This window comes from Phascolarctos cinereus, unplaced genomic scaffold (assembly GCF_003287225.1).
Source record: "Phascolarctos cinereus isolate Bilbo 61053 unplaced genomic scaffold, phaCin_HiC Scaffold_3;HRSCAF=262, whole genome shotgun sequence".
Lineage (NCBI taxonomy): Eukaryota > Metazoa > Chordata > Mammalia > Diprotodontia > Phascolarctidae > Phascolarctos > Phascolarctos cinereus.
This window is the reverse complement of record NW_027555736.1, coordinates 62,976,607-63,107,133: the sequence shown is the minus strand read 5'-3', so window position 1 is coordinate 63,107,133 and position 130,527 is coordinate 62,976,607. Positions and strand designations below refer to the sequence as shown.

The following is a 130,527-nucleotide window of genomic DNA, read 5'->3' as shown; positions in this document are numbered from 1 at the left end:
ATGAGAGCAGCTAGGTGTTGCAGTGGATTGAGCACTGGGCCTGAGGTCAGGAAGACCTGAGTTTAAATCTGGTCTCTAGCTGTGTGACTCCAGGGAAGTCACTTAATCCTTTTTGTCTCAGTTCCCTCATCTGTAAAATGAGTTGGAGAAGGAAATGGCAAATCACCACAGTATATTTGCCAAGAAAACCCCAAATGGGATCATGAAGAATTGGACATGACTGAAACTACTGAACGATAGCAAAGGCTAAACCTCCTCCCACCGAAAAAGTGCTGGCTTTTTCTATCTGAGACAATCCAGAATCATTTATTCTCCACTACTTTTGAGGAAATTACAGATATTAGTAAAATCTCTTTTGTTCAGTTCAAGCCCTCAGACTAGTATTCTCAGCCGCTAGACATAAGGCCTATTTTTTTCTCTCTGTGTATATTTTACCAACTACAACCTTCTTCTTCTCTCTGGTCAGACCCTCTTAGGGACACATAGGCACACATCAGTACAAAAAAAATTAAATATCCCAGTTCATTGGTTCTCAAAATATAGTCAGGTTATGCTTAGTGCTCAAAACTTCATAATAATACTAAAATGTCTGGGCCCTAATATTATAAGTATCAGTAGATATAACCCAAAAGAGGAAAATCTTTTGTGGGAACCTTCAAAAATTTATAGATGTGTGAAGGGGTTGTGAGACCAAAAAGTTGGAGAACTACTATCTTAAAGAACATTTTTTGAAGGCATATAGCAAATACAGACAGTGAGAGGACATTTAAATGAATGGAGACCTGGGATTTAAAATCAAAGAGCCATATTTAGGTAAAGGACAAGGAACTAACCAGGACCATCAACAGAAAATTTCCTCTGACATTGCAGACTGGCAAACCATCTCTTATTTGGAGTATTTGAGAGTTGTCTGGGATCTTGAGAGGTTAAGTAACATTGGTGATGATAGAGCTGGTGTGTTTTAAAGGCAGAACTTGACTCTCTCTCTCTCTGACTCCAGAAATAGGTTTTTTATTCTCTTTAATATTTCATTCTACTCCTATAGTAGGTAGTTACTCAGTAGTTTCAGTCGTCTCTGATCCTTTATGACCCCATGTGGGCTTTCCTTGGCAAAGATACTGGAATGATTTGCCACTTTCTTCTCCAGCTCATTTTACAGATGATGAAACTGAGGCAACCTAGGTGAAGTGACTTTCCCAGGGTCACACAGCTAACAAGTGTCTAATGACAGATTTGAACTCAGGGCTTCCTGAGTGCAGACCCAGGACTCTGTTCACTCAATGCCATCTAGCTGTCCTCTCTAGTAGAAGCAATATGCTAATCCATTCCCCCCATGCATATTAGGTTAATTTTTCCTTGCGGAGGTATTGAGACTGTCCTCAAGTGTCAGTTGATTCAGGAGACTGACAGGGCATGATATTCACATCACTTCCTCCTCACTTGAGTACAAAATCACAGGCTTTCCAATGTATAGCTGATAGATCATGATTGTTAACTTAGACAAGGGAGCTTTGCTCAGCAGGATCAACTTGAGGCATTCTTAATGCCTAGTCTCAAATATCCTCCATCTGTTCTTGCTAAGTAAATCTCTTTTTGAATTGAATTGAATGACATTACTTGTGTCTCATTTTATTCTAATATTGAACCTATCACAGGACTGGCCTAAATCAGAAAACAGCCTAAAACAAACCTTTCTATTCAGATGCCAATAAATTTTATCATACTCTGTGTTTGGTTCAAGTGCTACTTTTGATATATGCTGATGGTGTGGTTCTAGACAAGTATCTTAAACTGGTTCTGTCCCAGATAGTTGACAAATAGTATAAATTGCTGAAAAGCTTTTTTGTTTGTTTGTTTTTAGTAGTAGTTACACATTTTTTTTTTCTGGAGTGGACACAGTATAGGAGAGCACTACGAAGATGGCAGAAGTTTTTCAATCAAAACTAATCTAGTAAACAACCTTGTATGCTTACCAAAAAGGAATCAACAAAAGACTCATGAAAATGTGATTACCACTTGCAGGAAAGTGTTATGTCACTCTCATCAGTGCATATGCCCCCACCATGATAAATCCTGATGAGGTCAAAGAAAATTTTATGAATACCTGAAGGCCTTCACCATCAATGCGCTGAAAGAGAATAATCTTATAATTCTGGGTGACTTTAATGCAAGAGTAGGCACAGGGTACCAGATATGGCAGGGAGTCCTTAAGAGGAATGGAGTTAGAAACAGCAACAGCAATGGTCACTTAATACTGATGACTTGTGCATCTCATGAGCGTCTCATCACCCTGTCTTCTGTTTAACTAAACACAATAGAATTCTGTGGATGCACTCATGCACAAACATTGGCATTTATTAGACTATGTTATTGTAAGAAGAGATTGATAAGATGTGAGAGTGATGAAGACAATTGTGCAGAATGCTGGATTGATCATAGAATCATCCTCTCCAAGCTTAATATTCACACTAAACAAAAGCGGTGGCCCTAGGGCAGGACAACTACCAGAAGACTTATTGTCAACAGATTATAGCACTTCTCTGCATCTGAGCAGTTCATTTTTAACTTGGAGGGAAGGTTGAACCAATACATAGTTGGCAACAGTGGAGAAGAAAAGGAGTGCACAGTCTTAAGAGATTTGGTGTATAGCATTGCATTAGCTCATCTGGGCCAGAATACTCACAAACATCCAGGTTAGTTTGATGAAAATGATGGAGATATTCAAAAGCTGGTATATGAAAAAACAAGATATCCACAGGCTTTAGCAGGATAGTTCATCCGTCTCCAAGAAGGTGGTGTTTAACTCCAAAAAGTGCAAGTGAAGCTTAGACAGATGCACAATTCTTGGCTCATAAAGAAGGCAGATGAAATTCAATTTTACAATGATAGCAACAATTCAATTTTACACCGATAGCAACAACAACAACAACAAAAACTGTTTTTTATGATGCCCTGAAGGCTATTCATGGACCTATGGTGCATCTCAATTACTCAGTGCTGGTAGAGCCATATTGAGTAGTGTTAAAGATGTGATCCTGGAAAGATGGAATGAATACTTCCATAACGTTCTCAGCAGACCATCATTAATCAATATGGAAGCCATAGACCATATACCTCAGGTTGAAGTCAATCCCTCTCTAGACAAACCTTCAACTGAAGAAGAAGTTTTGAATTCCATTAAGTTCCACTCATGTGGCAAAGTGCCTGATGTTTATTCTATTCCTGTTGATAATCACAAGACAGGTGGTCCACTACTCATACAAAAGTTGACTGAAATTTTCCAGGTTATATGGAAAGAAGAAGTTATCTCCCATGAGTTCAAGGATGCCTCCCTTATTCATCTTTTTTTAAAGGTAAAGGAAATAGATTGTTATGTGACAATCACAAGGTGGTCTCTCTCTTAGTCATTGCCAGCAAGATTCTTGCCAGAGTCCTCCTTAAAAGGCTGATCCTTCAACTGAAAGATGATCATCTACCTGAAAGTCAGCATGGCTTCAGAAAGGTCCAATAACTAGTTGATATGTTGTTTGCTGCTTGATAACTCTAAAAGAAATGTTTGTTGATCCAATCAAGGCCTTTAATGCTGTTAGTTATGACGCTTTTGGAAGATTATGGCAAAATCTGGTTGCCCAGAGAAGTTCATCAGTATTGTACAGCAGTTCCATGTAGCATGCTTACATGGCTTCTGGATAATGGACAATGCTCTCATGCTTTCACATTCACCAAGGGAGAGAATCAAGGTTATGTGATTGTTCCCATGCTTTGTAGCAGGTTGTTTTCAGCAATGTTGGTAGACATGTTCAACAAGGATAAAAATAGCATTAAGGATAGTTGCTATACTATCAGTAAATTATTTAACTTGAAAAGTGTACGAGCCAAGATTAAAGTAGAGGGAGAGTTAATATATGATTATTATTTGTTTGTTTATTTGTTTACAAATGACTGGGCACTCAAAATAGCCTCTGAAGCTGAATTGCAAAAAAGTATGAATTGATTCTCTGCTGCTTGTGTTAATTTTGGCCTAACAATTAAAAGAAAACCAAGGTTTTGGTTTTCAAAGAAAACACAGGTTCTCCACCAGCTAGCACCACACCATTCATATATGGAACCCCCAGTTATGGTAAATAGCAACATTTTGAAGGCTGTTGACAACTTCACTTTGGCAGTATACTTCCCAGGGATGTACACATAGATGATAAGGTTGATGCACGCATTGCCAGAGCTAGCTCAGTGTTTGGGAGGCTCCAAAAAAAAGTGAGGGAGAAAAGAAGTATTAGACTGTCTATCAAATTGAAGGTCTACAGAGCCATTGTAATGATCTCATTGTTGTATGCCTTTGAAAACTGGACAATGTACCAGCAGTATGCCAGGAAAACTGAATTGCTTCCATTTGAATTGTTTTAGGAAGATGCTGAAGATCACCTGTCGAGATAAAGTACTAGACAATGAGGTCCTTTCTCAAGGTAAACTACCAAGTATTCAAACTCTACTGCAGAGAGCACAAATCCAATGGGCTGTCCACATTGTTTGAATGCAAAATGTACTCTTACATAAAAGACTATTTTATGGTGAGCTCATACAAGGCAAGCACTCACATGGTGGGCAGAAGAAGAGATACAAATACACTCTTAAGGTCTCTCTGAAGAACTTTGGAATCAATTGTGTGACATGGATGACACTGGCAAAGTACCACCCAAAATGGTGCGCCCACAGCATACTGTGTTCTTTGAGCAAAGCAGAATTACAGTAGTTAAAAAAAAATGAGGTCCGCAAATGTAGAGACATCTCTACTCCACATGTTTCATATGGACTATTTTTGTGACTAATTTGTGGTAGAGACTTCAGAACTTGTATCTGCCTAATCAGCCACAGCTGGACAAACTGTACCTTAATTCCAATGTAGTGATATCATTTTGGTCCTCTTTGAGAACGAAGGTCAACAACCATGACACAATAGTGTTCCATCACAAGCATATACCACAATTTGTCCAGCCATTTTTCCAATTCATGTAATCCCTTCAAGTTCCTATTCTTTGCCACCACAGAAAGAGATTATATAAATATTTTTGTACATATGTGGCTTTATTTTCCTTTTTTATTGGTCTCTTTGGGATACAGATCTAGCAGTGGTATTGCTGGATCAAAGGGTATGTACAGTTTTATTGCCCTTTGGAAGTTGTTCCAAATTGTTTTCCATAATGTTTAGACTAGTTCACAACTCTACCAACAGTGCATTATTGCCCCAGCTATTCAATATCCTCTCCAACATTTGTCATTTTCCCTTTCTGTCATGCTGGGCAATCTGACAAATATGAGGTGGTACCTAATAGTTGTTTTAATTAGCATTTCTCTAATCAACTGTAATTTAGAACATTTTTCATAATATAATAGATAGCTTTGATTTCTTGTTCTGAAAACTGCTGTTCATATGTTTTGACAATTTATCAATTCTAGAATAATTAATATTCTTTAAAATTTAACTCAGTTCTATATATATTTGAGATAAGAGGCTTTTACCTGAGAAATATGTTTTAAAATTTCTTCATTTTCTTGTTTTAGTTCTAATCTTGGCTGCATTGGTTTTGTTTGTGCAAAATCATTTTAATATAATTTAACCAACTTGTCCATTTTATATTTTATAATGCTTTCCCTCTTGTTTGGTCATAAACTCTTCCCTTCTCCATAGATTTGACATGTAAACTATTTCCTAATTGCCTATTTTGCTAACGATTTCACCCTTTATTTCTAAATTGTGTACCTTTTTTTATCTTATCATGGCAACAGGTGTGAGATGTTGTTCTATACCTAGGTTCTGCTAACCTGCTTTCTAGTTTTCCCAGAAATTTTTGTCAAATAGTGAATTCCTTCTCCAAAGCTTAGATCTTTGGTTTTATCAAATACCATATTACTAAGGTCATTTACTAGTAGTTATTGTATACCTAATATATTCCACATGTCTATCACTCTATTTCTTAGCCAATACCAGATTGTTTGGGTAATTACCCCTTTGTAACACAGTTTGAGGTCTGGTACTGCTGGGTCACTTTCCTTCATTTTTTTTTCATTAATTCCCTTAATATTTTTGACATTTTGCTCTTCCAGATGAATTTTGTTATTACATTTTTCTAGCTCTATAAAATAATTGTTGTTAGTTTACTTCTCACAGCAATGAATAGGTAAACTAATTTAGATAGAGTTGTCATTTTTATCATATTGGCTCAGCCTACACATGAGTAATTGTTATTTTTTACAGTTGTTTAGATCTGACTTTATTTGTGTGAAAAGTGTTTTGTAATTGTCTTTATATAGTTCTTGGGTTTGTCTTGGCAGTTAGACTCCCAAGTATTACATACTGTCTACAGTTATATTAAATAGAATTTCTCTTTCTACTACATTATGCTGGCCTTTGTTGGTAATATATAGAAATTCTGATGATCTATGCAGGTTTTATTTTATATCCTACAACATAGCTGAAATTAGGACTGTTTCATATAATGCTGGTATTGCTCCATGGGAAGCCACCGAAACCTAGGGCTATTCTCTGAATCATGGCTTAAAGTACCAATGGAACATAACAGCTTTTACCTAGCTCTTGTACTCAATCTTTCCATGTTTCCATAATCAAAACTCAATATAAATGTCAAATCACCTCTGGTATATCTGTACCTGGACAATCTGTACACTCCTTACACTCAGTTTCTCTTTGCTTCCACAAAATAATATTATTATTCTATATTCAAATTTTCTCTGTTATATAAGCCAAACATTGTATCACTCTTCCCCCAGTATCTTACTCTCTGATAACATTATAACCACTCAATTTGTCATCACAAAAACCAAGGGGCAAAATATCATACTTTCATGCCAAATATTGGTCACCAGTGTTCAAAGACAGCTTTAAAACTCCTTTGTAGTCTAAAGAATAATTAATAATTTTAGGCAGCTATGAACTATTTTTGTTTTTCTTATGATGTAATTGCTTGCTTTTCAAGGGGGGAGCATCCACTGGGGCTCATATTTCAATGGCATGTCCTTTAGGACCCCAGGGTTTTCTCTTTTTACATTTCAAATAACTCAGTAGGTTGGTAGTGAAGGATCCTCAAAATACAGTTAAGCACTTTAATTCTTGAACTTATATGTGTATACACACATATGTGTATGTATACACACATAAATATATACACACATATATTCATTTTATGTTTTTTATCTCTCTTCTTCTTACTGATTTTCAGCTCCTTGAGGCATAATTTAGCTCTTCACTGTGTTTTCCATTTCTATCCCTGAAAGCTGGGCATAGGGGCACATCTTATACAGGCACAATAAAGAGGAATCAAAAAGACATAATTGAAAGAAATTAGTTTGAGATAATACTGTATCTGGATTTGAATGAAAATTTAGATCCTGGTGTGTGCATGTATATATAGACATATATGTATATTTATGTATGTGCATATACATACATATACTTACTGTGTATGTATGTGTGTGTGTGTGTATGTGTGTGTGTATTTGAATAATTTGTAGGTGTTCAAGGAAAAATTAGAAGGTTCATGGAATCATTGATATGTATTAAAAATATTCAAACGCTTACCTTCATTATGTACTGAGGCTACTTGATGTATAGGATTGTTGAGTTGTACAGGTGGCTTTCAAAGAAACCAGCCATGTAAATTAGAATGGGTCCACATGCCTATAGTCTCAAAGAAATATGTTAACTAAAATGAATTTTTGAGTTATCTGCAGCAGAGTATTTCTTTAGGCCATTGCTATGCCCTGCGCTAGGTGTACTGCTTCTCTGAGACTGGTGCAGCCAGGAAGAGTTAGTAGCATTTTCACTCATCAGCAAAAAGTGTGGTGTGGATAGTTTTGTTATAATGCAGCCTTAAGCCTGTGTTTGCAGTTGCTGATGCTTTTGGGATAAATGAGGCTTCTATACAAACATTCATTTTTTTTGTTCTGACGATGGATTATTTCTTTTTAAATACATTTTTCTTATGAACAAAGAAAATAACCAAATATCTAAGAATGCTGGAGAATCTCACGTCCCTATATGTCAATTTAACAACCATGTCAAACAGTAAAAGACAAAGCATGTTTTGTGGAAAATACCAGTGAGTATAACCATGGCAGACTATCTCCTAATTGTTGGTGTCTGCCATTCTAACTATTTTGGAATGTATCGTTGAAGGTAAAGTGAATTATTGAACAGTGATTAAAAAATAAACCACTACTGTTGTTAAAAATACTGAAGGTTCTGCTAATTTTTTTTTTTCCCAGGAGGCACATATAATACAAACAGTATTCTATTTCAACCCAATCTTTCCATGGATGCTCATAACAATGAAAGTATAGATACACTGAGTGTGGAAATTAAAAATTTAGGAATCAAAAAATTTCTATTAGTGGATTCAAGTTTTCCTCAATTAATACATTATTAACAAAATGGTAATATGTTATCAATATTTTAAAAATTTTATAATTTCCCAGGTATTATAATTTATCAAAGAAGCAAACATTAATTGACTAACCATTATGTATCCATTAGGGTGGTAGGAAATGGAGATACAGAGATAGAAACGAAATGGCATCAGTCCTTAATAAGCACATGTCCAGTGAGGGTAGGGTAAGGAAAACAGGTAGGTGTATATAAAACTTCATAAAAAATACACAGTCATTTTAATAATTTTAGGTGGTGTTATTTGAATGATATTTTTTTAATATTTTTTCTTTTCACTTCATAATTTATTTATTTTTAGTTTTCAACATCCATAAAATTTTGACTTCCAAATTTTCTCCCCGTCTCATCCCACCCCCAACCCCAAGACAGCATGGGTTCTGAATGCCCTTTACCCTAATTTGCCCTCCCTTCTACCCCCCCCCCGTTTCTGTTTTCCCCTTACTTTTCTATTTTCCTGTAGGGCATGATAGATTTCTACCCTATTGCCTGTATATCTTATTTCCCAGGTGCATGTGAAAACTTTTTTTTAACATTTGTTTTTAAATTTTCTCCATTCCTCCCTCCCCACTCACCCTCATTGAGAAGGCAAGCAATTCGATACAGATTATACTTGTGTAGTCATGTAAAGCACTTCCATGGTAGTCATGCTATGGGGAACTAACTGTATTTCCCTTCCTCCCATCCCATCCCCTGTTTATTCTATTCTCTCTTTTGACCCTGGCCCTCCTCAAAAGCATTTTCTTCCAATTACCCCCTCCCCCAATCTGCTCTCCCCTCCTTCATCCCTCCAGCTCTCTTATCCCCTTCCCTCCTATTTTCCTGTACGTTAAGATAGCTTGCCATACCCGATTGAGTGTGTATATTATTCCTTTGTTAAGCCAAATGTGATGAGAATAAGATTCACTCATTCCCTCTCACCTTCTTTCACTTTCCCTCCATTGTAAAAGCTTTTTCTTGTCTGTTTTATGTCAGATAATTTACCTCATTCTACCTCTCCTTTTCCCTTTCTCCCAGTATAATCCTCTCCCACAACTTAATTTTATTTTCCAAATATCACTCATTCATCTTCAACTCACCTTGTGCCTTTTATATCAATCTATCTATACATATTTTTTCCCTCCAACTACTCTAATACTAACAAAGATCTCATCAGTTACAAATATCACCTCTCCATGTAGAAACGTAAACAATTCAACCTTAATAAGTCCCTTATGATTTCTCTTTCCTGTTTAGCTCTTCATGTTTTTCTTGAGTCTTATATTTGAAAGTCTGATTTTCTATTCATCTCTGGTCTTTTCATCAAGAATGCTTAAAAATCCTCTATTTCATTGAATTTCGATTTTTCACCCCAAAAAGATTATGCTCAATTTTGCTGGGTAGGTGATTCTTGGCTTCAATCCCATCTCCTTTGCCCTCTGGAATATCATATTCCAAGCTCTCTGGAAGCTGCTAAATCCTGTGTTATCCTGATTTTGTTTCCCCAGTACTTGAATTGTTTCTTTCTGGCTGCTTGCAATATTTTCTCCTTGACCTGGGAACTCTGAAATTTGGCTACAATATTCTTAGGAGTTTTCCTTTGGGGATCTCTTTCAGGAGGTGATTGGTGGATTCTTTCCATTTCTATTTTATCCTCTGGTTCTAGAACATCAGGGCAGTTTTCCTTGATAATTTCTGGAAAGATGATGTCTAGGCTCTTTTTTTGATCATGGCTTTCAGATAGTCCAATAATTTTTAAATTCTCTCTCCTGAATCTATTTTCCAGGTCATTTGTTTTTGCAATTAGGTATTTCACATTGCTCTTCAATTTTTTTTTTAATTTTTTTGGTTGTATCTTACAATGTCTTGATTTCTCATAAAGTCAGTAGCTTCCATTTCCTCCATTGTAATTTTTAATGAAGTATTTTCTTCAATGAGCTTTTGGATTTCCTTTTCCATTTGGCCACTTTTGCTTTTTAAAACATTGTTCTACTCATTGGCTTTTTGGACCTCTTTTGACATTTGGGTTAGGTTATTTTTTTAAGGTGTTAATTTCTTCAGTATTTTGGGGTTCTCTTTTAGCAACCTGTTGACTTGTTTTTCATGATTTTCTTTGATTAATCTCATTTCTCTTCCCAGTTGTTCCTATACTTTTCTTACCTGCTTCTCAAAATCCTTTGTGAGCTATTCCATGGCTTGGGACTGATTCATATTTTTCTTGGAGGCTTTGGATGGAGGAACTTTGACTTTGTTGTCTTCTTCTGGTTGTATGTTTTGATTGTCTTTGTCACCAAAGAAAGATACTATGGTCTGACTTTTTTGTGCAGTCTGCTCATGACCCCAGCCAATTACTTGAGTTTTAACTCTTTCTTAAGGCAGGGGTCTGCTACCAGCATGGAGAATGTGCTGTCCCAAGCTTCAGGGATTTTGTGCAGCTGTTTTCAGAGATACTTCTAGGGACCTGTAAGTTTTCATTTCTTCTAAGGTGGTATGATCAAGGGCAAGGTGATTACCCCTTTCCTGGCTGTGCTCTGGTGTACCTGTGACCAAAAGCACTCTTTTCTGCTTGAGGAGGATTTTCTCTGTAATACCACTACAAGTTCCACCATGCCAGCACTCCTTCTTGCCTCAGGATTGCCACCAACAACTATGACCCAGATCTAAACACAGGTAAAGCAAGAGAATCCTGCCTCAGTCCTAGCAAAGAGATCTCTCTAATCTCCCTCTGATCAACCACTGGATTCCCCCTCAGTCTATGAGCCAGAAACTCCAGAAGTAGCCTCTACCCCAGGGCCATGTGGGGACTGGGGCTGGGAAGGAGCTTCTCTTTCCCCATGGTCACAGACTTTTCCTACTGACCTTCTAAGTTGTCTTTGACATTTGTGATTGAGAAGTCTGGAAACTGCCACAGCTGTCCATGATGCAGTCCTCATAGGCCTGCTCCATGTTCATTGAGGCATGTTTTGACTGCTCGCCCACATTGAACTGCATTCCTCTCCCAGCCTGGTGTGATAGACCTTTCTTCTCAACCATCCAGGTTTTCTTGGGCTGGAAATTTGTTGTTCTCTTTCTCTTTGTGGGTTCTGCTGCTCTGGAATTTGATAAGAGCCTCTTTTTTACAGGTATTCGGAGGGGTTTGGGGGAGAGCTCAACCAATTCACTGCTTTTACTCTGCAGTCTTGTCTCTGCACCCCCCAATCACTTCTAATGAGTAGTAATGAAATATAAAATGAATTTACATTGTCTTTATTGATCAAATCATGAAGTATTTTCACCCTTGATTTGAGACACAATATCTTGTCTTCATTAAAACTTTTGCAATTGCTCACTATTTCTTTTCCTGTTGTTTTGAATTTCAGTGTCATTTTACTGTTGCTACAATTCTTTCTCCTTTTCACTTTCTAAGAGATTCCAACTCATACAATAGATGCATGTCCGACAGCTCTTTATTTGGGACATAATATCATAGCACTGAGAAATAACAGAGACAGACTTACTAAACTTATATGCAAGTGTCCATTATTGTACATTTGATGAGATAAAATATTTGTATTCACTTAATTGTTATATGAAATAAATATAATTGATTTCTTCCTTGAAAAATATAGTATTCCTCTGTGAATAAAGGGGCCTAATATTTAGCCAGATACTATGTTAATTACTGACAATTATATTGAAATATTCATAAACAGTCTTGCATTTGCCTATGGACTGAAAGCTGCATACAGAGTTTTAAGAAGGATTGCTTTTTAATTAGAATACCAGATTTGATATAGCTTGCCTCATTAAAAGGTCAGAATTAATTATCCTTTCCCTTAATTCTGTCATGGAAATATTCAAAGATATTCATCTTACAGGCTTTATGACTACTGCCCATAAGAATTTTTTAAATGATACTGCATTCAATGTAGTGTATTGACAGACATAATATCTAACACAACTGCAATGGGGGAAGAATGAGTGAAAAAATTCTAAAATAAAATATGAAAGAAAGTGAATAGATAGCTGGCATTAAAAATGCATCAGTGGGATACAAATAAGTAAAACATGGGGATAAAATGAATTGGAACTGAATCTATTTGCATTACGGATTGAACACAATATGCTCAGTAGGAAGGTAAAAACACTTCACTGAACAATAGAAACATAAGTGGAATATCTCAGAAATGTTTCAATATTCCAAAAATGAGCTCTTGTTGCTCATCCTTCTTCAGCCATTTTTCTCTCTCTAAAGAAAAAAAAAACTAGTTTTTTAGTATCTCTATTTTTCTGCTCTTGCTTTTTGACCTTAAAAGTAGGTGACTGTTCAAGTATAATTGATGAACATTTCTCTCAGAGAAGCCAATATCTTTTAAAGATTTCTAGTTTTTTGATGCTTAACAAAGTTTGCCTTAGTGTTCTGCATCCTTTTTCAGTAACCAATCCATGCCTTGCAAAGCCCTTCACATGGATAAATAGTGAAGTTAAATCAATTCACATTTGTAAAAGAAGTGTCACTAAGAGGAAAAAGAGATCAGAAAAACTCAATTCTTCAAGATCATTCCATGTCAAAGTAAAGAAAAAAAGAAGAAATCATTACTTTGTTTTTATTATCATCAGTCTTTATACCCAACTTCAACAAATGGAGTATGCCAAATATGGAAATACATATGGGAGCAAATGATCCCAATGGTCAGAAATCTTTATAGGAAAATGATCTTAATCATTATTTTAAATGAGTCTATAAGTGATTTCACAATGCCGAAAGGCAGTAGCCAATTCCATTAGTTTATACCACTTTCTAATTATTGTTTTCTTAGTGCAATTAGCATGTTTTGGCTCACCACATTTTTCTTGAAACAACTTATAGGGAGAAAATATTCATAGTGCCTCACAATTGGCAAGAAAGTAAAAAAAGAATCACTTCCACATTACTAGCTGTGTGACCATGTACTCTTAACCTTTCTAGGCCTCAATATCTTCATCTCTAAAAATGGATATAATAATGGAATGAGAAAGCCAAAATAGGAAGGTCTTCAGAAGGAAACTAGTCCCAACTTTATTTGGGATAGAATGAATAGATGGCAATAGAGCCTTTGCTTAAAGATCTATAATGAAAGGGAATTTACTACCATCCACCACCTCAGGTAGTTAACCTTAGTTCCAAAGAGTTACAAATTACATATAGGGTTTTTTCTGTTTTTTTTTCACTTGAGTCAAATCTAAATTTGTCTTTTTTGTAACTTCCACATATTGCTCTAAGTTTTGACCACTAGGAAAAAGTAGAACAATTGTAGCCCTTCTTCTGGGTGACTGATCTTCAACTATTTGAATACCTCTGTGTGTGCGTCTCTCTCTGTCTCTGTGTCTCTCTCTGTCTCTATGTCTCTGTCTGTATCTTTATCCTCTCTCATTTTCTCTACACACAATTTTTCCTTGAATTTAAATAAGCCCTCTTTTTTCAACAAAACTTCAGAAGTCATAATTGCTCCTGGTTGCCTTCCTCTGCATGCTCTCAAGTTCATCAATATCCTTCCTTAATTGTAATACTTATAGTTGAATTCTTATATTCTGCAGCTAGGTGGCACAGTGGATAGAGAACCAGGCTTACAGTCAGGAAAATTCATATTCCTGAGTTCAAATCAAGCATTGTGGCCCTGGGTAAGTTATTTAACCCAGTTTGCCTCAGTTTCCATATCTGTAAAATGAGCTAGAGAAAGAAATGGCAAACTAATCCAGTATCTTTGCCAAGAAAACCTCAAGTGGGGTCACAAATAGTTGGACACAGACTTCCACTTCCAGAAGCCAAGAAGGTGGAGTAAGAAATAAGTTGCTCTTACCCTCCCTGAGCAACTTGTGAAAGGCCAGAAAATATCCTGCAACGAAAAACCCTGGAACAGCTGAAACAGAAGAAAGATGGGGTGCAGCAGTCCTGTAGCCCAGGTAGCTTGAGGAATTAAAGGGAAAGGCCCATCGTGCACTAGGGGAAAAGGAGCAGTCCAGAATGGGAGGGGTCCCAGCAAGCTAGCTGAAAGCCCCACCTCAGCATACCAGGAGGAGATCCTGAAACCCAGGTAATGTAGCAGGTAAACACCAATAACTGGACCCCCCAGTACCTCAGTGAAGGCAGGGGAACCAGTGGAAACCAGCTTGGAAAACCACCAGGTGCCTCAGCTTTCTACAGCAAACAGGTCTCTTGACACTTGCAATTCTTGAGAACTGGATTGTTGTTACACAGTGTTAAAGGGGTATGCACAAAGGGGGTGGATACAAGTTGATTTTGATGCAATGATTAAAAAAAAATAATCAAGAGGGTTAAATAGTTCCAAGTAGATTAATCTGATCTAACTAAGAAAATGTACTGAGAGAAAAGGAAAGGAGGAAGCAGAAACGGGTAAATTATATTACAAGAAAAAGCACAAAATCCTATTACAGCAGAGGGAAAGAAGGGAGGGAGACGAACATTGTTTCAACCTTACTCTCATCAGATTTGTCTCAAGAAGGGAATAACATAATCAGTTAGGTATAGAAATCTAATTTGTCCTACAGGCAGTAGGAGGGAAAAGGGGAAAGAAAAGAGAGGGCGAATAGAAGGGAGGGAAGAGGTAGTAAGGTAAAGGGGAAGAAAAGGGAAGGGCTAATTGAAGAGAAGAGGGACTGAGGGAGGTGGTGGCCAAAAGCAAAAGACTAGTGAGGAGGGAAAAGGAGAAAGAAGAAAGAAAAGCATAAAAAGGGGGGAAGGAAAGGACGGAGAGAAACACAAAGATAGTAATCATAACTGTGAATGTGAATGGGATGAACTCTCCCATAAAATGGAAGCAAAGAGCAGAATGGATTAAAAACCATAATCCTATAATATGTTGTTTACAGGAAACACATATGAAACAGATCAATACAGGGTAAAAGTAAAAGGCTGGAGCAGAATATATTATGCTTCAGCTGAAGTAAAAAAAGCTGGGGTAGCAATCCTTATCTCAGACAAAGCAAAGCAAAAATAGACATAATCAAAAGAGATAAGGAAGGAAACTACATCCTGCTAAAAGGTACCATAGACAATGAAGTAATATAATTACTAAACATGTATACACCAAATGGTATAGCATCCATATTATTAGAGGAGAAGTTCTGGGAGTTACAGGAAGAAATAGAAAGCAAAACTATACTAGTGGGGGACTTCAATCTCCCCCTCTCTGAACTAGATAAATCTAACCAGAAAATAAAGAAGGAAGAAGTTAAGGTGAATAGAATATTAGAAAAGTTAGGTACGATAGACCTCTAGAGAAAATCGAATAGGGATAGAAAGGAATATACTTTTTCTCAGTGGTACATGACACATACACAAAAAATTGACCATATACTAGGGCATAAAATCCTTACAATCAAATGCAGAATGGCAGAAATATTAAATGCATCCTTTTCCTATCATGATGCAATAAAAATTATGTGTAATAAAGGGCCATGGAAAGATAGACTAAAAAATCATTTGAAATAAATAATCCTAAAAATTGATTGGGTCAAACACTAAATCATAGAAAGAACAAATAACTTCATTCAAGAGAATGATAATAATGAGACAACCTACCAAAACTTATAGGATGCAGCTAAAGCAGTTCTTAAGGGAAGTTTTATACCTTTAATTGCTAACATGAATAAAATAGAAAAAGAGGAGATCAATGACTTGGGCATACAACTAAAAAAACTAGAAATAAAACAAATTATAAATCCTCAATTAAACACTAAATTAGAAATATTTAAAAACAAAGGAAAAATTAATAAAATTGAAGTTAAGAAAACTATTAAACTGATAAATAAAACTAAGAGCTGGTTTTATTGGAAAAAAAACAATAAAATAGATAAACCTTTGGTTAATTTAATTAAAAAAAGAAAGAAGAAAACCAAATTACTAGTACCAAGACTGAAAAGAGTGAATCCACCACCAAGGAAGAGGAAATTAAAACAATAATTAGGAACTATTTTGTCCAACTGTGTGCCAATGAATTTGACAATCTTAATGAAATTGATGAATATTTACAAAAACATGAATTTCTCAGATTAACAGAAGAGGAAGTAAAATATTCAAATAACCCCATCTCAGAAAAAGAAATTGAGCAATCCATGGATGAACTCCTTAGGAAAAAATCTCCAGGGCCAGATGGATTTACAAGTGATTTCTATCAAACATTTAAAGAACAATTAATTACACCTATTTGAGAAAATAGGTGAAGAAGGAGTATTACCAAATTCTTTTTATGATATAAATATGTTGCTGATACCTAAACTGGGAAGAGTCAAAACAAAAAAAAGAAAATTATAGATTGATTTCCCTGATGAATATAGATGCACAAATTTTAAATAAAATATTAGCAAATAGATTACATCAGCTTATCACAAGAATATTACACTATGACCAGTTAGGCTTTATAACAGGAATGGAGTGGTTGTTTGGTATTAGGAAAACTATCAGCATAACTGATCATATCAACACCAAAACTAACAGAAACCACATCATTTCAATAGATGCAGAAAAAGCTTTTGATAAATTACAACACCCATTCCTATTAAAAACACTAGAGAAATAGGAATAATTGGAATCTTCCTTAAAATAATAAATAACATCTACCTAAAACCTTCAGCAAGATTCATATGTAATGGAGACAAGGTAAAAGCATGTGGTGAAATAAGGATGTTCATTATCACCACTGTTGTTCAGTATTGTACCAGAAATGTTAACTTTAGCAATAAGAGAAGGAAAAAAAAATTGAAGGTTTTAGAAAAAGCAAAAAAAAAAAAAAAAAACACACAAGTATCACTCTTTGCAGGTAATATGATGATATACTTAGAAAATCATAGAGAATCAAGTGAAAAAACTGCTTGAAATAATAAACAACTTTAGCAAAGTTGCAGGCTGTAAAATAAACCCACAGAAACCATCAGCATTTCTATATATTACCAACAAATCCCAACAGCAACAGATAGAAAGAGAAATTCCATTTAAACTTACTGTACACATTATGAAATATTTAGGAGTCTACCTACTGAAACAAACCCAAGAACTATATGAACACAATTACAAAACACTGTTCACATAAATAAAAACAGATCTAAATAATTGGAAAATCATCAGTTGCTTGTGGGTTGACTGAGCTAACATAATAAAAATGAAAAATCTACCTAAGCTAATTTACTTATTCAATTCCATACCAATCAACTACCAAAAAAAGTATTTTAAAAAGTTAGAAAAAATAATAACAAGATTCATTTGGACGAACAAAAGGTCCAGAATATCAAAGGATCTAATGAAAAGAAAGGCATGGGTAGGTGGCCTAGCCATTCCAGATCTTAAATTGTATTATAAGGCAGCAATCACCAAAAATGTTTGGTACTGGCTAAGAAATAGAATGGTAGATCAATGGAATAGGTTAATTATACAAGACACAGTAGTCAATGACTATAGTAATCTATTATTTGATAAATCCAAAGACCCCAGCTTCTGGGATAAGAACCCACTCTTTGAAAAAAAACTGCTGGGAAAACTGGAAAAGAGTATGGCAGAAATCCAGCATTGATCAAAATCTCATACCATATATGAAAATAAAGTAAAAATGGGTTCATGATTTATATATAAAGGCTGATACTATTAGAAAAGTAGGAAAGCAAGGAATAGCTTACCTATCAGATTTATGGAGAACATAAGAATTTATGACCAAACAGGAGATAGAGAACATTACAAAAAGCATAATGGATAAATTTGCTTACATTAAATTGAAAAGTTTTTGCACAAAGCCAATGCAACCAAGATTAGAAGGAAAGTAGAAAATTGGGAAAGAATTTTTACAACTAGTCTCTCTGATAAGGGGTTCATTACTAAAATATGTAGAGAATTAAATCAAATTTATAAGAATACAAGTCATTCCCCAATTGATAAATGGTCAAAGGATATGAACAGGTAGTTTTCAGATGAAGAAATTAAAGGCATCTATAGTCATATGAAAAAAAATTCTTTAAATCACTATTGATTAGAGAAATGCAAATCAAAACAACTCTGAAGTACCACATCATACCTATCAGATTGGCCAACATGACAAAATAGGGAAATGATAAATGTTGGAGAGGATGTGGGAAAAGTGGAACACTAATGCATTGTCTGTGGAGTTGTAAAATGATCTAACCATTTTGGACAGCAATTTGGAACTATGCCCAAAGGGCTATAAAAATGTGCATACTCTTTGACTCAGCAATAGCACTTCTAGGGTTAAATCCCAGAGAGATCATACATATGGGAAAAGGACCCACATGTACAAAAATATTTATAGCAGCTCTTTTTGTGGTGGCCAAGTATTGGAAATTGAGAAGATGCCCATCAATTGGGGAATGGCTGAATAAGATGTGGTACATGAATGTAATGGAATACTATTGTACTATAAGAAATGATGATAGGCTGACTTCAGAAAAACCTGGAAAGACTTGTTTGGTTTGATGCTGAGTTAAGTGAGCAGAACTAGGAGAATGTTGTATACAATAATAGTCATGTTGTGCGATGACTAATGTTGATGGACTTAGCCCTTCTCAACCTTATAAGGACCTAAGATATCTCCAAAGCCCTCATGATGGAAAATGCTATCCATATCCAAAGAAAGAACTATGGAGTTTGAATGCAGATTGAAACGTACTATTTGGTATTTTTTTCTGTTGTTTTCTGTTTCCTTTTTTCTGGTGGTTCCTCCTATTGCTTCTAATTCTTACAACATCACTAATGTGAAAATATATTTAAAGGAATGGGAATAGCCTATATCAGGTTGCGTGTCATCTTGGGGAAGGAGATGGGGAGAAAGGAGTAGAAAAATTTAAAACTCAAAAGCTTATGAAAGTGATTGTTGATAATTCAAAATAAATTAATTTTAAAAATTAAAAAAAATGTTGGACACTACTGAAATGACTGAACAACATACTGCATGTATAAACTGACTTAAACAGAATATAGAGGACCTTTACCTGCAATATCCTAGGTACTAAGTTTATCTTAATTCAGTGTAAATGTATATTACCTCTTTTGGATGTCATACCTCATCATTGTCTCTTATTGATCTTGTAATCCACCAAAAAAAACCCCACTTTTTTTCTAATAATAAATCCTTCATAGAGTTCTTTTGATACAAGCACTTTGGAAACTGTAAAACACTGTATTATTACTATAGTAAAGTACTTAAGTAAACACTATGTAATTATTATTGTAGCAATTGAGACTACAACCATAATGAAAAGCTATGAGAAAAATTCCATTCAATTAACACTTCATGGTGAACTTAAGGATTCTTTATTGCCAAATATTAACATTTAGAATATTTTTAAATACGTAGGCACAAAAAAACCACCCATTAAGTAAAATACTTTGTAGCATGGTATAAGTTTACATTTTTAGGTGTGGTGTGGAGTAAATAAATCTCTGGCTTCCAAATAGCAAAGAAATATATAAAGATGGATAGCAGGCTTGTAGTTTATAATCTGAGAAGAAGTCACTTCAACAGTTCTGAATAACTATTCATTTTATTAGATATTATTTTCAAAGTGTATATTGGTAATCTATCCTAAAAAAAATCATTCTATTTATCTCTCTCTTTCTCTATCTCTGTTTATTTCTGTTTTTTGTTACATGGTTTTCTGTCTGTCTGTGATTCTCAGTCTCACTGTCTCTGTCTCTGTCACTCTCTCTTTCTCCAGTTATTCATTTGTATATTGAGACTATGTCTCTCTATTTTGCCAAAAATGGAAGTGCATTGAGCAATCAATGATCCAGTCCCAATATTAATTGGCATGGGAGCCTCTACTTGCCCCATTTTTTCCAACCTGGACTGATTTGTCCTTCCTTATGCAGCTTGGTAGACTTATGCTCCCAGAGACTCATTTTATTGATGCCAGAAATATTGTGGACATCTAATTGGCTTTATCCAAACGAGGCAATCAAGTAGCTCAGTGGATACAACACAATACTTATTGTGATAATTATCCTGCTTTCTTTCTGAGAAAGGGAGTGAAGGGAGGAAGGAGCCAGACCCCTGTGCTTTCCCCTTTGGGAAAAATCCCAGTATGGAAACTCTCTCCGCAAATTAATCTTTAACGTATAGTCTCAGGGAATTACCTTGGAACACTGACAAGGTTATTGACTTTTCCATACCTGGAATGTGTTTTTAGGTGTGGAGTAGATAGCCTCTGGTTCAAATCCTGCAGGATTTGAACCCAGGTATTTGTGACTCCAAAGGCAGCTGTCAGTCTACTATATTACTTTGCTATCTGTCGATATATATGTGTGGGTTCATATGCATGAAATACATTTATTTACATGTATATGTGAATACATACACGTATATACATACAGATATCTATGCACACATTTGGAAACATAATTACAATATCTATTCATTCTAGGATATTATAAAAACTCTATGTGGTCTTTAAAATTCTTTTAAACTTGCTTCCCAATCTATCTTTCTATTCTCATTTAACATTACTCCCTCCTGTACTCTGTGATCTAGCCAAACTAGCCTAATAATTTTCTTCCCAAGCATTTACTTAATTATGTTGTATTTATTTGCATTTATTCTATATATGCTCACTTATATGCTTGTCTCCTCCATTAGAATGCAAGCTCCTTGTGAGTCTGGAATATTTTTTCTATATTTTTCTATCTTTAGCACCTAGTATAATGCCTGGCATAAAATACATGCTTAATAAATGCTTATTGATTAGATATACATATATGTAAGTATATATGCAAAATTTCTTTATGTTGCTATCCCAATAAGAAGTAGAATACAAAAATGATGTCTCAAATAAACACGCTATTAATTTTTCAAAATATTATTTTTAAGATAATTAGATTTCATTAAGAAGAGGTTCTTCTTACAGACAAATTTCCAGCTGGGAAATTTGTGATCACTGAGGCTGCAGGGTCAAGTACTACATTAGGAATAAAAATTCCATAGGAGAAACATTATTTTTCACTAGTTACCAAAAGCCAACTTCACCTGACTTATTTCATTACAGATTTTGTTTGTTTGTTGGTTCATTTTGTAATAACTAGTGATTACATAAGTAATCATTAGAGAGAGTTCATTGTTTTATAGTAAAGATTCGGTTAGAAGTTTTCAATCAACTAATACCACACTTAGAGAAGCCAAGTCCAATCATTAGAGAACTGGCTGATTCAAAGATAAAAACATCTAAATTGAAAGGTCAAGAATTATTTTAATGAGAGTTGATAGACACACCTTTACCTCTAATGTACACTTGGACAAAATAAACACAACAATTTGTTATCAATAATAGGTGGAATAGAGGCCTGGTGCCTATAGACTCTGCTGTAATTAAAAATTCCCAGAGATTAGCATGGGGTAAAATAATGATGAGGAAGCCAAAAAGGAAGCCAGGCATCAACTTTTCCAGTTGGCTCTTTAATATTACCACCAAGGGCTACGTTGTGAAAGGAACTATTGGTCCCTTGAAATCAGACTCATGTAGTCAGTTTCCATAAGTTCCATTAGTAATGTCTGCCAGGAGTTTTATCGAAATCTATTTTAACTAAATTTGTTTCTATTTCTTTAGTTAAAATCTCTGTGTTTAAACCTAGAACACCTCTATGCATTTTTCTTTTCTGTTTTCTGTTTAAGTTAAATTTCATTGTATATGATCTAAATTTACTTCCTTCAAATTTTAAGACATTTCTTCTAATTAAATAAGAATATTCTGGGCTTTTTTGACCAAGCCTATTTTTGCTTCATCTTTATATCCTCTTGCGCTTCTTATCTTTCCAAAATAAATATTGAGTGAAAAGCATGTAAAGCTTTTCTCTTATAATATTCTCTATGTGTGTTGTATTCTGTATGGAGAGGCACTTCCAGCAACCTTGGATACGCAACTGAAAAACATACTGAGAGAGCATCCTTTTGAGGTACTGACTTCTTATCAATGTTAATACTCACAATCCACAAAATGTTTGAAAGAATATTTACATCCTCTGCAAACTGACCAAATAAAACTTCTCAGTCATTTTGACTTGTTAAAGGACATTACTTTCAAATGTGTTGAGAAATGAGTACTTACAGGTCATCTTTTATCATTTGCATTTAATCAAAAGACTGATATCTCCATGGAAATTGGCTGACTTTCAGTAATAGACCATGTCCAGAAAATACCCATAACTGCACCATTTTATCTTGTTTTACTGTTCTATGAGTTATAATTTAGTACTCAGTAACTCATAAACAGTCTCTCCCTCTGGTTTGTATTATACTTTATAGGCACTACAACAAATCAGCATCTTCATAGCCTTTTTCATTGTACCTGTGTGCTCAGCTGAGGCAGCAGTAGATGTTTTCGTGATAAAATCTAAATCTCTTTACTGGTCAATTTAATGCAGCATAATCTTTCATGCTTCAAGATTTTACTTTTCCTGCTTATTGTCCCACAGTTGTCAACATGAGAGCTTATTTTCTCTATTAGCTACCCAGCACAAACAAAATTGGAATGTGCCTGAATGTCACCTCAAAGAATCAGGGATAGATAATTGTTTGCAATGCCATCATCTGAGTTGAGGCCCTGCTGTCCAACTCTAGTTTGATGTGAAGATTTAATTAAATAATCAGATGACCAGGTAGCTAAATGTTGGAACATTCAGAGATTTAAAAAAAAATCAATTTAGAGGTATTCTAAGAAAATTTCAGGAAAACTCATAGTGAATTTTGATTTTAGGAAGGAGTCTTACAAAAACTTTCATGGCATCCTTCATGGAAAATATGGGTTGGATGCTAGTACAGAAAAATGAAATCATAGTGAGTTATAGAATCAAATAAAGTGTGATGTCACACAGAGAAGCATACCATATCTGTCCCAGACCTCATCCTACAGTAAAATTTTTATTAATGACTAAGATGAACATATTGAAGTTATGCTTATCAAATATAATAATAATAAAGTAGCAAGCACAGCTAATAGAAATGCTGGAATAAAGATGCAAAATTACCTAAATAGGCTGGAACAATGAGTCAAATCTAAGTCAAAATACAGTAGGAAAGAATGTAAAATCTTGCACTTAAGTACACCATTGTCTTGGAGTGCTTCTTTTTATTTTTTTGTTCTTATCTCTCCTTATATGTGGTACCCACAAGTGAGTAGATTACTGTAGATGTGTTGTGATTAGTTTTAGTGATCTACAGAAAAACATAAGGAAAAGGAAAATACAACCCTATTATAATGCTTTGTGTCATGAGAGCTTTTGTTATCGTGAATTACATTAAAAAAAGTCATTAATTGTAAACTGATACTTTCATTCATTTAGTCATTCATCCATTCATTCATGGAGGCTTAACAATCTTAAGATGTTCTATGATTACATAATGTAAAACTATCTGGATCATTAAGTTGAGAATAGAAGTGTCAACAAAAGGATAATAAAGTCATGTTGGTAATAATAATATTCCCTTATAGGCTGTTATGATGCTTACTTTCAAATCAAATAAGATAATACTTATAAAGTGTTTAGAACAGTGCCTGGCACATGGTAGGTATTATGCTGCTTCTTCCCTTCTCTGCCCCTTAAAGCTATGGTTGAGCTGATATGTATTAAAATTACAACATATCTGAAAATAGTAGTTATATTAATTCTTATAGAATTGTCCTTTGCATTACCTGCAGTATTTTAGTGACTGCATCAAGAGATATATATTGCAGCTTATAATCTGATGTTCCTGTCACCTGAATATATTGACTTAATGGCCAAAACCAGAAATAACCCCTACTTTCAGTATTATGAAAATTATCATTTTACAAGTTCCATATTCATGTTATAATCAACTCATATTGGATACTCGAAACTGTAGGTTTAAAAATGAAGGATTTTTAAAAATCATGATAAATATTTCTTGTTCTTCTTTGCAGATTAAAATGTCTATATTTCTCTCATTTATTTCCAAAATAGTTTATTATTTTAAGCCTCTCATCAATACTTGCTCATTTTTGATTCAGAGTTTGGCTTTTTTGAATCTGGACATTTGAACACACACACACAAACACACACGCACACACGCACATACATATATGAGTGTTTTTTTCAAATACTGAAGAATTTACAAATTCAGAAGAATAGCAAAGAACTGCCTTAACTGATAATGCACATGATGAACTGAGATACCTTGTAGATGTTTTAGTTTTGTTCCTGTGCTTATTTTGTGTTCTGCATAGCTGAGTTCAACTGGGTGAAATTTTCTGTGTTCATGTAGAGTTTCTCACAAGCAAAATTGGACATAAGCAAATGGGAAATTAAAATTATGTTCAAATTATCCCTTAATCCATCAATTGTGTTAGAACAAATTATATTCTGAAGACACAAAGAGAAATAACACTAATGAGAAAAAAGTGTGTGTGTGTGTGTGTGTGTGTGTGTGTGTACATACAGTATCAATAGCAAGTAATCTCAGAAAGAAAGCAGTTATCTGGAGAGACAGAGAACTAGAAAAAATACTTACAGAATGTGAGATTTGAAGGAAGCTGGAATCCTGGAGGCAGAAGTGAAGAGGGAGAGCATTATAGGCATGTGGGACAGTCAGTAAAAGGTCATGAGAGATGGAGTGTTATGTGCAAGGCACAATGAAAAGATCAAATAGATTACAGCATTAATGAAGTTCAGTTAAAGGTAAGAAGTCTGGAAAGGTGAAAAGAGATCCAAAGATGAAGGACTTTAAACACCAGTGTATTTTATATTTGATCCTTTAGGTAGTAGGGAGTTATTGGAGTTTATTTAGTACTGGATGGGGGAGGGGTAACACGGTCAGACCAGCACTAAGGAAAATCATTTTGGCTGCTGAAAAGAGGATAGACTGAATGAAGAGAGCTCTCCTCTAATTTTTTAAATCTTTTCTAAGCATCCTGAGAAGTTTCAATTGATTTTTTAATGTCATGGTCTCTAGTCCGTTAGTCAACCTTGGGACCCTCCTTTAGATACCTCTTGATTTGTCAATGGCTTTTCCAATTATGATGCCCTGAACTGAATACAATATTCTCTATATAATCTTCCTAAGCCAGGGTTGTGACTATCATACTCTTAGTCATGGATACTGTGTCTTAAATAATGTAGCCCAGCATCACATTAGTTTTTGTTTGTTTGTTTGTTTTGTTTTGGTTTGGTTTTGGTTTTGGTCACAATATTGTTTCATGTTGAGCTGGTGATTCAGTAAAAGCTCCAGAAAATTGTTCACTCAAGAAATTGTTATCTAATACTATTTCATCCATCTTATGCTTATAACATGGATCTTTTTAACCCAATTATATAACTTAACATAAACTTATATTTTATTTCATCTTTTAAGATTTGGCCCATCATCCTTAAGCAAAGGACTGCTATGAAGATAACTGACTTGTTCACTTACATGAGAATAGAATAAAATTGAATAATTGAATGAAGAACTTGACATCATATGTAATACAAATCAATATAACTTGATTCTGAATGAATTTAATTCAAATGTAAATAAAGAGGTCTATGACTCCACCACACTTTGGAAAATGTTTCATAATTAAAAATTGAACTAGATCCAATTTTTAAAAGTTAGTTAGAAGACCCCTTTTAAAAAAAAGGTTATTTGTGGGCTATAAGTACTAATCTTGATGGACATTGAATAGCATCTCAAAAATTTAATGGAATGTATTAACAGAGAGTGCATACATGGTTGTCAACATGAGAGTTTTGTCAGAATTAGCTATCTGTGGTCAACAGGAACATTGGCTGGCTAAAGCAATTCCTGAAAAGAAATATCAAGTTAAAGAAAATGAGATGAGAAGATGACATTATATCAAGAACCTCAAATCTGACCTATGTAATTGGAAGAAAATGAGAGTTTATAAAACACCTAATGTTTTAGTTAATCTTCACAATAACTCTGGGAGACAGGTGTTATTATTTCCCTAAATTTAAAGTTGAGAAAACTGAAGCAGACAGAAGTTACTTACTCAAAATCACAATATAAGAAGTGTCTGAAGCATGATTTGAACTCAGGTCCTTCTGACTACAGGCAAAGTGCTCTATCCACTGTGCTATAAGTTAATTTTAAATAATAGAAAAAGTATAAAACTAAAACACTGACTCTAATACTAATTATTTGAGAAAGTTAAGTAATTTCTATATTGTCTTTAATAGTATTTTTCTTTTTTACAAATTGCATGTAAAGATAGCTTTCAACATTCATTTTTTTTTAATTTTTGAGTTCCAAATTTTTCTCCCTCCCTCCTCTCACCCCTTTTCAAGATAGTAAAGAATCTGATATATGTTATACATGTATAATTATGTAAAACATATTTCTACTTTAGTCATGTTGTGAAAGAAGAATCAGAACAAAAGGGAAAAACCATGAGAAAGAAAAAAAAAGAAAAGTAAAAATGGTATGCTTTGATCTGTATTTAGACTCCACAATTCTTTCCCTGGAGTCTTTTGGAATTGTCTTGGATCATTGTATTCTTGAGAAGACCTGGGTCTATCATAGTTAATCATCACACAATGTTGCTGCTGCTATGTACAATGTTCTCCTGATTCTTCTCGCTTCACCCAGCATCAGTTCATGTAAATCTTTCCAGGTTTCTCTGAAATCTGCCTGCTCCTCATTTCTTTTTATGCTTCTCTTGAGTCTTGTATTTGAAGATTGAATTTTTTGTTTAGTTCTGGACTTTTCATGAGGAAAGTCTTTTCCCGTGAAAGATTGTGTTAAGTTTTGCTGTGTAGTTAAATCTTGATTGCAATCCAAGCTCCTTTGCCTTCCCAAATATTTTATTCCAAGCCCTCTTATCACTTATAGTAGAAGTTGCTAAGTCTTGTATAATTCTGACTGTGGTTCCTTCATATTCTCATTGTTCTTTTCTGGCTACTTGCAGCATTTTCTTCTTAATCTGATAATTCTGGAATTTGACTACACTATTACTTGGAGTTTTCTTTTGGGGATCTATTTCAGGAGGTGATTGGTGGATTCTTTCAATGACTTACCCTTTGAATACAGGATATCACAGCAATTTTCCTAGATAGTTTCTTGAAACATGCTGTCCAGGCTCCTCCTCCTCCTCCTCTTTCTTTTCTTCATCATGGCCATCAGGTAGTCCAATAATTTTTTAAATTATTTCTCTTGGATATATTTTCCATATTAATTATTTTCCAATGATCTACTCTACATTTTCTTCTATTGTTTCATTCTTTTGCTTTTGGTTGACTGATTCTTGATATCTTAATACAGTCATTAGCTTCCACCTGAGTGATTCTAATTTTTAAGGAATTATTTTCATAAATTAGCTTTTGTGCCTTCTTTTTCATTTGGCCAATTTCATTTTTTATGAAATTATTTTCTTCAGTCAATTTTTGTGCTTCCTTTTCCAAGCTGACTCTTTTTTTGCATAATTCACCTTTATAACTCTCATTTCTTTTCCCAAATTTTTCTTCTACCTTTCTTAATTGATTTTAAGATCCTTTTTGAGCTCTTCCAAGAGGAGTTTTTGGGCCTGAGGTCAATTCATATTCCCCTTTGATACTTCACATGTAGGCATTTTGATATTGTCCTCTTCTGAGTTTGTGTTTTGATCTTTCTTGTAACCATAATAGCTTTATATCGTCAGGACTCTCTTCTGTTTCTTACTCATTTTTAGCCTATTTCATGACATGCCTGTTGTCCCTGGGTTCCAGGGCTCAGCCTTTTGTGCTGAGGCTAGAGGCCTCACTGCTGGTCTGCTGAGTTAGGACCCAGGGGCCTTAGTTGGTGATCTGTGCTGTAAGTAAGAGCTTCCCACTGTCTTGCCCAGACACTATTCATGTTGGTCTAAGCTCCCCCTTTATCCAATTGAGACAGATGATTTCTGAAGTCCTTCTAAGTTATAGTAGGCTAGAAAATTATTTTGTTCCATCTTTTTATGTGTTCTTTTGCTACAAAATCAGTTTAGAGGCTTGATTTAACATTGTTCCTGAGGAAAACTGTGGATAGCTTAGGCAACTCTGCTATCTTGGCTCCATTCCCCATTTAACTAATTTATATCAATTAACAGGCATTTATGAAGCACCTGCTACATACCACATATTGTGTTAAGCCTTAATGATATAAAGAAAAACAAACCAAAAAATTAGTCCTTGCCCTCAAGGAGCTTATATTAAAAAATGAAACAATTGTTCCTACAAAAGGCCAGAAGAAATAGGGAAAAAGCCTCATCTCTGTAACTATTGATCTCTTCCCAAATTCAGAAATGGGAAATACAAGGGAAAACTAGGTTAGGGTTTAAACTCACTACAAAATACACTGGAGGATTATATGGGGAAAATATAATTAGTGTAACCTCACAAAATAGCAAAATGCAATAGTGAGGGGGGAAAGTATGCTGAAAGTGGGATGTTATATTGAAGTAGGCCAACTCATTCCAAGAGTAACTGGTGAAATAAGGAGAAGAAGGAGATAAATAAATGGGAATTGAAGCCTTTCTGCCAGGATCTCTATGGTAATCTATTTTCATATCAAATGATATTCAAGAAAACAAACTCAGGAAAAGTGTCTGGACCTGGTCATTATCAGCAGAGAAAACCTATACTGCAGATAACATGATATTGTGGGCATTGAGGGCTTGACTTTTCAATATATCTCATAGGGAATTATTTAATAATAATAGGGAAAAACATATATTCAGGTATTATTACCTTAATATTGCCTTTTAAAGCATTCATTAAGCACTATTATATACCAGGCACATTTTAAAAATATTATCTCATTTTGTCCTTACAACAATCCTAGGAGGTAGAGGTTATTATCCCCATTTCACATATGAGGGAACTGAAACAGACAGAAGTTAAGTGACTTCCCCAGGACCACACAGTCAATAGGTTTCTGAGGCTAGATTTGAACTCAGGTCATTCTGACTCCACATCCAGTGATCTATTCACTGTGCCACTTAGATATCTTCTAATAAGTGATGCAGGAGCCCTCAGAAACAACTATCCTGTAAGCTAGCATTCTCATCTATATAAAATTCTTTATGAGAGTGGCCTGTAAATGTTACAGGTCCCTTTGAAAAAAAATTCAGAAATGAAAACTAGGCTTTCACAGCAAAGACTTACCACATCTTCAGAGTCACAAAATTGATCAAGAAACGTGAATACAAAATCATACTACATCTATTTTTTTAATTTACTTTTTTTAAAAAAGTATTTGACTCAGAAGAGAAAAAAATAACAAAACAAACTTCATCTATTCTATTCTTTTGTGTATCCTATGTATACCTAAAGTTCATAACAAATAGTTACATAAAGATGTAGTCACAAAGATCATTTTTCATATGAAAATTGTTCTTCTGACAGTATTGTGAAAGGCACAAAACTCACCATTATGCTTACCTATAATATAACATTGCTTTCCTCCAAGACCTAAGAGAAGAGGGATTTCCTATTCCTCTGGACTCACTCACTAACAGCAATGAGTTTGCCACTGCTTTGAAATCTATCTGGGCTCCAGATCAAGTTATATGTCTTCTCTTTTCCCATGTAAACATTACAGAGGTCTCAAAAAGGTGACACTGTGATATGCACTTGATAATAAAATTCTCTTTTCTTTGTGTCTCACCCATCCCTTCCCCTACCATACTGGCATTAGGATTCAGAGCTCACACATTATGCCTTTTGCTTGATGCATTGCTCAGAGGTGTCTTTGCTTCCATGCCTGGTCTACCAATTTCCACGTCCTTGATTTATGTATTAGAGTTCAAGCTCCTTGCTCTAGAAATAGCTACAACCTGCCAGGTCTCCCAAGCACTTAGACTCACAACCTGCTGAAGTTACTGAAATGCTTAGACATGTCTCATTTATCTAAATGACATAATCATAATCTCGTCTCTCTCTTTTCTGTGGTAAAATTGTGCATACCTATGTAATCTCCCTCAAATTTACTTCTCTCAAATACAATCATACTTGTCAACCTGCATGTAGTCTCCTACTCTCATAGCTACTTGATCACCAACATCAAGGGAAATCTTGATTTTCACAGTCAGCCAGCCAATCAATCAAATCAATCAATCACAAAGGAATTATTATCAGGTGGGGAAAGCTGACAACCTGATACCTTTCCCACAAAGATGTTTTTTCAATGCAGTATCTCTCCAATTCTAACTCCTATTGATGGTGAAGTGTTTCACATGCTCTTGTTCATGGATGACATTGTGCTAATAGCATCAAGACCTTCAAAAGAGAGAGAAAGAGAGAGGAGTCAAAGATGACCCATAGGTCATGAGACTGAGTGATTAGGAGGATAGTAGTGCCCCCAAAGAAATAGGAAATATAAGGGTATTGGAAAGTTTGGGGGAAAATTAAGGTTTTGCCATCTTCCTTGAATCCCCAGCACTTAATACAATGCCTGGAAAAGGGACAATACTTAACAAAAGCTTTTTGACTGATTAATCTATTGATAATAGATATAAATTTCCTTTCTAGTCTTGGATAATTTCATGTTCAAAACCCAATGAAGAAAGGTGATAAATATTTTTATTTCTGTTTTTCAAGGAAAATCATTTCTTGGTGATTTTAATATCTAAAGTCAGTAAATAATTAGCATCCACACAGTGTGTGAAGTGCAGTTTTTGATATTAAACGAAACACTAAATGGACAGAGTTTATAGCATTTACAATCTTATAACTTTTTCATACTACAGTATTTCTAATAGGTTATCATAGTAAACTTTTGTCCTTCTGTATGAACCATCATTAATTTATCACCTTTTCCATCTCCTACACTCGTCTTTTAAAAATTTGACTTGGTACATGAGTCCCCTGTGCATCCGTATTATTCTCTTTTGGCATTTGCCCTTTTCTTCCTCAGTGGAGTAATTTCTGCTCATATCCTTAAAATTTCATCATAAATATCAAGTCACAGAATCCTATCTTTTTTTCCCCCTCTCTGAGCCTTTAAAAACTGTTCTCCCAAAATATTGAAAACTTATCAGTTTGTGCATGATTTTTTTTCTCCTTTTCTCACCAAAACATGATTCTATGAATACTATATAAAGTAAAGGGTTGAGGTAAGATATTTAGGATGTGCTTTTAAATTTTTTTCTTTTTTCTTTTTTGCTTTTATCACTTTTATTATGTGACTTTGGCAAGAGGTGATAACATTTAAATAGCCTTTATTTAAGCCCATTCTCAGATGGCTGAGAGGCAACATGATTTACTAGATAGAGGGTTGACCTCAAAATAAATTAATAAATGAATCAGTAAATGCATCTGTGAATGTATGAAAACTTATTTATTAAGCACATATGATGCATAAAGCACTATGCTGTGCACTAGAGGTGCAAGAGAAAAGCAAGATAGTCCCTGCTCTCAAAGATCTCACATTTTCATTCAGAGAGACAATCCATGTAGGTGCTTTTAGCTACAAATCAGATGGAAAGGCCCAGTAGTCCCCAGGGTATGTCAGGAAAGCAGTTGGAAATGTATCATATTTAATGTTAATTCCACTGATGAAACCCTATCTATTTCTGATGATGAACCATTTGACAATGCAAAAGACTTTTCTACCAAGTATTTGCTTTTGTAGCTCTTTAGTAGTTTTGACAATTGAGAAGACAAAGGGTGACATATCTACTGAGGTAGTAACCAGGTTACATCTCTACCAGCATTGTAATGTTGTATGATGATAGTGGTGCTAAGCTAGTAAAAAGCTTAATGATCCTGGGGGCTCTACTATTCCTGGAGATATTGAGGATATCTGCCCATCAGTAGAAGTTGGTCAATGGAAGCTTTTGGTAATGGCAAAAATTGTAGACCCTCTTTTTTATAAGGACCTTGATGGTGGCTGTAGGTACCAGAATGGAAGCCAGCCTGATGGTCTTAAAGGTACTGAAATTTTGGAGCTGAAAGACTCTGGGTCTTACACTAGCTCTCTTGACATACCAGGTAAGGTGGTGGTTAAGGCTTTACAATTAGGAAGACATGGGCTTAAGTCTCTCTAATAAAACCAGGGAACAATCACTCAATCCCTCATTGCCCCAGGCTATTTTATAAAATTATAATTTGTTGACTAGATGTTGATCTGCATGAGTAGATGGATTTTTCACACCTCAAATTCCTTACTTTTTTTTTTAATGGATGACAATATTAATTGAAGTATTATTTTGTGGTTGCTTACTACTATTGGCTTGTAAAACTCTAAAACAATGCTTGTTAATAAACACCCACGGGGAACAGGAAAAGAATAAATAAGGATATCTCTCTTCACCTGAGAATATTTTAATTCAACTGCCCAGGGCATATATAGCTTTCCTGTATGAGTTCAGAGGGTCTTCCATAAGATGGCACCGTAATAGAGCAATTGCTGAGGCCTATTTTTTTTTATTATATTCTTTTGATGTTCTTAAATCTCTTTCACACTCCTGTCAAAGAAAGAAGAAGTCACTCCTAATTTCATTTTTACCAATAAGGTTTCTTGCATTGCAGGATGAATAACAGTAGAGAGCACCTGGATTTTAAGGTGAGGATGTTTCAGGCAATGTTTATGAGAAAAAGGTAGTTCTCAGAAGATATGTAAATACAATGCTTCTCACTGAATTACATTAAAAGAAAAAGTCTGATGAAAATTTCAACACTTCTCTCAAAATGTATTGTTAGGTTAGGGAATAGCTCACAATCTGGAGAGCAAACATTAAACTTCAAAGTATCTAGTGAAAAATAATGATATCAAATATTCCACTGAATTTCTAGGAATATCGGAGTCTACAACAGATTCTCTCTGTCTCTGTCTCTCTCTCTGTCTCTGTTCTGTCTCTCTCTGTTTCTCTCTGTCTCTCTCTGTCTCCCCCTCACTTCTTCCTTCCTGCTCTCTCCTCTGTCACACAAACACTCAAGTGATTTCTTTAAAAAAATTACCAGAATATACTTGGAAAAGCACCTTTTTATTTCCCTTAAAGAGAAAGTTTTTGATATCATTGCTGTCATACAAAGGTGTCTCTTTCACTATGTCTCATTCAGAGGAAAAGGGGAAAATTCATTCAAGATTTTAAACTTCAGACCTCTCTGGACAGCACTTCTGTGGACTGTGTTCAAGATGGTTCTTAGGAATAATTGTTACATAGAAAGGATCAAAAGGAGAAAACATACTTTAAAGTAACTTAAGAGGCTCATTGCTTCAGAAAGTAGTTTGGTTCAAGGAATTATGATTAATCTTTCTAATAGGATTGACCAAATTATAAGGGAAGACAATAAGTAGCAAAAATCACATGGAAGTATTGTTGCTGGGAATTGCAGATATTTTGCATTCTATTAAATTTGGTTTCTTCTTCTGTGATCTCTCCAATGAAACTAGGTCAATTAACAGGGACCAATGAATGATAACAATACTAACGAGAAAATGGGATAAGAAAAAAATCTTGGTTTGCTTTGGTAGAAATTAACTCCAGTAAAACACAAATGCCTTGAAGGAAAGGACTACTTTTTTTTTTTGCCTTTATACTCTCCCAGTAACTCTACGTTGTTTTTCATATGCATCCTATATACTTAATGAATGAATGTTGCAATGAAGTAGATTGAAAATGACCCATGCCATCAATTAACATTTTTTGGTAGTATATGGAAGATATATACCCCTTCCAGGGCCTATGAATCTAGTAGCTCCAGTTTACCTTTTACATGATTTATAGATTTATTGAATACACGCGCACACACACTCACACATACACAAATGCATATATATTCATATGCATATGCATATACATACACATAAACATACATATACAGATAGATAGATAGATAGATAGATAGACAGATAGATAGATAGGATATATTACCTTCCCCATTAGAATATATGCTGCTTGAAGGCAGGGACTACTTTGCTTTTGTCTTTGTACCTCTAGGACTTACTATACTGATTGACATATAGTAGCACTTAATAAATGCTGGTTGATTTGATTCACATACAAAAATCTCGATATTCTCAGTTATTTCTATGAATTAATATAGTAACTGGTTTTATTATTCTTTCTGAGTGGGAGAGATATCTCATGAAAAAATTTTCGAAAACAATTTTTCTTTAATACACTATGGCCTTTCTTTGAATTTCTTCTTATCTATGCCACACTCTTAAAATACTTTGGTTGTAGTCTTCTTATACCGTCCTCTATTTTATCCTTTACTTTCCTTAAAGTCTTATCTTAGGCTCCCCAGGAACCAGGACCATATTGAATTTTTTCCCTAATATTTCCATACTATAGTACATATTATGGCTAGTGTCTTCCCTCTATTAATTATCTCCAACTTACTGGTATATATCTTATCTATACATAGTTGTTTGTGTGTTGTCTACCCCATTATACTGTAAGTGACTTGAGAGAATAGACTGCCTTTTACATTTCTTTCTATCTCTAGCACTTGCTTTACACAGTATCTAAAAATTATGCATGCTTAATAAGTGCTTCTTGAAAGGCTTGGTCAATAAATACTTTTACCAATTGGTATATATTATTATATAGTTATTATATTATTATATAATATATGTAACATTATTAATTGTATAGATTATATAAATCATATAATATATTTTATTATTATACAGTTACTATAAGAAGCTAATCAGTAATTGGTAGATAAGGCTATGTTGTGCTTTTATGTGTCCCATACATTTTTTATCACTCCTTTGGTGTTATCAGTTACTTAATCTCCTCTGAAATGCTATGCATTGCTTATTACTTTCATTAAGACAGTATTCTAGAGAAAGAACAAAATATGTTTTTATATGCTAAACTTTCTAATACTATTTCCCAAGACATTTACTGATCATATTTAATCTTCTCCCTTCTATCAAGGGATCAAACCAAGAACTTGATCATATCCATAGCATCACAGAAGATCAAATTTGCAAGGAGCTGAAGAAGCCATGCAGTCCCACCAATACTTGCTAGAATCTTTTCTATGCCATGCCCAAATAAGTGGCCATGCATTAAATCCTCTAGTGGAAGATGATCCTATTATCTCTTGGGACAGTGAATTCCAGTTTGGATAGGTCTAAGATTAAGATATGTTTGCTTTTGTTTGTGTTTTGGGGAGAAATATCTACTCTGTAAATTCTACTCATTGTTCTTTATTTGAACCTCTGAGTAGAGGCAGAACAAGTTGAATTCATTGCCCATCAAAAAAAAATTTCAAGCACTTAACCACAATTCTCATTCCTAGCATACAGAATTTTTAAAAGTGTTACAAAATTGGAAATGGAATGAATGTAGACATAACAAGAATTGTCAATTTGATATATGAAGTGAATACAAGTAAGTTCATTAAGATAATATCAAAGTTACATGTCTTCATGTCTTAGAGGATGGTGGTGTTCTAGACAGTAAAAGGGAAGCTGGGAAGAGAGAAGAGCTTGGGAGAAAAGATAATGAATCATGTTTTAAAAATACTGAGGTCAAGACAGCTATGGGAATCCAGTTTGTGACGTTCAATAGGTAGGTAGTCGTGTAATGATTGAAGTCATATGAGAAGTATGGAAAAAATAAATTAGAGACTTATCTGAATAGAGTTGATAATCCAAACCATGGGAGGCTTTTGAGATTACCAAGTGATATTGTAGAGGGAGAAGAAAGAACTGAAGACTGAACCTTGGAGGATACATAGTAAGAATAATGTATAGGAAGATCAAACAAAGCAGGATGAGAAGTAACAGTCAAACAGATACAAGAGGAACCAGAACTGTGATTATCAATGACAAAGGCTGAATGAAAACAAATAAAGAAGGATTAGAACTGAGAGATCATAAGACTTTGCTATGGAGACCATTTCACTTTGGAGAGATCATTTTATTTGAGTTACAAGGTAGGAAGCCATATCGTAGAGTTTAAAATAAAGTGAGAAGAAAGATAATGGAGGCAGGGTTGTAGATAGCTTTCTTAAGAAGTTTAGCCACAAAAAGGATGAGAGTTATAGGATACTAGCTAGCAGGGATGGATCAAGTGCAGGTTTTTTTGTTTATTTGTTTTGTTTTAATGATAAGTGATTGTTTGGCAATGTTTGTAGGCAGCAAGGAAGCAATTTATGAAAATTGTCCAGTACATAACAAATGCCTAAAGTTACTGATTAATGCTAACCCAAAATAGCATGATTATTACTTTTCAATACTCTTACCTCTGATTGAATAAGTAAGGAATGCTTATAAGGACAGAACTAGAAAGGTAGCCACTAGGCCCTTCTGATTTTCTATTCCTAAACTGATTAGTCTTGGAGCATTTACATCACAGATATGAGACATTCAAATCAATGTACGTACACACAAAGTTTCAATAATCATTTGGAAATAATTTGCAGGGGTGGGGGAGGGGTGATTTCCTATTCACTCTCTCTGAGTTCAATATGATCTGAATTAGACTGAACATCTCTTTTCTAGAGAAATAAGACAATGCACTAAGCTACCTGTATTTAATTATCCTTTAGAACAAAAAAACAACCAAAAAATTCTCGATAATTTCATTGAAGCATTAAGTACATATTTTCAACCTCTAAATAGGATAAAAATGTTCATTAATATTCTTTATCTGTTGAACTAGATTAGCTATCAAAAATAGAAGTCTCTATTGATTTATAACTTATTTGATTATAACATTCAAATGTTCCTATGCATGGCAGAAATATTAAACAACCATATAAGTTCGCCTTATGGAAATATGCTATAGAGTGTGATTGCTTTATTATTTTTGTTGCAATCTGAGATTTGTCTTAATTAGTATTCTCCAAACTGAATAAATATGCTTTATAACACTGACATCTTATTTTTTCTCCTCTCCTCTCCTCTCCTTTCCTCTGCTCTCTTTTCCTCTCCTTATCTTTCTTCTCCTCTGACCACATCACACATAGTATCATACCCTTACCTGTGGGTGCTCTGCCCAAAGAAATATAAATTTTGATCCCTAAAACCTTGCAAGATATCTTGGAATTTAATGGCTAGATTTCTTTCTTAAGAACCATGTCTTAAAGCCAAATCACTCTGGCTCTCATTGATTACCCAACAAATTGTGCTAGCCAGGGGGCCCTTGTTTGGGCCCTGATTGCTCAGAGTAAATGTAAATAGCAATTGTTTCTGTTTTAGCCAGAAACCCTGAGAGTCTTCACCTCCCAGGTTGATTTTTTTTTTGTACTAGGTAAAAGAGACCATTCTTTGCCTCATTTCTTACCTAGCCTTGATCACTGAATGGGCATTGCCTTGGTCAAACTGAGACCTGGGAAAGACCTTAGTTTAAATATGCCATGGTCTCCCACTGCATCTGGGGCAGTCTCCAGCCCTTCTGATCTGTATCTTTCCACTGCACCTAGATGGCCCCTGAGGAGAAAGTTAGGCTGGGGACTTTCCACAGCCCTCTCTCTCTTGAAACCGATTCACTTTCAAATCATGGCACCACTTTCTGATGTTATGGTTGTCTTTGCGAATGAAGAACAAACAAAACAAGATAATATTAGCTTGGTTTAATGATACTACCTGTCCCTGACTTGTCACAATGTATACAATGCTTGTAAAAAGTGAAGCATAATTCTTTTTCCAATATGAAAGTATATGAAGGTAATTTTCAGAAGTTCTTCTATACAATTTGTATTATTAGGGGGTGTTCTATACAGAAAACAGAATCCTAGGGAGCTAGCCTACCAAACATATGCCATTAATTCAAAGAACACCAAGTTGTTCTCATTAATACCACAAAATTAAACGAATGGAAGATCCTTTCAATCAGTAAGTATATGTATGATGTGTGTATATGTGCATAAGTACACATACAAACATATATATGTGTGTATGTGTATATATATATATATAAACACATATAAAATTTATTTCTTTCATAAAATACATATATATGTAAACAAAATGTATTAAGAACACAGGATATAGAAGTGTCTAAAGTTAGAAAGGATACTAGAAACTATCTATAGATTTCTTTTTTATTTTACAGACAAAAAACAATTTAAAAACAATTTCAGAAAAATTGAATGACTAGCCCTACTTTTGTTTGTGTCTTTATTTGTGGACAGAACCTCTGATTTTCTCTGTGTAGGAAGTCCTTGATGTGATATTTTTCTACCAATGCATAATGGCAGCTGCCTTTTAAATTAAAAACAAGTCACATTTAGCTGCAGAAATAGAATATATTAACCTGTTATGAAACCAACATCAATAAGTTCTGATAATCTACTAATCAAAAAGAGGAACTATATGTTTCTACCTAATATCACACTGGAGACCTATCAAATCAAAGGGAATGTGATAACCACTACACTACAGAAACCCTGACATCTTTGTAACACAGTCTTCAAGAGTTGGCTCAACACTGAGATATCAAAGGAATTGTTCAGAATCACATAGTCAATATATAGCTGAGGCCATAACTAAAAGGGCCTAAGGTATCACACCTAATCAAGCAGGTCTAAAGGACTACAACTAATTATTGGTCAAGGTACAGATTTCTTAATTTCATAGCCAGGATTCTATTGTCATTCTGCCCCGTATGTATGTGTATGTGTGTGTCTGTGTGTATGTATATGAATTGAAAACTTTTATCACAATATTATACATAGGATACCCACCCACACCCACACCTACACCTTCCTGCCCCGTACACGGGTGTATTAATGTATACATGCATGCATGCACTTGTGTGTGTATATATGTGTGTGTGTGTGTGTGTGTGTGTGTGTTTTGTTATTCTTTCTTGAAGAGGAACAAGATGACATCACTATGTTGGAGTCAAGGTACATGTTTCAAACTATAACTGATCAGACCAGTACAAGCTTAGGAGACTCTACCACAAATCAAGCGCAAATAGTCTACATAGACATTTGGACTGGAGATGTCTTCAAATTTGTGCATCTCATGTTTGTCTTTTATTTCCTTCCTTCCTTCCTTCCTTCCTTCCTTCCTTCCTTCCTTCCTTCCTTCCTTCCTTCCTTCCTTCCCTCCCTCTCTCCCTCCTTTCTTTCTTTCTTTCTTTCTTTCTTTCTTTCTTTCTTTCTTTCTTTCTTTCTTTCTTTCTTTCTTTCTTTCTTTCTTTCTTTCTCTTTCTTTCTTTCTTTCTTTCTCTCTTTCTTTCTCTCTTTCTCTCTTTCTCTCTCTTTCTTTCTTTCTTTCTCTCTTTCTCTCTTTCTTTCTTTCTTTCACTACTACAATTCTCCTTTGCTTGTAGAGCACAGCAATTTCTTTGATGTGGGCATGCCATGCTGGCAGTCTTTTCCTGTTATCTCCTATGTCACACAATCAATTCCAAAGTTCTTCGGAGAGGCCTTGAAAGTGTCCTTGTATCATTTCTTCTGATTTCCACGTGGGCTCTTGTCTGATGTGAGTTCTCCATAAAATAGTCTTTTAGGGAAACACACTTTTGGCATTTAAACAATACGGCCAGCCCATCTGAGTTGCCCTCTCTGTGGAAGAGTTTAAATACTTGGCAGTATAGCTCAAGAAAGGACCTCAGTGTCAGGTACCTTATCTTGCCAGGTGATTTTCAGAATTTTCCTAATACAGTTTAAATGGAAGCAATTCAGTTCCCTTCATGACACTGGTATATGATTCAAGTTCACAAACATATAATAATGAGGTCAGCACAATGGCTCTGTAGATATTCAGTTTGGTAGGCAGTTTAATACCTTTCCTCTACCACACCTTCCTTCAGAGTCTCCAAAACACTGAGCTAGCTCAGGCAACGTATGTCTCAACCTCATCACCTATGTGTGTATCTTTGGAAAGTACGTTGCCAGAGTAAGTAAACTTATCCACAGCATTCATTATTTCTTCATTTGCTGTAACTAATGGTTCCAAGCATGGATGGTGTGGTTCTGGCTGATGAAGAACTTGTGTTTTCTTGGTGATAAATGTTAGGCCAAAATTACAAGCAGCAGATAATTGATTCATACATTATTGTATCCCAGCTTCAGGGGCAATTTGGCAGCTCCATTGTCCATTATCTAGTTATAGGTTCAAGCTCCAGGGTGGAGAGGAGAAGTTAAGATCAGGGAGCTGGGAACAAACTATAGGTCTGGAGAGGAGAGGGGTTCTGGTCACTATAATGTAGAAGTCCTACTTGAGTAAGATCCAGAGCATAGATCAGTAGAGCCATGATCACACCTCTTTTCAGACGATACCACTTTGAAGCACCCAAAACTTACAGTCCCCCAGAACTAGCTATGAAAACAGCAGAGAAAAAAGCCTGAAGGTTGGGACACTGACACCACCCCAATGAGATGAGTCATGCATAACTCTTAGCATAGAGTCCAAAAAACAAGAATAAGATAGAAAAATAACAAAAATACCCTGACCATCTATAAAAAAAACTATAATGACAGAGAAGCTTGAGACAGAAACTAAGAAGAAGAAAATGGTGTGAAAACGTCTACAAGGAAAACATTTAAAAATGGATATTGTACACAAGCACAAAAAGAATGTCCAGAAGAGGTAAAGCAAGAGATTAGATAGATAGATAGATAGATAGATAGATAGATAGATAGATAGATAGATAGATAGATAATATCAGCATAGGAAATATTGGGAAATGGGAGAAATATCATAAAATTATGAAAAGAAAATTAACAGCTTGGTAAAAGAGGCAAAAATACTGAAGAAAATAACTTCTTAAAACAAAGAATTGGCCAAATGAAAAAATGAGGTACAAAATCTCATTAACAAAAGCAATTCATTACAGCTTAGAACAGGCCATGTGGAAATTAATGAGCTTATAGGATATCAAGAAACAATAAAACAAAGTTGAAAGAATGAAAAAAAATAGAAAATGTGACATAGCACATCATAAAAAAATGAAAAGGAAAATAGTTTCAAGAGAGATAATCTAGGAATGATAACACTACCTGAAACCATAATCAAAAAGAGCCTATAAATTCTATTACAAGAAATTGTAAAGGAAAAGTGCCCCAGTATCTTAGAATCAAAGGAAAAATAGAAATTGAAAGAGTCAACTGTTCTGTTGAAAGAGATCCCAAAATGAAAACTCTGAGGAAAAAGATAGCCAAATTCCAGAACTCTAGGGTCAAGCAGAAAATATTCAAGCAACCAAAAAGAAACAACATTTGTGAAATACAACCAAAGCAGGTTAAATTTTATTTCTTTAAACACTCACATCAATAAAAGAGAGAAAAAGCAGAACAATGAGTAAGACATATAACTAAAAATAAACTAGAAAAATGACAAATTAAAAATTCCCAGTTGAACCCAAGAATAAAAATCCTGAAAATCAAAGGAAAGATTTTAAAACGAAAGTAAAAAAAATATAATAAATAAAATATGAGATTTTTAGAGAAAAAAATGATAAAATATATAAATCATTGGTGAATTTGTTTTTAAAAACCATGAGGGAAACAAAATGTCCAGCATTAAAAATGAAAAGGGTGACTATAACACCACTAGAGATGAAATTAAAGCAATTATTAGGAGACATTTTGCCCAATGCCAATAAAAATGACACCAAATTATGAATATTTACAAAATTATAAATTTCCCAGATTAATAGAAGAGAAAATATAAAATTTAATAGCCTTATCTTAGAAAAACAAAGTGACTGAGACATAGATGAGCCCCCTCAGGAAAAAACAAAATTAGGAACTAGATAGATTTACAAGCAAATTCTATGAAATTGTTAAAGAATGATTAATTCCAATGCTATAAAAGCTATTTGAAACATTATGTAAAAAAGGAGTCTCACAAAATTCCTTCTGTATTGCATATATGGTTTCAATACCTAAAGCAGAGAGCAAAAATAGAGAAATAAAACATTAGCAAAGAGACTACTGCAATACATCTTAAAGATGATACACTATGACCAGGTGGTATTTATAGCAGAAATGCTGGGCTGGTTCAACGTTAGGAAAAATATAAGTGCTTGACCACATCAGTAACAAAAAAAAAATCATATTATTATATCCAATAAATGCAGAAAAAAACCTAACCTTTGACAACACACAACATGATGTAAAATCATTATAGACCAGAGAAATGAAAATTAAAACAACTTTGAGGGTTCAGCTTACATCTATCATATTTGCTAAAATGACGCTAAAGGAAAATGACAAATGCTGTAAGGGATGTGGGGAAATAGGTACACTAAGACACTATTGGCTGGAGTTGCGAACTAGTCCAACCATTCTGGAGAATAATTTGGAACTACACCATTAGGGATCTAAAACTGTGCATATCCTTTTATTCTAAAATACCAGATCTGTATCCCCAAAAGAATAAACAAAAAGAAAAATGATCAACATGTACAAAAATATTTACAGCAGCTCTTTTTGTAGTAGAGAAGAGTTGAGAATTGAGGGGGTAACCATCAATTGGGAAAAGGATAAACAATTTGTGGTATATGATTCTGATGGGATATTATTGTGCTGAAGTAATTATGAAAGAGATGGTTTCACTGAAACTTGGAAAGACTTATATGAACTGATACAAAGTGAAGTGAGCAGAACAAAGAGAACATTGTATACCATAATAGAAATATTGTAATAATTATCAACCGTGAAAGATTTAGCTATTCTGATTAATGTAAAGATCCTTGAGAATTTCACAGCATTCGTGATTAAAAAAATGCTTTCCACCTTCAGAGACAGAACTAATTAAATGAGTGCAGATTGAAGCATATTTTTTCTCTTTCTTTTTCTTTTTTTTCTTACATCATAGCTAATATGCAAAAATGTTTTATATGATGTCACATGTGTAATAGTTTCCATATTTCTTGCCTTCTCAGTAGGGGGGGAAAGGTTGGAGGGAGGAAGAGAATTTGGAATGGAAAAAAATGTTAATAATTCACTTATTTATTTAAAAATGCAATTCAATTCAATAAGCATTCATTAAATACCCACTAATTCCTAGACACAAGGACAGCAATTACAGATAAAAATAGTTGTTGCTTTCAAGGAGCTTACATTTTGTTTGGAGCAATGTCTACACAAACATTACAAAATTGTAATACATTCTAAAAAAAATACTCCTTTCCCCAACTTGTTCATCAATTTAAAAAAATTACAAAGTAATTTGAGTGGGGAGGAAGATAATAATAACTAAGAGGGATCATGGTAAATCCTGTGTAAGTGAATTGTAGAATTTAAGTAAGCCTTCAAGGTAGAAAGGGATTCAGAAAGATCCAAGTGAGAATGGAGAACATTTCAGGCATGAAAGATAACCTGTACAAAAAGCATAGAAATGGGAAATAGGATGTAGTCTATAGAAAAACAAGACAAATTGGACTATGAAATAGTATGTGTGAGATAGAGTAATATGAGATATTTCTCCTGGTACTGGGGGGAGGACAGGTAAAGTCATTCAGCTGATTCTGAACTCCTAAAATATGACATCTAAATCATTAAAGACAAATTAAATCCTATTTTGTTTTTATAACATCAAGAGAAAAAAAAATCTCTACACTTTTACTCAGACATCACCTGGATATCAAGACATTTCTTCTGCTACCTATCATCTGTCTCATACATGTCAATCGAAGAATCTTTATTACTTCAGAAAACATTTAGTTGATTCTATGACCACATAAGTGATTTCTGCTCTATCCAAAGAATAGCATTCATTATTAATGGACTAACACAAAGGAAAGGTATACTGCTACATTCCCCAATGAGGTTAAAAAAAAAAGCATTGTGAATGTGATGAGAAGCTGTGTCCTCTTCTTTGGTTATGATTTCCTTTGGAGTTGTCTATAGTTCATATACCAGCTCCTATGGATATACTCCTCTATCACAATGTTTATTCATTCACTTGTAAGGATAGATAGATAGATAGATAGATAGATAGATAGATTAGATAGATAGATAGATAAATAGATAGATAGACAGACAGACAGATGGATGGATGGATGGATGTTGGATAGACATTTTTTGTTATTGGTCATTCAGTCATATCCAACTTTTCATGACTGTGTGAACCATAGGACACTAGCGCTGGTCAATGTGGCTTTCTTGCCAAAGATAACAGAGTGGTTTGCAATTTCCTTCTCCAGTGGATTAGGGTAAACGAGGCTCAATGACTTGTCCAGCGTCACTCAACCAATAAGTGTTGAAAGTTGGGTTTGAACTTGGTTCTTCCTGACTCCAGGCCTTGTGCTCTATTGACTGAGCCACTTAGTGCTTCAGATAGATAATAGATATAGATAAATAGGTATACATATAAATACAAATACATATATATTATATATTTCCATATCATATACAATATAAAATTGTAGATATATATGCATATAGACATATCTAGATATAAATTAGATGTTAATATAGTTATAAATATACATATATCAGTGTCCTAAGTTTGTGACCCTTTTGTCTCCTGAAAGAGTATGAAGCAGATGAAATGAGGTTTCAATATTCAATGAATTGTCTAAAAGCGGAAGACTGTTAACTATTTTTTTTCTTGAATTTCATTAATAATGCAAGCTCAGAAGTGCTGACTTAGTATTCTGAATTAACTTGAGGAACATATAGAGCAATATATTGTTGACATAAAGAGCAACTATTAGAGCATTCACTACTTAAAATATTCAGAAAAAAATTGCTATGTTTATTTAGGAATTTAAGGGCTATCCCTTCTTTCTTATCATCATCCATTTAAAAATTATTGCCACTAGTTAAGACAACTGAATGAAATCGCTGTCATCAGTTGACATAATGAGTACCCTTATAGCAAGAAATGAGATAAGAAAATATAAGCAAGTTTCTTCAGAATCAATTTATGAAAGAGGAAGACAAAAACAGGATGAAAAAATGTCACTCATGAACTCTAATGAGACTTCTGTGAGTACAAGTTAGGGGGAAAAATGAATGACACTCTAAAGAGCAACCAGAGCTAAAGAACAGGCAGCAATTACTTATTATTTACTGAGTCATGACAGTGCACTTGGCAGTGAAAAGACCTTAAGAGAAGAAACAAGCCATTAGAAAAGGAAGTGTGGGATGCAGATAATAAAAACAAAATAAAAAATAATGCAATGAGTAATACGCATTGATTGGTGTCTGCGCCATACCTTCCTTCCAATAACTCAAAGCTTTTGGAAAACTATAACTATATCCCTATTCCTATTTCCCTCAAAGAGATAAAAGGGAGACTTTTTTCTAAACCTATTTTGTAAACAGGAACTTGGAAGCAACATGAGAAGCACACTAGTCAGTGCTGAGCTGGAATATTGAATTCAGGCACATCTTAAGAAGTATTTTGGTAAATTGGAGAACTTCCAGAGAAGGAGGGGGGATATAACTAATTCCTGGTGTTCTATACTTGGAAAAAAATTAATGAAATAAAAAAGACCAAGAGGCAAACTTAGCTATACACAAAGAATAGGTTTAAAGTTGTATAAATAGCTAAAGGTGGCTAGGTGGCACAGTGCATAGGGTGAATAGGGTGCTAAGTCTGGAGTCAGGAAGACTTATCTTTCTAAATTCTAGTCTGGTCTCAGACATTTACTAGCTGTGTGACCCTGGGCAAGTCATTTAACCCTGTTTGTCTCAGTTCCCTGTTCTGTAAAATGAGTTGGAGAAGGAAATGGTAAATGATTCAAATATGTCTGTCAAGAAAGCCCCAAATGAGGTCATGAAGAGTTAGAAAAAACTGAAAGTAACTGACGACAACAACAACTAAAGTATAAAAAGATTCTAGGGGAGATTTTTTTAAAATGTAATAGTAATCAATAGATTTGAAGAGCCTTGGATATAGTCATGATGGTGAAGGGCCTAAAAATCTTGTACTAAAGAGATTGATTGAAGGAACTTGAAATGTTTAGCATGAAAAAAATAAAACAATTTCTGAAAATGAATATTTGAAAGCTCTCTTCAGGTATTTGAAGGGCTCTCACATAGGAGAAAGGCTAGGATTTGAACTGCTTAGCTCTAGAATTTAGAATAAGAAGCAACGGGTAAAAGTTGAAAACTGGAAGACATTAGGTTTGTTGCATGAGAAAAAAAACATCCTAAGAATTACAGCTTTCAAAAATCCAAACGGGCTAACAATGGAAGACTGGATTCTCCATTACTGAAGTTTTCTGATTAATGGATGCATTGCTGTAGAGAAGAAACTTGTTCTGTTTCATATTGGACCAAATAGGTTCAGAGATCCTTTCCAATTTTATAAATGTATTATCACATAGTCCCATTCTGCTACTTCCTCCAGAGATGGAGGTAAATGGGTTTGAAGGTGTAGCTTTACCTGAGTACAAACTCCTGCAGGTTCTCTTGTAGTAAAAAATATATCAAATACATTTCTTGTGACAGATCAAGTGTTTCTGCCAGAATATCAACTAATTCAGAGAGGTTCATCACCAGAACTTTGGCAACCAAGTACCATTTTTGTTTGTTTTGAGGTTGTTTTTTTTTTCCTACATAAATTCATGTAGAACCATATCATATAAGGTCAAGAGAGTGAGAAATGCATCAAGCACCTAATGAAACTATAGATCTTTTGAGTTATTAAAGATAGGTGGCAGAAGTCAAGTTGATGGATCATAAGATAATAGGACTACAGATTTAAAGTGGAAAGCATCCTTAGGAAACATCTACTCCACCCCCCTCATCTTGAATATGAAAAAAAATTAAAGGCCCCAGAAGTTAAATGACTTCCCCAAGGTCAGACAGGTAGGATTTAAACATAGGTTTTCTGGCTCCAAATCTAGCACTCTTCACAAGACGATTGCTTACAACTCTTGGTTACCTACCTCCTTCCTGTCAAGTACACTATCTCCAGAGTATCCTTCTTTCAAGTGTTATTTTGAAAATGATGACAAATTAATCATATTGGAATGACTTTGTAAGTAAAGCCTACTTCGCACCCATCCCTGGAAATCTCAAATCGAGGGCCCAGATGCCAGTTACATTTATTTATTAAATAAAAAGTTGCTATTGAAATATATGATTTCAGATGGATACAGCTTTTAAACCATTCAACATCCTTTAGCTTTTTACACTCCATGAATACATCCTCAAATACATCGAGACAGCTAGTGGCACAGTGGATAGAGTGCTGCACCTGGAGTCAAGAAGAGCTGAATTTGTAACTGGCATAGTGACTTACTAGTTGTGTGACCTTAGGCATATCACTTAGCCTCTATTTGCTTCAGTTTCCTTGTACACTATAATGACAATAATGATAATAGTACCTGCCTCATGGCGTTACTGTGAGCGTCAAATGAGATAATATTTATGAAGCACTTAGCACAGTTTTGGACACATAGTAGGTAAGGCATAAAATGTTTAGTTACCTTTCCTTTTCCCCCCTTGCAGATATAACTGACTGAAAGTTGATTAAATAAGGTAATTCAATAAAGGAATTACTTTTCAATAAAACCACAGTAGGAAACAGATTTCTACCTTTATCCAAGTTGGAGTAATAACATTTTTTTAAACCATGTTGTTATGATATCTTACAAATATTCATTCTCATTAGCATTCAAAAGACAAAGCCTATCTCCTGTGTTTTTCCTTCTTTGAGTTTCAGACCACCTGCTGTTTAAAGAAAGGAATGTATGATGGAGCTTCCTGTGGGGATTCTAACATAGCCAAGACAGTCAGCAATTTTCACAATGAGTCACTCAAGCTCACCCTACAGGAAGAAAAACAAACAAGTGAAGCTCACAAATAGGATTGGATGTCAAAGCAATGGGGCACTGTAGTAACAAAAGCCCTTCAATAAGGAGCAGGGTTAGAAAAGGAGCAGGCAGAATAAAAGAAAAGAAAGAGAAAAAAAAAGCCCTTAAGTGAATCCAGATGATTCTGTCCAGCATTCCTAAAATGAAGAACCTTCAAATATTAATTTAATTTGATTTATCCATCTAGTCAATCTGCAAGCACTTATTTATTGTTTGCTATATGCTAGACATTGTGCTATGTCCCAGAAATGCAAAGACGAAACTGAAATAGTCCCTTTTCTCAAAGAATTCCTATTGTATATTGCACTGAGACACTAATATTCACTTTTGTAATGAGAGTCTTGTGCTGGCACAGACCCTGTTAACATGTGAGGCTGATACAAATTCTAGGGGTATTATGTATCTGCTTCTGGGAGAAATGTAATCATGTGTAAGGTAAATGCCTTTTGGGAGAGGCTGCGGAGCAAGGTTAGATAAACTATAACTGTTTCCTGTCTGCTAACTAAATGATGAGGTAATGGGAGGTTCTCTGTCTTCAGATTTGTTCAAAAAGGACTGTGACCTTATCTACTTCTTCTTAGTTTCAATTGTATCTGGGGAAGCTTGGTGAATTTCTATTTGCATTTTCTTATGAGAGACCTTCCTATAAGAGGAGAAACCCTCAGGACCTTCTCCCTCTCTAGGCCATCTCAACTAACCTGTTGAGAAATGGATGGCAGTCTTTGGCGTTACAATTTATTTTTTTTTCCACTTGAGGTTCTGGGAGTAGAATCTCTGAACTTGTTTGGAAGATTGAATTGCATTGACCCTGCAATAAAAATTCAGGCTGTTTTGAAGCCAGCATTGCATCAGTGCCCCATGGAGCAAGAATTGATCTTTGAGAGTGACATTCAGGAAACCAGCCCAGTGCCAGGAATCTCACAGCAGTGATATCACACTTGTACTTTAATTGGTGAAACCAGTGCTCTGTAGGAACTGAGATAAATTTTGAAATTATTCCCCCTGAGAACAAGGTGGTATAGGGGAAAACATGCCCCAGAGGTATTGGAACAAATGTTTATACATTTCTCCTTCTTTTATCATTGAAGTAAATATTCCTTTATAAAAGTTAATTGATGTTAAGTGGCTAAATGGAACAGGGAGTATTAGTCTTGATTCCCTAGATATGAGGCAAACACAGCTGGTGGAGTTTCCAACCAATAGCACTAGAAAAAAGACATCACAAATACTTCAGGGTATCTTGGAACCCTGAGGGGAGATGTAACTGGTCTGGTTCTGGAAGAGGAAGCCAGAGAATACACTGCTACATTTATAATTCATATACCTTGAAGGAATATTCTAATTACAATCAACCCTACAGCTCCTACAAATTCCTCCCCTGTGTTCTCTACCACTCAAGTAAATATTTTAATTTCAACCCTTCCTCATTCCATTATCTCTATGCCTTCTCCCAAACTTTTAGGCATTCGTGATGTCCCAGGTCACCTAGAATTCAAATATGAAATTTGCCAGTATATCTACTTCCCATTCAACATAATTTAATCTATTTACCTTTTAAGGCTTGTTTCATCCACAGATATATTTCAAGTTTAATGTGGGTGGGTGGAGTGGGAGTGGGGGGATATATGAAATGCCCTGTATAGGAAAAGTTTCATACAGATGAAATTACCTTCCCTAAATATAGCAAGAATTAGCAAACATACATATGTGTGTGCATGTGTGTGTGTGTGTGTGTGTGTGTGTGTGTGTGTGTGTGTATGCATACAAAGCTCTACAGAATAAAAAAATGATGATTGTTATCATGGCAAGAGTCTTAAACTCACTTCTTCTCCATTGAAAGTCTGGGACATCTTTAAAAACTCACCTAGCAAGGTTGTGGCAACAATGCCTTATAACATTAAAAAAAAAAAAGATAAAGGAAGACTTAGAATTTAAAGCAAATATTTGAAATCATGGCTATGCAAAAAGATATAATGAAAAAGGGAAAGTGCAGGGTTAGAAAGAGACTGGGAATCAGCAGACTCATGTCCCACTTTTATGTCTATTCCATTGACTTACTCTGTTAATGCTGGCCAAATTATAGTGTCTCTGCTATGAGACTGAATGAGATTATTTTCTCTATCCATTCAACCTCAGCTTGGAACATGTGGATAGAACATGAGAAGTAAGAAATACTGTTAGCTTAATGGATGGGACAAATTTAAACACTTTTAAATGGCAAGGAGGCATTTTTTAGTCATGGGTGAACAGTTAATTCTTAAACAAAGACTTGAGAATGTTTGAGAACAGAATAAGCAATAGACCAGTTAAAAGAATGGGTTCAGGTTAAAGAAACTTACAACTGTTTATCCAAGCCTCATCAACCACTTGAATGCTGTAACAGATGTGGATTTTTAAGCAAAAGATAGCAATAGATTGGATTGGATGTATGGGCTATGCTGAAAATTCAAAATATGTTCTAGCTTTCTCAACATTAGCAACATGCAGGGCGGAGCGAAGATGGCAGTGTGAAAGCAGTGACTTGCTTGAGCTCTCCTCCAAAACCCTCCAAATACCCATAAAAAATGGCTCTAAACAAATTCTAAAGCAGCAGAACCCACAAAAAGAAAGAGTAAAACAAATTTCCAGCCCAAGACAACCTGGATGGTTGATCAGAAAGGAATATCATGCTGGGCAGGGAAAGGAGCTCAGTTCAGCCTGGGCGCACAGGCCAAAGAGAACCTGGAGCAGGCCTCAGAGGACTGAATCACAGGCAGCTGTGGCAGCTTCCAGACTCCTCAATCCATGAATGCCAAAGACAATTCAAAAGGTCAGTGGGAAAAGACAGTTTTTTCAGTGAGGGAAGAGCTGGGTCAGAGCCAGTTCACCAGCACAGAGCGCGAGTACTGGGGCAGTGACTGTGTCCTAAGCTTCCAGCCCACAGACCGAGGGGGAATCAAGTGGCTGATCAGAGGGGGGTTGCAGGGATCTCTTTGGTGGTGCTGAGGCAGGAATCTCTTGCTTTGCCCTTGCTTGGATACAGGTTCCTGGAAGTATCTCTGAAAATAGCTATACAAACCCCCAAAGCTTGGGAAGGCACATTCTTCACATTGGAAGCAGACTTTTACCTTAACAAAGTGTTTAAAACTTAAATAGTTGGCTGGGATCATGAGCAAACCTCACAAAAAGAGACTATATTATCTTACTTTGGTGACAAAGAAGATCAAAACATACAACCAGAAGAAGACAACAAAGTCAGAACTCCCACATCCAAAGCCGCCAAGAAAAATAGGAATCCGTTTCAGGCCTTGGAAGAGCTCAAAAGGAATTTTGAGAAGCAAGAGAAGTAGAGGAAAAATTGGGAACAGAAATGAAAGTGATGCAAGAAAATCATGAAAAAGAAGTCAACAGCCTGCTAAAGGAGACCCAAAAAAATACTGAAAATAACACCTTAAAAAATATCCTAACCCAAATGTCAAAAGAGGTCCAAAAAGCCAACAAGGAGAAGAATGCCTTAAAGATAAAAACTGTCCAAATGGAAAAAGAAGTCCAAAAGCTTACTGAAGAAAATACTTCCTTAAAAATTACAATGGAGCAATTGGAAGATAGCAACTTTATAAGAAATCACGACACAGTAGAACAAATCCAAAAGAATGAAAAATTAGAAAACAATGTGAAATATCTCATTGGAAAAACAACTGACCTGGAAAATAGAACCAGGAGAGAGAATTTAAAAATTATTGGACTATCTGAAAGCCATGATCAAAAAAAGAGCCTAGACATCATCTTTCAAGAAATTATCAAGGAAAACTGCCCTGATAGTTTAGAACCAGAGGGCAAAATAGAAATTGAAAGAATCCACCGATCTCCCCCAGGAAGAGATCCCCAAAGGAAAACTTCTAGGAAATATTTTAGCCAAATTCCAGAGTTACCAGCTCAAGGAGAAAATATTGCAAGCAGCCAGAAAGAAACAATTCAAGTATGGTGGAAAAACAATCAGGATAACACAAGATTTAGCAGCTTCTACATTAAGGGACAGGAGGGCATGGAATATAATATTCTGGAGGGCAAAGGAGACAGGATTACAACCAAGAATCACCTACCCAGCAAAACTGAGTATAATCCCTCAGGGGAAAAAATTGTCATTCAGTGAAATAGAGGACTTTCAAGCATTCTTGATGAAAAGGCCAGAGCTGAATAGAAAATTTGACTTTCAAATACAAGACTCAAGTGGAACATGAAGAGGTAAACAGGAAAGAGAAATCATAAGAGACTTATTAAGATTGAACTGTTTACATTCCTGCATGGAAAGGTGATATTTATAACTCATGAGACCTTTGTCAGTATTAGGTGGAAGGGGAAAAAATATACGTATGTGTAGATAGATAGATAGATAGATAGATAGATAGATAGATAGATAGATAGATAGATAGATAGAGGGCACAGGGTGAGTTGAAGATGAAGGAGTGATATCTGGAGAATAAAATTATAACATTAATGGGTGAGAGAGGATAATACTAGGAGAAGGAGAAAGGGAGAGGTAGAATGGGGTACATTATTTCACACAAAACAGACAAGAAATGGTTCTTACAGTGGAGGGGAAACAGGGGAAGGTGAGAGGAAATGAGGGAATCTTATTCTCATAGGATTTGGCTTAAGGAGGGAATAACATACACACTCAATTGGGTGTGGAAATCTGTCTTACCGTACAGGAAAATAGGGGAGGAAGGGGAAAAGAGAACAGGGGGATGATAGAGAGAAGGGCAGATTGGGAAAGGGGTAATCAGAAGGAAGTACTTCTGAGGAGGGACAGGGTCAAAAGAAAGAATAGAAGAAATGGGGGGGCAGAAGAGGATTAAGGGAAAGAGAGTTAGTTTTTCACAGCATGTCTACTATGGAAGTGTTTTGCATGACTGCACATGTATGGCTTGCATTCACTCGCTTGCCTTTTCAATGAGGGTGGATGGGGTGGGAGGAAGGAAAAAAATTTGCAACCCAAAGTTTTGAAAACACATGTTTAAAAAAAAATGTTTCCACATGCAACTGGGAAATAAGAAATATAGGAAATGAGGTACAGAAATCTATCCTGCCTTACAGGAAAATAGAAGGGGAAGGTGATAAGAGAAGGGAATGGAAAGATAGAAGGGAGGGCAGACTAGGGGAGGGGGTATTCAGAATGCATGTCATCTTGGGGTGGGGGAGGGGCATGATGGGTGAAAATTTGGAATTCATATTGTGGAACTAAATGTTGAAAACTAAAAATAAATAATTTATATTAAAAAAAAATGTTCCTTCCAATGCTGATCACAAATCGTCCATACCTGCCCATTTTGAGAGACTACTGTCCCTGTCCTCGCATAAAGTCCCTACAGGGAGTGCATCTAATATAATGGAAGCCTTCTGTCTTCTACTTGACTTCAAGCCTATGATCCCTCAGGTTTGTCATGTGACTGCCTTTCTTATTTTAGCACTCATCTGGTACTATGCCCACAATTTGTACTCACGCTAAGAAATTGGGTCCCCAGAGGTGTGACTACTCAGGTTTTTAGGAGTATCCTTATATGTGGCTGCTTCTTCCTACAAATGCTGCTCATGAGCCCCCTCCAATGTGCTTCCAATTAAGCATGCTGGTAGGCTTAATTAGCTTTAGCAAAGGTTTTTATTAATATGGTATATAATAATATACTTGGTACAAGCATTCCCACCAAAATCCTGGGGCTCACCCTTCCACTAATACACAAAGTATCCATGGGAAGTGTGGGCTCAAACTTTAAAGTATTTTGTTAGTGAAACACACCTGGAAGATACCATGTGACAAAAAAAGAAGTTACTAGAGGGCCAACTTAAACATTAGTTTGGAGGAGGAAATATCACTAAATGCTACAGAGATCAAGAGAGACTGTAACTTCAGAGCCTGGTTCACATGTGTGACAATGAGAGATCAAACTCAGAAAAGAACATGTGACAAAGGGTAGACCACAACTTCTGGTACTGATAGGCCTGGAAGTCCTTTTTTCACAGAGTACTCACACATCTCCCTATATGTACAGCATCTGTCCTGGGTGGACTCCTAAACTGGACCCCCATGGTGTATTTCATTATTAAGTAAGTCCGCAGGCATCATTGTTCTCTGCTTACAGAAATCACACTCTTTGAAGCTGTTTTATCCTTTAAATGATAATTTCTCTGTATACATGTCTGTCTTCCAAAGTATGTCTCTGTTTTCAATTGTATGCATGGTGTCCCTTTGGTCCAATAGCTCTAAGGACATGGTAGATGGAGTGGGGCTGGAGAGAAAAGAATAAATCTTCAAACACACACACACACACATCCAGTAAGTCCTGCTCAAGAATTGATTCTTCTACCACTTCTGGGCTACCAGATTGGAACCTTAAATTCTTATACTTATTGTATTAAAAAAAAACCTAAACAAAAAACCATTAGCAACATGCATCATGATGTCAGACTCCAGTGTCAAGTCAAGTCAACAAGCATTTATGAATTGCCTTCTATGTACCAGGCATTGCAATAAGTGCTAGAAATAATTGCAATGTTATTTATTGTTTTCCAGATAACAATACAAAGGATTTTATTATTTTCTCAATTTATGAAATACCAATATAGGAACGCTCACTACCAATGCAAGTCTTGAAGATGTGTCTATAATACATATGTGATATGTGTACTCATGAATATCTATGTCTGCATAAAATAATTATGTGTAATTTATATTCACATATGCATCGTGTGTGTGTGTGTGTGTGTGTCTGTGTCTGTGTCTGTGTGTGATAGAGAGAGAATGTGTATTTACTTGGAAGTTTTCTAGGACACAGAAAAGTTAAGGCTAAGCGTCATGACAAGTTTTACATAGCTAATAAGTCCCAGAAACTGTATTTAAACTCAGAGCTTTCTGATTCAAAGTTCCATTCCCTGTCAAAATCAGACAACATTTATTGAAAGTGGATCAGATGACAGAAGTAATAATAGATTCTGGTGAGATGGAACACACAAAAAGATGTAGTGAAACAATTTTCCAGATTAGGATAACTTACAAGGACTTCAGGAAGGGTCTGTCTCACTTAGGTAAAAGACTTTAAATGACAGCATAAAGCTTTGAGACTAAAAAATCCTAAGAAAAACATACCACAGAATTTGTATTCTCATTCTAAATTTTCAGAGATCTTTTAAGCATTATTATTCTACCATGAACTACGTACATGTTTTTGGTGATGATAGTGGTACTTATGTGCATCACATCAACTTACCATTTTTCTGAAGGTGATCTGAATGCTTAGAGCAGGTAGGTGGCACAGTGATAGAGCACTGGGTCTGAATTCAGGAAGATGAGTCTTCCTGAATTGAAATCTGGCCTCAGACACTTATTAGCTGTGTGACTTTCAGCAAGTCACTTAACTCTGTTTGCCTTAGTTTCCTCATATGTAAAATGAACTGGAGAAGGAAATGGCAAACCATTCCAGTATCTTTGCCATGAAAGCCAAGTAAGGTCACAAAGAATCAAACAGGACAGAAAAGAGCTGAAAAATAACAGCAACAATCTGAATGCCTAGAGGACTTTATTTTTTTAACTTGAAACTAGGTCTCTCTATTTGCCCAGACTGGATATGCACTAGCCACTTAAAGAACTTACCCCACTACTGCTCAACAGAGAAACTTTAACACATCATTGTTTCTTACCTGGGATGGCTCTTCCCTTCTTGGATAGTGTAATCCCCTTCCATACACATGTGCTCCAGAGCACTTGTCATATTGGTGCCAAATTTAGTGCAAAGAGTCATTCAGCTTTTTTTTCTTTTTAGGCAATTGGGGTTAAGTGACTTGCCCAGGGTCACACAGCTAGTAAGTGTCAATGTTTGTTCTGAAGCCAGATTTGAACTTAGGTCATCCTGACTTCAGGGCCAGTGCTCTATCTACTGCACCACCTAGCTGCCCCTCCCATTCAGTTTTAACCCTAATGCAGCTCAGAATTCCTGAGTTCAAGCAATCAACCAGACTCAGGATCCCTCATAGCAGGGAATTACAGACCTGCACCATCACCCCTCACATGCCTGAAGTGCATCTATCTTGCCTTCTCTCCTTCATTAAATTTTATTGATGTGGGAAGCTGAAAATAAGACATATGATATCATTTTGGCAATTCTAAATTATGCTTATTTAAGCATGATTTAATTTTTAGTGTTTACGGAATGGTAAACTCCAAGTCCCAGTGAAACCATTTTGTGAATGCTTAACCACTTAACAAAATAAAGAGTATTTGTCAGCCTACTACCTTCTTTTCTATAGATTTTTTTAGGCCTCATACTTCCCATACATGTTGTATAGTCATGGTAGTCCCAATAAATTCATTTCTTGAACTCATTTCAGAAAGGAGAAAATGAAAAATAAGTCACAAAGCTATGAACAGAAGAAAACATTTCTGAGTTTTAATCTCTCTATGGCAAATGCAGATTTAATTATGTCTGACCACTGAGAAATGTCCCTAAGACATTTTTATCATGCTGTTATATCTTGGAATTAAGAGGCTGATGACTTTTTATTTTTCCCCATCAGTTATTCTGCAATTAAGGATAACCTGTTACTAGGTGAGTGATCTCATATCATGATTTTTTGTCAAGATAAAAAAGGATAGTTAAAGATATAACTGTAGAAATATATATTAAAATTTTATTGAAAGTAATAGTATAACTATAACTTTTTTTTACATTTAATTTATACACAGAGGAAGATCTAAAAAAAGATAAATGAATGAATACAATGTTGCATCATTCAAATTAAGCTTTAGTTGATGAAATTCTGATTTTAATAGTGATCATAGGCAGAGGATTCATTAAAATCCTACTCTGCAAAACAAACTACTGCATTAACATTGAGTGCAATGTAGTTGCAGGGTACTTGAATGATTCTATTTCTTGTTGTTGTTTCTTTTTTTTTCACTAAACAATATTATATATATTTTTTTCAATTTACATAGTAACGATAGTTTTCAACATTCTTTTTTTGTTTTTTACATCTATTTCTTTTCAGTTTTTGGTTTTTTAGTTTATATTTATTTATTTTGAATTTCAACATTCATTTTATTAATATTTTGAGTTCCAAATTTTTCTCCCTTCCTCCTTTCCTTGTCTACCCTTACCCCAAGGCAGCAAGCAATCTGATATAGGTTATACATGTAAAATTATGTTAAATATGTTTCCACATTTGTCATGTTGTGAAAGAAGAACAAGAACAAATAGAAAAACCACAAGAAAAAAAAACCTGAAAATAGTTTTCTTCTTTCTGCTTTCAGACTCCATAGCTTTTTCTGGATATGGATGAAATTTTCCATCAGGAATCTTTTGAAATTGTCTTGGGTCATTGTATTGCTGAGAAGAGCTAAGTGATAGAATTCACTTGTAAATCCATCTGGCCCTGGAAATTTCTTCTTAGGGAGATCGTTGATGCCTTATTCAATTTCATTTTTGAAAATGGGGCAAAATATTTTATTTCTTCTTCTGTTTATCTGGGTAAATTTTATATATATATATATATATATATATATATATATATATATATATATATATATATATATTTATAAATATTCATCCATTTAATTTAGATTGTTGGATTTATTTGCATACATTTGGGCAAAATAGGTCCAAATTATTGCTTTAATTTCCTCTTCATTGGTGGTGAATTCACTCTTTTCATTTTTGAATCTGTTAATTTGGTTTTCTTCTTTCTTTTCAAATCAAATTGTGAGAGATGAACTCTCAGAAGTGAAGCCCCCTCAAAAGGGCAATAATTTTTGATTATTATTTTCAAAATCCTCCCCCCCTCAGACCCTGTTTTTAAGCAGGTAACAGAAAGAATAAGCCCTGCCCCACCCCCAACCTGAGCCTTTTGCCCTTGGCTTCCCACCTATTTCTTTGTCTTTCAATTTTGCACCTGGAATGTAAGCCCCACCTCCCAGTTAGAATGTAAGCCCACCCCCAGTTAAGGGGGTAAGGGATAGTGGTGGGTGGAGACTTTGTGTGGTGTGCAGAGAGTTCTTTGAGGAAAGTGTTGTTTCTTTTTCTCTTCCCTGAACTCAGAAAAGATTGAAATTTTATATAACAACACACTAATCTTATAGAAGCCACAAACTGTCCCTGATATACTGGGAAAATGCCAACTGACTCTCAGGTCACAAAACAGTGACAAGAATTTTGATTTAAGTAATTCTAAATCATTACAAGCATAAGCCAGTTCAGTTACTTACATCATGATGCTCAAGGTCCACTAGCTTTTGGAAAAGGAAATTTCCTGATATTCCCTAATAATCTAATGAGAGCAAAATGAACTCTATTCTAGGGGATCTCAATAACATTGGTATGGAAGTTGTAAAGGCAATACAAGCTCCGTGAAGACAGTGATTAAACCCAAGTACTTCTCTATTTATAGGGCTGAGGTATATGACTGGCCAATATTCTAGCAGTGAGAAAATTTGAGATTGACTGGCACCATGGTGTAGAACAGTAGAATAAGATGAGGGAAGGTTGGATTCCAGTGGTAGTGATGGGGATGGGATCTGAACCCCTGAAAGGAAAAGAACATGTCTTTGGTATCTGGACCCCAAAAAGGAAAAACCCTGGACTTTCCCACCTGACCAAATCTCTGGCATTCACCTGATGCTACAATCCTGTCAACTGGCCTTTCATTGTGGCTATGCCCAATCTCCCAATTTTGTTCTGTTACCTCTTAATTGCCCCTGGACACTTCCCACCCTTAATCCTACCTAGATTCCATTCCCCTTTGGCCATGTGGTCCAGGTCCCTGGCATTCTGTTCACCCCAGCTTACTGTCCACTCCCATCTGGCCACTCCTACAACCTTCCCACAGTCTTTCCATATATAAGGTCCATCTTGTCTCTATTAAGGTGCTCAGATTCTTAAAATCTGTCCGAATGCTCAGATTTTTAAAATCCAGCCACTGATCAGATTCTTAAAATCTAGCCAATAGCTCACTAATATTCAGACTCCTTAAGAGTCTGCCCAATATGACAGATGTTCTTATAAGCCTTGTCTTTAGCTGAAAGAAAACTTGGGTGGAAATCATTCAGGCAGGACCTACATGTTGTGACTTTGGTGTCCCAGCATCCCTAAACCTCTACACCTCAACAATGGGTCTATCATTAAATAACCTGAAAATGTTACAAAAATGATCTTGCAAAAGAGCAGTTTAATTTAAATGATCACCCATCTTTTCCTGTGGCTTGTTTAAGGACCAGAGAATTGCCCAACTTGTCTAGGATTAGTCCATTATTAAATACAACCAATCAATTAAAATTTTGATTTACTTTTTGAGCTTAAAAATTCTTTCTAAAATCCTTTATCCATAAGTTGCCTTCTTCACAAAATCCTACAGTCAAAATATTAAAGAGATCTTTAGAGTTCAACTAGCTCAATGTTCTTTTTTTAAAATATGAGGAAATCAAGGTGCAGAGAGTTGAAAAGTTTTATGTAAGGTTTAAGATAGACTCAAGACTCAAATCTAGATCTTCTATTACCAAATCCAATTTTTTTTTCCGTCAACTCTACTCTACAGCTACTGAGGGACCAAAACATGCCAAATCACAGGGAAAATTTTGTGTGTTCTACATTGAAAATGAGTTGCCCTAAGAAAATTTCTTCCTTTTTTTTTTTGATGATACAAACTCTTTTGGCTTTTACCTTGCAGGACCTTGAATATTCATTGCCCTCCACAATACAATCAACTGAGTTAGAAAGTGACTTGGAAGCCCCAGAATGAAAGGTAAATGACACATTGTAAGTCAGAGAATGTATAAATAAATGGATTAAATTGTTGGCTAAAACTAAACCACTATCAGTACTGAGAGAAATCTGTTATCTAAACTACTTTTCAGAAGTAAAGATAGCTTTCCTTTATTGTAAATTATTTAATCATCCTCATAGAAACCCAAGTTGACTGGGAAAGGGGATATCAGAGCCCATCTAGATGACCCTGCATTTGCATAAGAATTCTATCTACAATAATACCTGAAAAATCTCACCTTTGCTTGAAGAATATTGATAGCATAAAACACTATCTTTTGAGATAACTCATTCTGATTTAGAAAACTTAAATTGTAAGGAAAGAAAATATTTTTTGTTGTTGGGATAATGTGAATTAGATTTATAAACTTTTCAGTCTTTTGCAATCAGACCAGCTTTTCTTATGTTCATGCAACAGAGAAGTACAATGAGGGAAGGTTGAGTCAATGCAGACTCATTTTCCCTCAGTACCTTGTCTGTTTGAGGTAGAAAATATCCTAAAGAAATTGCCTTTATAATATTTGCCACAATAGGTGACTTTAAGAACTTGGTCGGGGGATGTGTTTCTAAACATAGGCAGGATGACAATTGAACCATGGAATTTAGAGGAGATAGTATAGGAGAGAGCAGTTCAGAGAGCCGATGTGTTGGGTACAAATCACTTAACCTTGTTGGGCTTCAGTCTTTTTCATTTGTAAAATGAAGGAATTGGACTAGGTGGCCTTAAGATCCCTTACAACTTTCAATCTATGATTCTATGACCTTAGCCTGGCGTCTTCTACTTTTTGTGAGATGCCTGCCTAAGGGAAAAGAGCTTCATATTTACTGCCTGAAAAAGCTGGTTGAGTTCTTACTGAAAAGAATGATAGCCCTCCACTGTAGGGGAGAAGTTTATTAATAATAAAATACACTTCACCTCCCACCTCATTAGATGGGAGACTGAGTAGCAAATGTCCTTCAACATAAGCTGACAATTGAAACTGAGGCCCAGTGAGAGACTGAGAGAAATGATTTTAAATGATATAGCCTTTTCCCTCCAGGGAAGAAGCATAGAGTACTAACCATGGCATCCCAAGTGGATGGAAGATAACATTGGTTAAAGCTGAGTAGGTGAAGACCACTTGGGGCAGAGGTGCGGCATCCAGGAAGAGCAATAGACATGAGCAGTATAAGAATTAAGTTTGACAGAGAGTAGCTTGATGAAAATTATGGGAAGACATTGGCAGAAATGCAGCATTGAAGGTGTAAAATAATGAATTACTCCTCTTTGTGGCATTCGCCCTGATGAAACATATTCTTAGCACTTATGCCAGTACATATGCATGCTCTGATCATAGGTATTCCACATATGTCATAGAGACTCCAGTGGTCTCTATGTGTGCTGACTTAGCAGAAATTGCCAAAATAGGTTGGACACTTAGAGAACTGGCTTGACTCACCCCACTTGCCCCCTTCTCCATGCTCTTTCTATATAAGATATTAATTTCTTTGGTCTAGTGGTTTGGTGTGCATTTATCCAAACCAATTATACTTATGCTACTCTCTTCATCCATGATTCATTTTAGGGTCATTTCCATTTCCCTTATTGTCCTATGTATATTGTTTCCCTGGTTCTATGCCATTGTTGATCAATGCATAAAATTGTTATGTTTGAAAATTAAGGTAAACTGAGATACAACAGTCCAAGCATGTTCAATTTATTAGTTAAGCTAGCAGTAAACAATAAATTGGTTCAATAGCTTCTCTCAATGGCCAAAGACCCAGAGTGAGGGCTGACAGGGTCTTTTATAACATTTAACAAGATAACTGAGCAAAATTTTGAACAAAGTAGGCATGTCTTCTTCTGATAGATTTTTTTTTTTAATTTCTGAGTGACTATTGAGATGACATAGTCAAAATTTAGGTTACATCATTTGGACCTCCCCTTCTGAAAATTCCTTAACCACTGTCAAGACTTGTGCATTGCAAGACAAAGGTTCCCAGGAGATGATAGTCTTCTACCATAGCTTTGGTTGAACCAACTTGAATATGATTTAAGTGGGTGGTAGGAAAGGTTATAAAAGAACTCAACTGGGGATAAATGAGTAGTGGGTGAGGTTACAGAGGAGGACAATACAAGGTGGAGATTCACTTCACAATAGAATTGAGTCCTAAGTGAATGTAATTACAAAACTACAATTTGGTTTTTAGGCAAATTTCTCTGAAATTTAGGTGAAGGATAAAGTTACAAAAGTAAATAATTTGGACTTGTTCTGGGTGGGAGAGTATTAAAAAATGATGCCAGCTTGACTCAGCCTTAAAAATAGTATCAAAATCAATTTTCAATTTTACAAAATTTTCCAAATACTTTTCAGAATTATTCATATTCATTATCTCTCAGCACCACATTGACCTCCCATTATATTCAGGCACCACAATTTCTGGGGCTGTTCATAAATCTATAAGTACTTTGTTTCCAGATCTATAATACCCTAAAAACTGCTTCTGTGATTATACAGAACCTTTCTGTCTGGGACCTAATAGTATCTGCTGAACAATGGGATATCAGGGTCAAAGGATATGGTCTTAAAAGCCCTTTTTTAGCTAACCTATTACTTTTTTTTGGCTAGGCAATGGGAGTAAGTGACTTGCCCAGGGTCACACAGTTGGCAAGTGTTGTGTGTCTGAGGACGGATTTGAACTCAAGATCCTAACTTCAGGGCTGCTGCTCTATCTACTGTGCCACCTAGCTGCCCCCTAACCTATTACGTCTGAATAAGGTTATATCCTTCAGACATGAGTTACAGTTACAAATCATATTCCCCACCTATCTCAGTGATTCTTATGAGGTCAAATTATCCCTTCTTTAGTATCTCTAGTTTAATTTGCTTATTATGCATACTTTCACATTGCATATAAACCTGGAGTCATCAAACTTCTAGAGAAATATTCCCATAGTTGGGAGAGGGAGATTCATTACCATAATTTTTTTTAAAGTATTTAATTGTTAAGAAGTTTTTGTTTATACCAAGCTAAATTTGTTTCTCTTTATCTTCTAACCATGAAGCCTTAAATTCCATCCTCTATGACTAAACAAAATAAATCTGATCTCTTTTACATATGAAAGTGAAATATTTGAAGATAAGTCACAATGTTTCTCTAAACATAAGCCAGATGATACCAAGCAACTTAGAAGACATAGTACAGGAGAGAGTAATTCAGAAGACAAACATGACGGATTCAAATTACGACCCTTTAACTTACTACTTGTATGAACTTATGCAAGTCATCAAACTTTTCTCAGTGTCAGTTTCCTCTTTTGTAAAATGAAGGGAACTGGACTAGATGATTTCTTCTTTTGAGACAGAGATAAGCCCGTTTTCAAAGAGAGATCCTTATATGCATGTTCCACTAGATTATATTACCCAATAATCACTGACACCAATTTCAAAAGGTTCCTGGGTTTGCAAGATCAATTTTGGTCACAAATCTGGGCAATACAAATGTTGCAGTTTCCAGTACAGAATGTAGCTCGAAGAAGGCAAGCATTCTTGGGAATACATTGCCTCTCAAGAATTACCTGCTACAATGAATAAAATTGTCTTCACTGACTGCTGGTAACAGGAGACCTTGCTCTTCTCTAATACAGATTGCTATCTGACCATGCTTATTTTATTCTAATACTTTAGCTAACAAATATATATTTTTTTAAATCTCTAAACCAGACCCACTAATATGAAGGTTTGTTCTCTGAGAGAGCCATGGGGCCAAAGATGAAGTAATGGAGTAGTAATCTTCTCTAAAATCTGTCATTTTCCCCCTTCCTATAAGCATAGAAGCTTTTTGCAGGAATTGAGTAAGGGGATGTCATTACCAAGGTGGTAGCTCACTTATCCTCTTTCAGTGTTATACAGTAATTTGTGTCTCTCTTTATTCCAAAGCAACCTTGGTTCTTTTTGTTGATGTTCAGCCTTGTTTTCCTTCCTAGTTTTCTGATTTGGAAAGCTGTATCACAGTTGTATAAAGTTATGTGTACAAGAGTTATAGGTGGTCCAGAGCAAGTAGAAACACAGAAGGTTAGCTATTGATATGAGGACAAGCCATCAAATAATGGATTATATGTCTGTTGTTGAACACTCAGCAATTTTTCAACCAGATATCCTTACTGTCACATTTAAAACATACTGTAAAAATGGAAAATTCCTTGTTTTAAAAACTCTGCAAAAGGTTCACTGACTTTCACATGCAGAAAAAAATAGAGGGTTTCAGAAGCTAAATTCCAGGTGGCATATTTTGCTTTCAACTAGAATCCATTGTCGTCAGGTTGAAGACCTGTACAAACATTTCCCTGCAGATTTCTGGGCACTACAAGAAAACAATCACTATCATTGCACGGAAAAGGTCTTTTTTGTGAGTTATAATTAAATTTCAGAATGCAAAACAAAATTAATGTCATAGACAATGACATATTTTGAGAAACATATGATGTAACAAGATAAGACTATGTGAGTATTAAAATTGTCCAACCTACAATAAAAGAGTCTGAGGCTGAGGCAGAGCACTGAGCCAATGGCATTTTATTAAAGGGTCCATGATCTCTAATGAAGTGGACCTCAGATCTTCTCATGATCTGAGATGGCCATTTCTCCCAGGATCTTAATTTTAGAGGGTTTGATACCAAAATATGCAAAAGAGGCATGGTAAAATACAGAATCTCATCAGTTGATAGACCTTGCTCTTTTTTCTTTAAATTTATTAACTTATTTTTAGTTTTCAACATTCACTTTTATAAGATATTAAGTTCTAAATTTTCTCTCCATCCTTCCTTTCCCCTCTCCCTAAGATGGCATGCAATCTGATACAGGTGATATATATATATATATGTGTGTGTGTGTGTGTGTGTGTGTGTGTGTGTGTGTATGTGTGAAACATTTTGACATTACTCATGTAAAGAAGAATTAGAACCAATGGGAGAAATGATGAGAAAGAAAGAATAAATAAAAAAAATAAGAGGGAGAGAGAGAGAGAGAGAAGAAGAAAAAGAGAGAGAGAAGAGAGAGAGAGAGAAGAGAGAGAGAGAGAGAGAGAGAGAGAGAGAGAGAGAGAGAGAGAGAGAGAGAGGAGAGCACAAATAGTGTGCTTTGAGCTGCATTCAGACTCCAGAGTTCTTTCTCTGGATGTGGATAACATGTTCTATTGTGAGTCTTCTTGGAGTTGTCTTAGATCCTTGCATTGCTGAGAACTAAATCTTTCACAGCTGGTCATCTCACAATCTTGCTGTTACTGTGTACAATGTTCTCCTGGTTCTGCTCACTTCACTCAGCATCAGTTTATGTAAATCTTTCCAGGTTTTTCTGAAGTTCACCTACTTAGCATTTCTTGTAGAGCAATAGTATTCCACTGCATTCATATATCACAACTTATTCAGCCACTCCCCAATTTATGGGCATCCCCTCAATTTCCAATTATTGGCCACCACTAAAAGAGTGGCTATAAATATTTTCGAACATGTGAGTCCTTTTCCCATTTTTAGGATCATTTTTTGGGATACTGCCTAGAAGTGGTATTGCTGGGTCAAAAGGTATTCACATTTTTATAGCCCTTTGGGCATGATTCCAAATTGCTCTCCAGAACGGTTGGGCCAGTCCAATACTCCACCAACAATGCATTAGTGCTCCAAATTTCACACATCTTCTCCAAAATTTATCACTTTCTTGTTTTGTCATGTTAGCAAATCTCATAGGTGTGATGTGGTACCTCAGAGTTGTTTTGCTTGGCATTTCCATAATCAATAGTTACTTAGAGCATTTTTTTTTCATATGTTGATAGGTAGCTTTAGTTTCTTCATCTGAAAACTGCCTGTTGATATCTTTTGACCATTTCTTAATCGGGGAATGACTTGTATTCTTAGAAATTTGACTCAATTCTCTATATATTTTAGAAAGGAGTCCTTTACTGGAAACAATGGTTGAAAAAAATGTTTCCCAGCTTTCTGCTTCCCTTATAATCATGGTTGCATTGGCTTTGCTTGTGAAAATGAAGCAAAACAAAACAAAAGTTTTCAATTTAATGTAATAAAAATTAACCTTTTTCCATATCATGTTCTCTATTCTTTGGTCATTAAATCTGTACTTCATAAATCTCACAGATAAACTATTCCTTGCTCTCCTAATTTGCTTACAGTAATAATCTTTATGTCTAAATCATGTGACCATTTTGACTTTATCTTGATGTACAGTGTAAGATATGGGTGTATGACTAGTTTCTGCCATACTATTTACCAGTTTGTCCAGCAGTTTTTGTTAAGTAGTGAGTTCTTATCCCAGAAGCTGGAGTCTTTGGGTTTATCAAATAGTAGATTACAAGAGTCATTAACTACTGTGTTTTGTGTAACTAACCTATTCCATTATTTTTTTTATTCTCATTGCTAAAGCTTAAATTTCTAGTACAATGTTGAATAACAATGGTGACAACGGACATCCTTGTATCGCACTTGATCTTTTTGGAAATGCTTCTAGCTTATCGCCATTGCATATACTGTTTGCTGATCATTTTAGATATATGCTACTTATTTTAAGGAAGACTCCATTTATTCCCATGCTCTCTAGTGTGTTCAGTGGAAATGGGTATTGCATTTTGTCAAAAGCTTTTTCTGCATCTATTGAGATAATCATGATTTCTGTTAGTTTTATTACTCATATGGCCAATTATGCTGAAAGTTTTACTAATATTAAATCAGCCCTACATTCCTGGTATAAATCACATATGGTCATAGTGTATTATCCATGTAATATGTTGCTATAATCTATTTACTAATATTTTATTTAAAATTTTTGCAACAATATTCTTAGAGAAATTCATCTATAATTTTCTTCCTCTGACTTTGATCTTCATGGTTGAGGTATCAGCACCATATTTGTGTCATAGAAAGAATTTGGTAGAACTCCTTCTTTACCTGCTTTCCCAAATAGTTTATGTAGTATTGGAATTAATTGTTGTTTAAATGTTCGGTAGAATTCACTTGTAAATCTATCTTGCCCTAGAAATTTTTTTTTAGGGTGTTCATTGATGGCTTGCTCAATTTCTTTTTTTCTGAAATGGGGTTATTTAAGTATTTTATTCCCTCTTATGTTAATCTAGGCAATGTATGTTTTTGTACATATTCATGCATTTCACTCAGATTGCCAATTTGTTGGCATATAGTTGGGCAAAATAGCTCCTAATCGTTGTTTTAATATCCTCTTCATTGGTGGTAATTCATTCTTTTCATTTTTGATGCTGGTAATTTGGTTTTCTTTTTCTTTTAATCAAATTAACCAAAAGTTTATTATTTTATTGTGGGTTTTTTTTCCCATAAAGCCAACTCTTAGCTTTATTTCTTAGCTCAATAGTATTCTTATTTTCAATTTTATTAATCTCTCTTTTGGTTTTCAAAATTTCTACTTTGGTATTTAATTGGGAATTTTTAATTTGTTCCTTTTCTACCTTTTGTAGTTCCATGCCCAATTCCTTACCTCCTCTTTCTGAATTTTATTAATGTAAGCATTGAGAAATGTAAAATTTCTTCTAAGAACTGCTTTGGCTGCATCCCCTTAGTTTTGGTATATTGAATAATTATTTTCATTCTCTTGGATGAAGTTATTGATTGTTTCTATGATTTGCTGTTTAACCCATTCATTCTTCGTGTGTAGATTAGTTTCTAATTAATTTCTACTCTATCTTTCTATGATCTTAATTACATGTAATTTTTATTGAATCTTGATCTGAAAAGGATGCATTTAATATTTCTGCTTTTCTGCATTGGATTTTGAAGTTTTATGCCCTAGCACATTTTTGTATAGGTGCCATATAACACTGGGAAAAAAACATATATTTCTTTCTATCCACATTCAATTTTCTCCAGAGGTCTACTATATCTAACTTTTCTAAAATTCTATTTACCTCCTTAATTTCCTTCTTGTTTATTTTGTGGTTAGATTTATCTAGTTCTGAGAGGGGGAGGTTGAGGTCTCCCATTAATATATTTTTGCTGATTATTTCTTCCTATAACTCATTTAACTTCTTTTTAAAGAATTTAGATGCTATACCACTTGGTGCATACATCTTAATATTGATATTTCATCATCTGTCTATGGTACCTTTTAGCAGGATATAGTTCCCTTCCTTATCTCTTTTAATCAGATCTATTTTTGCTTTTGCTTTGACTGAGATTAGGATCACTAACAGTGCTTTTTTTTTTCTTTTTTTTTAACTTCAGCTAAATCACATTCAGCTCCAGCCTTTTATTTTTTCTATGTATGAATCTCTCTGCTTCAAATGTGCTTTTTCTAAACAATATATTGTAGGATTATGGTTTTTAATCCACTCTGCTATCCAATTCCATTTTATGAGAGTTCATCCTGTTCACATTCACAGTCATGATTACAAACTGTGTCTTTCTCTCCATCCTATTTCCCCTTGTTTATGTTTTTCTCTCTCCTTTCTCCCTTTTTTTCCTCACCTGTGTTTTTCTTCTGATTACTGCCTCCCTTAATCTGTCCTCCCTTCTACCAACCCCCTAGTCTTTCTTCCTCCTTTCTCCTCCTACTTTTACAGGGTAAGAAAGATTTCTATACCCAATTAAATGTGTATGATATTCCCTCTTTGAGCCAAATCCAATGACAGTAAGATTCAAACATTGCTTGCCTCACTCCATTCTTTCCCTCTGCTGTAATAGGTCTTTGCACCATTTCATTTGATGTAATTTACCCTTTTTTACCTCCTCATTTCCTCTTCTTCCAGTATGATGTTTTTTACCCCTTAATCAATATTTTTTATCATCACATCAAAGTTGACATATCCACACCCTCTGTCTATGTATACTTCTTCTAAATGCTATAACAAAGAAGCAATTTTCAAGAGTTAGAAAAATCATCTTCCCATATAGGGATGTAAACAGTTTAACCCTATGATTTTTTTTCTTTTCCTATTTACCTTTTTATTCTTCTCTTGAGTCTTGCATTTGAAAATTTAATTTTCTGCTGAGTTCTGGATTTTTCTTCAGGAAAATTTGGAAGTCCTCTACTTCATTGAATAGCCATTTCCTCCCCGCAAGATTATGTTCTATTTTGCTGGATACTGGATCGCTGTTTGTAATCCAAGCTCCTTTGCCTTCTGGAATATCATATTCCAATCCCTTTAATGTAGATGTTGCAAGGTCCTGTGAAATCTTGACTTTGGTTCCAGAATATTTAAATTGTATCTTTCTGGCTGCTTGCAGTATTTTCTCCTTGACCTGATATTTCTGGAATTTGGCTATGATATTCCTTGGCTTTTTCAGTTAGGGTTTCAGGAGGTGATTGGCAGATCTCTTCAATGACTATTTTCTCCTCTGGTCCTAGGATAGCAGGATAGTTTTCCTTGATAATTTCTTGAAAAATGCTGTCCAGGGTCTTTTTTGATCTTGGCTTTCAGGTAGACCAATAATTCTTAATTTATCTTTCCTGGATTTTTTTCCAGGTCAGTTATTTTTCCAATGACTACTTTACATTTTATTCTATCTTTTCATTTTTTAAAAATTTTTTTGATTGATTCTTGGTGTCTTATAGAGCCATTGGCTTCCAATTGTCCAATTCCATTTTTAATGAATTCTTTTCTTTAGTTAGCTTTTGTACCTCCTTTTCCATTTGGCCAATTCAACTTTTTATAGAGTTGTTTTCCTTAGTGGAATTTTTTTTTCCCATTTGGCCAATTATATTTTTTGAGGAATTGTTTTCTACAGGGTGGTGCTGGTAGTGGTAGTGAGGAGGCTGCTCTGAGAAGAGAGGGAGAGAGTGTGAGTGAAGGAGTGCCGTTTACGCGTCTCTGAAAGCAGGAGCAGAAGCCTCAGACCCAGGAAGGCACTGCCGCCGCCCCTCCCCTTCCCCGCCTCAGAGTCCCCCCCACCCTTCCCCTCCCCGTCAGGCCTCGAGAAGAGAGCGCCGGAAGCCCCAGGAGGAGGCGGCCGAGGCCCCCCGATCCCCCAGCGAGCACCGAGCGAAGCCGCCCGCCCGTGTGGTGTGTGAGGTGAAAGGCAGCCGCCCGCCCCGCCTCTCCCTTCTCTCCTCCCCGGAGCGGGTGAGCCCGGAGAGAGCGCCGGCGGCCGAAGTCAGTAAAAAGGATCTCAACTCCAACCACGACGGAGCCAATGAGACCTCAGAAAAAGAGCAACAGGAAGCAATTGAACATATTGATGAAGCGCAGAATGAAATAGACTGAATGAGCAAGCCAGTGAGGAAATTTTGAAAGGAGAACAGAAATGTAACAAACTCCGCCAACCCTTCTTCCAGAAGAGGTCAGAATGGATCGTCAAAATACCAAACTTCTGGTTAACGACATTTGTTAACCATCCGCAAGTATCTGCACTGCTTGGGGAAGAGGATGAAGAGGCACTGCATTATTTGACCAGAGTCGAAGTGACAGAGGTTGAAGATATTAAATCAGGTTACAGAATAGATTTTTATTTTGATGAAACCCCTTCGAAAATAAAGTTCTCTCCAAAGAGTTTCGTCTTAATGAAAGTGGAGATCCATCTTCAAAATCAACTGAAATCAAATGGAAATCTGGGAAGGACTTGATGAAACGTTCAAGTCAGACACAGAATAAAGCCAGCCGGAAGAGGCAGCATGAAGAACCAGAAAGCTTTTTCACTTGTTCACTGACCATTCTGACACAGGTGCAGATGAGTTAGGAGAGGTCATTAAAAATGATATCTGGCCAAATCCATTACAATACTACTTGGTTCCTGATATGGATGATGAAGAAGGGGAAGGAGAAGAAGAAGATGATGATAATGAAGAAGAAGACTTGGAGGACATTGATGAAGAAGGTGATGAAGGTGAAGAAGATGAAGATGATGATGAGGGAGGAGAGGAGGATGAAGGAGATGACTAATAGAACACTGATGGATTCCAAACCTTCTTTTACCTTTTTAGTTTTCTTCAGTCCCTGGGAGCAAGTTGCAGCCTTTTTATTTTTATTTTTTTTCTCTTGTGAGCATTCACCTTGTTCTCTTGAGGTCTCTTTCTCTCCTCTTTACACCATGGTTCACAATTTTTTTTGGGGGGGAATACCTTGAGCAGAATACAGTGGGAAAAGAATCTCTACCAGTTTCTGTTCCAAGTTCATATTTTTATCCCTTCCTATCTCAAAACAAACTGTTTATGGAATCAACACACTGTGTTCTTCGGGGAAAAAAGAAACCTTCTGCTCCCTTCACACTGCTGGAAGCTGAAGGGTGCTAGGCCCCTGTGTAGTAGTGCATAGAATTCTAGCTTTTTTCCTTCTTTCTCTGTATATTGGGCTCAGAGATTACACTGTGTCTATATGTGAATGTGGACAGTTAGCATTTACCAACATGTATCTGTCTACTTTCTCTTGTTTAAAAAAATGAAAACAACAACAACAAAAAAAAAAGCATGTGGTTATAGCAGGTCAGCAAGGGTGGGTTTGAGATGTTTGTTGGGTTAAGTGGGCATTTTGACAACATGGCTTCTTCTCCTTTGGCATGTTTAATTGTGATGTTTAACAGACATCTTTGCAGTTTAAGATGACAGTTTTAAAATAAAATTCTCCCCTAATGATGACTTTGAGCCCTGCCACTCAATGGAGAATCAGCAGAACCTGTAGGATCTTATTTGGAATTGACATTCTCTATCGTAATTTTGTTCTTGTTTATTTTTAAATTTTCGTTTTTGTTTCACTGGAAAGGAAGATGCTCAGTTTTAAACGTTAAAATGTACAAGTTGCTTTGTTACGATAAAACTAAATGTGTACACAAAAAAAGGAATTGTTTTCTACAGTCAATTTTTGTCCTTACTTTTCCAAGCTGTTGACTCTCTTTTTAAATTTTTATTTAATTTGTTTATTTTTAGTTTTCAGCTTTCACTTCCATAAGCTTTTGTGTGATTTTCTTCCTCTCCTTTCCCTCACCCCTCTCTACAACAGCATGCAATTTGATATAGGCCTTAGGGTTAAAGTGACATCCTCTGTCCACTTGGCTACTAAGTCCAAGAATTGTGGCTTTAATGGAAAACTTTGATTCAAAGTCCAATGTTCTTTTCAACATGTCATGCTGACTTCTCATGCTATCTCTTACTCCCATTTCATTTTTATTCCATATTCAGAATTTTAAACTTTCAAAAATCCCCTTAAAATTGAAATATCCTAAATGGTGTAATGAAAAGGAAAACATCTTAGTTAAATTTTATTAGTGTTTGTATACCAGAATAATAGGTTGTATAACAACAGATATTGTCACTGACTGTGTTTTCAAGGGCCATATCTTCATGTTTCAACATTAGAGTTCACTAAGTGATTTGGGTTGCAGGCATAGTCAAATACTTCATTTGAATTCCAACAGGTCTTATCACATCCTGGTTTTCTAGAACTCTATTTCAAGGAATTTATATGCCCTGCCTCATTTAAATTCAATCCCCTTGCAAGTCAAGAGATCACTTTCCTAATTGTCATTGGTAGTCTTTGAGAATGAAAGACAAACAACAAGAATTTACTGAACAGAAAACTTATATGAGAATATTTAGAGAAGCCTGGAGAATAAGTAACACCTAATTAAAAGAATTAAAAGTCATTGGCTATGCCAAGACCACATAGACCTTGGCTACCTCCTTTACAAGAATATGCAAATTGTTGATGCCCAGTTAGAATCAACATAAAGTCATAATTTTAAAATTATTGGAAAGTCTTTTGCATTTGAACTGTGTGTGTTTCTAAGTGACAATATACTGAAGAGGAACAATTCAGAAAATTTTGTGCTAATGTAGTTAAAGTTGAAAAGAAATACTGGGTATTTCAAGTCCCACACAATTCTAATATTCCAACCATTTTGAATTAGAGAGAGAGAGAGAGAGAGAGAGAGAGAGAGAGAGAGAGAGAGAGAGAGAGAGAGAGAGAGAGAGAGAGAGGAGAGAGAGAGAGAGATGCAGCTCAGTAGAAAAATATCAGATGATTGAGCAATCAGATTCAGAGGAAACTCCATTCCATCTACAATGATTTCTCCTGCCAAGAAGAACAAAGCATTGAGAATATCAGAAGTATTGCTGCTTGGAGGAAAGGGAAAGATGTAACTGTTACAGAGCATGGTTTTCTTAGAAAGAGCTTTATGTCAAAGGTATTGACAATTAATTTCATTTCTGACAATGAACTATTGCTCAGAGCATGTCTGTTCTCACTTTCTGTCTCACTTTTCTCTCTCAACGTGATGAAGCTTCAAGATTTGAAAGAATCTTACATTTTTCTATTTCACTGGCTCATCAGCCTTTGTTTACCTTCATTCTGATGATAAATGAAGAGATTTCATTTGCATGACTCATGTTTAACTTTACCCATCACTTTACTCTTGGGCTTCTCAGTCCCTGCTGTTATGTGCTCCACGAATTAGAACCCAAAAGGGAACTGATAAAAGAATTATTTGAAGAAAATAAAAAAGAATAAATGATCTCTTTAAAATGAAAAATGAAATGAACATTTCCCTGGCAATTAGGAAATGATGTGACTATTCAGGCCCAGGTAATACATATCAGGGGTAAAACATTTCATTATTATAACCTAAGTGTCCTTAGTCTATTAGTGTTGGGGTCATAGTCACATGAACAAGTATTTACTTAGACACAGGAATTAATGATGTACTTAATACAACCAACAAGTTAAGTACTCAAGTATATGTACAGAGCCAAGATGATGGACTAAGCAGTAACTCACTGTCACTCTCCCATATTCACCTCCAAAGAACCAACCAACCACAAGATAGCACCCCAGAACAAATCCTAGAGCAGAAAGATGGGATGCAGCAGTCTTTTAGTCAGGGAGACTCGGCAGATCAGCTAAAAAAAAATATCACTCAGAGAGAAGGGGAACACAGTCCAGGACAGGAAGAATCCCAGAAAGCCAGAAGCAGGTCTGACCTCAGCAAAACACTGGGAGATACTGGGCCACAGGGTGGTGGAGAAGGGAAACATCAACACCAGGACCCTCCATGTGCCTTAGTACAGCCAGGAGAATTTGCAGATTCTAGCTTAGAGAACTACCATGTGTTTCAGTGCAGCACCAGACAGGCAGGTATACTCCAGTGGCCAGATTTCCATTTGCTTCAGCAAAGTCTAGGGCAGGGAGGCAACTTCAGGCTGCTGGACCTCCAGGTGCTTCCGTGTAGCCCCACAGAAATGCAGAAAGAAAAACCCACATGCCAGACACCCCCACTAGGACCATAGCTCAGCCCCAAGCAACTAAAGCCTCCAGCTGTAGCACCTGAGTCCCCAGCACACAAGGCTAGTGACCAGGCCCCTGGCACCCAGGACAAGAAGCTTGTGACAGTGCTCCCTGTGCTCCAACAAGAGAAGTCAACTTTAAAAGCCAGAAAATAGGCCAAAAAAAAAAATGAACAAGAAACCAAAACAAGCCTTGATCATATAGAGCTTCTATGGTGACAGGGAAGATCCAAAAACAAGCTCAGAAGTGCAAGATTGGGAGCAGAGCCAAGATGGTGGAGTAAAAGCAGTGACTTGCTTGAGCTTTCCCCCAAAACCCTCTAAATACATGTAAACAATGGCTCTAAGCAAATTCTATAACAACAGAACCCACAAAAAGACAGAGTGAAATGAATTTTCAGCCCAAGACAACCTGGATGGTTGATTGGAAAGGTCTATTGTTCCTGCCTGGATGAGGAGCACAGTTCAGCTCAGGCCGCACAAAGAAAGACAGGGCTTCAGCAAACCTGGAGGAGGCCTCAGGGGACTGAATCAATGGAATCTGTGGTGGATTCCAGACTTCTCAACCCACAAATACCGAAGAAGGTCAGTAGGAAAGGTCTGTCTGACCTAAGTGAGAGAGGAGCAAGGTCTGGCCCCGGTCCTGGCACAGCCCTGGGGTACTGGCTTCTTCCAGAACACCCAGCCCACAGACAGTGGGGGGATCAAGCAGATGATCAGAGAGAGGTTGCAGGGATCTGTTTGCTGGTACTGAGGCAAGATTCTCTTTCTTTGCCAATGTTTGGATCTGGGCCACGGTTCTAGATGGTGGTCCTGGGGTGAGGAGGATCATTGGCATGGTGGAGCTTGTAGTGGTAGGAGAAAGGGAATCCTCCTCACAGTTCCAAGCCAGAAAAGAGTGTTTGTGCTAACTCACAGGCCAGAGTACACACCAGGAAAGGAGTAAACACCTTACCCTTGATTATACCACCTTGGAAGAATGGAATATTTATAGGTCCCTGGAAATATCTCTGAAAACAGCTGCACAAAACCTCTGAAGCTTGGGACAGTACATTCTCCACACTGGAAGTAGACCCCTACCTAAATAAAGAGTTTAAAATTTAAGTAACTGGCTGGGAACATGAGCAAGCTGCATAAAAAAAAAAAAAAGTCAGACCACAGAATCTTTCTTTAGTGACACAGGAGATCAAAACACACAACCAGGAGAATACAACAAAGTCAAAGTTCCTCCATCCAAAGCCTCCAAGAAAAATATGAGTCAGTCCCAGGCCATGGGAGAGTTCGAAAAGGATTTTGAGAAGCAAGTAAGAAAAGTAGAGTAAAAACTGAGAAGAGAAACGAGAGTGCTGTGAGAAAATCATGAAAAACAAGTCAACAGCTTACTGAAGGAGACTGCAAAAATTACGGAAGAAAATAGCACCTTAAAAAAAATAGCCTAACCCAAATGGCAAAAGAGGTCCAAAAAGCCAATGAGGAGAAGAATGCCTTAAAAAGCAGAATGGGCCAAATGGAAAAGGAAGTCCAAAAGCTCACTGAAAAAAATTATTCCTTAAAAATTAGAAGGAAGCAAATGGAAGCTAATGACTATGAGAAATCAAGAAATTGTAAAACAAAACCAAAAGAATGAAAAAAAAAGAAGATAATGTGAAATATCTCATTGGAAAAACAATTGAAATGGAAAATAGATCCAGGAGAGATAATTTTTTTAAAAAAAATATTGGACTACCTATAAAAGCCATGATGAAAAAAAGAGCCCAGATATTATCTTTCCAGAAATTATCAAGGAAAACTGCCCTGATATTCTAGAAACAGAGGGTAAAATAGAAATGGAAAGAATCCACCAATCACCTCCTTAAAGAGATCCCCAAAGGAAAACCCCTAAGAATATTTATGTAAATATAAATATATAATAAATATAAATATAAAATGCTATTCACATCCAGAGAAAGAACTACAGAGTCTGAATGCAGATCAAAGCATATTATTTTATCTTTTTTTGTCTTTCTTGTGATTTTTCCCTTTTGTTCTGATTCTTTCCTCACAAGATGACTAATTTGGAAATACATCTAATAGAATTATACATGTATAGCCTATATCTGATAGCATGCCATGTAGGAGTGGAAGAAAAAAAAATATTTGCAACTCAAAATCTTATAAATGTTGAAAACTCTCTTTATATGTAATTGGAAAATAAAATAAAATTCTGTTAATTAAAAAAAGAAAGAGTATATGTACAATGTTAAGGAATAGCATGAGGTACAGAGAACATGAAATATAATATTTCAGAAGCAAAGTATATGGGGTGAAAGCCACAAACAAGTTACCCTACCAAGATGAGCACAAGTTTTTATTTTTTTGTTTTCTTCACAAAGGAAGAAATTGATATTTAATGAAATAGAGGACTCCCTAGCATTCTTATGAAAAGACCCAAGCTGGAAAGAAACTTTGAAGTTTAATCTGTTTTTGTTGTTGTGCAGTCATTTCAGTATGATTTAACTCAAATCTTCCTGACTCCAGGCCTGGTACTCTATCCAGTGCACCATGTAGCTGACACCTGTGCCTCTTTTATCAAGCTATCAATTCTCCTTGCATAATTTTCTTAAATCTCATTTCTTTTCTTACTTTTTTTCTCTATCATTCATCTCTTTCTTTAACTCTTCCAGGAATTCTTGTTTGGCTTGGGTCCTATTAGCACTTTTCTATGAGGCATTGTCTATAGCTGTTATGACAATGTTCTCTTCTCTAAGTGTATGTCTTGGTCTTCCCTGCATCATCATAGCTTCTTATACTTAAATTATTACTTTTTAGTTTATTAATTTTTCCAGCTTATTTATTGACTGAACTTTATGTTAAAGCTAGGCTCCGGTCACCTTGGTCTAGGCAGTCACTGTCCCAAGCCTAAGGCTTTTTTAATGCTACTGTTTTCAGGGGTATTTTTGAATTTCTGCAAGTTTGGGGTGCATCTGAGCACCAAAAAGAGAGATATAGCCACTGGCCTTCTAGTATGCATTTTGCTATTTACCTAGGAACAGCCCATATTCTCTTGCAGCCACAAGCACCAGAATGCTCTTTGCCTTGGAAATATGATCAGATTCCTATTCCCTTGTGACTTACCCCCAGTACTTCTCTCTGCCCTAGAACTAGGACTCAGAAGTTCATATAGGCAATAGAGTTAACAAACAGTGCCAGCTGTACCTAGCGCCAACAAAGGGTTCCCTGTAATCTCTTTTGGACCAGTTATCTGACCCCCTTATTATCAATCTATTCTGAGAGCTCTGAAGATGCTTCTGCTATTGCAGTTGCTACAACTGTGGGGTGATGTACGGGGGTAGCAGAAGGAACTCCAGACATGTTTCTACTCCATTTCATAAACTTCTGTGGACCCGTTCACTTTTCTTAGACTGGAAGAAATATCTCCCCCCTGACTCACTGTTCAATGTACTGCTCCAAAATTTGATTTGATGTGTTATTTCAAAATTATTTGGAGGGGATTGGTAATAGAGTTCAACTGAATTGCCTCTAATTCACTATCTTCTTTTTTCTACCTTCATGGGAATGTTGCTCACTAAAGAAGCAGTTGTGAGACTGAGTTGCTAAGGGAATGTTGTAACTATATTTATGAAAATCAATGCTTATGTAAAGTCTTTAAGTCAACACTGAAAACATTTTTAAAAACATTTGCAACCTTCACTAAGATCTTCATCAGCAGAAAAAGAAAAACACAACTTAATATATACTTAATTAAATTCAGAGCACCAGATTGAAATTCTCTACTGGATAACTATTTGCAGCTATATTTCCAGTACTTTTTATGCTGATGATTGCTGAATTCTGGCAGTAGGAAATGCATAATGACATATCCCTGATTAGTTAGTGAAGAGGCAATGGACAGTATTTTACTGCCTTCATGACACAAATAATTAGGAGGCAGTGGATATCTAACTTAGCTTGCATTTGTGTAAATACTCTATCAGACTGCAACATCATTTTAATTAGATTTCACTAACTTTATAGTCATATGCCACTAAATATATGATGCAAAAAAAAAAAAATCACCCAGATCTTATTCCATTCATCTGGTGAATTCTTCCCAAAACTTTATTCTTTCATTATGCATTTGAAGATTAAAAGTTGGATAAAAGGAATTGATTCATCCAAAGCTGCAAGTTCTTTTTAATTGGATAATAATAAACACAATAACAATAAAATAATAACTTATGTTCACATAGAACACTAAGGATTGCAAAATGGTTTTTTTTTCCCTATGGTCATTTTGGCTTACAGAATTAAACCAAAATATCACAATATGACATAGTGTACTTCAATAAAATGAAGAATCTTTAGTACCAAATTGCTTAATTTTTAATAAAAATTTGTCATTATTCTCAATATCAGATTCTATTGAAATTTGAATAAGATTGTGATGATGATAGGTGCCTGTGTTTCAACATGTCAATTTTTTTCTTCTCACTTTGCAATTCAGCTCCATTGAATAAATATACATTAAGCGCTTTCACTCTTCCGGAGACAGTGGTGGGCTCTGGGAATTAAAATATTTAAAAAAAGAAAAAATATACCTGCCTTCAATGAACTTACATTGAACTGGAAGCAGGAGGAGAATTTGAATGCATAATTCCTCCAACAATTTTGATTTTCTTCATAAACAATGGTTCTTCTATACTAACTTGAAAAATGAATAAGAGGCAAAGGAGGATATTGCAAAGCTATTGGATTTTTTTTTAAAGAAAACTTTATATGGTGTTGCATGAAAGATGTTTTACAAACACTTGAGAAATCTATATTAAATTATGTTGAAATTAAAACCAAAAATATTGAATTTTCAAAAATTTTCCTTACTTTCATCTTTGATTTTATATTATCTTCATGTATGCCTATCCATATCCTCTATGTCCCCCAATGACCTAGCCCTTTAACCAAAAATTAAAAGGATAATGGACTTAAAGATAGAACAGACCCTAAAGATCATAACATCTAACTCCTTATTTTATAGATGAGGAAAATGAGGCCCAGAAAATTTAAATGACTCATCCAGGGCCAAAAAATTAGTAAGACAGGATCTAAACCCAGATCTTCTTGACTTTAAGTCCACAGCTGTATGCAGTACAGTACATTGCCAACAAATAGAAGAAAAGCAATCCAGTAATTTAGGAAAACTAAACAAGCTCTCTGAGTCTAACAGTATATACAATCCTCCCAGTAAAATTCTCCCAGTCTTCTGTTCTGTTCATTTATAAGATTATAATAATTATGTACATAAGAAGGAGCTTGAAACCACTGCACTGGACTTTGTCTTTAAATCTTTACTAGGAGAGGATTCATCTCAATTGCTGAAAAATCTTGGACTAAATATGAAGTCTTTGAAAGCCAATGATGAAATAAAATGACACCACCACACAAAGTCTCTTCCTATTGGATGAGCAATTTCATCACACTCTCTATCTCAAGTATACAGCGGCTGGAATCAATTTTCCAACAGGTGGTGAATGAGGTGATATCATTTCAGCTAACACCCTCAGAAAGAGTTATTTGGACGGGGACATATTGGCTTGTTCTTAGTCTTCTCTTCTTTCTCTGTCTTTGTCCAGAGGAGACTGTTGCAAGCTTGAGATATATGGAAGATTTTGGACTGTCCTTGCCACATGACCACCATAGAAATGGATCCCCAGATAACCAGAGGCACAGGTGGCATCTATGCCTGTATGGTGAAGTAAGGAAAAACTGATGCAGATTCATCATGTTTGAAGGGAATTTCTTAACTCTCATGAATGGGTTTTAAAAAAAAAAAGGACTTCCAGTAGCCAGGACATATATTACCCCTTTGCCTTATGCATTCTGTAAATCTCAGCCTATTTTTCTCTTCAAGGGCAATAGACTTGTTATATATAAATATGTATTGGGGCAGAACCAAGATGGTGGAGTAAAATACAGTGACTTGCTAGAGCTCTCCCTCAAACTCATCCAAATACATGTAAAAAATGTCTCTAAACAAATTCTAGTGCTGCTGAGCCCACAGAAAGACAGAGTGAAACAAATTTCCAGCCCAAGCAACCTGGATGGTTGATGGGAAAGGTCTGTTGCACCAGCCTTGGAGAGGAGCACAGTTCAGCTTGGATATAACAGGCAAAGAATAGGGCTCACTGAACTTGCAGCAGGCCTCAGGGGGCTGAATCATAGAAGCTGTAGTGGTTTCCAGACTTCTCAACCCACAATTCCAAAGAGAACTTAAAAGATCAATAGGAATGGTCTATCTGACCTCGGGGAGAGAGGAGAGTGGTCTGGTCCCAGTCCTGGCACAGCCCTAGAGTGGTGCCTGCTTCTGGATTTTCCCAGTCACAGATGGTGGGGGGATCATGTGGCTAATCAGAGGAGGATTGCAGGGATCTTTTTCATGGTACTGAGAAAGGATTCTCTTGCTGTGCCTGTGCTTGGATCTGGGCCATAGTCCTGGGTGGTGTTCCTGGGGTGAGTAAGATCATTGGTGTGGTAGAGCTTGTGGCAGTGATGAAGATGCAATTGTCCTCACAGTAACAAGGTAGAAAAGAATGCTTGTGGACACTCACAGATCAGAGCACAGGTCAGGAAAGGAGTAAACACCTCACACTTTATCATGCCATCTTAGAAGAACTGAAAATTTACAGGTGCCTAGAAGTATCTCTCAAAACAGTTGCACAAATGCCCTGAAGCTTGGGACAGTACATTCTCCATACTAGAAACAGACCTCTACCTCATCAAAGAATTTAAAAGTAAAATAATTGGCTGAGATCATGAGCAAAAAGCACAAAAAAACCAGAGCACAGAATCTTTCTTTGGTGACAAAGAAGATTAAAACATACAACCAGGAGAAGACAATAAAGCCAAAGCTCCTATATCCAAAGCCTCCAAAAAAAGATGAATTGGTCTCAGGCCATGGGAGAGCACAAAAATGATTTTGAGAAGCAAATAAGAGAAGTAGAGGAAAACCTGGGAAGAAAAATGAGAATGATGCAAGAAAATCATGAAAAACACATCAACAGCTTACTAAAGGAAACTTTAAAAAATACTGAAGAAAATAACACCTTAAAAATAGACTAACCTGGGGCAGCTAGGTAGTACAGTGGATAGAGCACTGGCCCTTGAGTCAGGAGTACATGAGTTCATGTCCAGCCTCAGATACATAACACTAATGTACTAGCTACATGACTCTGGGCAAGTCACTTAACTCCAATTGTCTAACAACAACAACAACAACAGCAACAAAATAGACTAATTCAAATGGCGAAGGAGATCCAAAAAGCCAATGAGGAGAAGAATGCTTTAAAAAGCAGAATTGGCCAAATGAAAGAGGAAGTCCAAAAGCTCACTGAAGAAGACTATTCCTTAAAAGTTAGAATGGAAAAAATGGAGGCTAATGACTTTCTGAGAATTCATGAAACAATTAAACAAAACCAAAATCATGAAAAAAATAGAAGACAATGTGAAATATCTAATTGGAAAAAAACAACTGGCCTGGAAAATAGATTCAGGAGAGATAATTTCAAATTATTGGACTACCTGAAAGCCACGATCAAAAAAAGATCCTAGATGTTATCTTTCAAGAAATTATCCAGGAAAACTGCTCTGATATTCTCAAACCAGAGAGTAAAATAGAAATGGAAAGAATCCACTGATCACCTCCTGAAAGAGATCCCTAAAGGAAACTCCTAGAAATATTACAGCCAAATTCCAGCATTCCCAGGTCAAGGAGAAACTATTGCAAGCAGCCAGAAAAAAAAAAAAAAGAAAAAAATTTCATGTACTATGGAAACATAATCAGGATAACACAAGATTTAGCAGCTTCTACATTAAGAGATTGGAGGGCTTGGAACAAGATATTCCTTAGGTCAAGGGAACTAGGAGGGGCGAGGTAGGGAGAAAATTTGGAACTCAACATCTTGTGGAAGTGAATGTTGAAAACTAAAAATGAACATGTATCTATGTCTGTGTATACAGATAGATACAGATATTACTATATTAGTTAATATTTCTTTCCAAAAGCTATTTTAAGTCTGGCTAAATTATTCTCAACTGATAATATAGAAGGGAAAGTATGCCTGTAAGGACTCAAGCTGATGTCATTAGGGGATCATTCCTGACTCCTTAGGAGTACTTCTGGAAATCTCAGGGAGAAATATAGCCTTTGGGTTATAATGCCTATCTGTATGATTGGGAGTTGGGATAAGGATTCAGAGTGTACATGGACTTTACTTATATAAATTTTATTGATAGCAACTAAGATGACCATATATATATATGGAATTTTATTGATAGCATTTTATATATATTTACACACACATATATAGTATATATATGTATATATGTATGTGTATATATATACACATAAATAATAGTTGGTACATTTCCCAGTTTCATGAAGAAAGAATCGTTACAGGGATGGAGCTAAAATGGCAGAGAAAGTCAGTGATTCACATGAATTCTCCTAAATTCCCCTCCAGACAATTTTATATAAACCTCAAAACAAATTTGGGGGTGGCAGAACTTATGAAAGGATAGGGTGAAACATTTTTTTTTAATCTCAAAACAACTTAGAAGGTTGGTAGGAAAGTTCTATCACAATGGGGTAAGAGCAGAGCACAGGCTATGCCAGTGTAGATGACACCCCAGAAAACTAGGATCAGGCTGTAGAAATGATTGAATCAGCAGTGGCAGTAGCTGTTCCTAGACATCTTAGCCACAAATAGTAAAGGGGTAAGACAGGTGGTCAGAAGGAAATCACATGTGTCCCTTTGCTGGCAGTAGTTGCAGGTCTCTGTTGTATTTGCCCATACTCAGATCCAAGTTGAAGTCCTAAGATGAGAAGGTACAATGACACACCGGAACTTGTGGTCACAGGGGAGGGAGAAACTTGGACACAGTATCAGGGTAGAAAAAAGTACTTTTGGTCACACATAGATCAAAGCATAGACCAGAAGAATAGTAAACACACCTCTAGTTAGATCATACCACCTTGGAAAAAACCCAAAGTGTACAATTTCACAGAACTAGTTCTAAAAATAGTTGCACAAAAAACAACAACAATAAAATAACTAACAAACAAACAAAAACTGAAGCTTGGGTAAGTGCCCACTCCACACTAGGTGCAGAGCAACTCTAATATAAAGCTAAAAGTCAAGAAATAGTCTGCAAAGATGAATAAACAACTGGAAAAAAAACCTGACCATAGAAAGTTACTATGGTGACAGGGAATATCAAAACACAAATTCAGAAAAAGACAACAAATTCAAAACTGCCGCATCCAAAGTGTCAAAGGAAAATATGAATTGTTCTCAGGCATGGAAAAACTCAAAAAGGATTTTTTTTTAAATCAAATAAGAGAAGTAGAGAAAAAAATTGGGAAAAGAAATGAAGTGATATAAGAAAATAATGAAAAAAGAGTCAGCAGCTTAGTAAAGGAGGCACAATAAAATACTGAAAAAAATGGTGTGTTAAAAAGCAGAATTGACCACACAGAAAAAAAAAGCACAAAAGTCCAATGAGGAAAAGAATGCTTTTAAAAAGCAGAAATGGTCAAATGGAAATATATACACAAAAATGGACTAAAGAAAGAAAAAAAAACTTAAAAAGCAGAATTGGCAAAACAGAAAAGGAGGTAGAAAAAGTAATGAAGAAAATAATCCATCAAAAATTAGAATTGGGAAAGTGGAAACTAATGATTCCATAAGACAATAAGAAACAATAAAACAAAATCAAAAGAATTTTTAAAAATAGAAAAAAATTAAATGTTTCATTTGAAAAACAATTAATCTGGAAAATAGATTGAGAAAATATAATTTAAAAAAAATATTGAACTACCTGAAAGCCACTATAAAAAAATAGGCAAAATTTTTCAAGAAATTATTAGAGAAAACTGCCTTGATACCAAGAATCAGACAGTAAAATATAAATTGAAAGGATACATTGGTCACTTCCTGAAAGAAATCCCAAAATGAATATTCCCAGGCACATTATAGCCAAATTCCAGAGCTCCAAATTCAAGGAGAAAATATTTCAAGCAGACAGACAGAAAAAATTCAAATATCAGGGAATCAGTCAGGATATAACAAGATTTAGTAGCTTTCATGTTAAAGGTTTTGAACATGACTTTCTGGAGAATAAAGGAACTAGGATCACAACCAAGAATTACCTACCAAAAATCTAATCAAGTGTGTTAAATGGTTCCAAGGAAGTGAATTAATCTGATCTAACAAAATGTGCTGAGAAAGGAGGAGGAAGACAAGGGTAAATTACATTACAGAAAAAGACACAAAAACCTATTACAGCAGAGGGAAAGAAGGGAGGGAGATGAGCATTGTTTGAACCTTACTCTCATCAGATTTGGCTCAAGAAGGGAATAACATAATCAGTTTGGTATGGAAAACTAACTTGCCCTGTAGGCAGTAGGAGGGAACAGGGAAAAGAAAAAGGAGGGAGAATAGAAGGGAGGGAAGAAGCAGTAAGGGTAATGGGGCAGAAAAGGGAAAGGGCTCACAGAAGGGAGGAGAAACTGAGGGAGGCAGTGGTCAAAAGCAAAACACTAGTGAGGAAGGAAAAAGAGAAAGAAAAGCATAAATGGGGGGAAGGATGATAAGAAAGACACAGAAAATAATCATAACTGTGAATGTGAATGGGATGAACTCTCCCATAAAATGGAAATGGATAGTAGAATGGATCAAAAACATAAGTCCACAATATCTTGTTTACAGGAAACACATTTGAAAAAGAGTGACACATACAGGGTAAAGGTAAAAGGCTGGAGCAGAATATATTATGCTTCATCTGAATGAAAAAAGCAAGGGTAGCAATCTTGTTCTCAGACAAAGCAAAAGGAAAAATAGATCTTATCAAAAGAGCTAAGGAAGGAAGCTACATCCTGCTAAAAGGCACCATAAACAATGAAGTAATATCATTACTAAACCTATATGCACCAAATGGTATAGCATCCACATTCCTAGAGGAGAAGTTCAGGGAGTTACAGGAACAAATGGACAACAAAACTATACTAGTGGGGGATCTCAAACTCCTCCTCTCTGAACTAGATAAATCTAACCACAAAATAAACAAGAAAGAAGTTAAGGAGGTGAATAAACATTAGAAAAGTTAGGTATGATAGACCTCTGGAGAAAACTGAATGGGGATAGAAAGGAATATACTTTTTTCTCGGCAGTACATGGCACATACACAAAAATTGACCATGTACTAGGGCATAAAAACCTCACAATCCAATGCAGAAAGGCAGAAATATTAAATGCATCCTTTTCAGATCATGATACAATAAAAATTACATGTAATGAAGGGCCATGGAAAGACAAACTAAAAAAGTAGCTGGAAACTAAATAATCTAATCCTAAAAAATGATTGGGTCAAACAACAAATCATAGAAACAATCAATAATTTCATTCAAGAGAATGACAATAATGAGACAACATACCAAAACTTATAGGATGCAGAAAAAGCAGTTCTTAGAGGAAATTTTATATCTCTAAATGCTTATATAAATAAAGTAGAAAAAGAGGAGACCAATGAATTGGGCATACAACTTAAAAAAAAGTAGAAATAGAACAAATCAAAAATCCTCAATTAAGCATCAAATTATAAATATTGAAAACCAAAGGAAAAATTAAGAAAATTGAAATTAAGAAAACTATCGAAGTAATAAATAAAACTAAGGGCTGGTTTTATGAAAAAAAACCCAATAAAATAGATAACCCTTTGGTTAATTTAATTTAAAAAAAAAGAAAGAAGAAAGCCAAATTACTAGTATCAAGAATGAAAATGGCAAAGCTACCACCAAGGAAGAAGAAATTGAAACAATAATTAGGAACTATTTTGCCCAACTGTATGCCAATAAATTTGACAATATTAATGAAATGCATACATATTTACAAAAATTTGAATTGCCCTGATTAACAGAAGGGGAAGTAAAATACTTAAATAACCCCATCTCAGAAAAAGAAATTGAACAAGCCATTCATGACTTCTCTCGGAAAAAATCTCCAGGACCAGATGGATTTACATGAGGATTCTATCAAACATTAAAGAACAATTATTTCCAATATTACATCAACTATTTGAAAAAATAGTGAAGAAGGAGTCTTACCACATTATTTTTGTGAAACAAATATGGTGCTGATACCTAAACCAGGAAGAGACAAAACAGAGAAAGAAAATTATAGACTAATGTCTCTAATGAATATAGATGCACAAATTTTAAATAAAATGTCAGCAAAGATATTACAGCCAATTATCATAAGAAAATTACACTATGACCAGGTAAGATTTTTACCAGGAATGCAGGGCTGGTTCAATATTAGGAAAACTATCAGCATAATTGATCATATCAACAACACAAACAACAGAAATGACATGATCATCTCAATAGATGCAGAAAAAGCTTTTGACAAAATACAGCATCCATTCCTGTTAAAAACACTAGAAAGGATAGGAATAAATGTAGTCTTCCTTAAAATAATGAACAGCATCTACCTAAAACCTTCAGCAGCATCATATGTAATGGGGACAAGCTAGAAGAATTTCCAATAAGATTGGAGGTGAAAAAAGGATGTCCATTATCACCACTGTTTTTCAATATTGTACTGGAAATTTTAGCTTTAGCAATAAGAGAAGGAAAAGAAAGTGAAGATATTAGAATAGGCAAAGAAGAAACAAAGCTGTCAATTTTTACGCATGACAGGATGATATACTGACAGGATGATATATTTACAGAATTCTAGAGAATCAAGTAAAAAACTATATGAAATAATAAACAACTTTAGCAAAGTTGCAGGCTATAAAATAAACCCACATAAATCATTGGCATTTCTATATATTACCAACAAAGCCCAACAGCAAGACATAGAAGGAGAAATTCCATTTAAACTTACTGTAGATATTAAAAAATATTTAGGACTGTACCTACTGAAACAAACCCAGGAACTGTATGAACACAATTACAAAACACTTTTCACACAAATAAAGTCAGATCTAAATAATTGGAAAAACATCAGCTGCTCATGGGTAGGCCACACTCACACAATAAAAATGACAATTCTGCCTAAGCTAATACATATCCAGTGCCACACCAATGGCAAAAACATTATTTTGTAGAGTTAGAAAAAATAATAACAAGATTCATTTGGAAGAACAGAAGGTGGCCTGGCCATTCCAGATCTTAAATTGTATTATAAAGCAGCAATCATCAAAACTGCTTGGTACTGGCTAAAAAACAGAGTTGTGGATCAGTGGAACAGGTTAAGTATGCAAGACGCTGTACTTAATGACTATAGTAATCTATTATTTGATAAACCCAAAGACCCCAGCTTCTCGGATAAAAACCCACTCTTTGAAAAAAACTGTTTGGAAAACTAGAAAAGAGTATGGCAGAAACTAGGCATTGATCAAAATCTCACACCACATATCAAAATAAAGTCAAAATGGGTTCATGATTTAGATATAAAGTGTGTTAGCAAACTGGGAGAGCAAATAATACTTTACCTATCAGATTTATTGAGAACATAAGAATTCATGACGAAACAGGAGATAGAGAACCTTATGAAAAGCAAAATGAATCACTCTGATAACATTAAATTGAAATGTTTTTGGGGAAGCTTGCTGGTGCAGTAGATAGAGCACCAGCCCTGAAGTCAGAAGGACCTGAATTCAAATCCAGCCTCAGACCAAACACTTGACACTTACTAGAGGTGTGACCCTGGGCAAGTCACTTAACCCCAACTGCCTAAAAAATAAAAAAAATTAAAAAATAAAAAAAAGATTAAAAAAATTGAAATGTTTTTGCACAAACAAAGCCAATACAACCAAGATTAGAAGGAAAGTAGAAAACTGAGTAAGAATTTTTACAACCAGTCTCTCTGATAAGGGCCTCATTTCTAAAATATATAGAGAATTAAGTCAAATTTATAAGAATACAAGTCATTCCCCAAGTAATAAATGGTCAAAAGGATACGAACAGGCACTTCTCAGATGAAGAAATTAAAGCCATCGATACTCATATGAAAAAAAAAAAAGCTCTAAGTTACTATTGATTCAAGAAATGTGAATCAAAACAGCTCTGACGTACCACATCACATCTATCAGATTGGTCAACATGACAAAACAGGAAATTGATGAATGTTGGAGTAGATGTGGGAAAATTGGAATACTAACACAGTGTTGGTGGAGTGGTGAAATGATTCAACCATTTTGGAAAGCAATTTGGAACTATGCCCAAAAGACTATAAAAATTGACCCAACAATATATTGCATTTCTATGGCTAAATCAAAAAGAGATCACACAAATGGGAAAAAGACCCACATGTACAAAATTATTTATAGCAGCTCTTTTTGTGGTGGCAAAGAATTGGAAATGGAGAGGATGCCCATCAATTGAGGAATGGCTGAACAAGTTATGGTATTTGAATGTAATGGAAAACTACTCTGCTTTAAGAAACGATGTACAGGCTGACTTCAGAAAAACCAGGAAAGACTTGTATGGTCTGATGCTGAGTGAAGTGAGCAGAACCAAGAGAATGCTGTAGACAATAGCAGCAATGTTGTGCGATCACTAATATTGATAAATTTAACCCTTCCCCCTTCCCAGCAATAGAAGGATCTAAGACATTTCCAAAGGCATTGTGTTGAAAAATGCTATCCACATCCACAGAAAGAATTATGGTGTTTGAATGCAGATTGAAGCATGCTATTTGTTATTCTTTTTCTTCTTTTGAGTTTTGTTTCCTCCTGGTGGTTCCTCCTGGTGGTTCTAATTCTTCCTTACATCACTAATGTAAAAATATGTTTAATAGGAATGTATAGCCTATATCAGATTATGTGCTGTCTTGAGGAGGGAGGTGGAGAGGGCAGGAGAGAAAAATTCTAAACTCAAAAGCATATGGAAGTGATTGGTGATAAATCAAATAAATCAATAAAAAAATGAAAGAAAAAAAAAGAATTTCTGACCCAGGAGGCAAAGCCAACATGGTGGATTAAAAGCAGGCACTGGCCTGAGCTCTCCCCCAAACCCCTCCAATGATTTTTAAAAGTAACTCTAAACAAGTTATAGAGCAGCAGAACCCACAAAAGAGGGAGGGAAACAAATATCTAGCCCAAGACAACTTGGAAAGTGAGCAGAAAACATCTGTTGCACCAGAGCGAGAGAGGAGTGCAGTTCAGTGCAGACTATTCCAGCACAGCCCTGGCCACTGCAAGGGAGGAGCAGGCCTTGGGAGTGACTGAATCTGCAGGTGCATGACAGTGGCTGTTTCCAGAGCTCTCAGCCCATAGATGGTAAGTGGCTGGAATAACTGGTCAGAAGTGGATTACAGGAGTCTTTTTGATAGCACTGAGGCATAATTCTTCTACTTTGCCCTTGCTTTGATCTAGGTCATAGGCCTGGATGGAATTCCCAGGGCAAGGAGGAGCACTAGCATAGCAAAGCTTGCAGCAGCAGTGAAGGGGGAACCCTCCTCACAGTTCTAGGGCAGAAAAGAATGCTCGTAGTCCGGCACACACCAGAGCATCAGCCAGGAAAGTCCGACATGCCTCTACTTAGACCGTACCACTTTGGAAGAGCTAAAAACTTACAGGTCCCAAAAAGTATCTCTGAAAATAGCTCCAAAAAATTTCTGAAGTTTGATACAGTAACATCTCTACACTGGAAGCAGAGCCTTACCTTAAAAAAAGACTTATAAGTCAACTAATAGGCTGAGAAAATGAGGAAAGAACAGAAAAAGAAAATTCTGACTGTTAAAAACTGCTATGGTGAGAAGGATGATCAAAATACATGCTCAGAAAAAGACAACAAAGTCAAAATTCCTACATCCAAAGACCCCAAGATAAATATGAATTGGCCTCAGGCCATGAAAGAGCTGAAAAAGGATCTTGAAGATCAAATAACAGTAGTAGAGGAAAACATTGGGAATAGAAATGAGAGTGACTCAAGAAAATCATGAAAAATTAATCAAGAGCTTGGTAAAGGAGAGAAAAAATCCTGAAGAAAATAACAACTCACAAAAAACAGACTAGGCCACATGGTAAAAGAGGTCCAAAAAACCAATGAAGAGAATAATGCATTAAAAAGCAAAATTAGCCAAATGGAAAAGGAGGTCCAAAAGCTCACTAAAATAAGTAACAATTCCTTAAAATTTACAATGGAACAAATGGAAGCTAATGACTTTCTTAGAAATCAAGAAACAAGTAAACAAAAACAAAATCATGGAAAAAAATATAGAAGACTGGGAACTATCCCACTGGAAAAACAATTGACATGGAAAATGATTGAAGAGAGATAATTTTAAAAAAAGTTGCATTTCCTGAAAACTGTAATTAAAAAAAAAAGAGCATAGACATCATCTTTCAAGAAATAATTAAGGAAAACTGCCCTGTGATTCTAGAACTAGATGGTAAAATAAAAATTGAAAGAATCCACTGATCACTTTTTGAAAAAATATCCCAAAATTAAAACTCTCAGGAATATTATATCCAAATTCCAGACCTTCCAGATCAAGGAGAAAATATTGGAAAAAGCCAGAAAGAAACAACTCCAGTACGATAGAGCCATAGTTAGGATAACACAAGATTTAGAAGTTTCTACATTGAAGGTTTGGGGGCTTGGAATATGATGTTCAGCAGGGCAAAGGAGCAAGAATTACACCCAAAATCACCTAATCAGCAATACTGAGTATAATCCTTCAGGGAGAAAATGGACATTCCATGAAATAGAGGACTTTCAATAATTCTTGATGAAAAGATCAGAGCTAAAAAGAAAATTTGACTTTCAAATATGAGACTAAAGAGAAGCATAAAAAGATAAACAGGAAAGGAAATCACAAGGGACTTAATAAGTTTAAACTGTTTACATTCCTACATGGGAAGATGATATTTGTAACTCATAAGACCTTTTTTTTTTTTAATTAGGGTAGTTAGAAGGAGCATATATAGACAGAGGGCACAGGTGTGAGTTGATTATGAAGAGATGATATGTAAAAAATAAAATTTAGAGGTGAGAAAGGAATGTTTTTGAGAAGAAGAACGGGACAAGTAGAATGGGCTAAATTATTTCTCATAAAAGAGGCAAGAAAATCTTTTGTAGTGGAGGGGAAGAGGGGGGATGTCAAGGGGAGTGAGTGAACTTAATCTCATCAGAATTGACTCAAAGATGGAATAACATACACACTTAATTGGGTATTTAAAAAAAAAACTATCTTACCCTCCAGGAAAGTAGGCAGGAAAGGACATACAATAAGGGACAGAGGATGACAGAAGTTAGGGAAGATTGGGAGAGAGGGTAGTCAAAAGAAAAAAACACTTTTGAGGAGGGACAGTGTGAAAGGAGAGAGAGAATAGAATAAATGGGGGGATAGGATGGAGGGAAATACAATTAGCAATAGTAACTATGAAAAAATATTGAAGCAAGTTTCTCTGATAAATGCCTAATTTCTCAAACCTGTAGAGAACAGAGTCAAATTTATAAAACTAAGAGACATTAACCAATATAAATGATCAAAAGATATTATCAGTTTTCAGATGAAGTAATCAAAGCTATCTATAGCCATATGAAAAAAAATGTACTCTATTCCTTGGATAAATGCAAATTAATGCAATTATGAGGTAGTACCCCCTACATATTACATTGGCTAATAGGACAATAAAGGTAAATAACAACTGTTGGAGGGGATGTAGGAAAAATGAGACTTTAATGCACTGTTGGTGGAGTTGTGAACTGATTCAAACATTCTGTAGAGCAATTTGAAACTATGCCCAAAGCACTGTAAAACCATGCATACCCTTTCACCTAGCAATACATTCTCTACTAGGTCTATATCCCAAAAGAGATTAAAAAAAAAGGAAAAGAACTATATATTAAAAAAATATATTTATAGCAGCTCTTTTCTGAGGGTAAAGAGTCATTAATTGAGGTGATGCCCATCAATTGGGGAATAGCTGAACAAGTTATGATATGTGATTATGATGAAATACTATTGTGCTATAAGAAATGATGCTCTCAGAAAAACCTGGAAAGACTTGTATGGGCTGATGCAAAGTGAAATGAATTATGTACAATTTAACAGCAATACTCATGAATGATTTGTTTATTCTCAACAATACAACTATCCAAGACAACTCTGAAGGACTTACGATGAAAAATGCTATCCATTTCCAAAGAAATAGCTGATGGTGTAAAAATATAGGTTGAAGCCTACTTTTTAAAGCTTTCTTTATTTTTCTTTTTTTGGATTTTTAAAAATGCATTTATTTTTAGTTTTCAGCATTCACTTTCAGAAGATTTTGGAGTTCCAAATTTTCTCCCCATCTTACCCCTCTTCCAACCCCAGGACAGTATTCGTTCTGAATACCCCTTCCCCTAATCTGCCCTTCCTTCTATCAGCCCCCCCTTCTCTTATCCCCTTCTCCTTCTATTTTCCTGAAGGGCAGCGTAGATTCATATACCCCATTGTGTATGTATCTTATTTCCCAGTAGTATGTAAATACAATTTCTAACATTTGTTTTTAAAACTTTGTGTTCCAAATTTTCTCCCTTCCTCCCTCCCTGCCCACCCTCATCAAGAAGTCAAGCAACGTGATACAGGTTATACATGTATAATCACGCAAAACACTTCCATAGCAGTCGTGTTGTAAAAAAACTAACTATATCTCCTTCATCTTATCCCACCCCCCATTTATTCTATTCTTTCTTTTCATGCTGCCCCTCGTAAGAAGTGTTTGCTTCTGATAACCCACTCCCCCCGTCTGCCCTCTCCTATCTCATCCCCCCACTCTTTTATCCCCTTACCCCCTATTTTCCTGTAGAGTAAGATAGAGTTACATACCCAATTGAGTGTGTATTCCTTAAGCCAAATCCAATGAGAATAAGATTCACTCATTCCCTCTTACCTTCCCCTAATTCTCCTCCATTGAAAAAGCCTTTTCTTGTCTGTTTTATGGGAGATAAATTACCCCATTCTACCTGTGCCTTTCTCTTTCTTCCACTATAATCTTCTCTCACTCTTTCATTTTATTCTGCAGATATCACCCATTCATCTTCATCTCACCCTGTGCCCTCTATTTGGCAATCTATTTATACATATATTTCTTTTTTTCCCCTCCAACTACCCTAATGCTGACAAAAGTCTCATGAGTTACAGATATCATTTTTCCATGCAGGAATGTAAACAGTTCAACTTTAATAAGTCCCTTGTGATTTCTCTTTCTTTTTTTACCTCTTCATGCTTCTTTTAAGTCTCATATTTGAAAGTTGAATTTTCTATTCAGCTGTGGCCTTTTTAATCAAGAATGCTTGAAAGCCCTCTATTTAACTGAATGTCCATTCTCCCCCTGAAGGATTATACTCAGTTTTGCTGGATAGGTGATTCTTGGCTATAATACTATCTTCTTTCACTTCCAGAATATCATATTCCAAGCCCTCTGATTCCTTAAGGTAGAAGCTGCTGAATCTTATCTTATCTTGATTATGTTTCCACAATCCTTGAAAAGTTTCTTTCTGGCTGCTTGCAATATTTTCTCCTTGACCTGGGAACTCTGGAATTTGTCTACAATATTCCTAGAAATTTTCCTTTGGGGACTCTCTTTCTAAGTGTGTATGTATATGTATATGTATATGTATATGTATATGTATATGTATGTATATATGTATGTATATATGTATGTATATGTGTATATATAGTGAGAATATCTATCTATTGAAAATATCTACTTATATTTAATATATCTGAATCTATCTATCCATCTATCTATCTACAGATAGATGGATAAATAGATAGATAGCGAAAGAGAGACAGAGACAGAGAGAGAGAGAAAAAAAGTGGAATACCCTGGAGAGAAAAAGAAAGGGACAGACAGAATGAAGTAAATTATCTCACATAAATGAGGAATAAAAGATTTTTTACAGTGTAGGGGAAAATACAGGAGATGGGAGGAAAGGCTCAAACCTTATTCTCATTAGAGTTGGCTCAAAGAGAGCCTAATACCCACACTCATTTGGGTATAAAAATCTATCTTATCGTACAAGAAAGTAAGAGGTGAAGGTGATAAAAGAAAGGGAATACTGACAGAAGTGAGGATAGATTGGGGGATGTGATAGTTGGTAGCAAAACAGTTTTGAGGATGGACAGTGTGAAAGTAGAGAAAGAATAAACAAGGGGAAATAGGATGGAAGGAAATACAGTTACTAATCATATCTGTAAAAAATAAAATTACAGCAAATTGTCTTTGACAAAGAACTCATATATAAATATATATGCATGTATGTACAAATACACATATATATGTGTGTTTCTGTGTGTATGTATATATGTGTGTATGTATATGCAAATATGTATACATATGTCAAATTTATGAAAATAAAAGTCATTTTCTGATTGATACGTGGTCAAAAGATATGAACAAGCAGTTTTTAGAATTATCAAACTTAACTATAGGTATAAGAAAGATGTTTCAAAATTATTATTTATTAGAGAAATGAAAATTAAAATAACTCTGAGGTATCACCCCATATCAATCAGATTGGCTAATATGACAAAAAGAGATAGAAAATATTGGAGGGGATGTGGGAAAAGTGAGACAATAAGGTACTCTTAGTGGAATTTTGAATTGATTCAACCATTTTGTAGAGCAGTTTGGAAGTATGCCAAAGTGGCAATAAACTTTCCATGCCCTTTGGCCTAGCAGTACCACTACTAGTTCTGCATGCCAAGGAGTTTTAAAAAAGGAGCCATGCGTACAAAAATATTTATAGCGATCATTTTTGATGGCAAAGAATTGGAAATTGAGAGGATGCCCATCAATTGGGGAAATTTCTAAACAAGTTGTGGTATATGAATATGATAAAATACCATTCTGCTATAAAAAATGACAAGATTGATGCTCTCAGAAAAAAAATATGGAAGTATTTACATAAAAAAAGTGAAATGAACAGAACCAAGAAAATATTATATAATAATATTGTACAATAATCTACTGTGAATAACCTAGCTTTTCTTAATAATACAATGATCCAAGAAAATTCTGAAGGACTTATGATGAAAATGCTATCTGTCCCCAGAGAAAGAACTGGTGGAGCCTGAATGCAGATTGAAGCATACATTTTGTTAACTTTGTTTTTGTGTGTGTGTGTGTGTTTTTTTACCACAGGACTGATATAGAATTATGTTTTCTATGACTGCAAATGTATAGTTTATATTAAATTGCTTACCTTCCCAATGAGGGAGAATTGTAGAAAGGGCAAGAATTTAAAACTAATTTTTTTAAACAAATGTTAAAAATTGTTTTTACATATAATTGGGGGAAATAACATGTTGAATAAATACTTTTTCTTAAAAAAAGAGACAATCATTAATCAATCAAGCAATCAATAGGCATTTATGCAACTCTAACTATGTGCCAGGCCATTATTAGTCTCTGGGGGAATGCAAAGTAAAATACAAATTCTTAGAGGGCCTGTATTTTCAAAATTCCTCTAACATTGATTATTCTTTCTTCTATTTTCTAATCTGTTAGTTGGAAATTAAAAACTACAAATTATTTTATTTAAATATCTTGTCTCTTTATTATTTGTTATTTTGAATACTCATTCATATGATTATAAACAATCAATTCTTTTAAGAACTGTCTTTTTTCCCACTAAACTTTGATCATTTATCCATTGGGAATTGCTTTTTAGTTAGTTCCCTGAATAGATAGGATATCAGAACTTTATCAGGATTATTTCATGCAGAATTTCCACACATCATCATCCCCCTGCACAGTGCCCTTTCTTATCCTAACTGCATTGATTTTTGCTAAGAACTTTTAATTTTTCAAAAAATATCTTAAATATATCTTATTTTCAAAGGTCAAGTATGATTCTACTACTTAAATGTTCTTGTGCCTTTAAAAAAAAAACTGTATTAGAGTCAAAGTAATCGTGCATTACTAACTCTAGCTAATAGTTTTACAACATATTAATATACATTATGAGAATGTAATCTACATTTCTTAAGGTCTTCTTAAATTCTTGCATTAAGTAGTGAGACCCAAAACAATATGATACATTTTATTTATATTGTAAGTAGCTTAGATTCTTTTTTTCTATTTTAATGTTTTTAATAGAAAAATTGTTCCCTTTTAATGGAGACTAAGTAATGAAATATATATGAAAAGCCTTTGGAAGGGCTAATATCATTTAAAATTTTAAAAAGTTTCAAAGAAGATTAGTGAGGAACTAAGACAAATAAAAAGGAAACACTACATTTTGATTGATATGTAGTGCTATCTACTTCTGCAAGCAGTAAAGATTTCTTGTAATTTTTTTATTTGTTTGTTACAATAATTTCCCTGTACAGTCATATCCTGTGTAATATCATTAATTGGTTCCATAAAAACATGATGTTCAGTAAAATACCATTAGGGGGCATTTAATTTCAAAGCCATAGTTTTATAAAGGCATGATTGACAACTGCAAGTACATCAGGGTTTCACAACTTTATGACAAAAGCTGGTTATAATTTATTACTGATGTCATTGCAAAATAGTGTTGCTTAGAAAAATTGTATGTAGTATATGCACGCAACTACTAACTTTAAGAATCTGAGGAAAGCACATTACTGAGAATACTAGCCTGGGATTCTGGAGACCTGCATTGCAGTCCCAACTCTGCCATCATCTGTCAGTTTGCCTGTGAGAAACATAATGAACCTCTCTGAGTGTTATTTTCCAAGTCAATAAAATGATAGAATTTGACTATAGGATTCCTGACATCTCTTCCAGGTGTGATGATCTATGAATCTAGATATCATCTATTTTCTCCCTTATAACAAGAATGGAAGACCATAGGTGGATAATTACAATTATATATTTGTAACCTTGAGCTAGTAAAAGAATGAGATGAAGGGCTTCAGTATGGTAAGTACATCCTCTATAAAGCATTTTTCAGAGTGCTGTGTGGTGGTGAGGATGAAAAGGAATCTACAGAAAGTCTGGGACTTGTAAAATGGATCTGTGGAGACAGAAGCCATATTGGTGAGATAATACATCTATTAAAGCATCCATATATATGAAACCAAAGAATGGATTCTATATTTGCCTAATTGGGATCAAATTAAAAGAGGTGTTAGAAACATGTATTAGCTTCCCTAGGAAAGCTGAGTGAGAATATCCTTCCCTCCAGACCCTGGACAAAAAAGGTGATGGGAGAAGCTGGAAAACAGGCCTCATGGCATAGTGAGAGATACAGATAATCACTTTAAAACTATCATGTTGGGATGGGAAATAAAGAAAAAAGTGAAATGAATAAAATCATCAATTGAAAAGTGCCAAAAGTCTATGCTCCATTTTTCTGGGATGTTGAGCTCATGAATAGGATTGGAGTGATTTTGGCTGGTGAGGAAGGTTGAAACCTAATATAGTGATATAATACTGACTTGTGTGTAAGGACCAGGATTGTAGAAGATGGAATTCATTTACACATTTCAAAACAATTTAATTATATATTTGTTTCTTAATGCTTCAATGTGCCCAAATTAACAGAAGCAGAAGATATTGAGAAGTGTAAGTAATACACAAAAGAATTATGTATGAAAGATCTTCATATCACCAATAACAACAGTGGCATGGTTACTAATCTAGAACCATACATCCTGTACAATAAAGCCAAGTGTGCCTCAGGAAGCACTGCTAATAATAAGGCTAGTGGAGGTGATAGAATCCCAGTCGAATTATTTAAAATCTTAAAAGATGATGCTGTTAAACAACTTCACCCAATATACCAGCAAATTTAGAAAACACAGCAGTGGTCTTTGGATGGTAAAAGATCACTTTACATTACAATCCTAAAGATGAGCAATGCCAAAGAATGTTTAAATTGCTGAACAATTCTGTTCCTTTCACACGGCAGCAAGATTTTGCCTAAAATTCTGCAAACAAGGCTTCAGCAATACATTAACTATGAATTACCAGAAGAGAAGGCTGATTTTTGAAAACATAGAAAAACTAGAGACCAAATTGGCAACATTCACTGGATTATGGAGAAAACAAAGGAGTTCCAGAAAAAAAATCTACTTTTTCTTCATTGACTACACTAAATTCTCTGACTTTGTGGATTACAACAAAATGTAATGAGTCCTCAGAGACAGGAGTACCAGATCATCTTATTTGTCTCCTGAGGAACCTGTATGGGGGCCAAAAAGCAATGGTTATAACCAAACATGGAACAATTGATTGGTTTAAGATTTGAAAAGGAGCCCAACAAGGCTATATATTGTCACCTTATTTATTTTATGTTAAGAGTATATCATGAGAAATACTAAGCTGAATGAATCAAAAGCTGGAATTAAGGTTGATGGGAGAAACATCAGCAGTCTTATTTATAAAGACAATACTACTCTGTTGGCAGAAAGTGAAGAGGAATTGGGAAGCTTCTTAATTAGGGTGAAAGAGTAGAGAATAAAAGCTGGCTTGAAGGTTAATGTAAAAAAAAAAATTAGATATTGGCAACTGGTCCCATCAGTTCCTGGAAAATAGAGGGAGAAGATAGAGAAGAAATATCAGATTTTATATTCTTTGTTTCAAAGATCACTGCAGATGTTGACTACAGTCATGAAATTAAAAGACACTTGCACCTTGGAAGGAAAGTTATGTAAAATTTGGATAGCATACTAAAAAACAGAGACATCACTTTGCCAACAAAAGTCTGTGTAGTTGAAGCTATGGTCTTTCTATTAGCAATGTATGACCGTGAGAGTTGGACTACAAAGAAAGCTGAGTGCAATGGAATTGATACTTTCAAATTGTGGTACTGGAGAAAACTTTTGAGAATCCCTTTAACAGCAAGGAGATCAAATCAATCAATACTTAGAGAAATTAATTTAAGTTATTCACTAGAAGGTCAAATACTGAAGCTGAAGCTTAAATACATTCACCACATAGTGAGAAAATGGGACTCTTTGGAAAAGACAGTGATGTTAAGAAAGACTGAAGGAAAAAAATGGATGGTAGAATATCAGTTAGATAGATAGTATCATGGAAACAATGGACATGGATTTGGACAGACTTCAAGAGACAGTGAAATATAGAAGGGCCTGGAGTGCTATTGGTCATAGGGTAACAAAGAATGTGACATGACTGAATGACTGAACAACAACAACATTGTGCCCAAAGTACAGGCCAAATATGTTAGCCCCCAACTAGTTTACCTGCCTCAAGCCTCTCATTTCAAATCTAGCCTTCACAAAGCTGTCAAAGTAATATTCTTAAAGCAGAGGTCTGACTATGTCATCTTAACTTCTTAATAAACTCCATTAGGTTCTATTATTACTAGGACCACATATGAAAACCTCTGGCATTTGAAATCATTCCTTACCTGGCTTCGACATCACTTTACATCCTTATTATATATTATTCTTCTGCATAGAACCTGTAGTCCAGTCATATTGGCCTTCATTCTTGCTGTTCCTTATATGTGGCATTGTTTCCTATTTCTATGTCTTGGTATATTCTGTTTCTCATGTCTAAAAAGGGAAGCTAGGAGGCACAGTGGATAGATTACTGGACCTGAAATCATAAAGACTCATCTTCATGAGTTCAAATCTGTTCTCATATGTTTACTAGCTATGTAATTCATGGCAAGTTACTTAACCTCTGTTTCCCTCAGTTCCTACAACTGTAAAATGAACTGGAGAAGGAAATGGTGAACCACTCCAGTATCCTGGCCAAGAAACCCTAAACAAGGTCACAGAGAATCAGACAGGACTGAAATGCCTAAATAACAACCTGCTTGAAATGTACTTCTTCCTGTCTTTAACCTTATAGAATCTGTAGTGTTCTTCAAAGCTCCTGTCAGAAACATCCTCTTACATGAAGGCTTTGCTTATGTACTTATCCAATGTATTAGTACTCCCTGCCAAATTAGCTTGTATTTATTCATATATTTTGTACATAATTATAGAGGTAGAATCATTGGGGAGCAAACAAGGAAAAACTGCTTACATTCTAATATGGTCAGATCATCAAAATCAGGAGTCATAGAGGCAATCTTATGAGACAGAAGATTTGGGAGTAGTTTTATTATATCCTGAGGGTTTAAAAGAAGAAATAGCAAGAGAGAGGAAGAACTATATGTTGGTGGGGAAGAGAGCAAGGAAGGGAAAATTATTTCACATAATTAGAGTATAAAAGGAGAATTCTATATAAACAAGAAAGAAGGTGTCACACTTAAACCTCACTCTAATCTGAATGGATAAAAGAGGGAAGAATACACAAACACAGTTTCATACTGAAACACATTTCACTCAACAGAAAAATAGGAAGGAAAAAGGGGAAATGGAGGGAGGGATTGAGAAAGAAGTCAAACTCAAGGAAGGAAGAGAAAAAGGGGATGAGAATAGTCAATTATTAATCACCTACTATGTGCAAGGCACGGTAGTAAATGATTTACAAATCTTAGTCCTAAGCAAAACAAATTCTGACTAAGGAATATTTATAATTCTTTTTGAGGTGGCAAAGAATGGGGACATAAGGGGGTGGTTATCAACTAGGAAATACTGAAACAAGGTCTGATATATAAACACAATAGAACTCTATGGTGCTGTAAGAAATAATGAAGGGAAGAGTTTCATAAAATGCCTTGCAAGACTTGCACGAGAGAACATTGTATGAATGAACTTGAATGAGTGAACAAAACCAGGAGAATATGACACTCTCTACCCTGAAGGGGCTTAAATTATTTTTTAAGTTAAATTTTATCTTTTCCAAGCAACAGAAATCTGTGTTCTCTCCCATCTATCTTCCCAAATGAGAATGAAATATAAAACCTGTTACAAACATGTACAGTGAAGAAAACAAATTTCTATTTTTCCATATCCAAAAGAATATATATATATATACATATATATATAGATATATATATAAACACATATTCCATACATATATGTCTATATATACACATCTATTGTCATGTACACAAAAATGTATTATTCTGCATTCTTAGGCCATTACACTCATTAGTGTTCTTAAATCTTTCAAAATTGTTCTTGTTTAGAACATTGTTATGCTTGTATAAATTGTTCTCCTAGTTATGTTCACTCTGCATCAGTTCATGTAAGTTTTCCAGAGACTAATGAAAAAAAATCTTCAACTTGGACTGTGACCTCTGAATACAAGTACCTCCTTAGTCCAATCTGGATCTGTGACACTGAACAGTGTAGCAAGTAACAAAACTTCCAGTTGGCACATGTCCTTAACTTATACTGGAGTATGGGTCTTTGAGATATTCTTGTCTTGGTGCACAGTTTCTCACTGGACATTGTAATGCTCTAAATAGTGAGGTCCTGACCAGACCCCAGCTTCAGTGTCCATAAACATCTCTATCTCCCTATGTTGACCAGGGCCGGAAAAAAAAATCACTCATTATGACTTTTTCTTGTATTTTCCCATCATGATTTAGTCTTGTGTATTTCCTTTAAAATTATATAAATTTTCCCCACAGTGGACAAAAATTCAATTTCTCACCCACCTCAGCTGACCTTTCCAGTTCTTCTGATTGAGAACTAAAGAAAAAAAACAAAACCTGTTATGAACATGTATATTCCAGCAAAACAAATTGCTACATTGGCCCTGTTAACTTCAACTCTCTATTAAAAGGTGGGTAGCATGTTTTATCATCAGTCCTTTGGAATTTGTTTGGGCATTATGCCATTCAGCATTCCTAATTATCTCCAAGTTGTTTGCCTTTACAATATTCTCATCATTGTATAAATTATTCTCCCAGTTCTATTCACTTCATTCTATATCAGATCACAAAAGTCTTCCTGGTTTTTTTTTCTAAAACTATTTCCTTCATCATTTCTTATAGTACAAAAGCATTTCATCACATTTGTATGTCTTAACTTGTTCATCAGGTCCTAGTTTATGAGTATCATGTCAGATTCATATTCTTTGCCACCTAAAAAAGAAGTATACACAATTTGTACATACTTAGTTAAAACTTGTTTTGTTTAGCACCAATCTCTCCTTTAATCAATCTTTCTCTTAATTCCTCCTCCCTCTTTTTCCCCTTTCTTTCCTCTTTCCCTGTTGAGAGAAATGTATTTCTGTACCCAATTGTATGTATTCATGTGTGTTCTCACTTGTTTTAACTAGCTTAGATGAAAGTGAAGGTGAAGTGTTAGCTACTCACTCATTCCCTCTCATTGTTTGTATAGATATTTACTTAAGCACCTTGATTATATGAAATAATTTTTCCCTAACAGTTCCTTTCCTTTCCCCTCTCCATTGTATTCTTCTTCTTTCTCTTTCCATTTTTGTCTTAAAATCAGCAAGGCATAGTAGAACCATTTCTAAGCCTTGTTCAATTAGACTGTGTCTTTGATCTCTGATGATGATAGGTTTCAGAGCAGACACATATATCATCTTCCCATACTGCATGTGAGCAGTTTATATTTGAGGCATCTAGGTGGCACACTGGATAGAGTGCTGGGCCTGAAGTCAGAAAGACTCATCTTATGAGTTCTAATCCAGCCTTAGTTACTTAATAGCTATGTGACTTGGGCAAGTTACTTAAATATGCATTAGTTGCTCATATGTAAAAATAAGCTGGAGAAAGAAATTACAAACTACTCTAATATCTTTGCCAAGAAAACCCTAAAATGGGGTCATAAAGGGTCAGACATGAGTGAAAACTACTGAACAGTAGCAGCAGAAGTTTATCTTTATTTAATCCTTTAGCTTCTTAAAATGTTTTTTGGCCTCATCAGGACTCATCACGGTGGGAACATATGCACTGATGATAGTGGCATAACAATTTCCTGCAATTAGCAGTGACATTGTCATGAGCCTGTCATTCACTCCTTTTGGGAAACATACGAGCTGGTTGACTAGATTAAATTTGATTGTGAAACCTACACCAGCCTTTCTCATCACAGCAGATATGCCAGAGAAATATGTATCCATCTCTGACTTCCATAAGCTGTCCTTCATTTGCCAGCCTTGTTTCACTCAGGGATGTTATTTAGATGCCACATCTACTGAAGTCTCCTGCAACAAGAGATGTTCATCTTTCAGATGTACTGGATTCATGTTGTCCATGAACATATGTACTTTCTAAATACCAATTGTGAGTACTTCGCAAGCATTTTTTGCACTTTTTGTGTGTGTTTCAACTATAGGGTGGAATCCCCACCTGCTGAGGTAAGCAGGCCAGGGTTGAATGAAGTAGACACTTTTTAAGGCATGTTTTCTAGCCCCTTTCTCCCTCCAGGAGGTAAGCAGTGTGGCCTTTTAAAAAAGGTGTTCAGACACCTGAATCCCACTGCTACTTCAGTCCATGGAGAAGACAACCCTATTCCCTGGGTCACCTGTGTGCAGGGTTGTGACTACTGCTCACAATGTATTTTCACCTGCTGCTTCATCACTTACCCATTGCCACAGGACTTCAAGGTAAGTAAAATAGTAATATAGTAAAATAATAACATAGTAGAAAAGTGGATGATGGGTGACATCTTGACTTTCATGTGAATTAGATTTCAGTGAGGCATACTTGAGCAACGCTGTCAGCCATACTATACTGTCTTCTAGAATCACTGAAGTCCAGTGGAAGGGGATAATTGAAAGGAGTAGGATGATAAAAATGAAGACAGATTAAAGGAAGTCATTTTTGGAAGAAAAATATATTTTTGAGGAAGGACAGGATAAAAAGAAAGAGAGAAGAAACAAGAAAATAAGATGGAGGAAAACAGACTGTAATCATAACTGTGAATACAACTGAGATAAGCTTCCATATAAAGCAGAAGATGATATTAGAATGGATTAGAAATCATAATCTAACAATATGTTGTTTGCAAGAGACACACTTGAAACAGAAAATTAAAATAAAAGACTGGATCAGAATCTATTTTACTTCATCTGAACTAAAAAAAACTGTAGTGGTAGTAATCATGATTTCAGATAAAGCAAAAGCAAAAATAGACCTAATTAAAAGGATAATCAGGAAAGCTATATTTGGCTAAAAGGGACCATAGACAATGAACTAATATAAAAAAATTGCAAGTTTCTCTTAATGAAGGACTGATTTCTCAAATATAGGCTGAGTCAAATTTTAAAATTATAAGGGTCGTCGACCAAATGATAAATGGTCAAAGAATATAAAGAGTTTTCAGAAGAAATGAAAGGTAACTTTAGTCATATGAAAAAAATCCTCTAAATCACTATTGTATATAGAAAGCCAGATTAAAACAACTCTGAGGATACTATTGTGCTATAAGAAATGATGAGCAAGTGGACTTCAGAAAAAACTAGAAAGACTTATATGAACTGATGTTGAGTGGAGTGAGCAGAACAAGGAAAACATTGTACACAGCCATGTTGTGCAATGACTAACTCTGATAGACTTAGCTCTTCTCAGCAGTGCAAGGACCTAAAACATCTCCAAAAGTCTCATGATGGAAAATGCTATCCACATCCAGATAAAGAACTATGGAGTTTGAATGCAGACTGAAGCATACTATTCACTCTTTTTTTCTGTTTTGTTTTGTTTCTTTTCTCTTGTGGTTGCTCCTATTGGTTCTAATTCTTCTTTACAACATGACTAATGTGAACTATCTTTAACAGGAATGTATATGCACATCCTATATCAAATTGCATGCTGTATTAATATGATTTAGTGAGGTTCGGATTCGCTCCTATAAATGACACTCTCCAATGCACCAGAAAATAATAAGAAATAGATAATTTATTTAGAAGAAGCAAAGCACAGATAGTTTGAATTTGCATAGAAAGCATATAACAATAAGAACAATCAGTAATATAGCACCGATCAAGAGAGTCGGTAATGGAAGAGAATACATCACCAATTCAAGGGAACCTCCAAAATCAATCAACGGCTGGGAGCCCCGTTGCAGCCCGTACAAACTTGAATTGTGTAAAGATTTTCCCGGGCGAAGCGTCCTTCCCGCGGGTGAGGCTCAGCGGGCTTACAGGACGCAGTGTTTTTATACTGTTCTAAACAAAGAAGGCTTGGGGCCAAGAAGCCCTTTTTGATGCATGTGCTATTCATGGTTTGTTCAATACACATCTGACCTTAGCCACGCTCCCATCCACCTGAGGCTTGGTATTTTGTTTTTTAATAACATCACGTCTCACAAGGAGAGGAGCCAACCCTCCATGTCAACGTGACCTAGGAATGGCTAGTTCCTGGAATGCTAGGCCAAGAACACTCAGGAGTTATGGAACGGTCATGACCGAGATTTGAACTGAACCTATTTATTTGAGTGATCTTATTAATTTAAAGGGGAATTTCCAATTTCCATTTCACATGCCATCTTGGGGAGGAAGCGGGAGAGAGGGGGAGAAAATTTAAAACTCAAAATCTCATAGAAGTGAATGTTGAAAACTAAAAATAAATTAATTGAAAACAACCCAGCTCTGAGGTACCACCTCATATCTATCAGAAATGACAAATGCTGGAGGAGATGAGGGAAAAATAGGTATACTGATAAACTACTGTTCAAGTAGTGAACTGGTCCAACAATTCTGGAAAACAATTTGGAACTAGGTCCAAAGTTGTATAAAACTGTGTATACCCTCTGACCCAGAAATATCACTACTAGATCTATACCCTGAAGAGATCAAGGAAACGGGAAATAACCTGTGTGTATAAAAATATTTATAGCAGCTCTTTTTGTGGTGGCAAAGAATTATAAATCAAAGGGATGTTCTTCATTTGGGAAATGGATGAAGAAGTTCTGAGGGAATACTATTGTGCTACGAGAAATTAAGAGAGGGGTCACTTCAGAAAAACATAGCAAGATCTGTATGATCTGATGCATAGTGGACTGAGAAGAACTGAGAGATCATTGTTCACAGTAACAGCAATGTTGTAATGATGATCAATTGTGAAAGACTTTGCTACTCTAATCAATACAATGATCCAAGACAATTCCAAAGGGCTCACAATGAAATAATTCCTTCTACCCCTGGAGAGAGAACTAATGAATTCTGCGTACAAATTGAAGTAAAATTTTCCCACTTTATTTTTCTTGCTTTTTTGTGTAATACAGTTAATGTGGACATGGTTTGTATGATTTCACAAGTATAATTGATATTATAGTGCTTTCCCTGTCAGTGGGTGAAGGAGAGCATGGAAGGAAGGGAGAGTGTTTGGAACTCACAATTTTAAAAGAAAAGAATATTAAAATAAATAAATATTGATTTTTTAAAGAAAGTAGAAACAATCATGGGAATTTTTTTTTAATGATTCCAAATTTCTGAGTTTGATCAACAATAAAAGAACAATCCCCATTACTAGGTTTTATTTAGTTCAGTAATTGTACTGCCCATTCCTTGGCTGGAAGGGCAGTCAGCAGAAGAAAATAGTATGCTGAGCAGGATTGCCAGCCATGCACATCTGTATCTTTAGGCATCTCAGTATCCAGCACAGGCTGCTAAATCTATATTCATCAATCCAATTTGTGCAACAAAAACACTGACTCATTTTCTCCCACTATTTGGAAACTTTTACTCATTCAGTAACTAGTAATTCTCCTGATAATGATATTCATGATAACGAAGCTGATGTAAAAGATTTGCTTATGACACATAAAAATGTTTCACAGCTGTGTGTTAAAGCTAGAACCATGCCACACTCTTTATTAGTAGGAATGAGCCCTCCTTACATTTTTATTCCTTTTTAAAGAGTATCTTTATTCTCATTCAGGAGACATAAATTGCCAACAACTCTGCTCCATTCAATTCCGTCAAGACTAATTTTTATTTCTACAATGCAATGCCCTAGACTTGCAGTGAATGTAAAATGCTGTTTAGGGCAGACCTCTGGGGCTCACAAAGGCAGACTTTGTGAATCACCTTAGGAAGGGATCACTGTGACCTGATGGAAGGGAGACTATGCCCTTAAAATTTAATAAGCTCTGTGTTCCAATTCTCACTCTCCACTTCATTCAGTTTGAGACTGAAAAAATGAAAATTTTTTTCTTTCCTTTTAAAGAAAATTATTGCTATATTTTGTTTTTACATCTTGTATATGTCCCTTTATTTATATACCTCCCCTTTCTAGCTCCTAGACATACATCTCATTAAGAAAAATGAATAAAATAGGGTACGGTTTATCAAAACTAACCAGCACATCAATGGGGTCTTACATTATTGGTAATATTTCATGCCCATATGTAGGTATGAAACTACTAAATAATACAGAATAGAGCCTTTCATATTGAGCTCTTTCTGCAGCTTGCTTCACGAAATTATTGAGCAGGACTCAAACACTTTGGGACTCCAAAACAAAAGTCTTGTTACAATGACTACTGTTTGAGGAACGCACTCGTTTGTCAACTCAGACTGTTTGATTCCTCTACTTTCCTTCAAAGCTCAATTCCAGCACCATTTCCTACAGAAATCTTTTCCTGTCATGCCTCCTCAGATATTGTTCAGATAAGTGTTAACAACTGGCATTAAAAAAAAAAAACTCATATGGGACATATTTTTAAGTTTAATTGACATAAACATTTTCTCCATCATTATCTAAAGATTAGAAATCAAACAATAAACGTCTGATTTCTGTGTTGTAAATAATAAAACAGAAAATTTAAAAGAAAATGTTTCTCACAAGTTGGTGAGGACTGCTTCCTGTTCATAAAATCCATTACTTTGTACTTATTTATTTATTCACATTTTGCCTCCTCTAGTAAAATTTAAGCTACTTGAGGACAGAGTCTCTTTTTTATATTTCTAGTACTAGGTACAGTATCTTGCACATAGTAGATATTTTATTTATTACATAAATATGAACTGTGCAATTGCACTGTCATAAATTTTATAAACACTGTTAGAGCCTTTGTATCATTTGATCCTTGTTAAGTTAGTCAACAAAAACTTATTAAGCAATTACCATGTGCCTAGCATTGCACTAAACACTGGTGATACAAAGACACAGTCCTCATCTCCAAGGAACTCTCATTCTAATGGGTGAGACAGACAATTCTGTCACATATCCTTAATATAAATAATGTACAGGGCACGGTGATAGGCATTTATTATTCCCATTGTACAGAAGAGGAAACAAATATGTTAGATGACTTGGCCATTGTAACAGAATAAGAATGATGGAACCAAAAAGATAGCTAGAAGTATAGATTCTGATATTGTGATACTCAAGGAATTCCCCTTCATTTAATTAGTAAGTTGGCATCTAATAATGTAAAAATGTTGAAGAATGGCAAAGGGCCAATTTTAAGGGAAACTTTTCCTCCAAGAGTCCAAAACCAACCTATTCTTCATGAATGTCATCCTATGAAATGGGTGAAACCCACTGCTTTTAAATTCTGATTTTTAAAGAGGGGATATTACTTTATGAAAATGCAAAAGTTTTAGCTCTTTTTTAGTTTTCAATATTCACTTTTTTAAGATTTTGAGTTTTAAATTTTTTCTCCCCTTTTCCCTCTCCTTCTTCCCCAAGACGGCAAGCAATCTCATATAAGTTATACAGATACAATCACATTAAATGTATTTCCACATAAGTCATGTTGTGCAAGAAGAATCAGAAGAAAAGGGAAAAACAACAAAAAGTGAAAATACTATGCTTTTAGATTTGCATTTGGATTCCATAGTTCTTTTCTCTGCATGTGGATAGCATTTTCCATCATAAGTCTTTGGGAATTGTTTTAAATCAATGTATTGCTGAGAAGAGCTAAGTCTATCATAGTTGATCATTGCACAATGTTGCTATTACTATGCACAATGTTCTCCTGGTTCTGCTCACTTCACTCAGTGTCAGTTCACATAAGTCTTTCCAGGCTTTTCTGAAATCTTCCTGCTCATCCTTTCATATAATAGAGTAGCATTCCATTAAATTTATATACCACAACTTGTTCAGCCATTCCCAAATTAACAGACATCCCCTCAGTTTCCAATTCTTTGCCAACACAAAAAGAACTACAATAAATGCATGGTGTATATGTGGGTCCTTTCCTCTTTTTTTTTTTTTTTTGATCTCTTTGGCATACAGACAAGTGGTGGTATTGCAGGATCAAAGTATAGACATAGTTTTATAGCCTTTGGGCATAGGTCCAAATTGTGCTCTAGAATGGTTGGATTGGTTCACAACTCTACCAACAATGCATTAGTGTTCCAATTTTCCCATATCTTCACCAACATTTGCCATTTGCCTTTTCTGTCATATTAGCCAATCTGATAGGCGTGAGGTGGTACCTCAGAGTTGTTAAAATTTGCATTTCTCTAATCAATAGTGCTTTAAAGCATTTTTCATGTGAGTATAGATAGCTTTGACTTCTTCATTTGAAAACTACCTGTTCATATCCTTTGACTATTTGTCAATTATGGAAAGACTTGTATTCTTATAAATTTGAGTCAGTTCTACATATCTTTTAGAACTGAGGCTTTTATCAGAGACAATGGCTGTTTAAAAAAATGTTTTCCTGTTTTCTGCTTTCCTTCTAATCTTGGTTATGTTTATGCCAAAAAAAAATTTAATGTAATCGAAATGATTCATTTCACATTTTGTAATGTTCTCAATCTCTTGTTCAGTCCTAAATTGCTCAGTTTTCCATAATCTGACAGATAAACTATCACATGTCTTCTCATTTCCTCATGGTAATCACGCTTTATGTGTAAATCATGTACCCATTTTGACCTTTTCTTGTTATATGATGTGAGATCTTGCTTGGTCTGTACTTCCTTTCTGCCAAACTATATTTTTTAATTTTTTCCAGCAGTTTTCGTCAATTAGTGAGTTCTTATCCCAGAAGCTTGAGTCTCTGGGTTTATCAAACAGTAAATTATTATAGTCATTTACTACTATAACTTATGTACCTAACCTATTCCATTGATCTATCACTCTATCTCTTAGCCAGCATTGAATAGTTTCGATGATTGTTGCTTTATAATATAGTTTTAGATGTGGTATGACTAAGTCACCTTCATTTGCATATTTTATATTAATTCCCTTGACATTCTTGATGATTTGTTTTTCCAGATCAAATTTCTTATTATTTTTTCTAGCTCTATAAAATAATGTTTGGTAGTTTGATTGGTATGGTACTGAATAAGTTTAATAAATTGAATTCATTTTGGTAGAATTGTCATTTTTATTATATTAGCTCTGCTTACCCATTTTATTTGTGTGGAAAGTGTTTTATAATTGTGTTCAGAGAGTTCCTGGATTTATCTTGTCAGATGGACTCCCAAATATTTTATACTGTCTATAGTTATTTTAAATGGAACTTCTCTTTCTATCTTTTGCTGCTGGGCTTTTAGTATTATATAGAAATACCAATGATTTGCATGGGTTTATTTATATCCTGAAACTTTAAAGTTGTTAATTGTTTCTAGTAATTTTTTCTTGATTCTCTAGGATTCTCTACATTTACCCTCATGTCCTCTGCTAATAGTGATAGTTTTGTTTCCTCATTGTCTATTCTAACTCCTTCAATTTATTTTTCTTCTCTTATTGATAAAGCTAATATTTCTAATATAATGTTGAATAATAGTGGTGATGATGTGCATCTTTGTTTCACCCTTGATCTTATTGGGAAAGCTTCTAGTTTATCCCCATTACATATATTACTTGCTGATGATTTTAGATAGATACTACTTATCATTTTAAGGAAAATTGTCTTTATTCATATGCTTTCTAATGTTTTTAAATAGGAATGGGTGCTGTACTTTATCAAAAGGTTTTTCTGCACCTATTGAGATGATTATTTGATTTCTGTTAGTTTTATTACTGACATGGTCAATTATGCTGACAGTTTTCCTAATATCAAACTAGTCCTTCATTCCTGGTAAAAATACCACTGGGCCATCAGATATTATCCTGGTGATAAATTGCTGTAATCTTTTTGCTAATATTTCATTTAAAATTTTGCACCAATAATCATTAGGGAAATTGGAGTATAATTTTCTTTCTCTGTTTTGGCTCTTCTTGGTTTGAGTAGCAGCATGATATCTGTGAAATAAAAAGATTTCGGTGGGACTCCACCTATTTTTCCAAATAGTTTACATAGTATTGGGATTAATTGTTCTTTAAATGTTTGGAAGAATTCACTCCAGCTGGCCTTGTAGACTTTTTCTTAGGGAGTTCATTATTAAATGGGGTCATTTAAGTATTTTATTTCATCTTCTGCTAATCTGGCAATTTATATTTTTTTGTAAATATTCATCCATTTCAATGAAATTGTCAGATTCATTGGCAAACAGTTGGGAAAATAGTTACTAATTGTTGCTTTAATTTCCTCTTCATTTGTGGTAAATTCATCCTTTTTTATTTTTGATACTGGTAATTTGTTTTTTTTTCTTTTTTTTATCAAATCAACTGAAGGATTTTTTTTAATTGTTTTTTTTTCATAAATCCAGCTTTTAGGTTCATTTATTTGTTCATTTTCTTAATTTCAATTTTATTAATCTCTCATTTGATTTCCAGAATTTCTATTTTGATATTCAATCAGGAATTTTTAATTTATTCTTTTTCTAGCTTTTTCAGTTGTATGCCCAATTTATTGATCTCCTCTTTCTGTATTTTATTCATGTAAACATTCAGAGGCATAACATTTCCCCTAAGAACTGCTTTAAGTGCATCCCATAAGTTTTGGTATATTGTTTCATTATTGATGTTTTCTTTGATGAAATTATTTATTGTTTCTATGAGTTGTTATTTGATCCATTCATTCTTTAGCATAGAAGTTGTACTTGAAGATTACCTTTCAATGATTGTTAGAGATATTGCAATTTGGGGAATTAAAGTGTATCATAGATCATTCAGGCCCACCATGAAACAGAGTCAGTTGCACTTAAGCACTAAGGAAAATGCATTAAAACCACCAAAAAAAAAGAATCAAAAACTGACAAACTATTATTGTGAAATAGTCTAATTAATTCAAAGGAAAGAATCTGAGACATTTAGAGTTACCCCACATGGGGAGGGGGTTAATAAATGACTCTTATACAGGTCAGTTGAGGCTTCTTGAAATTATAAGAATATCAAGAATACATTTTGAAAAGGAAAACATGTGCTAAGTATTGCTATGAAGAAAAAGAAATGTGTGTCATGGCAAGTAAAAACTTAAAGGAATGAAAATTGGAAGAAAAAAGTTACTTGTACTGATGAAGCCTACATTTTCATTCAAGGATAGATCAAGACCATTGCAAAAGAAGGCCAGCTGTGACTAAAGGATCAGAGAATTATCCACAAAGGTTAATAAACTGTGCAAATCCAGTGATACAAATACTAAGACTGTACTGCAACTAGATCAAAGAAAGGGGAAAAGGTCCTTTCTGTACAAAAATAATTGTAATGGCAAAGAACTGGACATGAGGAATTTATCCAACAACTGAGGAATGGCTGGAGAAATTATAGTACATGAATGTAATGAAATATTCATTAGAACCAAAGAAAGAGATGATTTCAAAGAAATCATCTGAGAAAAATTGGATGAACTGATGTGGAGTGAAATGAGTTAAGTGAGGAAAACAATTTATATAACAACAAAATTGTAAAAAAGAACAAATTTGAAAGACTAAAGAACTCTGATCAACATAATCACACATGAGTACAAATAACTATTGAGAATACTACTACTCACCTCCCAAAAGTGATATGATGCACTAAAATGAGGGAAGTACAAAGAGAAGAAATAATTGACAATTGAAAAAAAAATACTTGACATATTTAGTCTCATTCTACAAAAGTATAAAAGCACATTTTCTTTTTTTTTTTCCCATGGATCTGAAATGAAACTATTATCCCTAATGAAGAAAATAATGAGTTCAAATAAATTGATATACTAAGAAGAATATCTCTTATGGAATTATAAAAATTCTAAATTGGAGATAGAATATTATGAAATGAACTTATACTTTGCCACATAAGATATGCTAGAATTCCTTTATGCTTTATTACTTATTATAGTTTTTATGATTAATAGTATTATTATTAAAATTCTCATAGTCATCTTCATTTGGTTTGAAAAAGATCTAAGGTTTGTACCTTTTCATCTTTCAGACATCTTAAAGAATTATCCCTCCATCCCTTTATAACTGTGTTGACTCTAGCATATTTATCCCCTGTATACATATTTTGATAAACTTAGGTCTGCAAAATATGTCATGTTCAACATGGTCTCAGGTATTGTGTTCTTCAAGAGGTGGCATTAGGAAAAATGGATATCTAATGAACATTCTTCTGAGATGCTACCTTCAGACATAACATACAAAGTTTTGCCAATTCTTTGATTTAAGGTTTGTTTTCAATTCTTGTCACTTCAAAAAATGGCATGTCATAGGTCTTACATGGGGATGGGGGTATTTCTCTCTTTGACATATTTTATTAGTTTCCCATCTCTGATGTGATGGGAAGGAAGACACTAAAGATTATCTAGGGAATAAATGGGGAAATGAATCACAGGGTATATAATTATCCATAAAATTACAGGACATGTGGTTAGGATGGAAGAAGGGACTTGTCACAGTTATTTTAGAGAGGCTGATAATCACTACATCTTTTCAACTATCTCAGCCAAACATGTAGCAGCAGAAGTAACCAATAAATAGCCCATGTGGTCTATTGGAATCTTACAATTATCAAGAGTGCTTGGGGAACCTGAGTGGCACAGTGGATATGGATAGAGCACCAGCCCTGGAATCAGGAAGACCTGAGTTCACATCTGGCTTCACATACTTGACATTTACTAGTCTTGTATGGACCTAGGCAAGAGTCTTAACCCTCATAGCCTTGCAAAAAAAAAAAAGTATTTATAGAAAGAAATCGACAAGAGTAGCTCAGGCTGACAAGGCACTGATTGGTTACAATCTGCATCTTAGGAGTGAGTGTACATATCATTTGATGGGAAGAAATGAAAAAATACTAGATTTGGAGTCAGACGATCTGCATTTTAAAATATATATATACATATATATATATATATATATATATATATATACACATATATACACACACACATATATATGTATATATCTGTTATTAATTAATTATTTTTAGTTTTCAGCGTTCACTTCCACAAGATTTTGAGTTCCAAATTTTCTTCTGATCTCATCCCTTCCCTACCCCAAGATGACATGCATTCTGAATAACCCTTTCCCTAATCTGTTCTCCTTTCTATCTCTCCCTCCCTTCTCTTATTTCCTTGCCCTTCAATTTTCCTGTAGGGCAGGATAGATTTCTATACCCACTTTCTGTGTATCTTATTTCCCAGTTGCATGTGAAAACAATTTTTTTTTAACTTTTGTTTTTAAACTTTTGGGTTCCAAATTTTCTCCCTTCCTCCCTCCCCACCCACCCTCATTAAGAAGGTAAGCAACTCAATATAGGTTATACATGTGTAGTCATGCAAAACACTTCCATAGTATTCATGTTGTGAAAAATTAAGCATACTTCCCTTAATCCTATCCCTCCCCCCACTTATGCTATTTTCTCTTTTGACCCTATCCCTCTTTAGAAGTGTTTGCTTCTGATTACCCCCTCCTTCTATCTGCCCTCCCCCTATCATCCTCCTGCTCTCTTGTTCTCCATTTTCCTGTAGGGTACAATAGATTTCCATACCCAATTGAGTATGCATGTTATTCCCTGCTTAAGCCTAATCTGATGAGAATAAGATTCATTCATTCCCTTTCACCTTCTCCCATTTCCCCTCCACTCTAAAAGCCTCTTCTTGTCTGTTTTATATGAGATAATTTACCCCATTCTACCTTTCCCTTTCTCCTCCTCCCATTATAATCCTCTCTCACTCCTTAATTTTGTTCTCCAGAAATCATCCCTTCATCTTCAATTCACCCTATGCCCTCTATCTATCTATCTATCTATCTATCTATCTATCTATCTATCTGTATACATACATATATTTTTTTCCTACAACTACCCTAATACTAACAAAGGTCTCATGAGTTACAAATATAATCTTTCCATGTAAGAATGTAAACAATTCAACCTTATTAAGTCCCTTATTAAGTCTTTCCTGTTTACCTCTTCATGTTTCTCTTGAGTCTTGTATTTGAAAGCCAAATTTTTATTCAGCTCTGTTGTTTTCATCAAGAATGCTTGAAAATCCTCTATTTCACTGAATGTCTATTTTTTCCCCTGAAGGATTATACTCAGTTTTGCTAGGTAGGTAATACTTGATTGTAATCCTATATCCTTTGACCTCTGGAATATTATATTCCAACCCTCCAGTCCCTTAATAGAGAATTTGCTAAATCTTGTCTTAATCCTGATTGTGTTTCCACAATACTTGAATTGTTTCTTTCTGGCTACCTGCAATATTTTCTCCTTGACCTGGGAACCCTGGAATTTCTCTACAATATTCCTAGTAGTTTTCCTTTGGGGATCTCTTTCAGGAGGTGATTGGTGGATTCTTTCCATTTCTATTTCACCCTCTGGTTCTAGAATATCAGTGTAGTTTTCCTTCATAATTTCTGGAAAGAGGATGTCTAGGCTCTTTTTTTTTTCATCAAGGCTTTCAGACAGTACAATGTTTTTTAAATTATCTCTCCTGGATCTATTTTTCAGGTCAGTTGTTTTTCCAATGAGATATTTCACATTGTTTTCTATTTTTTCATTCTTTTGGTTTTGTTTTTATAGTGTCTTGATTTCTTATAAAGTCACTAGCTTCTAATTGCTTCATTATAATTTTTAATGAAGTATTTTCTTCACTAAGCTTTCAGTTTTCCTTTTCCATTTGGCCAATTCTCCTTTTTATGGCATTCTCCTAACTGGCTTTTTGGACCTCTTTTGCCATTTTGGTTAGGCTATTTTTTAAGGTGTTATTTTCTTCAATATTTTTTGGGGGGGTATGCTTTAGCAAGCTGTTGACTAGTTTTTCATGATTTTCTTGTATCACTCTCATTTCTCTTCCCAGTTTTTCCTCTACTTTTCTTGCTTGCTTCTCAAAATCCTTTTTCAGCTCTTCCATGGCCTGGGACTGATTCATATTTTTCTTGGAGGCTTTGGATGTAGGAGCTTTGACTTTGTTGTCTTCTTCTGGTTATATATTTTGATCTTCTTTGTCACCAAAGAAAGGTTATATGGTCCGACTTTTTTGTGCAGTTTGCTCCAGATCCCAGTCAATTTCTTCAGTTATAAACTCTTTGTTAAAGTAGGGGTCTGCTTCCAGTGTGGAGAATGCACTGTCCCAAGCTTCAGAGGTTTTGTGCAGCTGTTTTCAGAGATACTTCCAGGGACCTGTAAATTTTCAGTTCTTCCAAGGTGTTTGATAAGAGTGAGGTGTTTACTCCTTTCCTGGCCTGTGCTCTGCTCTATGAGTGACCATGAGCACTCTTTTCTGCCTTGTAACTGTGAGGAGAATTTTCTCTCTACCACCACTACAAGCTCCACCATGCCAGCACACCTCATCACCTGAGTACTGCCACCCATTAGTGTGACCCAGATCCTAGAAAGGCACAGCAAGAGAGCCCTGCACCAGCAAAGACATCCCTGCAATCCCCTTCTAATCAGACACTTGATTTCCCCACAGTCTGTAGGCTGGAAGCTCAGGAAGCGGAGGCTGCCCCGGTGCCACATGTAGGACCTGAGGCTGGGACTGAGGTTTTTTCTCACCACAGTCAGACTTTTCTTACTGACCTTCTAAGTTGTCTTTGGTGTTTGTGAATTGAGAAGTCTGGAAACTGCCACAGCTGCCAGTGATTCAGTCCTTGGAAGGCTACTCCAGCTTTGCTGAGGCCTGTTTTGTCTGTGCTGCCACACCTAACTGTGTTCCTCTCCCCTCCAGGCACAATATACCTTTCTGATCAACCATCCAGGTTGTCTTGGGCTGGAAATTTCTTTCACTCTGTCTTTTTGTGGGTTCTGATGCTTTAGAATTTGTTTAGAGCCATTTTTTACAGTTATTTGGAGAGGTTTTGGGGAGAGCTCAAGCAACTCACTGCTTTTACTCCATCATCTTGGCTCTACCCACCGGCATTTAAATTTTAACTCTCCTATTTGCCTTTTATATGGCTTTGAGCAAGTCATTTAGCTTTTTGGGCAACTAGATGGCTCAGTGGATAGAGTTCTAAACCTGGAATCAGAAAGACCTGGATTCAAATGTGGACTAGATAAATAAACCTAGAAAAGTCAAATTAACCTCTGTTGTCCTCAGTATTGTCATCTGCAGAATAGAAAGAGGGGATTGTGAATATAAAATGAGATAAGTATTTTATAAAATTTCTCAACCTTAAAGACCTATATAAATCAAAACTATTTAGCCATGCTGAGTTTTGTTATGATAACCTGTATACGAGGAATTGGGACTGGATAATCTCTAAGGTGTCTTCCAGTTTCAAAACTTTGTTTCTATAATTCTATGATTAGATCACAGGTTTATTCAAATATCCAAGGATCAAATTGTCCCCATTTAAACACACTTAAAGGGTTCCATGGCTTAACAAAAGGCACCACACAAATCAAAATGAAAACATGCTGTCCTCTCTCCCCTTCACCTGATATAGATTCATACTATTAACTAAATAATATAGAAGACAAAAATGTAAAATTTTCGCTGGTGATGGAAAATTACATAATTTTATTTTTTGTATGGAGGAAAAAATGCACCTGCATTTGAATGCAAGCAATGGTTTCTAATCTTTAGAGAGTGCTATTTATACAAATAAGATCAGTTTTTTTTCTAAAGAACATTTTATATGACACTGATATGCATGATTACCATTAACCTTAATCAGCCATGGCAAACTCACCTTGACTGCAACTTCAGAAAAGAGATCCCTGATTAGCTTTGCACAGCCATTGGACTTTTTCCTTGTGCCCATCCACAGCCCCTTTGTCTTCTCCCCCATCACCAGTTTTCCCCAGAGTACACATCCAACCCTATTTCCATACCTTGTTATAGCTTTAGGAAGAAGTAGGAGGGGGTGTTTATGAATGATCCCACCAGAGTTCTCTTCATTAAACATATCTGGCACATTGATCAGGGGGCTGTCAAGTGAATTTGAAAGATTCTTTTTTTCTCCTCTTTCTCTCAAGAAAGATGTATTGGCTGAGCTGGTTGTAAAGCATTCAACCATGCATGCTGATGATTCTCCCCTCATTAAAACAAATAGCCTTGCCCATTGTAGCCCATAGCTCAACAGATTCTTTCAATAACTCATCCCAGGATGGTAGGTGGGTGGCTGGCCTTTTTGTAAAAGAGATATAACAGGCATCCGAAAATGTATATAAAGCATACATTTAAGCATTAATTGCTACCCTTGAAAGCCTAGTTGAATTATGTATTTATCTTGAGGCTGAAGGAGCCATAAAGCAATAAGAACATAAGAGATTTCAAAAATAACCAATCTACTCTTTCAAAATACTGTGGTAGCAGAATATCTTATCAAGAAAACAAAGGGAAATTACAGGTTTTGATACAGAGGCATACAGAAGTCAATGCAAAGAAGTAATTACACCAAGAGTGACATTAGCTGATATTTATGTCATGTGTTAAGATTTACAAGGTGTGTTACAAATGTTATCTAATTTCATCTTCACAGCAAGTCTGTTAGGTAATTTCAACAGATATTATCATCCCCATTTTACAGGTAAGTAAACTGAATATGAGAGTTTAAGGGACTTACCAAAGATCATATGATTAGAAAGTGGCTGAGGTAGAATATGAACGTACATCTTCTGACTTCAAATCAGGAACATATTACCCCATGCTAACTCTCAGAGCTAAGCCACTAATAATCAGGCAAACATTCATATATCAAAATGTTCAACAGAATAATAATGGACAGCACAGTGGATGAAGTATCATACATGGAATAAAAAAGGTCTGTCCTTAGAGTTTTAATATCCATATGATCCTGGGCAAGTCACTTCTATCTGCCTTACTTTTCTTAATTGTGAAATGGTAATAATAATAGTACCTATCTCCCAGAGTTCTTCTATGGATAAAATTAGAAAATATTTTAAAGTGCTTTGCAAACTTTAAAGTGCCATAGTTACTTTTTATTATAATAATATTTAGCACTGGCTACCCTAGCCCCCCAGCACTCAAAGGACAAGTAAGTTGGATTTCACTCTACCCTTAGGGTTTTGTCCCCTTTGCTAATGGTTCTAGGCCCCAGTGATGGTGTAACCCCTAAATGTAAGGTGTACTTGCACTCCAGTTCCTTCAGCCACTAACAGTAAGATTAGTTTTTACACAGAAATATTTATTACAAAAAATAAAACCACAAATATATGAATTTAGTACCACAAGAAGTGAAAGGCATAATCCCCTCCTCTCTTGTACCACTTTAGTCTCTAAAGAGAAGAAGGGGATTAGATTCACAGTTTATCTCAACTTCAATATAGCTTGGGCCCAGTTTCAAGTCCAAAACCCTACTCTGATTCAAGTTGCAGGCCTGTGGTTTCTCAAATGTTCTATGCCAGGCTGACCGGCGTTCACCATTCTACCTGAAATCCTCATGGGGATCTTTTCAAGCACCTGAAACTGAGGAGGACAAGCAACACAGAACAGAAACAAGCACTCCCAGGGCCATTTACCAGAGTCTGGTAAAAGAGTGAACAGGGGAATGAAGTCTGTGCTGGGGGTGTACTAGCGCACCTTCACCATTGGAAGCAACAGATAAGAGAGCAGCAGAGAGTGACAGAAAAAAGGTAGCTAAAAACTTCAATTGTCTCTGTCAGCCGGTTTTAAAGATGGAAGCAGCCAATGAAAGGAGGCTATCCCACCCACGTGGTAGGGGAAGCAATGGGCTCCTTGTTAGGCAAAAGACCCATCTGTATCAGAAGAACTGGATTACTCATGATAGTTATTTATATATCACTTTAAATTTTGCAAAATACTATTGTAACAAAACTCTGAGGTAGGTAGTATATTGTTATTAACACTATTTTACAGATGATGAAACTGAAGCAAAGTGAAATTAAGTTGCTCAGGGTAACTTAATAGCTAGTAAATGTCACTGCCATGAGTTGAACTCAGGTTTTTTTGGATTTGTTTGTTTTTTGTTTTTATTTCAGAATTCTTTCCACTACACCTTGACAATGCAGCTACTTGACTGAATGAATAGAGTACTGAGCCCAGAGTTAGGAAGACCTGGGTTCAAATCCAGAATCAGACACTTATTAGATTTGTGACCTTGGGTTCATCACTTAACCTCTATCTGCCTTAATCCAATAGAGAAAGAAACGGCAAACCACTCCAGTATCCTTGCCAAGAAAACTTAGTATTGGTGCACCATGGTTCATGGGGTCATGAAGAGTCCAACATGACCAAACACAGCAACAACACCATGCTACCTCCCTAAAGGATCCAACAGTTTCCAATATACTGTCCTGAACTTTCCCATAGAATCATAGAATATCATATTTGGAAGGTAATTTGGAGGTCTTGTAAATCAACCACACTCCTTTGTTGGCAGGGGAATCATCTCCACCATTAAGGAACTCACTACTTTATAAGGAAACCCATGCTATTTTCAGAGAGCTCTAACTGGCAATAGAATTCCTTTTCTCTTTAAACCTCTAAAGATGCCTTCCACTAACATACCTCACTTCTAATTTCCCTGAGAAAAAGAGCACATTCACCTGAGTTCTCTCTTTTCCCCTATTCTACATCTAAAAAGCCCTTTCTTCATCCCCAGTACTCTCTTCTTTTGCTGCAGTATCTTTTGAAGAGGTAGCTCTTCTCTTTGCCAAGAACAAACACACACTGTACTTTGTCCTTTTATCCCCTTTCTCCCCATCTCATTTTGCATCTTGACTCCCTGCATCCCACCCCAACCAATTATCCTCATTCTCTATCATTTTTAATCTCTTCCCATCTACCAGCTAGTTTCCTGATATCTAAAAAGAAAGTCTCCAAGATCTGTGAAAAGTCTTCACTTGACCCTTAAATCTCATTGAACTATTATCTTGGATCTCTCCTCCTTCCACAGTGAAACTAGAACTACAGTAATTGTCTCCACTTCTCTCACTTCTCAGCCATTTGCAGTCTGGCTTTCAGCATTCTCATTAAATTAAGAACCTGCTTTCTCCTATAATAATAATGATTGATGAATATTATCAAACCTCATCTTTCTGAATCTTTTCACTTTTGACCATTGTCTACTCAAGGATGCCCTCTCTTCTCTGACTTTTCATGGTATTACTCTCTCCTGCTTTTCTTTCTGCCTGTCTTATTGTTTCTACTTATTCTCATTTGCTGGACCATTACCTATATCTCACCCCATAGGCAGACATTTCTTCTTTCTCTCTTCTTTTTTTTCCTTTGCACTTCCACTCTTGGAGATTCTATCAGCTCCCATTAGTTAAAACATAACTTCTATGTAGATAATTCACAAAACTGGAATTGGGAAGTCCTGAGTTCAAATCTGGATTCAGACACATAATAGCTATGCAATCCTAGAACAGGGACTTAACCATTGTCTCCTTGGTTTCCTCATTTGTAAAATGAGGATAATAATAACACTTAACTCCGAGGGTCTTTTGTGAGGATCAAATGAGATAATATTTGTAAAACATTTAGCACAGTGTCTGGCACATGGTACATGTTCAATAAAGGATTGTTTCTTTCCTTCCTTTCTTTCTCCTGAGTTCCAATCTCTAATCAACAACTGTTTGTTGGACATTTCCAATTTCATATTTCACAGTCATTTCAAAGTCAACATATCCAAAGCAGAACTGTTTTTCTTTCTCCTCAAATACTCCTCTTTCCCAAAGTTCCTGGAGGGCAGGAAAATCTAGTCATACAAGTTCAAAAGGTAAATGTTATCCTGTACATCTCCCTCTCCATCATTCTTATATCTAAATCAGTTGCAAGTCTTTTTTCATTCTGCCCAGAAATTACTTAGTCTACATTCACAATCCTTGTTCATGCTGTCGTTCTCTTTTCCTTACACTATTGAAATGTCATCTTAATTAGTCTATTGGCCTGAAATAGCATACTTCTCTAATTCATCCTCAATGGAGCTCTAAAACTAATATTCCTAAGGCTTAAGTTAGATCATTTCATGCTCCTGCTAAAAGTAGGTCTAGTAACTCTCTATTGCCTCTAGGATAATACACTATTGGTTCTCTTTAGCACTTAAATCCCTTGACAATCTAGTTCCTGCCTTATTAAGTGAATCTTACTCTCTATATTAGTACCCTTTACATGTTCTTTGCTCTAGCACAACTGGTCTTCCTAGTTTTTTTTTTTTTAACAACCTGCATCATCTCCCTTTTCCAGGGCAGTTCATAAATGACTCTCATGCCAGGAATGAAATCCCATCTCATCTCTGCCTCTTTTATCCCAAGTTCCCTTCAAAATTGAGTTCGAGAAGCATCTCTTCGGTTAAGCCTATTCTAAAGCCCAATTCAATTAAATGCCAAGTTAATAGTGCATCCACAATGTTTAACCAAGCTATATGTTTTGATAGATCAGCTTTAAGGGTTTTCCATCAAAATAAATAACATAATCTTAACATACTATATTCTGTGATTATACTATATGTGTGATTATGGGCCTCATTCTGGAGATCCTCCCTTGTTTGGACACTTGACATGATCAATGTCAAAGAGATATTCCATCTCTATGGAATCCTTTCCTGATTGGTACAAATATTTCTATGAGTGTCAAGTACTTTTGGTGAGTATAGATCTGCTTCTGCCTCACCTGAGATTAATAATCAGAGTGGAAGGAAGATATCTATAGTCTTCTATTTTTGAGGAATTTGTATAATTTTAACATATGCATGGGAGGCATTTGGTTGGAGGAAAGTATTTTAAGTGACATTTTGCTGCACAACATTAAATTCTTATTTGTAGTCAATAAACAAAAAGCCTAGAGGGATCTTATAACGTCTATACATTTCAGTCAATTGTAGAATTGTAAAGAAGTGGCATACTAAAGAATAACATTTATAAAGTCCTGTCTATTCCTTTCACATGTTTTTATTGAAGATGTTCTGAGTGGGTTTATAGATGATTCTCAGTAGTTTTTAGAGGACAGATAGCAGAGATCAGTGCCTTTGTACCAGGTAGAACTGGGTTCAAGTCCTGTTTCTAACACATTTTAACTATATAGCCCTGGACAAGTCACTTAACCTCTGAATGCTCTGGGAAATTCTTAAGTTTTTAGAGTTACACAGAAGGTGATAACCTCTAGTTGTAGAGGGAGATTTGTTATCTAGGATTTTCCTATATCAATGAAATTACAGATTTTATGGATGTGGGGAAGTGAACATAGCTTTTTCTCAGTCATTTCCTCTGGGTAATAATGAGGTCTCCAGACCTTTCCAAACTCCAAGCTGCTAGTAACATTAACAGCTTATCATGCTGAGTAATCTAGGGTTTGTTATAATGTAGATATGATACTGTTTTTGTGTGTTGACTTATTTTGGAGAATTCCTGGAGAAATCTCTCCCTCCTGGTACCTCTTTCAGAAAATAGCCTATGAAATTCTATCTGTTCTCTCTTTAAGCCAAAATCCAGAAAGTAACTCTTCTGCCTTAAGCTTTGATTAGCTCCATGCCTCACACAAGCAAAGAATATGGAATAATCATTTTCTCCACCAGTGAGGAGAGCCCTATTCAAAAAACTTAGGCTTGAGTCCTGAGTTACACTAGATTGAAGTGGTCTAAAAAAACAAGGTGTGCAGCACTTGCCATGTCACAGGTTCCTCGCTTCACTTGCTCATTACTACTAACGTCATTGTCTTAGACACAATAGAGCAACACAACTTTAAAACTTCAATCTTGAGAAGTACAGTAAGCTTTCTCCAGGGATCATGATACATTGAAGAACTACAATCCAATTTGAATAAAAAATGGTAGAGCAGGACATCACTGAAGGGTTATGTTCCAAACCACATCAAAAAAAACCCACCTGTGTTACCTCAGCCAAGGTACTTGACCTCTGGGAGTCTCATTTTCCTTATTTATATAAAAAAGGGAGGGTTGGATTGGATGACATCTTAAGTCCCCACCATCTCTAAATCTGTATTGCTACGATGAATATTAAGGCTGTATTGGAGGAAAGCTGGCTATATATGCTATGTTCCCTATATATGCATGTTATGAATATAATAACATAAAATTTCCGTGTTGTGTAAACATGATTCTGTTTCCAGCATTTTATTTTCTCATCATTTTCTAGCAAAATACTTACAAAATGAATTTGTCTTGAGTAACTCAACTTTTGTCTGAAACAAAGAAATAGGTACTTGTCCATTAAAGAAGGAGGAAAAGCTCATATTAGGTGGTCTAGAGTTTAGCTTTGAAGCTTTTCATCTTTTCTTTTGCCTTGATTACTTGTCCCAATGGCCAAGGAGCTTATGAACAAAGTATGGCATAAGAAGGAATAACTAGTGTGAATAATTCAGAAAAAAATGGGGAAGAATCTATGCTGTGATTTGTAGTGATGAAAGAAGAGCTGAAAGAATATACATAATGACTGAAAAAATCAAATTAGGTTAGTCAAGTCAGGCAACGAGACTGGTCACATAAAACAATATTGTTACTATATTGAAAAATTAAAGGACACATCTCCCCTTTCAATTACTAATAAATAAATTGTTCACATCATTTGTGTGTGTGGGGTGAGGCACATATTTTATGAGAGAATGACTCTGGCAGTTTTTTGAAATGTTTCTATTGTATCAATAGATTGTATCAATCAGAAGAGACTTTTTTTGTTTTTGTTTTTCTTGAGGCAATTGGGGTTAGTAAGTAAGTGTCAAGTGTCTGAGGCTGGATTTGAACTCAGGTCCTCCTGACTCTAAGGCCAGAGTTCTATCACTGCACCACCTAGCTGCCCCGAGACTTTTTTTCCAAGTTGATATGAATATACTAATGATTATGCTTTGTATAGTCACTTAAACAGCTTTAAATTCATTGAATTCTATAAATACCCTGTTCTCATCTCTCTGTCTTGTCCACAAGGATAGATTTTAACTACTTTGTTTAAATATAAATATATTATGTCTACAGCATTTTCTTCATCTATGACTATAATAATCCTGTCCAAAATAAAAAAGAAAGAGAGAAAGAAATAGAGCTGATCTATCATGAAGAGATGAAGCTATGCTGGCAATTGTGATCATTATTTCCCTTTCTACACATTCACAAATTATTTTAAACAATAATATGACATAGAAAGTTTTCATCATTCAAATTCAAGTTTACTGGCCTATTGTTTTAAAGACTCCAACTCTCATGGCTAGGTCAAGCTAATATAATAAAAATGACAATGCTACCTAAGTTCATTTACTTTTTCAGTGTTAGGGCAATCATTGCCAAATGTTTATTTCAGAAAGTTATCAAAATTTATCATAAATATTAGTTGGAAGAACAAAAGGTTAAAAATATCAAGGCAAATAATGAAAAAAAAAGTGGGAAGAAAGGGGAACTAATACTATCATATATAAATTTATGCCACAATAGCAATTATCAAAATGTTTTAGCCATTGTTTAAAAAATAGAGAAGTTAATCAATGTAACACATAAGAAACATAATAAGGGAGCAATTGAACAGAGTAGCCTCATGTTTGATAAACCCAAAGGTCTTATCATTTGACAAAAACTTCTGGGAAAACTGGAAAGCAGCCTGGCAGAAATTTCATATAGATCCATAGCTCAAACTTTCCCAAGATAATTTCCAAATTCATATACAATTTAGGCATAACATAAAGGGTGAAATAATAAACAACTTAGAGGAAGAGGGAAAATTATCTTTCAGAATTATGGATAGATGAAGACTTCATGACCAAATAAGGGATAATGATGATCACAGAAGATAAAAATGAGGAGTTTTGATAATAAAACATTGAAAAGATTTTGCACAAACAAAATTAATATAGCCAAAATTAGAAGGAAAATTAGTAACTGAGCAAAAATCCTCAAAGCAAGTTTCTCTGATAAAGTTTGAATTTACATGATATATAAAGAATGAATTCAGATTTAAAAGAATAAGAGTCATTCCCCAGTTGATTATTGTTAAAAGGTTAGGAAGAGGTTATTTTCAAAGGAAAAATCCAATCTATTAATAGTGATTATAAAAAAAGGTCTCAAATCAAAATTTGAGAAATTCAAATTAAAAGAACTCTGAAGTTCCATCTTATGCCTTCGAGATTGGAAAATTTGATTATAAAGGAAAAATGAATGGTCTGTGGGAAAGTGGGAAAACTTATACATTGACATTGCTTTGAATTGGTACGGCCATTCTGGAAAGAATTTTGGAGCAATGCCCTAAAAATTACTAAACTATGTATACTCTGGAACCCAGTGACATTCCTAGTAAGCCTATGCCCTAAATGGATTAAAAACAACAACAACAAGCAAAATTTCCATATGTACAAAAATAATTATGACAGCCCTTTTTGTGATAGCAAAGAACAATAAACTAAGAGAATACTCATAGATTAGGGTGATAAATTATGGTTGCAATGCAACCATATGAATGCAATGCAATTGTAATATACTGTACGAAATGACTACAGACAGTTCTTGCTTTGCTTTAAGTAAATTTGCATTACACAATTTTGACTCAGTCATTGGCTAGGCACAGAGGCAATAACATTGGTGTAGTCCCTCCCCCAGGGATAGTCCTCCAGACACTGAATCCTCTCCAGCTGCTGGGTGTGGGAGAAGTCTGGAGATAGGGGACATGGCCAGGAAGGGAACACTGGTGACCCATGATGAAAGGGAGTGGTCTGCTGAATGATACACTTAAATGAAGGGAGAACTGACTGGTATAAAGTGGTAGCTTCAGAGAAACTAGGCAAGATTTGTATACAGCCAATTATTGCTTAAAATATACGGCCCATTCAGCAGACCTGGAAAGGGGGGACCCTGGATCAGAACTGCTGCCTTATTATTGCTGCCAGAGAGTCTCATTTGGATAGTGCAAATTTACATAAAGTGAGAACTGTCTGTAAACTGATGCAATTTGAAATGAGCAGAACCAAGAAAATAAGTCAAAAAACCACAGTATAAGATAAATAACTCTAAGTCTTAACTCTTAATGACAATGATAAAAATAACTATCTTTTGATAGCACTTTGAAGATTATAATGCATTGTACATAATAAATTAACAGCAATGATTCCATTTTACAGTTCCCTTGCCATTCTCATTGACAGAGGGGGGAAAAAAGCAACATTAAATATGAATAGGCCTATGCTCACAATCCCTTATAAGATTAAATCTACAAAACCTTTTTGCTTAGGCAAGAGATGCACATTGATATTCCTTAATGCTGGAAGACAACGAAGGCATTAGAAGGTCAAGACCCAATTCCAATTTCCATTCTCTATGTCTTCTTTCTATAAGGGTTTAGGCTCATGTAATCAGTTCCATTAAACTAAAATAAGCATCTCTGGTGGTGGGAGAAACACAGCACATTTTTGTTAACATACTAATACTTTCCTCAATCAGTTAATAACAAGCAATTGTTGAGTACCTACTATCTATCTGGCTTTATTCTTTGTGCTGGGAATGGGGGAAAAAGTGAAAGATGAACCTTTCATTGAGTTTACAACCTACCTTGAAGAGACTACATTCATGTATATAAATCTATATAAAAACAAGACTTTTTGATGAGGAGAGAGGAGACATTATTTTCTTGGAGGATCAGGAAAGGTTTTAGGTGTAATGTGTACTTTGAGCTGAGACTGTAAGATAACAAGATTAGGGAGAGAGGTGAAAAAGGAAAAGAGGTAAGATTCTATGTATGGGGGGAAACGGCAGATGGAGTACTGACATAGAGATGATAAATAAATCCATATGAGTAGATAATGTCAGTGAGAGGAGTATAGGGACAGAAGATACTAAAGTCCAGGACATAGTGACTTGGGGTAAAATCCATTTTGGGTCCCTTCTAGGGATGGTGATATAGCAAAAGACTGATCAGACTAAGAGGAGAATGATGAGAGTAGTGTCATTAAAACCCACTGAGGAAAGGGAATCTCAGGGGAGATATCAACAATGTTGCAGAGAAGTCAAAAAGGATGTAGACTGAGAAAAGACTATCAGATTGGAAAATCAAAAGATTAGGTGTAACTTGGGAGTCATTTAAATTGAGTGCTAAGTTTTTGTGCCATCTTAAAAAGGATAGAAAAATTGGTGAGAAATAAAAGGAAATATGAACAGGGAGTGTGGCTAAGGTATGCCAGTATAACCTTGGATGAATGTCACTTTTGGCATTTCCTTTTTCTCTCAGGGGAATGTTAACGATTGACTCTGGCTGTGGCAGCATATCAGATTTACATTCTATGTATACCGATGGTGTAGAGAAAGTGAAGCTATCAACTTTTTCTAAGACTGAAAAAAAAGGAGGAAGCATAAGACAACAGCTTTTGGGGGTAGGGCTAGGAAATGATATCACCAAAGAAATGGCCATCTTTTGTTCTTTTTATCCAACTGGATGTTAGGTCATCATTATAAATATGGGCTCATGATGGTGATAGGATTGGTTAACACTGTATGTTCTTTGTAACTTCACATATATAAGTGATGTATTGCTTGCTTTCTCAAGGGGTGGGGAAGAACAGGTGGGAGGGAAGGGATTTGGAACTCAATTTTTTTTAAATGAATGTTAAATTTTATTTTACATCTAATTAGAAAATAATTAAATAAATAAAAACATATTTTACAAAAAGAATTAGCTATCACTTATGTAATACTTTAAGATTTACATTCTTTAAAAGGCTATTTAAAAAATGAGGAAATTTAGGCTGAAAGATGTTATGTGACCCCAGTATCCCAGTTGCATGACCCAGGGCCATACAACTAGTAATTGACTGAGGTGGTATTTAAACTCAGATCATCTTGATTCCAAGTCCAGTGACTTTCTTTTGTACCATGTGACTGCCTTGCTATGTTGATTGTTTTTTAAGATTAAAAATGTCTGCTTTTGCTGAACTTAGGATGACTGGATCATGTTCTGTCACTAACTCTCCCATGACAAAGACTCCTCACAACTCTGGACTATATCCAAATCTCAGGAGTCTACTCTACAAAAAAAAAAAAGATCAAACCATTTTACCCCCTAAAGCCTTGGGGAAATTGCTTAACATCCTGGGTTGTCTCAAATCTAAGGTATCTCTACACAGTGAGGACTAAAAGGGTATTCAGTATACAGTGTATATAAGGAGAAGAAGGAGGAGGAGGAGGAGAAGAAGAAGGAGAAGGAGAAGAAGAAGAAGAAGAAGAAGAAGAAGGAAGAAGAAGAAGAAGAAGAAGAAGAAGAAGAAGAAGAAGAAGAAGAAGAAGAAGAAGGAGAAGGAGGAGCTGAAGGAGGAGCTGGAGGAGCTGGAGGAGCTGGAGGAGGAGGAGGAGAAAAGGAAGGAAGTAAAGAAGGAGGAAGAAAAGGAAGGAAGGAAGAAAATAAACATATAATTATTTTTATACTTTCTTAATTCAAATATCAGAATATGAAGTATTATGAGACTGCAGAATAGAAAATTTATATTTCACCTCACTATTTTTCAAACAATTTTCTCAATATCTTCAGGCAAGACAGGCCAGGAATTATCCTCATTCTCCTGTCTTTTATTAGCATCTTCAAGAGCAATTTTAGTGTATGCGGAGAGGGCATCTCACATATCAAGTGAGGACCCAAGATCTACAGAACTCTGGAAATCATAAGCTTTTGAGGCTAGATACACCTATATTAGTACTGTTGTTCAATCATGTATGTTTAGGAAACCATACAAAATTGATGAGGGCTCTTAGATTTTATCTCAGGCTTGTTCAGGCAGGTCACATGCTTTAGCTTCCATTTTCTCACAGACATTGCAGGAGCATTATACAGAGTCCAAATAAGAGAGGCACAATAACTACTTCTCATCTTTAACTTAGGGAGGACCCTGCCCCCCTGCTACTGTCATGGAACAGAAAGAAAGATGAAAAACCACCCAGGGATTTTCTTTATCCCAAGGGCCAACCCATTCATTGTTGAGCCATTGTCGAGAGGGGAAAGTTTCAGGCATACGTTGCTCTGAAAATTTCCAGAGGAATTTAGTACACTTTCTATGGGATGGTCCCTAAAACCTACTCCCATGTATATTCCATGGTGTAGCCCCTGTCATAAGTACATGTAAATAAATGATTTCAGAGTCTGAAATAATATGTTAATATCTCTGCAAAATGTCAGGTATAACTAGCTTATCTTAATGAGTCCCTGAATGATTTTGATGCAAGATTTGTCTACTGTTATTTCTTAGGTAGGAATATAGTCTGAAGCATCTAAAATTGACTGCATGCTGATTCTTCCTATTATTCAGAAATAAATTAATTATTTATAGGTAATATATAGCATTGATGAGTGTTAATATGAAAACGGAACCTGAGTAAATGGTAAAATATGACAGCACAATGTATATTGACATTTCTCCCAACAACATTCTCCCAAATTATATATGTATGTATATATATATATATGCATATACATATATATATATATATATATATA

The 130,527-nt window shown here is 35.3% G+C and overlaps 1 pseudogene; it reads left to right on the top strand.

The window, feature by feature from the left end:
* The first annotated feature begins 32,215 nt into the window (after positions 1-32,215).
* LOC110201581 (protein SET-like) lies at positions 32,216-70,746 on the top strand (annotated as a pseudogene).
* Positions 70,747-130,527: the final 59,781 nt, after the last annotated feature.